At 35.9% G+C, this 118,647-nt stretch overlaps 13 protein-coding genes across 16 annotated transcripts; 3 read left to right on the top strand and 10 right to left on the bottom strand.

The window, feature by feature from the left end:
* Nucleotides 1–2,434: 2,434 nt before the first annotated feature.
* On the top strand, nt 2,435–11,584 carry LOC126688979 (uncharacterized). 4 transcript variants are annotated; one of them, XR_007644382.1, is made up of 13 exons: nt 2,435–2,599; nt 3,488–3,844; nt 4,726–4,880; nt 5,841–5,929; nt 6,144–6,693; nt 7,255–7,416; nt 8,262–8,419; nt 8,565–8,644; nt 8,965–9,076; nt 9,624–9,698; nt 9,779–9,944; nt 10,215–10,301; nt 11,038–11,584. XR_007644382.1 is itself a non-coding variant. In XM_050383938.1 (12 exons), the coding sequence occupies exons 2-11, from the start codon at nt 3,492–3,494 to the stop codon at nt 9,923–9,925; spliced, it is 1,881 nt and encodes a 626-aa protein (XP_050239895.1). In that variant the 5' UTR covers nt 2,435–2,599; nt 3,488–3,491; the 3' UTR covers nt 9,926–9,944; nt 10,215–10,564. The 4 variants fall into 4 exon arrangements, 2 of the variants coding, with proteins under 2 accessions (XP_050239895.1, XP_050239894.1); XR_007644381.1 differs by having other exon boundaries at nt 2,436–2,599; nt 10,156–10,301; XM_050383938.1 differs by lacking the exon at nt 11,038–11,584 and having other exon boundaries at nt 10,215–10,564.
* Nucleotides 11,585–11,815: 231 nt separating this feature from the next.
* Nucleotides 11,816–13,301, bottom strand: LOC126688980 (leucine-rich repeat extensin-like protein 2). The gene is made up of 3 exons (XM_050383939.1): nt 13,091–13,301; nt 12,885–12,969; nt 11,816–12,785 (listed from the first exon to the last, which is right to left on the bottom strand). Exons 1-3 carry the CDS (start codon nt 13,106–13,108, stop codon nt 12,034–12,036), a joined length of 855 nt encoding a protein of 284 aa, XP_050239896.1. The 5' UTR covers nt 13,109–13,301; the 3' UTR covers nt 11,816–12,033.
* A 16,772-nt stretch (nt 13,302–30,073) lies between these two features.
* Nucleotides 30,074–30,696, top strand: LOC126690249 (major pollen allergen Bet v 1-M/N-like). Its single transcript, XM_050385371.1, has 2 exons — nt 30,074–30,254; nt 30,363–30,696. Exons 1-2 carry the CDS (start codon nt 30,074–30,076, stop codon nt 30,662–30,664), a joined length of 483 nt encoding a protein of 160 aa, XP_050241328.1. The 3' UTR covers nt 30,665–30,696.
* Nucleotides 30,697–30,819: 123 nt separating this feature from the next.
* On the bottom strand, nt 30,820–32,075 carry LOC126688978 (major allergen Pru ar 1-like). Its single transcript, XM_050383936.1, has 2 exons — nt 31,830–32,075; nt 30,820–31,437 (listed from the first exon to the last, which is right to left on the bottom strand). Exons 1-2 carry the CDS (start codon nt 32,011–32,013, stop codon nt 31,139–31,141), a joined length of 483 nt encoding a protein of 160 aa, XP_050239893.1. The 5' UTR covers nt 32,014–32,075; the 3' UTR covers nt 30,820–31,138.
* A 5,186-nt stretch (nt 32,076–37,261) lies between these two features.
* On the bottom strand, nt 37,262–38,135 carry LOC126688977 (major allergen Pru ar 1-like). The gene is made up of 2 exons (XM_050383934.1): nt 37,813–38,135; nt 37,262–37,720 (listed from the first exon to the last, which is right to left on the bottom strand). Exons 1-2 carry the CDS (start codon nt 37,994–37,996, stop codon nt 37,422–37,424), a joined length of 483 nt encoding a protein of 160 aa, XP_050239891.1. The 5' UTR covers nt 37,997–38,135; the 3' UTR covers nt 37,262–37,421.
* A 15,272-nt stretch (nt 38,136–53,407) lies between these two features.
* LOC126688976 (probable long-chain-alcohol O-fatty-acyltransferase 5) lies at nt 53,408–54,778 on the top strand. Its single transcript, XM_050383933.1, has one exon. It carries the CDS (start codon nt 53,622–53,624, stop codon nt 54,708–54,710), a length of 1,089 nt encoding a protein of 362 aa, XP_050239890.1. The 5' UTR covers nt 53,408–53,621; the 3' UTR covers nt 54,711–54,778.
* Nucleotides 54,779–61,801: 7,023 nt separating this feature from the next.
* LOC126688975 (major allergen Pru ar 1-like) lies at nt 61,802–62,980 on the bottom strand. Its single transcript, XM_050383932.1, has 2 exons — nt 62,658–62,980; nt 61,802–62,285 (listed from the first exon to the last, which is right to left on the bottom strand). The coding sequence occupies exons 1-2, from the start codon at nt 62,839–62,841 to the stop codon at nt 61,987–61,989; spliced, it is 483 nt and encodes a 160-aa protein (XP_050239889.1). The 5' UTR covers nt 62,842–62,980; the 3' UTR covers nt 61,802–61,986.
* A 9,567-nt stretch (nt 62,981–72,547) lies between these two features.
* Nucleotides 72,548–73,414, bottom strand: LOC126688973 (major allergen Pru ar 1-like). The gene is made up of 2 exons (XM_050383931.1): nt 73,109–73,414; nt 72,548–73,002 (listed from the first exon to the last, which is right to left on the bottom strand). The coding sequence occupies exons 1-2, from the start codon at nt 73,290–73,292 to the stop codon at nt 72,704–72,706; spliced, it is 483 nt and encodes a 160-aa protein (XP_050239888.1). The 5' UTR covers nt 73,293–73,414; the 3' UTR covers nt 72,548–72,703.
* A 2,299-nt stretch (nt 73,415–75,713) lies between these two features.
* LOC126688972 (major allergen Pru ar 1-like) lies at nt 75,714–77,102 on the bottom strand. Its single transcript, XM_050383930.1, has 2 exons — nt 76,811–77,102; nt 75,714–76,230 (listed from the first exon to the last, which is right to left on the bottom strand). Exons 1-2 carry the CDS (start codon nt 76,996–76,998, stop codon nt 75,936–75,938), a joined length of 483 nt encoding a protein of 160 aa, XP_050239887.1. The 5' UTR covers nt 76,999–77,102; the 3' UTR covers nt 75,714–75,935.
* A 16,637-nt stretch (nt 77,103–93,739) lies between these two features.
* LOC126688969 (major allergen Pru av 1-like) lies at nt 93,740–94,752 on the bottom strand. The gene is made up of 2 exons (XM_050383927.1): nt 94,469–94,752; nt 93,740–94,262 (listed from the first exon to the last, which is right to left on the bottom strand). The coding sequence occupies exons 1-2, from the start codon at nt 94,650–94,652 to the stop codon at nt 93,964–93,966; spliced, it is 483 nt and encodes a 160-aa protein (XP_050239884.1). The 5' UTR covers nt 94,653–94,752; the 3' UTR covers nt 93,740–93,963.
* Nucleotides 94,753–100,678: 5,926 nt separating this feature from the next.
* Nucleotides 100,679–101,584, bottom strand: LOC126688970 (major allergen Pru av 1-like). Its single transcript, XM_050383928.1, has 2 exons — nt 101,387–101,584; nt 100,679–101,168 (listed from the first exon to the last, which is right to left on the bottom strand). The coding sequence occupies exons 1-2, from the start codon at nt 101,568–101,570 to the stop codon at nt 100,870–100,872; spliced, it is 483 nt and encodes a 160-aa protein (XP_050239885.1). The 5' UTR covers nt 101,571–101,584; the 3' UTR covers nt 100,679–100,869.
* Nucleotides 101,585–104,786: 3,202 nt separating this feature from the next.
* LOC126688971 (major allergen Pru ar 1-like) lies at nt 104,787–106,051 on the bottom strand. The gene is made up of 2 exons (XM_050383929.1): nt 105,536–106,051; nt 104,787–105,308 (listed from the first exon to the last, which is right to left on the bottom strand). Exons 1-2 carry the CDS (start codon nt 105,717–105,719, stop codon nt 105,013–105,015), a joined length of 480 nt encoding a protein of 159 aa, XP_050239886.1. The 5' UTR covers nt 105,720–106,051; the 3' UTR covers nt 104,787–105,012.
* A 4,083-nt stretch (nt 106,052–110,134) lies between these two features.
* On the bottom strand, nt 110,135–111,175 carry LOC126688968 (major allergen Pru av 1-like). Its single transcript, XM_050383926.1, has 2 exons — nt 110,885–111,175; nt 110,135–110,670 (listed from the first exon to the last, which is right to left on the bottom strand). The coding sequence occupies exons 1-2, from the start codon at nt 111,066–111,068 to the stop codon at nt 110,372–110,374; spliced, it is 483 nt and encodes a 160-aa protein (XP_050239883.1). The 5' UTR covers nt 111,069–111,175; the 3' UTR covers nt 110,135–110,371.
* Between the last annotated feature and the right edge of the window lie 7,472 nt (nt 111,176–118,647).

Genomic DNA, 118,647 nt, shown 5'->3' with positions numbered 1-118,647 from the left:
AGCACTAAGTCTGTGAGAATTGGGGCCAAGATCCTTGTGGTTGAATCATGAGATTCATTTACATATAATCCTTGGTGTATTAAAATGTATATCCTAATCTAAGAAAACTAACAATTATTTGAAGATATGTGTATTGTATAGTGTGTTCTTATGTAGGACCTATAGAGGTACAGGGAAAGGGTAAAACTCCATTGCATAATAAGCATGGAGAAAGATCTTATAGTTCAAAGAATCAACATTCTGGGTTCTATGGATTATAGGCATAGTACCCCTGGGAACCATGACATCCTATTTGGGGTACCACGGCGCCATACTCGGGGTACCACGACATCACGCTCGGGGAACCAAGTGAAGGAACTCTTTTAAATATTCACACAATAAAAGATAAGTATTAAATATTCTATTTCGATCTCCTTCTCATTGTGAATATTATGAATAATTATTTTATTTATTTCGTAGGAGTAAATGGTCATTTTATGACACTAAAACACTTATAATGATATTTTATTACTTAGGAGGAATCACATTTTTGCTTTGAGGGGCTTTATGTGACTTGCGCACAAACTGATTCATATAACGGCCCTAATAGGCCACGGAGAACCCGACCCAGTCCAACCATCCATCCTTGGAGGCCCAAGATCCCTTGTCATCAATGGACTTCGGTACTTTCCAAAAAAAGGAACCCATACAAAAACTTTTTGTTTGGTTGAGTAGAAAAGTGGGAGGATATAAAATCTAGTTTGTATAAATTTATTCTCACGTCTCTAATACATAAAAAACAACTTTTTTAATAGTTTATAAAAATTAATTTTTTTAATTACTACAAAATTACAAACTAACACATCTAATAAAACGTCTAGCAAAAAAAAAGAAAAAACTAATAATAATAAAAAGTTACGATTGATATGAAAAGAAAAAGAAAGAAAAAGAGAGCCAACTGACGTAGTACGGTAAAAAGGCAAAACAAGAAGAAAGGAAAAAAGAAAAAGAAAAAGAAAGAGGCTGCAGCAGTAGGCATGAACATTTCCCAAAAAAAGGAAAAGAAAAAGAAGAAGCAACATTAATAAATAAAAGAGAAGATAGATGGGTAATTTCACATCAAACCCAATCCCTCCTCACTTTTCTCTCTAAATTGGAGAAAAAACTTTTTCTTCTTAAATGTTAGGCCAGGCTAGGCCCGCCAGGGGAGAACTCCCCCACCCCCATTTTCTGCTCCCCCAACCAAACACCCTCTTCTCACATTTTCTCTCATATTTTCTTTCATTATCTATCATTTCACCTCCAACCAAATATACCATTAAGTGTGGGTTCCAGTTAGCTCAACTGGTAAAGTCTCTAGTGGTTGTATAAGAGATTTGGGGTTCAATCCCCGCCTACACCAAAAACTGATTGGTGTCTTGGTCTGATGATAAAGAGCAATTATCAGGAGCGGACGCCATAGGTTGAAACTCTCTCTCAAAAAAAAAAAAAAAAATACCATTAAGTAATATTATACCACTTAATAACTTATTATTGGGTTAATATTTTAAAAAAATCTCACCGTTAGATTTTTTGTTCTCAATTTGATCAAGAAACCCATCTTTTATGCACAATTTTAATATACAAAAGTTTGACATTTAAACATTTGATTAATGACATAATTATTATTTTCATATCATTTTAAAAAATTTGCAAGCATGTGGAGTATAAGAAAAAAAAAACTAAATCCATCAATGGATTTGTTAAAGTTTGAATCCAATAAAAAAAATCATTGGTGTTGTGATATAGCTTAGAGTTATGTCAGAGTTGGGAAGGGACAGTGAGATAGACAAAAAGAGTGAGAGAGTGAGAGACAGAGAGAATGAGAGAGTGTTTTTATTTATTTATTTAAATATAAAAATATTAAAAATTATATATACCTATTGTTTGGTCCAATCCAGTCCATTTGGACCGAAATCTAGTCTATTTAATATATTTTGGTCCAGTCCAATCTATTAGGTTCAGATTATTCGGTCCATTTCAATCCAGTACATTTAGGTAAAAAAAAAAAAAGGTAAAAAAAATGTTGATTATTATTATGAAGGTTGTATAGAAAATTTGACAGTATAAAAAACTATGGTTGGCAAAATTAAATTAATTTTTAGCCCCTAAAATATTTTTTTAGATCAACGTCAAATAACACAAAAAAAGAAAAGAAAAGAAAAAACAGAAAAAGAAAGGGTAGACTGAATCTGGAGAATGGAGTTGCTTCAAGGAGTTCATGATAATCGAATCAAACACACTAGAGAATCAAATCAGAAAACCATTGGCTTTTTTCTCTTCACCTTTACTAATCAAAATTAAAAACCAATTGGTTTAGAGTTGAGAGTTAAGAGCCAAAACCCAACATATATAAAAACTAGACTCTCTTCAAGGACAGGCCTTTCCTTCAGCTAAAGCCCACACCAATAAAACCCAAGCCCACAGCCACACAACACAACTCAAAAGCTTCTTCAACCTCTCTGTCTCAGCGCCTTCCGCAACATACACGCCCTAAACAAAACCGCCACCCTCTCTCTCTCTCTCTATCACACACACACACACACACACACATACTTAGAGGTGGACTTCAACTTTTCAGGTAAGCTTGAATTTATAATACCATGTAACTGTCAATAAGTTTTCACTTTTTTTTTTTGGGTTTATAAATTATTTGTTTGGTTTAATTCAATAGCAGCTTTTTTTAGAGATGCCCATTTCGATTTTCCTCACCTATATGCGATTATAGAACACACCCATGTTTCAAAATTCAACCTTGTAACAACCTCTTTATTTTATTTTCTAAGCTTGTCAATAATGTGCTCTGTGCATATGAGGGCTATTGGGTTTTAAGAGGGTTTAAGCTTTGAAAATGGTTTTAGCGTGAGCCAACATAGGATTGCCCCTCTAGAACAGCTTTGAACATTCTAAGTGGAGTTTGTGACTGTATGTTTACTGTATAAGCAGAGGATTGCCCCTCTAGAACATTGCCTTTATTTATCAGTTAACAATGTAATTGAAGTTGTTGTCTTTTTAGTGTATGTTTTTGTTTTGATTTGAGGTATCTGTTCAGCAATGTTTTGGTTTCGTTTCCTTGCACTTTGTCTCCCATGTTTGAAAATTGAACCCCGCCTTCCCCAAGAGAGCAAACATTGAGTGCAATCTTTTATTCTTTTTGTTAACCTGAAGATCACAGCTTTGAAGTATTTCATTAATGTTACTAAATTTTCTATTTTATACTGTTTTTATTTATTTGGCAAAATTCTGTTTACTTAAAAAAAAGGCAACCAAAAAGGTGCAAAAAGGACCTAGGAATTATCTGCTTTAAATCTTCAAAGACTTCTTATGGTATAATTTTTTAATTGTGTTCTTAGTTTAATCTGTTATCAGTTTCCAATTTTTTGGGTGCATTTTTTTTATGAATTTTGATGGAATTACATTTACTTAATTAACTTGATACTTATTAAAAAAAAAAAAAATTGTGTTTCAGGATTATGGGCTCATCAAATATCAGAGATCTGTTGACTTCATTTAGTCCATCTTTGGATTTCTTTGCTATAAGCTCTGGAGATGGTCGAATTAAGATTTGGGACACTTTGAAGGGACAGATCCAGACTGAATTTGCGGATATCACATCAACTGACGAGGCAAATATCTTTACCATAGGGCAGAAAAGAGGGCACCTCTCAGTTGATTATACATGCATGAAGTGGTTATCTTTGGACAAAAAGAGAAAAAGGAAGCTTGGGTGCTCATTGTTAGTCTTAGGAACAGGTAGCGGTGATGTTTTAGCACTCGACGTCTCTGCTGGTCAATTGAAATGGAGGGTTAGTGACTGCCATCCTGGGTGAGTTTATTGTCTTGTAAATAGTTGCATTATGGTCTTGTAAATAGTTACATCAGTTTGCAGTACTGCTGTCCCAGTGAATTTTCTGATTGGAGTAGCTACATGTCTCTAGAGAGCATAAACATGTATAGGGCATTGTCATTTGTAAATAGGATTTGAAACTTCATTTTGATGAGTACTTCTTCTATTTCATTAGTCATTGTTGACATTACTTGTAATAATCAATGTGTGGCATTCTGAGATGATTAGTTGTATTGATATCAGTGTGAAAAGAGGTGTTGTTGCTATCTTAATCATAGTTAGGTAAAATGATTTCATATACTAGTGCTGTGTTATATGTCCTGCCTAAAATGCATCATAAGCTGTAACTATTTCTGATGTAGTCAGACTGAGTTGTTGACAACAGTACTCTATGGACACAACTAGAAAAGACAAGCCAGATATCCTATGTTTTGGAACATGCTCTTGATATTTGTGGTTCTTTTAATAACCCCAAGGGATATCACAATCAGTTGGGAACCATGCCTCGTGAAGATTGAATCTCTCCTTCCTCCTCCCCTTAGGGCCAAAACTTATTAAAAAAATGGTGGTGCTTTTAGTAGGGTCTAGACTCTGAAGTCTCTTGATAGACAAGAGATTAGAATTCAAGCGCTGCAAGAGACATGATGTTGACTATGAATAATCAAATTCTTACCTTGAAAGACTGGGAATCTCATAGGAGCACCAGGAAAATATCTTGAATATGTGCTAGGAACTATTTTATCTATCGTGGCAATAACTATATTAATGCCCAAACTAATGATGTATTTGTATGTTTGCAATATTGAAATCTATAGCTGGGTGACCTAATCCAGTTCTCTCTTTCTCTCTCTGTGGTGCAGGGGTGTCAGTTCCATTTCATCCTCTACACATGTTTCATGTGTTTACACAGCGGGTGCTGATGGTATGATATGTGAAATTGATTCTCTGTCAGGAAACTTGTTGCAGAAGTTCAAAGCTTCTACGAAGGCAATATCTTGTATTTCTGTTTCGTCAGGTAAATGTCCTTTCATCATTTTTGGTACTCTTGCCTCATAGTGGTAGTGAATGAACACGTTGTTCTGCAGAACAATGATGTTGGTTTTCTAGATAAGTTAATTATCTTACAGAAGACGTCAATCGGAAATAATGTGGTCTGTGGTCAAGAAGATACTAGATATTTAGATTGAGCAATTATATCTCAATTTTTACTTCTTTGCTGTGGTGATTATTACTTGAGAAAAACCAAATACCATAAGTCCCCAGAAGAAATAAAAAGGTTTTTGTTACTTGGTTCTCTCATAATAGTAGCATGAGTTATTTAGATTGAGCAATTATATCTCAATTTTTACTTCTTTGCTGTGGTGATTATTACTTGAGAAAAACCAATTGCCATAAGTCCCCAGAAGAAATAAAAAGGATTTTGTTACTTGGTTCTCATAATAGTAGCATGAGTTCCAATGGAAAAATTTCTAGAGATGACTGGTGATTTTGACCATCAAATATGGATAGTTAGGGATGATATTATCAAGAGGATCCAGTCAGGTTTTTTTCAATCATGAAGCATTAATTCCCATTACTTAAAAAATTATAGTTGTTTGGCCACTTTTTAATTTTAATTGGAAAGTTTACATGCACCTGGTGGGTCTTGATCCAGAAGTACATCCTCCAGGTATGCTCTTATGAGAGGGGGAGATGCTGTTTGATCAATAGCTCATTCCCTTGTGGTTCAGCCATGTTTAGATGGGATCACATGTATAATGTCAAACATCTAATCTGGCAAGATAATCCGAACAAATCCCAACACCCCCCCCCCCCCCCCACCACCCCTTGCTTCTCAAAAAGAAAAAAAAAAGGAACAAAAAGAATAGAAAAGAGTTATGAACTGCTAAAAACATTAGTGGAATAGACTTTGCATGTGGAATATACTTATTAATTTGCTTATAGTGCCACCTTGGATGTTATTCCTCCATGTCAGATGGGAAGATATTAGCAACTGCAGCTGCACAGTTGAAGATTTTTGGCTGTTCTGATCACAAAAAGATACAGAAGTTTTCTGGGCATCCTGTGAGTTTTATGCAGTTCCATGTTCTTTTTGTATCAATACCATTTTTCATCTTTCTCTATACATGAGCGAATATTTAGTCTACTTCATGTTTTTCTCCATGAAGTAGTCTCTTTTCAAAAAAATTATTCTTACTTATCCCAAAAAAAAAAAGTCTATCTGGCTATCTTTGACTTTCTGTTCTTAGTGAAATAATAGTGTCTTAATTATTAATAGGGAGCTGTTCGATGTATGATTTTTACTGAAGATGGGAAGTACATCCTCTCCTCTGCTGTTGGTGAAAGATATATAGCACTATGGAGGATAGGTGGTGGCAAAAAGCAGTCAGCAAGCTGTGTTCTTGCAATGGAGCACCCTGCTGTCTTCCTCGATTGTAGGTGCATTGAAAGTGTGGAAGTAGATGATGCAGGCCTATATGTTTTGGCTATTTCAGAAATTGGTGTTTGTTATCTCTGGTTTGCTCAGAATATTGAGGAATTACGCAATACCAAGCCCACAAAAGTCTCATTAGCTTTTGAGGACGTTCCCTCCATAAAGCACAAGGGTGCTTTACCTACTATATTTGCTGCGAAATTACAAGGCATTACCAAGCATATGTCTGGGCAGGTGTTTGTTGCATCTGGGTTATTAGTTAAGCCATCATTTCAGAAAATTTTAGTGCATTCTGGCACAGATGTGAAGTTAAATATCTCCTATGATGGCGTTCTTCTACCAATGAGTCAATCTCGTGTCAAATCTAAGAAAGGACTGGATTTACAATATGGAGGTAAGACTTCACAATGAAGAATCATTTGCTCCCTGCTCATTCCATTTGGTGTCTAATATTATGGGAATATGATGCATTCAACACCCCTCCCACCCTCTTTAAAAAAAAAAAAGAAAAGAAAAGGAAAGGAGAGAGAGTAACATGCATTAGGAACCTTTCAAATGTTATGAAAAGCCATATTTCGTTGATGAATGTTCTGAAACCTCCTTTTTAAAATTTAGCATGCATACTTATGTGGTGGAAACGTGTGTTGGGAAAAGAAAAATTAATTTTGATATATAATGGATAAAGTAGGTCTCTGGAGTGATTTTTTCCTTGCTTTGATATCTCCAGTTGGAAAGTACTCTTAACTGACACTTTTTCGGGGGTCTCTCCCTCTTATCTTTTATTTTTCCATAATTACATGTGAAGGGCATTTTCCCAATCCTTGTAAGTTTAATAGCACATCTGCTTGAGTTAGATGCTTATGATCCCTTTATTGGTATATTTTAATTATAATTTTTCATAGTTGCATTCTTAATCTTGTATTTGTCTCTAATTACCTGTTTGATGTTTAAACAGTTACTGCATTAGACCGTGCAAATGCGGAGGATGCCTTACTTCCAATTCCCAAGATTCTTGATTCTCATGAAAAAAAGAGAACGCATAAAAAATTGAGTATTGATGTTGATGAGGTAATGGCTGATTTGGGTGACAACAAGAGTCACGCTGAGTTGAGTAATGGTATGCCTACTGCTCTTCCACGAATCTTGCTGTATTTTATACTTGCCTTGTACAGGTACTCTTATACGGTTTTATGTGAAATTGTATTTTGGTAATTGTATACATTGGGCAGAAATATTAATTTCACAACTATGTGAGGGTTACTTGTTCTTCTAATTCTCTCAATATGGTATACCTTGAGGCTAGTTGGAATATAGGAATTGGTTTGTGAATAATATACTCTGGTTAAAATATGTACTCCAAAGTCCCTATGCGCAGCAAAATACTCACACCTTAAAGATTAAGTGGAGGAAGGGAGTTATGCAGACAAGAGGGTAAACTTGCAATATTATGATGGATCTCCATCACTAGCTGGGGTGGTTGGTTGGAGTTTAAATGCCTTCCCCACCCCCTCCTTTCTGTCTACCAGGGTCTTCCTTAGAGTTGGAAAATTGGAATTTTATATATTCTTCGCAGATAACAACGTAAACCATGGTGGCAAACTTTGTTTTAAAGCTGGATTTCCCTCTATGTTGGAACATAATCTACTGTATTTGTTGATAAAGGATTTACTATATTCACAGAATTAACTTCTGCCAATGGCCAGGCCAAGCGGCTCTGTTCTACTGCATACTATTTTTCTGGATTCTTTTCTATGTTTTAAGTCACATCACATTGACTTTTACTTCCAGAAAAATGGCTATGCTTATTACATAAGAAAATACTATTGTCTTTCTTATATTTTCTCTGGCCTTTGGTCATAACATGCTTGTGCTTATCAACTTATCTTGTTTGAAGAGTAAACACCATGGAAGGTTTTTAAATGGTGGTCCTCCTTGTTTCTATATGTCTGCTGGTCTGTGCAGATGACATGGCAGAAGTTGACACTGAAGCACTTTGCATGGAGGACCGGCTGAGATCACTGGGGCTACTGAGCAATGCAGATGATCTTGCATCAGACTTCACAAATAATTCAGCAACATTCAAGGGTATTGATCTTGAAGCTGATATGCCACAAAGGAAGGTTTGTTTGATTTCTATTTTAATTTGTTTGGTTTAAGGTTGGGAACTCAATCTACCCCCCCCCCCCCCCCCCCCCCCCCCCCAAAAAAAAAAAAAAAAAAAACAGAAAATCATCAGGCCGTTTGACTCTGTATTTCCTGTATCAGATAAGGGAAGCTGTTTTATCTATGGTATCTAGTGATGCATACATGCTATTGCAAGTCCTGGTGGCCAAGTGGCAATCGAGGTTCGTTCTTTATCCTCTAATATTGCATTAGTTACCAGTTTTTCACACACAATATAGTTGTGTTGGAGGAATGAAACTGTTATTTGGTTTCATGTATACAATTGTAAGCTTAAAAACTAAACATGATAAGAAGTTGAATGGTCTATATCAAGGCTCAAGCTTCAGGCAACTGTGAAGGCTGTTTTATTTTTTGTATGCACGAGGGTTTTATTTACTGTCATTGATATGTAAATATTATTTATGATAAAGAGCTTAGAATCTAAACTTGTACAGTAGTTATATACTCAAAATGACTGGAAAATTTTGGTTGTCTTGAACAGGACATGCAGTGGAAAGTATGTTCTACCATGGATATATCATATTTTGGTGAATCATGGTCATCATGTCATGTCTCAGGAGCCTGCATCCCAGATGCTTAACTCCTTATGCAAGGTGAAATGTTTTGAATTTTTTACCTTATTGTTCTTAGTTATATTTTACATTATAAATATGAAAACTTGGAGCAGTCATTGCCTCTAATACCAACATTTTGCTTTGTACTTATATTATTGGTATTTAATTATATAACTAGATATGTAGAAGTTGTAAAAGTTGAAATTGATGAAATTTTTATGAAAGGGGAGGATTTTTTATTTTTTGATAAGTGAAGGGGAGGACTGTAAGGTGTCAAAAAGGCCAAAACAAAAAGCTTTTTTCCCCTTGCAATTAATAATTGATTTAAGGAGCCTAGGTGGCCTGCTTAGTAGTGGAGGCATTCAGCAAATGGGAAATTTCATATGCCATGAGATTCGTAAATTTTCCATTTTCTGGCTTCCCTGAATGGTAATGAATATATGAATTTGAGTTCAAAGTTTATAGGTGACCATGCTCTCTGGATCAGACTATCCACGGTTTGTGGGGTCCATTATGAAAGTCATTAAATATCTTTCAAGAAAAAGCCCAGATATGACAAACTTAACTCATATTTTTCTTCTTTCAGATTACCAAATGCAGAGGTGCTGCAATCCAATCTGTATTGCAATTATCTGGTCGTTTGCAACTTGTGATGGCACAGGTTTTACTTTACATCCTCTTATGAGTGCAGAATTAGCTTGTGAATTTGTTAGTGCTTAACTGTTCATGTTCTTTAAACAGATTGACAAGGCTTCACAAAACAAAATTCAAATTTTGGCACATGATAACGAAATTGATGAAAGTGAAGATGAGGATGAAGATGTCAATGAAATTCTCTTTGGAGAAGAAGATGATGAATCTGAATTAAGCAGTGATGAAAATAACTAGGTGCAATCTACCATAAGAGGTAAATATTTTTGTAAGAACAATAAACTTTTGCTTTATGAATTACTTGTTCTAGAAGTTTAAATATTTAGAAGGTAAGCGTGGTTGGATGAGAATATTTTGTGAACCTCCTTCTATATTGTGTGGTTTGATTGACATTTATTTTAAGGCATTTAGAGTTTAAGGTTTCTACTCATGTTTGGAGTAAATATTTTATATTCTATTGCTGGTAGGATGACCAAAATCTATGATGAGAAACTTTTTCATCCTGTGGGATCTGCCTTTCTAGCAGTTTCAAGAGAATCAAAACAGAAGGCTTAGCATGGTGTACTTCAATTTGCACTGGGCTGTTTACTGATGGTGCTGCAATATAAATCTGGTACCTACGACTTCAACCTTTCTTTGGTCAGTGCAGTGTCTTATACTGTCTTTTGCCTACAATTTTGTTGCAATCCAGTTTTCCTCCTCTCTCATGGGAACCAAATTAGGTTTTGTTCAGACATGTCAATTAATTCTTCCTCTTCTTTATTATTTTTTGCCTGTAATTTGGCACGGTTTTGTAAGCATATATTTATTATAGTTTATGAAGGGCTAAGCAATTTTGTAAAGAACATGTGCTTCTTATGCTTTACTCCTTTATTCTGTGGCTGCCTTTTTTCTCTTTTAATGTATTAAGTGCATCTATGAAAGCCAATAGATTAGGATTGCAGTATGGGAACTTCTTGAAGAGTTAAAGATCAGCATTAGATGTGTCAGATTTTTACACTTCACATTATTTTCTACAAAAGTCCAATTAATGGTTGTTTTATTTCATCTAATTTTTCTTGGCGCTAGTATCTAAACTAATGCTGTCTCCACTAGTACTAATTTATAATTTTATCACTTCCCATGTCTGATTCTAGAATCTGTAGTATTTATCCATTGTTGGAATGAACATTCTATTATTTGAGTAAGGGGAATGCTAATTTTAGCTAATCAGTATCTGCATCATGTTCTTGTGGGACACTTAAATCTAGAGCTTTTTTCCCCTTCAATTTGACATGGACAATTACCTTTTTTGAATCTTCATTTGTGGGGTTCACGGGACTAATTCATGATTCTTGACATTCTTACAGTTTTAGAATCTAGCAAGCCCATGGATGTTGATTGAAGGAAGCTAGCCGCCTGTGTGGGGTTTGCTGTAGTTAATTAGTTGCATACTTGTACCATTATGGTCTAGGACTCTAGATGATGCAAACTGTTAGTGTATAATGTGCATGAACATAAAATCATATAAGGTGATAAATTAATACCTAGATTCAAGTTCTTTTTTTGGTAAGGGAATTATGGGAATGTTCATGTAGATCAGAAGCATTGTGATGGCAATTGGAATATTTGAGATGGCAGGGAACTGTAAGAATTGTTGCAGACCTGCAGTTGTTTAGATCAATATTAGTTCTAAATTTAACCATGTCCATACGAGATAGATGGGAATTTCTGCATTTTAGGCCCTTGTGATGGTTTTCCCCCGCTCCCGCATCATGTATCTTGTAGGTTTGGACTTTGTTGTGATTATAAATGTCATAGCAGTTGCATTCACTTCTTTGTTAAGTTGAGATTGGAAAGAATGGTTCAGAAGTTTAAAGTGAGACTTCTTTATATTCATTGGCAGAGTTGATTTTATATATATAGTTGATTGCTTGAAGAGAAACTCAGCTTGGGGGTTTTTTTTTTGGTAAGGTCATTAGAAATCATATTACTCTTGATCCATAATTTTTCATGTGCAAATTTTGCAGAGATAATATAACTACAGAAAATAATAGTGATTTTTCAAAAATGGAAGGCTGAGAATTATACTTCTAAAAGATGATAGCTTTACCAGATTCGTTGAAAATTTGCGATTACGAGGCAGTATGTACTAACCTTCTCATAAGGGGAATCCAGGAATGATGCTTCCTGCACTTACAAGCTTAGAATCTCATTCTTTCCTAATATTCTCACATGCTTATTAGAAAATATTACTGTTCCACCAAATTTAATTATTTTACTAATAATTCCCATTAACTTTCTTGCCAAAGTCTCTCTTGGAGGCAAAAGAAAGAGCCTCCCTTTCATACAGGCCTTTATGTCTTCTACATTATCCTACAAGCATTTGGATTTTCATCACTAAACATTGATGTGATATTTCCATTGCCATTATTGCTGTTGTGATAGTCCTCACTGTAGTCCATCCTACTGTAATGTAATTGTTGTGGTGGTGACCGGACATACTCATATTCAGTGACATAAGGTGATGGCTTGTATGTGTTGTAGCTGTGTGTGACATAGACGGGTGGTGGTGGGGGTTCTTGTGGCAATCCTTGGACGAGTGGTGGTGGTGGTGGTTCAAGTGGTGATCCTTGTCCATTATGGTACTTTTGCCAATGGCCACCATAACTGTGATCATAACCATATCGGTAGCCATAGCCATAGTCAGGTTGATGGTGGTGTATGACATGAACCTGTCCTACATCTTTTAGTACTGAAGGGTTCTGTGATGGCTGGCCTGTGCTACTTTCTGGAGCCATGGGGGGTGGTGGTGGTGGTGGTGGTGGTGGAGTGTCTGGCTGTGGATTTTCAGGTGGCGGTGGTGGCTCTTTTGGTGGTTCTGATGGTCCGCATGTTGGGGCATCTGGTGGTGGAGGCTTTGCTGCATCAGGGGGCGGTCCAGCACCTTCAGGTTTTTGTTCTGTTGGTGGAGCAGGTGGCTCTGTCGGTTCGGTGTGAGAACATATGGTGGCAATTTTCCTTGTCTTCTTGATTGCTTTGACAATCTTTTCTGGATCTGCCCACCCAATTATTGTCAGTTTTTGTTGAGGGAAGTCAATATGGAGATCATATATACCTGTGGAGCATAAAAATTAACTCAACATGTTACCATATAGTTTCATTGTAAGAAAAAAAAAAAAAAAAAATTAAGCACTCGTCAATATCAATTGCTTACCATTAATGCCATTTAGTGCTTTCTTAATCTTCTGTACACACCCGTTACAGTCCATCCGGACCTGTATCTCTGTGACCCGAGGTTTCTGCATTTGACAAAAAAACTTGATTGGTTAGAAAAAGTGCCTTGTGATGTATGAAAAATGAAGATAACCCTTTATATAAAATGATATAGGTGATGTTGGTTTGGAGGTATTAATATTATACCTCTAACTCTGGAACCATGAGGCAATGGAAAGGGAAGAGAGAAATCCAGAGGAGTGAGCTTTGTATTGTATGGGATGGAGATTGTCCTGAGTGAATGAAGAATCAATAGGTTGCCATTTATTTGTACAGAGGGCAGGAATACTTGAAAGGTTAATAAAGGTGTGGGACATGCAAGGAATCTCTTTCTTGGAGAGAGATAGAGAGTTAAGCAAAAAGAGAAGGGCATTGCAATGGTTAGCCTCAATAAGTCATTGTCAAATCTTAAAGGGGCCATAGAGAGTGGGTTTAAGAAAGGGGTCGGTTTTTTATATGGACCTTGAAATGAGCCAAAGGGAATTTGCTTTATGATGGATGGCACATCTATAATTGTGGGACGTCTGTGAGTGAGGCTGGGATATCCAAAACCGACCTTGTAAAAAATTTTTAAAAAAGAGAAAAATTTAAAGCGAGATCAGATGATAAATCTTTGTGTATATGGTTCATTGGTCAACAAAATCATGGCAGCTTTTTAAGCTTTCGAGGATATCCACTATCAAGGAATCCTTTATTCACAAGAAACCATTGTAAAAAAAAATGGCAAAAAAAATGTACTTCTATATTTCTAATGTTACTTTTAATAGGTTGGAAGGCACAAACCTTCTTTCATTTTTGTCATAAAGGTTGATGGAGATTGGAGAACAAATTCCCTCAGAGGCGTTATGAAGTAAATGACTTGACAATCTTTAGTTTTTTTTGGGATGAATCATGGTCCGTTTGGTACATGTGTTTAAATAATAGTTTTCAGTTTTTTTGAAAATATATATATGGGTGAAAAAGTATGTGAAAATATGTGTAATGTTGTTTAAAAACTGAAAATATGTGTTTAAACTTGCGTACCAAACGGGACCTCAATCTTTGTTAGCTTTACTGATAAATTGTGGATTGTTTTTATTTGAGGTTGATATACAATCACTGTTTAGCCAACATTAATTGTTATTTATCTTTGATTATTTGTAATAGTGTTAACAAAAAGATTGGCTTGATTGTATGAGTTTAACGGCTTAATATATTCTTGTGCTAATATATGGACTCCTGTCTTTGTTTTTGTGTAACCTCAAGTGGCACCATGGATTTGGTTTTGAGTTTGAAATCATTGAGTAGAAGAGTATTTTGTTGGGTAATTTGTTGGGGCCTTTTTGTATTTATTGTACCTTTATAGAGACTTTTAGATCTACTTTTGAATTTATATTTAATGGCACCTTGGCACAGTGGGAACAAGATCCTCTCCATTTATTTTTTGGAGAATCCATCCCACCATTTTGAGAGTCTATTTTATCGTGAAAATGATAGTTTACAAAGTGTTATGTCCTTTAAAACGATAAAGTATAAATGATATGACACTGGATAGATTTTTAAATTTGTAATATTTTATCTCAACTATAAAATCAATCCATTTTAAATGGAGAGGATCCTAGTATGGCATCGTGTTGTTGTACCTAATTTTATTGCATATTGAAGAAGTTATGCCTAAACAAGTCAAACCCATTTTAGTGATTATTGTAAACAATTATTAAGTGCACTAGAGCGTATCACACCCTCCTAAGATAAATCTTACTTGTAAATCCTGTATATAGAACCTACCCTTATATAAGAGGGGAGAAGAATAATGCAACGGGTCTATAGAATACTTTCTCTAATCACATCATGAGTAGGAGATTCCTTCATACAATTACTTGATGCTCATGAGTTTTGATGCTAGCCCAGTTTTTTTTTGACATTGTGAACATAGTGCATGAGCTTGATGCAAGTGATAGACAGTGAGGCCTGACCACGTGGTGCCTGCAAGATGTCTGCTAGACATTGCAGTACCAAGTCAATTGCTATACTTTCATTTAGATTAGTGGCTAGCTTTTCTAAATTCTAAGCACCTGATTGACCAAAAAGCTAATTTGCAAACAAGAGTACATGTTTAAATTGTATTCAGTTTGGCTGTGAAGTGTGGAAGTTTGGCTTTTGTGCAGCTCAAAAGTTGGGTATTGTTTGATGTCGCTTGCAGTTCAAAGATTCAATCCAAACTGGTTTGAGTTTGGCTTTTTGAGAGGTACCTCAATTAATATGTACTATTAGTGGTCCTACTTTATAGATTTTCTTCTTCTTCTTCTTCTTCTTTTTTATTTTTTATTTTTTATTTTTTTATTTTTATTTTTATTTTTTAGGGAACTGGGGGCCATACATATTAGTTAAACAATGATGCCACCATGGTTAGGTGAAAAGTTCTGTTGTGGCACAGAAGGTTTAGGCTCTGATTTTGGTTCTATGCGATGGGAAATTTTGTTAAAATATAATTATGAAAAATATTGATGACGTTTTTTGCCTGTTATAGTCTCATTCTTTTTGGCTTTTAGGCTTTAATGTTAGGGATAGGTAAACTTTAATTTGAAAGAGAATGAGGTTTTTTTGTGGATGACTGAATTTATGTCATTTCTACAAGAATAAAAGAAACAAATGTACAATCAGATTTCACTACAACCAAAAAAAAAGAATAGCATTGATGCTGCAAACGTCTAGCCTTAAAAAGGCCAGACCAAACAAATGTACACACAGATCCCACATACCCACTACAAACAGAATACAAAGCAGCACTTATGCTGCTGGTGCTGGCCTAATGTACGAAATAGGATATTTCGTTTTTTCATCTAATAGTGAATGTGCTATCAGTATCACATCAATTAAAATTCTGAATGACATAGCACAACATATGTCTTTGGATTTTTAAATTTATTTTATACTATGAAATTTACTCTTTTCATTTCAAATGAAAAAATGGAGATGATCCTTATCCAATTTTGCAACATTTTAGGCTCGATAAAAGACACTGGTCTAAGTGCATTAGAAGAAGTTTGCCTTCCCTTCGAAATAAAAATTATCGTTAGCAACGTTACCCTCATGTATGTGACATTTACTCACTCGCATGAACCCTATATGCTTGTAAAAATGATGTATACATAGAGTATTTATATCTAGTCTAGTTTTGAACTTGAATTTTGTTAAAGAATGTTATATTTGAAAAACTAGAACTGTAGCATACGGTACTAGAATCTAGTTTTCTTTCCTTCTAAATCTAGGTTTTGGCTACACAAATGAAAACTTTGCAAGTACTGTTGTCACCAATCTTATGACATCATACTTTTCCGTGATAATTTCTTGTGGTATTGGGAAAGGAATATTTGCTATTTATGACAACTACGTTTGCCTGCCTTCTCATTGGTTATTAGCCAAAGTGATAAACTCTCTTTTATCTCAGAGTCAAAAGAATATTATAGCCAAGTGGGAAAAGAAAATCACCTCCTATCCTATGTTGAGGTGGGTTTCTGGTCTTCATGTGTAGGATAGAGAGCTCTATGATTGAAGCGGAAATTTAGATGGGTTGGAGCAAGTGTGCTTTATAAATATGGTCCATTTGTAAAGAGTAAAGAAAACTGACTGGCTTTCAATTTTGTTGGATGTATGTTGATTATGGGGAATATATACAGGCTGGCTATGCAATTGTCATCCTTGCTTTGTTATGGACAAAAGGCATCTCAAGAAAAACACTGAAAATGAAAGCAAGCACTCTCTGAGTATATCCCAATATAACATTTGACTTGTACCTAGCTATTCCATGAGTTTTAACCAAGATAAATGCTGATGTACAACTTATTAATGATGGTCTGCCTTCTAAGTTATGGTATGACACATTCAAGACCTCCTTCACTGACAGAGAAATCGAATATATGGTGCCCATGGTCCATCACTTCTGTGTGATCCTTAACTTGGCCAAATTCTTTAGCAACTAGACTATTCTATGTCAAGGAACAAGTAATAAGTATCTTGTTAGCATGGTTAGCCTTTGTTCATGACTAAGACATAATAATCAAATTTTGAATAGGATTCATTATGTTGAGGGCAAAAAGTTCTTGACTGTGTCAACATCCTCATCGCCTTCAAGGATGTGATTGCTCAACATGACCTCAGTCAGGAGCTTAGCCACAAGATTATGTGGGTTGCAAGAGAATTAAATCTTTTGCAGTTCTTAGCTAGGGAACTTTATCCATATTTACTAAAATTCTATCTATTCATTTTGAAATGAGTTGAATGGATTTTGCTACATTGTCAATAATTTAAATTAATTCAATATTTATTCAAAATTTGATAACGTATTAAAATCCAATTCACACATCTATATAATATTTAAAAGCGAAAGTGTAGCATTTATTATTACTACGCTTTTGTTGAGCCCATCAACATAGCATTTCGGTCTATTTAGTCTATTTCGGTCAAGTTTGGTTTATTCTTTCTATTTTGGTCTAGTTCAGTCAATTCAGTCCACTTCGGTGATGCTTTGAGAGGAGAGGTTGATGTAGAAAGAGGAGCTGCTTCCTTGAAAATTATGTCACTTTCTCAACACAACGTTAGTAGATTCTTGATAAAATTACATTTTTTATATGTTGTTAAAGTCTTGTATTTTTTTTTTCTAATATAAGTGATGAATTTATATATATTTGCTTTCTCTTTAGGCTAATTAAGATGTATAGAGAATGGACCGTTTGTAAGGAGCATAATATGTAAAAATTGTAGTGTAGTATTTGTTGTTGATATAATCCTGTTGAGCTACATTAGTGTAGCATTTTGGTCTAGTTCAGTTTATTCGGTCTACTATAGTGATGCTTTGAGAGGAGATGTTTGTGTAGAAAGAAGAGCCACTTTATTGACAATTATGTCACAATATAAGCATAATGTTGGTAGGTTTTTGATAAAATTGCTTTTTTCATATGTTATTAAAGTCTTGTATTTTATTTATTTTTCAAATATAAGTGATGAATTAATTTATATATGCTTCCTCTTTAAGATGTCTATAGAATGAATTGTTTGTAAGGAGCATAATACCTAAAAGTAGAAGTATAGTATTTATTATTACTATGCTCCTGTTGAGCTACATTAATATAGCACTTCGGTCCAGTTTGGTTCACTTCAGTGCATATGGTCCACTTTGGTCATTTTTGGTCCATTTTGTCCAGTTCAGTTCATTCCAATCCACTTAAATTCATTCCGATCTACTCTAGTCCATTTCGGTCCTGTTCGGTGATGCTTTGAGATGAGAGGTTTGTGTAGAGAAAGAGGAGCCACTTTATTGACAATTATGTCACATTCTCAGCATAATGTTAGTAGGTTTTTAAAGTATTGAAAATTACAATTTTCATATGTTATTAAAGTATTTTATTTTATTTTCCTAATATAAGAGACATATTTACTTATATATGCTTCATCTTTAGGTTATTTATGACGTATAGAGAATGAACCGTTTGTAAGGAGCACTTTAAAAAAATTTCAACTGCACATTACATTATTTACAAAATATCTCACTTTATATAATAAGTGAATGTAAAATGTACTATTGTAAGAACCAAGTACAAGACTTCTGGACCTTAGGTCACTTGGGCTCACAATTTATTTGTAGTGGGCTTAAGGATTTCCTACAATGGGTCGTTCTCGGCAGAGAGACTCAAAGTAACACTCAGTTGATACTCTCTCCTTGACTGTTTTCTCTCAATTTTTCTGAACCCCTTCTTCTCCCAACTTTCTTCTATTTATAGCTAAGGTTAGTGGGGAGATTATGATTACAGCCACCGTTAGTGCTACTGGAGGTCCAATATTATCTGATTGGAGTGGATGTTTAGGTGAAAGGGCGGTGCAGCATTTATGATCTTGGAACTTGGCTCCATTTTGACCGACTATGTTCGGCAACACAGTTCCCCGGGAATATCGCATATTCCCGTGAACAGTTCGTATATTTGACCGGGAACATTTGTCCGATCACCTCTCGGAATTCAATACCCTACGCTTGTTCGCACATGAAGGAAACTCCTAGAAGGGCGCAGGACAACGGGACCTTTCTGCTGGACCTTTGCCCAAGGCTGGTATGGGACTCGGCCCAGGGCCTGTGTGGGATTGGGCCCAGGGCCTGTATGGGACAGGGCCCAGGGCCTGTGTGGGCCTAGGGTCTCGGTGTCGTACAATAGCCCCCCCTTGATTCATGCTCGGTCGCCGAGAAGAATCAAGGAGCTGTTTGGGCCTCTTGACCTCGGGAACCTTCTTGTCTGGGACTTATGACAGTTACTTTTTACTAATATTCTCAAAAGACGCGCCGTCTCGCGGCGCCAGACGCAGTCGTCATTATTGCTTGACGGTTCGTGAACCGAAACGGCGCGCGAATCGGTTACGTTTGGCTTGAATAAACGTTTCTTCTCCCCCCACTTCTTTTTGGCCTTATAAATAGTCCCTCTCTGAACACCATTCCATTTTTCCTTCGCCTCTGATCTTTAGTGCTTACTCTCTGCCGACCACACTTCTGTGCGCTTGCTTGCTCAGTGTTATTTTCCTCCTTAGAACCCAAAGTAAGTCTTTCTTCCCCTTCTTGTTCCTTCAGCTTTGTTTCTTTGAGTTCACTTTTGTAGTTTTAGGCTTTATAGATGGGTTACTCTTACCTTCTAGATACCCCGGTTGCTTTGGCCACCTTTAGGAGTAAATTTAGTATTCCCGATGACGTGGACGTGGCTTACTGCCATGAGAGTGATATGGAACTCCACCGAGGGCAGGGTACAGCCTTCTTTCCATTGATGTCCATTTTAGAAGGTGGGGTCAGGTTCCCCGTAGATCCCCTCTTGATAAGCACACTCACTTACTATGGGCTGTGCCCTGACCAGCTTCCCCCTAATTTTTACCGGGTAGTTAGTTGTGTCAGCAAGTTGAACCACACCTTTAACTTACAGTTAGACCACCATGATATTAATCAAATGTACAGCCTCTGTGGGAGCAAATCCACCAATTATTACTTAAAGACAAGGGATGCTCGGGTACGGTTGATATCGTGCCTACCCGATTCGAACAGGAACTCCGCCGGGGAGTTCGTCAGGGTGCGCGGCAATCGGTTTGCCGGGGAGATCCCTTGCCCCCTTACACGGCGTGAAGTGGGTTCGTACCATCCCCTTCATATAATTGTTTTCCACTGCCTCTTCTTTTCTTCTTATTGGAGTAAAAAATTTTTTGTTGTTAAAGGCTAATGCGTCACCTGTTCTTTTGCAGACGGCAAAGTGTTTGTTCAGGACCTCAGAGCCATCCACACCAGGGATTTAAACTTCGTCCTCCGTTCCGAGATCTACGTGCATTGGGACGGGCAACTCCGGGCCTCACACCTGATCCTCAGAGTGGAGCCGGTTTATTCTACTTGGCAGCCTTTCAAGCAGGCGCTGATAGTTGACAGCCCCCTGCTATCGTACATAGACGTCCGGTACGTGAATTTTTTGCCGCCGAAGCTTACAACCGGGGAAGCGAGGGAATTTGGTTGGCGGTTCACTGCCGCGGACGAACTAGTTCCCCTGCGAGACGATTCCGCGGAACGGGTATCTCAGCGCCTTAGGGAGAGAGCTCACGAAGCCATACAGCAAGGGGACCAAGCCCAAGAGCAGCCCCATCCCGAGGATCCACTCGCCGAGCCTCAACAGCAAGTGATAGAAGCGGCTAACTTGCTAGCTGAAGCAATCCAACCTGGTGCAAGAATGGTGGCAAGGAGAGTCATGACCCTTGACCGGTTCGTGCCTGGTGCCCGGCCGCCCAACCAGCCCCCGCCTACTCAGGGTCGGGATCCAGTGTCTCAGCCTCCTCCCCCTCCGCAGTCCGGACGCGCCCGTAAGAAGCAGAAAGTAACCGAGCAACCTTCCACAGGCCCGGGGGATGCCGCAGTCCAGACTCCTCCCCGACCAACAGGTGGAATCGTTATCCGCGAGCCGCCAACCGACGCTGGCACGGGGGGCGCGTCCTCCTCCCAAGTGGCTCCAGCTTGGGAGCCGAAGTTCCTTCTGGACGGCAAGCCATTGCCCTCAACCGCCTCTGTTCGGATGTGGGATAAGGGCGAGGGCGGCCGTATTGCCCAAACTTTGGCTGAAGCTCTCCAACTTCCCGAGGACGTGCATGCTTTCGATGATGGGTCCGAGGAGTCTGTGGGGCGCCGGTTAGAGTGGCACGCCATTGCGGTAATTCTTTTGTCTATTTACTCCATATAGATTTCCTTTTGTTTCTTTGCTAACCTCCGTGCTTGCTAGGCCGCTCAACTGGCTCACATCGTGGCTGCCTGGGCACGGGAGCTTGATGAGGAAAACGAGCGCGAGAAGGGGGCGCGGGAGTCAGCAGTAAAAACGGCTAAGGAAAAGCTGAAGATTGCTGAGGCTGCTGAGAAGAAGGCTGCTGCTGCGGAGAAGTTCCGGGCATTGGCCGAAAAAAGGAATGCAGAGCTTCTGACCAAGCAAAATGAGATGGAACTCAAACTAGCCGAAGCCCTCAGCCTTAACACTTCCAATGCCGAGGAGATAGCCGATCTCAGGGCAGGCTTGGCGGCCGCGGAACAAAAGTGGTATGACGTAGGTTTTGCCGACGCCGAGAATTCCGCAGAGCCGGTGGTGACTCGGGCTCGGCATATGGGTTTCGAGACCGGGTGGTTTGCCGCTCTTCAGGCAATGGGAGTTCCTGAAGATTCGCCGCTGAGAGACCCCGACCAGATTCCATTTCCGAACCCCGTACCTGCCGTCCAGGACGCCCCGGCTGCTTTTGACGAGGAGGAGACGGCCAGTATGAGGGAGTTGGTTGAGCAAATCGATTCTCACGCCGAGCCCGAGGAAATGGAGGCCACGAGCATACCTACTGTGCAGGAGCTTCTTGGTGAGGGCCAGCCCTTTCCCCTGACCGTCCAGCAGGAAGTGCCACCGCCGACCCAACCTCCCAGCTGATTTTACTTTTACTTATTAGCTTATTTTTATTTTATTTTTATTTGCCTATGTCACCGGGATGTGGTGATTGAACAATTGTTTTTATTTATTGGTTTTATTTGCCCACATCACCGGGATGTGGTGATCGAACAATTGCTTTAACTTATCGGTTTTATTTGCCCATGTCACCGGGATGTGGTGATTGAACAATCGCTTTTACTTGTTTAATTAGTAGTCCGTTTTCTTTTTCCGTTTCAATTGGTTGAGTGAATTTATATCTGTTTGTGTTTTGCTTGAATTATACCAGTGCTATGGCCGCTTAATAGAATGGTATCCCCGAAAACCTATTGTGCGGCGCTGTGGGTAATTTGAGAGCGCTATTGGACTTAGTATTTGTAAAAGGGTTAGGTTTTTATCAGGTTTTGGTTTAACCGAGAATTGTGTTTTCGTCCTTCGAGTATTTGTTTGCAAAGTTTCCACTAGTTCGGATATTTGGTTTTAACCGAGAATCTAGTTTCTGTCCTTAGAGATTTGTTTGTAAGGTTTCCACCTGCTCGGCGATATTGATTGAGCCGAGGGTCAGGTTTCCGTCCTTAAGATTTATTTGTAAAGTTTTCACCTGCTCGGCGATATTGATCGAGCCGAGGGTCAGGTTTCTGTCTTTAGGATTTATTTGTAAGGTTTTCACCTGCTCGGCGATATTGATCGAGCCGAGGGTCAGGTTTCTGTCCTTAGGATTTATTGGCGATTCTCTTGGTGTGCGGTTACAGGGTCAAAAACAGCATAGACAAAAAAGTTCATCATGCTCTTAATCTTAATAGAATACAAGTTTTGGCTTACATCGACGATTTCGCGTAGAATTTCTTCAGGTTGTTGGCGTTCCATGGTCGGGGGAGCGGTCTCACGTCCAGGTCTTCCAAGTAGTAGGCCCCTGCACCTGCGATGGCTGTGACTCTGTATGGTCCCTCCCAACTCTGAGCAAGCTTCCCTGCAGCCATGTCCCGCATGTTCCCCACTACCCTTCTTAACACTAATTCCCCGGCACTGAATTCCCTGGCCTTTACATTTCGGTTGTACCTTTGGGCCAGCTTCTGCTGATACTCGGCAAGTCATACGGTCGCGGCCTCCCTGCATTCTTCTAGCCAATCCAAATGCTCCATCATCAGGTCGACATTCTGTACGGGGTCAAACCCGGCGACCCGTGCACTGCATAAACTCACCTCGGTTGGTATCACTGCTTCTGCTCCGTATGCCAGAGAAAACGGGGTTTCCCCCGTGGATCTCCTGGGGGTCGTGCGGTAGGCCCATAAAACACTGGGTAGTTCTTCTGCCCATCTTCCTTTCGCTCCGTCCAACCTTCTCTTGAGTCCGTTCAAAATAGTCTTGTTTACTGCTTCAGCTTGGCCGTTGCTCTGGGGGTACGCCGGGGTTGAATACTTGTTCTTGATGCCGAGCTTGCTGCAAAAGGTCCGAAAAGCGTTGCTGTCGAACTGTAGCCCATTGTCTGTTACTAGCGAATTCGGCACCCCAAACCTTGTAACTATATTTTTCCACACAAATTTTTTCACGTCAGTATCCCGGATATTGGCCAAGGCTTCAGCTTCAGCCCACTTTGTGAAGTAATCTACAGCCACCAGTAAAAATCGGCGGTTCCCCGTTGCTCGGGGGAAAGGCCCGAGGATGTCAAGCCCCCATTGTGCAAATAGTCACGGGCTGCTGACAGGATTTAGACGTCCTGCCGACTGATGGATCATTGGGGCGTGCTTTTGACATTGTTCGCAGCTCCGAACGTATTCGGCGGCGTCCTTCTGCATCTGTGGCCACCAAAACCCCTGCGTCATTGCTCTGTGTGCTAAAGATCATCCCCCAGCATGCCCGCCGCACACTCCTTCATGCAGCTCGGTTAGAAGCTCCTTGACTCTTTCAGGATGCAGGCACAAGAGGTAAGGGCCCGCGAAGGACCTTCTGTACAACTTTCGGTCCGAAGATAACCAGTACCTGGGAGCCATTCGTCGAATCTTGTTGGCCTCGGCCTCATCCTCTGGAACTTTATCTTCGGAAAGAAAGTCTATGATCGGGTTCATCCAGCATGGTCCGGCTACCGCCACCTGCGCAACCTCTACTCCGGCCTGGTCGAGAGCAGTCTTCACACAGATGCTTGGTTCCCTTATAAGTTCTATCGTGATAAGCCTCGGCGTGTCCTCGGTAGCCGATGAGGCTAACGTGGCAAGAGAGTCAGCATGCTTGTTTTGTGACCGGGCTACCTGGGATATCTTTACAGTTCCAAACTGACCGATAATTTGCTTTGCCGTACTTAGATAAGCTTTCATTCGGGGGTCCCAAGCCTCGAAGTCCCCAGTGATCTGATAAACAACCAGCCGAGAATTCGAGTAGATCTCCACGTCCTTTGCACCTAGATGCAATACTGCCCTCAACCCGGCCAGTAGGGCTTCATATTCGGCTTCGTTGTTCGAGGCTTTGAACCCCAATCTGAAGGAGTGTTCCAGTCGCATACCTTCAGGGGTGATTATGACAATACCAGCCCCAGCCCCCATAGCATTTGATGCACCGTCCACAAATAACTTCCACGGGCGAATCTCTGCACTACAGATTACCTTGCCTTCATTCTTGGGTGTAAATTCCGCGATGAAATCAGCGAGAACCTGTCCCTTCACCGAGCTTCTAGGTCGGTATCTTATGTCAAACGATCCCAACCGAGTCCCCCATTTAGCAATCCGTCCTGTGAAGTCGGATCTTTTCAACAGTGATTGCAATGGATACTCGGTGAGGACGAACACTGTGTGTGCTTGGAAGTAGTGTGGTAACTTCCTCGTGGCGTGCACCAGGGCCAAAACCAACTTTTCAAGAGGCAGGTACCTTGTCTCGGCATCGACTAAGGTTTTGCTCACGTAATACATCGGCATTTGCACTCCCCGGTCCCTTAGTAACACAGCACTTACGGCATGATCGGTGACTGCAAGGTACATAAATAGATCCTCCCCGGGCTCCGGGGCTGTCAACCTTGGCGCCTTTGCCAAATATTCCTTTAGTTCTCGAAAAGCTTCATCGCAGCTCTCGTCCCATTGAAACCCCTTTCACTTCTTCAGAAGTTGATAGAATGGCCGGTAGCGATCGGCAAACTTGGAGATGAATCGGTTCAGGGCGGCCAACATCCCAGTGAGCACTTGCACCTCCTTAGGATTGCTCGGTGGTTTGAGGCGATTGACGGCCTCTATTTGGTTGGGGTTAGCCTCTATTCCCCGAGTGGAGATCAGATAACCCAGGAACTTACCAGCCCCCACTCCGAAAGTGCACTTTTCGGCATTCAGGCGCAGCTTGTGTCGTCGTAGTATCTCGAATACTCCCCGAAGGTCTTCAGTATGCAGCGACTCTTTTCTGCTTTTTACCACCATGTCGTCGATATAGACTTCAACCGTGCATCAAATTTTTTCTCGGAACATCCTTGTCATCGTACGCTGGTAGGTGGCCCCGGCATTCTTCAATCCAAACGGCATGACCTCGTAGTGATAGTTTGCGTTCGGGGATATAAATGCTGTCTTTTCTCGGTCCTCGGGCGCCAAGGCAATCTGGTGGTAGCCTTGGAAGGCGTCCAGGAAGCTCATTCTCGGGTGCCCGTACGTGGCATCTACTAGCTGATCAATCTTGGGCATCGGGAATGGGTCCTTGGGACACGCTCTGTTCAAATCGGTGAAGTCCACACAAACTCTCCATTTACCGCTCTTCTTCTTCACTACGACAGTGTTTGCTAGCCATCTCGGGAAGAATATTTCTTTTATGACCCCGGCTTCCTTCAGTCGCTGGACCTCCAGGTTTACTGCATCGACGTGTTCCTTTGATTCTCTTCTCGGCTTCTGCTTCTTCGGGGGAAATGATGGGTCCACGTTGAGTTTGTGAACAATGAACTCGGGGTCTACGCCGGGCACTTCATACGGGTTCCATGCGAAGACATCTATGTTCTGCAACAGGAACAACAACATCTCTACCCTTTCCCGGTCATTCATGCTTGTACCTATCTGGAAATATTTGTCACTATCTGGGAGAATTCTTACCTTCAGCACCTCCTCGACAACGTCCGCCCCAGTCTCCCGGGGTTTCTGTAATTGCTATGCAGTCTCCTTCTCGGCGTGCTCAGCTTGACCGAGCTGTTCCTTTTCCCACCGGACCTCGGCTACGAGGCATTGCTTCGCCACCTGTTGATTCCCCCTTACCTCTACAACTCCATACTCAGTAGGAAATTGTACTTTCACATGAAGGGTGGATGGTACAGCCCCCATGGCGTGAATCCACGGCCTCCCCAGGATTGCGGTGTAAGGTGCGAATGATCGGACTACTATGAATGTAACTATAACTTCCTTGCCCTCCATGTCCACTGGGAGAGAGATTTGCCCCTCGGGAATCACAACTCTCCCGTCAAATGAGACCAATGGCGTGTCATATTTTGCCAAATCCTGGGTTTTTAACCCGAGCCCTTCGAAGAGGTCCGGGTACATGACGTCAGCCCCGCTACCTTGATCAATCATCACCCTCTTCACCAAGAATCCGCCTATCCGGGCTGTCACCACCAAAGCGTCGTCGTGAGGTTGGATCGTTCCTTCCAAATCATCTTCTCCGAACGAGATGTCCAGCCGTCCAACTTTCTTTTACTTCTTGGATGATTCTCCCTCCGCGCAAGCCACTGTCATTACCCTTTTTGCCGCTGCTGCTCTTCTCGGTGCGGCATGAATGACGTTGATTACCCCCAGGGGTGGTGGAAGGGGGTTCCTTTTCTGTTGGGCGCCCTGCCCGGGCTCCCGGTCAGTGGAATCTGCTACAAACTCTTTCAGGTGCCCTGCCTTCACTAACTGTCCGAGATGATCCTTCAATACCCTACATTGCTCGGTGGTGTGCCCCTTGTCTCTGTGATAGGTGCAGTATAAGTTTTGGTTCCTCCGAGATGGGTCGCCCCCCATTTTGTTCGGCCATCTGAAGAATGGCTCGTTCCTTATCCGTTCCAATATTTTGTGCATGGGCTCTTTAAACAACACATTAACCCCTTCGATCTGCACCTCTGGTTCCTGCATTCTGAAGTCCCTTTTTGGCTTTGGCGGCAAAATGCTTTGCCGAGATCTCCCCGTAAAAGGAGCTTTCCCCCTGCTTTGCAGCCGGTCATCCTCCAGGCGTTTGTACTCCTCTATGCGTCTCATCAGTTGCCTCATATCCTCCGGGGGTCTTCTTGTCAGCAACTCCCGCAATTCAGAATCTTCGGGGAGCCCCATCCTGAAGGTGCTAGCCGCAATTTTCTCGTTTCCTCCACCAATCTTGTTGTAGAGTTCCCAGTATCGGCTGGCATAACTCCGAAGGGTTTCCCCGACCCTCATTTTCATGGAAAGCAATGCGTCGACCGGTTGTTGCACTCGGCTGCATGTTACGAACCTGCTGCCGAATTCCTGAATCAGCTCGGCGAAGCTGTGTATAGAACCTTTCTGCAACCCATTGAACCATCTCAGTGCGGTAGAGCCGAGACTAGAGGGGAATACTTTACACATCAATGCATCGTTGTGCGCATGCAAAGACATCATGTGGATGTAATGACTGACATGCTCCACGGGGTCTGTCCTCCCCTCATAAGAATTGAATGGTGGACGCGTGAATCTGCTCGGCATGGGTGCCTGTTCAATCTCATCAGAGAATGGAGACCGGGCTGCCATCCGCAAGGCTTTGCTCATGGCGTCCATCGCGGCGTTGTGGTGCCGCCGCTCCTCTGGCGACTCTGACCCTTGGTTATCATATCCATGCGACCAGGAACGGTCCCGTCTACGACGCGTCTCCCGGGAGTGTCGATGTGACTCTTGAGAGCGTGATCGATCTCGGTATTGTTGCGTAACAGATCGGCTGGAACCTTCCTCGCCACGGTTTCTCCTGGGTTGGGGGTTGTGGTTCCTTTCGTGGGGCCGACCCCTTGCTTCCAGCTCCAAGTCCATTACCAATCTGCGTAACCGCTTCAGCTCCCAGTCTCTATCATCATATTGCCGATGTGCTGAGACGCTTGAAATTGTCCGGTGTGTCTGGGCCGATCCTTCTCCCAATCCGGACCTTTCCTCTCCTCTTGGATGCTCCCTATCCTCCAGCCGTTTCTGCCTTCTCTCCCTCCACGTCGATCCCCGAGAAGATCTTGCGGAATTGCTCGGAACGTGCCCCCCTGAACGCTCCTCAGACATCTCCCTTGCTTGAGTCTCACTCAAACCATAGCTTCGTAGGAGAGCCCCACGGTGGGCGCCAATTGTAAGAACCAAGTACAAGACTTCTGGACCTTAGGTCACTTGGGCTCACAATTTATTTGTAGTGGGCTTAAGGATTTCCTACAATGGGTCGTTCTCGGCAGAGAGACTCAAAGTAACACTCAGTTGATACCCTCTCCTTGACTGTTTTCTCTCAATTTTTCTGAACCCCTTCTTCTCCCAACTTTCTTCTATTTATAGCTAAGGTTAGTGGGGAGATTATGATTACAGCCACCGTTAGTGCTACTGGAGGTCCAATATTATCTGATTGGAGTGGATGTTTAGGTGAAAGGGCGGTGCAGCATTTATGATCTTGGAACTTGGCTCCATTTTGACCGACTATGTTCGGCAACACAGTTCCCCGGGAATATCGCATATTCCCGTGAACAGTTCGTATATTTGACCGGGAACGTTTGTCCGATCACCTCTCGGAATTCAATACCCTACGCTTGTTCGCACATGAAGGAAACTCCTAGAAGGGCGCAGGACAACGGGACCTTTCTGCTGGACCTTTGCCCAAGGCTGGTATTGGACTCGGCCCAGGGCCTGTGTGGGATTGGGCCCAGGGCCTGTATGGGACAGGGCCCAGGGCCTGTGTGGGCCTAGGGTCTCGGTGCCGTACAACTATGTTTACTGAAAAAAAAATACTAAATTTAAAATACTTTCAAATAAAAAATAAATAGCTTAATTTAGAAAATCTAATATATCGTATCAACTATACTTTCTTAGAAAATAATCCCATCACTTTAAGAAGGGTAAATATTGATGGTGCTATCTTTTCGTCACAACATGAGGCATAGGTTGGGGTTATTATTTGTGATGATTAGGGGTTGGTTATAGTTGCTCTTTGCAAAAATATTAAGTAGCTGCTGGGTTCATTGGAGATTGAAGCTAAAGCTTTTGAGGAAGGAATTCTTTTTGCTAAGAATATTGGAATCCGAGAGTTTGTGCTTGAAAAGTGGATGTTAATGCTATTGCAGGAAGTTCCCTCCTCCATCATTTGTTACTCATGGAATTACTTATCCGTCACATGAGTTTTGTGGATTTGAGGTCTATCATATTCATAGGAATGGTAATGAACCAGCCCATTTGTTAGCAAAATATGCTCTAGGTGTTAAGTATTATGTTACTTGGATTGAGGAGAGCCCTTATTTCTTAGAACATGCTCTCTCAAATGATGTAATTTCTTTTTGTTCTATTCAATGAAATTCTACTCTTTCTATCAAAAAAGAAAAAAAAAAGGGTTTTGTACTAACACTTACAAGTTTCATGTACTATTTTCATTTTTAACTTAACCCAAAAAAAAAAATGTCAAATTTTTTTACCACATTGCGCAGGTCTAACGACTAGTTTTGTAATAAATAGAGATGACTTTAGGAACTCTACAGGGGAGTTACTTTGAACTCTAGAAGATTCGATAGCTTTTCCCTCCAATTAGATACGAAATTTTGTTAGTAGTAGTTACTGAGCATTGGTTAGCATAAGCTGTCAGTTATAGATCCATAAATCACGCTTGAACTCCGTGATTAGTCAAGTTATTTTTGGAATATTGTTAGTGAGTGATTAAGAGTTGTATAAATATAAAAGCAGTGTGTATTGGATTTATTATAAATGATATACAAGTTTTACTCAGAATTCTCTAGCTTTCTTCCTTCTGTTCTTTCACTTTCATTCTTCCACTGTTGTTTAGCATGAGAAATACAAAAAAGTTTTCAATGTCCACTGGGATGAAATTGTTTTAGATAATGTCTATATTAACCTGAAATACTTTTAAAGTCTAAACTTCATTATCACTGAACATTGTTTGAGAAAAAAAGCATAAACAACCAGTCTTATAAGACCTCCACAACATGAGGAAATGGAATAGTGGGGTGCACGAACACAAGTTTGTCCCTTGGAATTCTATATAAATAAATCTGATACGTAAGATGTCTGAGACCATTGTTGATGAGTACTCGTCTCCCATTTCTGTTGAAAGGATATGGAGGGCAGGCATTTGTGATTTCAAGAACCTCATGCCTAAGCTTCTTCCCCAGGTTTTATCAAGCATTGAATTTCTTGGAGGAGATGGTGGAGTTGGCACCATTCAACAATATAAATTTAAAAAAGGTTAGTATGCTACATAATGAAAGCCTTATTATGCCAATCATGTAAACTAAGTATTTTGATTATGCTAACTGTGTTTTTTTTTTCTTTTCTTGACATGATCATGTGCAGCTAATGAGCAATTTGGTGATGTTAAGGATCGAATTGAAGTAATAGACCATAAGAACCATATATTTAAGTACTCTGTCATTGAAGGTGGTCTTGTTGGTCTTAAATTGAAGTCTTTTGTGGCTGAGATTACCCTCAATTCTAGTAGAGAAGGAGGCTGCTTGGCCAAGATGAAAATTGAGTACGAATCATTGGAAGACAGCTTACTGTCGGAAGAAGAAATTACACGCATAAAAGATGGGAATTTGGCAATTATGAAGGCCACCGAGGGGTACCTTCTGGCAAATCCGGATGCTTATGCATAAAATTTTACCTATAAACAAAATGTGCTTAAATAGGCTCCAATGACTATGTATTGTATTTTGTACTTAACAGCATAAACATTTTATTGTCTGAAATAGGTTCCTTTGGCAAGAAGATTTGATGCTACTGTTTTATTGCTAGTGTGAAGAAATGGTGATGGCATGATGAATTTTTAATCTCTCACAATAGAATAACTTTCTATCTCAATCAATCAAGTGCCACTCTGTAAAGTATCAATAACATCTTAAGGAGACTCAAAAAAAAAAAAAAAAAAAAAAAATCGTAAGGAGTTACAAACTACACACTCAAAAACTTAAAAGAAGGACCAAGAGCTCTACCTGACTCTCAATGTGTATACACACCCTTTTCACTCTTAATGGGGCATATAATTAAAAACAAGCAAAGAACCAAATATCATGTGTGGAATTGAAATTAATATTTGAGAATTGGGTGTAAATTTATATTTAGGTCCCCATCTAAGCATAGACTTGAGGGTTCTCCAAGAGGTAGGCTTCCACAACTTTGTAGATCCCAATAGCACTGTCCTTGCCTGCCTTAATTTCTTCTTCTTTGATTTCAAAATCACCAATAGTGTTGTATTTGCTTATCATCTTGCAGATGCAACCCCCATCACTAGCTGCCTCAAACTTGACCTCGTAAGCAATAGATTCAAGCTTGTCACCCAAAGCATCCCCCTCAATCATAGTGTACTTGCACACAAAATTGTCCTTATCAAGCTCATCAAGTCGATGTTTCACATATTTAAAGTGGCTAGCTACATGATAAACAAACAAAACAAACATTAAAGTCACTGTATGAAAAACACTGCCACAATTGAAATAAGTTTTGATAGCTAGTTTGATTAGGTACTCTCTGAATATAGCTGATGTGGTACTCAATACCAATAAAAACAAGTCACCTAATAAAATAATGGGAAATAGTCATTGCATACACACTAACACACACAACTTACACACGAGTGATTTTAAACTGAAATTGTGATTTCAGTTTAAAATCACATGTGTAATAGATAGTGCTCTAAAATAACAAAAACTCAAATTAAAGTCAATTTTTTGGATATTAATTAGTTCGTTTTTCTATTAGTTTGAAGTACCATGTCAGCTGTATTGATGATGTACCTAATAATTTTTCAGTTAGATTACTAACCTTCAGTGAAGTTGACTTGTTCAATGCTTCCAGCTCCTCCATCTCCTTGAATAACCTCAACACTTTTTATGAATTTAGGTAAGAGCTTTGGAATCAATTGGTTAGACTCTAGGATCAATGCCTTGTACATTCTTGATGGGGCAATTGGACATGTGAACTCTTGTGTAAAGCTGGTGATCCCCATGGCTTATAGATTTTAGTGAGAAGAGGGGATAAATAAGATGATATATGGTAATGAAAGTCACATAGAGGATAGAGCTATATATAGATTATTAGATGGCGTGGGGTTTGGTAACAAGTCTCATTGAAAAAAATGGGAAGTTAGATATGCAGCCAAAGAAAGTTAAGACTTTCAAACTTAAAAAGGCTTTTCAATCTTTGTGGCTCTTGGACTGCTTATGTTTCAATGTTCAAACATATGGGCGGCGCATACTAGGTTGAATGGCCTTTCGAACTCGCGCATATGGCCCCAGTTTTGAGTTCAGCTATCAAGCAAAGTTATACTGTAGCCAATTTTTTTAATTTTATTTTTAAGGTTAAAATACAATTTATATCCTTTAAATTTTACTTAAAAATTTGGTAAGTTATTGATCTTTTAATTTTTTTACCAACCATTTGGCACAATTAAGAAAGAAATGATGACTTTCTCAAAAAAAAAAAAAAAAAAAAAAAAAAGAAAAGAAAAAAAAGAAAAAAAAAAAGAGAGAGAAATGATGACAAACTATTAAAAATATGCATTCTTTGAATCTACTACCATCTCAACAAAAATTTTGAGTAAAAAGAAATAAAATAAAATATATTGATATAAAAAAAAAAATGCATGAGTGCATACACACATAAGAGTAAGAAATTATTTTAGAATAGAAAGAAAAATAGTGAAGGACCTTAGTTTCTTATTTCTCATTTTGCCTTTAATTTTCTAATGATTAAGAAAAAGAGTTTAATTTTTATTACTAAAGAATTTTAAGCTATACAATAAATGTGCTTAGTCTTGTTTATTTTGCGGAAAATTTACACTTGTCACATAGTCTTTTCTGTATTCTTGAAGTGAAACTATTATTTCAATAGTTAAGCTATGTGCCAAAATTCAATGATTAGATGTTTTATTTTTTTTGAGAAGGAAACTGATTGATTTTATTAATGTAAATCAACTACATTCAATTGTAAAATTAAAACAATATGCGATAGGACATCTTCCATCCATACTTGGAAATCTGGTATGCGTAATGCAGTTTTTGCCAAACTATGAGCTACCCTATTGCCGTTTCTTTTAATGTGAGAATACAACAATCTTACATAATTATTTGCAAACATCTTAACATCCTCTATTAGCAAGCCTGTTGGAGCTAAGCTCTGCTCCTCTGACTTCAGTGCTTGGATCAATCCAAGAGAATCCCCTTCAAGAATGGCACTCCAGAAACCCAGCTCAAACGCAAAAGACAAAGCCTTCATGGCTGCTAGCGCTTCAATCTCATCAGCCTTGTATGCTCGAGGGATTTTTTCTGAGCAAGAAGATGCCAAAACAGCTCCCATATCATCCCTGATTACTACACCAATACCGGACATATTAGCTTCACTACATACAGCTCCATCAAAATTTATTTTTACCAAACCAACTTGCGGATACCTCCATCTTGATCCTCTGCTGCCACTGTTCATTAGCTGTACCTTAGGAACCTGCAGATTTACTTGATATTGTGCTAGTAACTCCTTTGCCTGATCTGCCACTTGATGAAGCAGAATAGCTTGTAAATTCAGTCGAGCTTTGTTTCTCTGGTTCCACACCATCCAAGCTGTGTATGCAAACAGTTCTAATGGCTTTCCTTCTGCAGTCATCCATGACACTAGCTCTTTCACATCAGAAAACCCCACCTCAGACCTGAAACACCATACTTCACGGTCTGCCCAAACCACTTCCAACTCTAGACATGACCATAGTGCATGCTCGGCTTCCTCCACAGCAGATTTGCACCTCTTATAGATTGAGTTAGCTGCAATTTTTCTCTTCATCGGCACTTGTTTAGTTGGGAGAGCATTACGACAAGCTCGCCAAAGGAAGTTTTTAATTTTTGGTGGAACTTTCAATTGCTAGATCTCCTTCCAGACTTGTTTATCATGGATTGGGGGGGCTTGTGGGTTGTCTAGCATCTTCGACTCCTGTTTAAGAAAATTGTAACTGGACTTGCATGTGTAGTGACCTGATGTGGAGTAAGGCCAATACAAGGAATCCTCTTTTGCTATTTGGCTGAGAGGAATTCTCTTAATCAATTCAGCGTCCTCTTCCACAAATAAACCATCAATCAACTCTTCATTCCATTTTCTTGTGATTGGATCAATAAGCGAATCCACTATATGATTTTCAAAGCTCTCTATTGGACAACTTGGTTGCCTTGGAGGGTGTTTCCTTGGTAGCCAGTGTTGCTGCCATATATTAATTTTTTCCCCACTTCCAACCCTCCATATTGCCCCCCTTTGAATGATGTCTCTCCCTCTAAGTATACTTTTCCAAGCATAAGATCCCAGCCTTGAATCAGCAACCTCTATAAGTGAAGAATTTGGGAAGAAATGAGCTTTAAATACCTTATAGAAGAGTGAGGTCTTATTATGCAAGAGCCACCATGCTTGCTTGGCTAAAAGAGTCATTGAACATGACAAGATCTCGGAAGCCCATACCACCAATGGTTTTAGATTTTGTCATTTCCTCCCATTTAACCCAATGTATTTTCCTACGGTCACCTCTTTGTCCCCACCAAAACTTCTTTATAAGGGACTCAATCTCATTGCACAAACTTACCGGCAATTTAAAACATCCCATAGTGTAAGTAAGGATGGCTTGAATCACCGCTTTTAAGAGCACTTCCCTTCCGGCTTGGGAGAGTAACTTTGCTTCTCACCCTTGAAGTTTCCTCCATACCTTCTCCTTAATGTAATTAAAACTCGCTTTTTTTCCTTTACCAACTAAAGAGGGCAGCCCAAGGTACTTCTCATATTGCATGATTTCTGGAACTCCCAAAGTCACCTTTATTCCATACTTGTCTTCTTCTGGTACAGATTTGCTAAAGAACAAAGAGGTTTTACTTCTGTTTACTTTTTATCCTGAGGCTTCCTCATACTTGTTTAGTATGTCCATCACCTTGTCACACTCCTCCATTGTAGCATTGCAAAAGATAAAACTATCATTTGCAAAGAGCAAATGCGTTAGTTTTGGGCCTTTCCTACAAAGGGAGTAGCCATGGATATCACCTTCTTCATGTACGTGGATTAAACATATATTTTTTTTAAAATAATTTTATAGAAAGAGTGGATTAAACAGATTAATCTTACATTAGACACTTAAAGACCGATAACTTTAAACATATAAATTAGTAAGGACTCTCTTTCCTTAGCAATGTGTGAGATTCAATTTTTTATTAAAACACTAACTCCTCACTTAAAAGTTAAAACTTATTAATCACATGAAATTCCCACTTCTTCTCATTTAACTTACCAACTTATCATTTAAATTATTTTTTAATTTCAAAATGCTCCAACATTCTTTTCCTTCCGTTTCCTTCATTTTTTTTCGTACTTTTCGTTTTCTTTCATATGTTTGTTTATATATATATATATATATATATAAATATTGGCCAATCTTTGAGAGACATGTGGTGCCAAATTGGCATATTTATAACTTGTGCAAACTATGTGGCAACCAAGCATTGGCTAGGATGACACTTGCAAGGAGATTGGGTGGAACTTAGAACTTGACTGGGTAGCTAAGATAAAATTAAGGATGGAATAATAAAGGTATCGAGCTAGGCAGGGGCAACTACCCCCGGGTCCACCAAAAATTTCAATTATGACTTTTATATGTTAATTGTTAAGCACTCTACCCACTCCGGTAGAAAAAATAAAACAAAAAACTCCACACTTGACTTGAGAACAATGAAACCAAATACAAAAAAGAAGGAAAAAGTTTGTTCCATATATTGCAAAGTCTATATTATGTCAATCATGTTATTCATGTCCCATGTTTTTTTGCCTTATCTCAAATTTACCCTTATCATCACTCAGCTTACAACACTTTTTGTAGCTAATCACATTTTTTATTTTTTAAACTTTCTCACTGCACTTCAACTTCAAGGCTTAAATTAGTGGGTCCTATAATTTACCTAAAATAATAATAATAATAATAATAATAATAATAATAATAATAATAATTACCCAAACCACTTATGTCCTTATACAGTAGAAAGAAAGAAAAAAACTTTCTTTTTTCAAAAGCAATCAAGGTGGTGAGACATGAATACAAAATATAGTACTATACTCTTAACACTTGTTCATTGATTTATTTAAAGGAACTATATTAGATATTTAAATTTTATGTATTTAGGTTAGTCTCTTACTTTTATTGTTATTAACAATGAATTGATTATTTTCATTCATTTATTTTAATGATATGAAATAAAGAATTGATTACTTTGATTGTTATTTATTTTAATTAACAATTCTTTGTTTATTTTGTTATTAATATTGATTAATATTTTTTAAGTTAATTTTTAACTTTCAATCTTGCTTTTAAATTTTGCCTCCTAGACTAAAATCCTGACTCTGCCACTGGAGCTAGGTGTCATAACTCATAAGGGGTCAAAGAGTAAGCAACATATGGCTTGCGATAACTGCCAATAACCAAACAACTACAATCATGCCTAAGTTTAATACTTTAAGAGAAATATAAGGGTAAACGAGCAAAATATAGGAGTCCAAGGTGTTGGACACCTATATTTTAAGAGAGAATTTTGATATTTTGCTTATCTTTGATATTTTCTTCAAGTATTAAATTTAGCCATGATTGTAGTTGTTTGGTTACATCAATGGAAGTAAGTTTCCTTATGATGTTATTTTTCCAGCACTTCAGCATTATAGTTTATGGCATTCTTCCTCTGTCGTTTTGTTTTTATGTCGAAACAAAGTACAATATATTAATTTAGACATGATTCCCCTGATTTAAATTTTGCAATAAATCACAATTAACTTAAATCATTTTAACTTTATTACGCCTCATCCAAAGTCATGTATGTTGAAATCTTCAACTACGAGTCAAATAGCTTACTTGAAGTTGAAGTCACCTCGAGCCAAGGGGGAGACTTAGTTTTAAAACTACCTTGAAGCAAGGATTTCGCATTGATCAAACTGGTAAAACTTGTAACACAAATCATTTTGCACATGCGTCAGTATACACAGGTTAATTTGAACTGAAATCGTGAGTTGAAAACATGATTTCAAACTAATTAACACTGCCTTGAACTGAAAAAATAAAATAAAATCAAGGGATGAACTGAAAAATACTGTTTAGGATGCTGCTGATTATTTGGGTTTTAGTGTCATGAATTTAGATGTTTCAATCTTTCTGAACCACAAAAAATTACAATCCAAAGACAAGGCTAACCCGCTTCTGGTAAACCTCAATTCACATGTTAACAAATTGCAAAATCTCATTGAACAGGAAGAAATTTTTATAAAGAAACATAGAAATACAGTGTGTTAAGACTTCCCAAACAAAACACAATCATGAAAATCATCACATAATAACCTTTTCAAGTGTCCCTAGCATTACTCATAGGCATGAGGGTGTGCCAAGAGGTAGGCCTCCACAACTTCATACATCCCTATGGCCCTGTCCTTTCCATGCTCGATGTCCTGTTCTTTGATCTCTACACCTTCCTTTACTTTGTACTCACTGGTCATCTTACACATACATCCTCCTCTGCCATATCCCTCAAACTTAACCTCGTAAGTAATATATTCAAGCTTGTCCATTAAAGCATCACCTTCAATCAAAGTGTGCTTGCACATGAACTTCTCTTTATCTAGTGCATCAATCCTGTGCTTCACATATTTGAAAGGACTTTCTGCATATACAGTGAAACAAACAAAAGCATTTTAATTTCTTATGTAAAACTTTCAACTAAGTAATACAAACATAAGAGTTTTGTATCCTAACCTTCAGTGAAATTAATCTGTTTGATGCTTCCAACTTCTCCGCTGCCTTGAATGAATTCGATACTCTTTATTGATGAAAACATGAGCTTGGGGCAAATGTTATGAGAGTCAAGGATCAAGGCCTTGAACATCCTGTCTGGAGTTACCTGAGTTGCAAATGACTGAGAAATTTTGGTGACACTCATGATTGCTAAGACTATGAATCAAGAGAAAACAAGTTATGAAAAGGAGGAGATGAATCAATTGGCTCAATGGAGGAGGATTGTTTTAAGAGGGAGGAAGACCTTAGTTTTGTAGCTATGTAGAAACTTAGGTAAAGGTCGCTTTGGCTTGAATTTTTATATTAGTCCACGACTCCACGTTCAAAGTCCATGTGCTAGTTAATTATGACATATGCATTAATAATATGGGTCTAGAAGTCGAATTTTTCAACACGGGATGGAATCATGATAGTTCTTTTCAGGAAAATCTCCAAGGCTTCTAGTAGTGGGCCTAGTGGCATTAAAAGTTCACGCGTTCAGATTGAATCACAGGAAAATATTAAAATGCATAAACATCAAGGAAGTTCCACAAAATGAGAAATTTGATTTAAATAAACAATAAGTTTAATCACACAAAATATATATATTCACAGTTGTTATTGATGATGCAAGAAATCAGTGGGTTGATTGTTCAAAACAAGATGCGATGGAAGACATGAATAGATGTAAGAAATATAACCAATGTAGTGCCAACAAAGGACCCTCCAATAGTTAAGTTAGAGTTTTTTTAAAGATCTCCCAAAAACTGTTAGTGATTAAGATTTTGAATTTTTCACGTGCCTCAATTTTGGTGAGGACTGGCTTTTATATAGGGGATCTTGAGTGGATTTCCTTGTTTTATGCCACTATCATCATGGGAGATAAGTTGGTTTAGTAAAGATAATGGGAATGGATTTCGGAAAAACTGCTTCCACGTTTGGAAGTAGTGGGCTTATGTGATAAATTCCATTTCAGTCAAGTTTGGCTAAATTTCTCTAATTGAATTCCTTTCTCATGGATGAGCATGATGTCTAGATGACATATATATTGTGGACGGTGCTATGTAAGGTTAGATGACCATATAGACGGTCTGTCCATTTTATTCCATATCAGTTATCATGATATATTGCTATTTTTTTTTTTTTTGAGATTTATGATATATTGCTATTGATATATAATAAAAATCCCATAAAAAAAAAGATATATAATAAAAATGAAATTAGTAATAGTGGTAGCTCAAGGCTCCAATAAAAAAGCCCCCATCTTGTAAATTAGTAATCGATTTCCAAAAAAAAAAAAAAAAAACCCAATAAGAAGGCCCTAATCCCGATATTTGTATTTGACAGAAAAATATATATTTTTTTATATTAAAAAAAATATTTTAGATCTATTAAATTAGTCATATTATTAATTGAAAAGAAGATGTTAACAATATTTAAGTACAAAAACTTATTTAATAATTTTGTATCTAAGGAAGCAGGAATCAGTTAAATACAGTATTCAGATGTAAAATTAATAATTAAATATGAAAGACTCCATTTAAAATTATCACCTTAGACTTTAAGTTGTATTGAGCCAGCACTAAGTAGTAATGGATCAAATGTAAAAATAATATTAATCTAATCACAACTTGGTATCTTACCATTATAAAATAAGATTAGGAATGGATCAATGTATTGCTCTTTAAATAAGATTAGGAATTACAACTGATCATGATTACTTTGGGTAAATGATACCCTAAATAAGTCGCCAATGTCTCTTCTAAAAAGTGGAGTGCTTGGACCGTAAGTGCCAGCAAATTCATGAATCTCTTCTTTATTTTTTTATTTTTTATTATTAATTTTTTTATGGGAATCCATCCAATCCATGAATCTCATAGTTCTTAATCTAAGCTGTGGGTCAATTTTCACTTCATGATTACTTCAACTTGGGTCCCAGTAGAACATGAAGTATTGGTTAATGACGTGCACACCACTCACGTAGTCAGATGCCCGTATGAGTAGTGTTACATTTATAACATTTTTATAATAAATTCTAGATAGTAAGTTGTAATTGGTTTTAATTTGAATCCACAGTTGATATTACATTTTTACCCATCAATAACACTAACATGTCTCTTTCTAGTAACAAAATATAGATGAAAATCGTCCTTGGATTTCCATTTATCAAGTTATCAAGTGATAAAGGTTAAATTCTCAATTCTTCAACAAAATAAGCAAAATAAAAAGAAACAACTTGGACGATTATGAAAGTTATGATATGTGCTTCATAAAGATACTTTTTATAATTAAGTCAATAAACTAACTAGAGCATTCACATCAAGAATGCTATAATGCTAAAAATGCTATTAATAACAACCAACACACAAAAAAAACACTACATCAAACATGTCAAATGCTATACATTTTGACACTCAGCTACAATGAGTTGCCATCTCTAACAGCTCACTGTAAGAGCATTCGCATCCGGAAATTCTATCACATCTTATTTTACCATCCCAAAAAGTCACTTTATCAATTATACAATATAATTTTACAATACTCCCAGCATCCTAACTTTTATTTTAACTTTTATTTTACAATACAACACATTAAAATAATATTTCTACATAATAAAATAATATATCCCAAAACCCAAATAAAAACAAAAACCCAAATCACCTCTACAACCACCTACTACCACCACCACCACGAAGAACATACCCAAATCGAAACCCATGGCCACGCCAGCACCCCACGGCAAAAATCCAAACAAATGAAACCCACATCTACCACCATGAAACCCACCTTTGCCACCACAACTAGAGACACCACCACGGCAACAACACACCCACCACCACCATGCAAAGAAACCCACAAATAATCAAAGAAAAATCCATTCAGAACCCTCATCAAAACCTATCGGAAGCTGATCTCCACGCCTCCACTGGTGTTGTCTCCATAAACACGGCCTTATGCAAGATCAATACCCAGCCACAACCATGGCCCCATGTCGCCACTGCACCACCATGACCCAAAACCCACTCCCACAAATCAAAACCCCGCACCCACACCATCAGACCCCATTACAAATCACCCCACAACCTAGATCAACCTAGACCAAGCTAACCCAGATTAACCCACCATTATAGACCACCCCAAAACCACCGACCCAAACCCACGCCGCCATTGACCACCGTCCCAGACCCACGGCGTTGCCATTGAACACTGACCTAAATCCACACTGTTGCCGCTGATCCCACTCCAAAATCAAACACTTGATCTTCTTGTACCCCCCGAACTCAAACCCAATCTCCTTGAACCAAAGGTATGATCTCACCATGCCGTGACTTTACAGAAAAAAACACCACCACTGTGACCTTGCCATGCCGAGATCCACCACAAACAGGCCATCACTGCACATCGAGAGAAACAGGGAGTGGGAGACAGAGAGATAGATTGGGAGTGAGGGAGAGAGGACTAAAAAACACAGAAAATAAAGAGAGAGAAAAAGACAGATGAAATAAAAAACTAATATTTTGTTTTAGAATTGTGCTACAGTGTAATTCTACCTCTAGAATTGCACTGTAGCACTATTGCAAAAAAATTTGCAATAGTTGATTTTTAGAAATTCGGATGAAGTTTGGTTTTTGTGTGAAAATGGTAAAACTTTCTTACATATGCCATTTAGCATGTCCAGTGCGAATGCTCTAACTGTGTGTTTAAAATTGTTTTTTTTTTTAATCCCACATGCGTGCTCTTTCTCATCAAACACTGCCTCTCCATTTTCTTTTATGGTTCTCCCTTGTCAACCCACGCCGTCATAAAACCAAACTCATCCCTTCTCCCTATGATTGAACCCACCCAAAAACCCAACACCATCTCTTCTCCCTCTGAGGTCATGAGGCAAGGTAGTTTTTGGTCTGATTTGATGGGTTTCGTGGGTCTAATTTGGTGGGTCTTGGTGGCTAGTGGGCTTGTCTCAGTGGTGCCAGTTCTTTCTCATCTCGGTGGTGGTGTTTCTCAATGGCAATTTCCTGGGTTCATTGATGGGTCTCGGTGGTGTCTCGGCTGCGACTTTGTCTCATTGGGTTGTTGGGTAACGATGGTGGGTTTAGTGGTTGGTGTGCCATGGGTTGAGGCTGAGAGAGGATGAATGGGAGAAAACGATGGTTATGTTGGTGGGTAGTTGTGCCATGGGTTGAGGTTGGTTGTTATTAAAATTGAAGAAGGTTAACATGGTGGAACAAGTAGAGTCAAGAAGAAAGAAGGGAAGACTAAAGGGGAGTCCACGTGTTAGAGAAACAAGAAGAAGAAAATAGAAGTGACAGATGTCAAATTGTAATTGGATGTATTGATAATTAGTTAGTTAGTTATTTTTGGAGGGAAAATTTGTTAGCCTCTGTTAGCCCCTGTTTTCGTGTATATAAAGCATATGTGATAATTATTTTGTAATCACTTTCATTTTCATCAATCAAAGAGTAAATTCAGTTTTTCAATCTCTCTCTTTTACTCTGTTTCTAATATGGTATTAGAGCAAGTTTTCCGAGTCTTTTTCATTTTCTTAGTTCCCAAACAGAATTTAGTGCTTGTTTTGCTTTTCTTTTCTCATCTATGGCTTTCGATTCCACAACCAACACTCAATCTCAAACTACGCATTTAGTACCTACTTGAAGTGCAACGATAGTAGATGAATATGCAAATAATCCTTTCTTTCTTCCTGCGAATGAAAATCCAGGTCTCATGCTCACATTGCAACCACTCACTGGTCCAAAAAATTACATGAGTTGGGTGTGATTTGTGTTCTTGGCTCTAAGTTCCAGAAACAAGTTTGGTTTTGTGGATGGATTGATTGCTGAGCCTGATTCATCTTCTTCATTATATAATTCTTAGAGTAGATGGAATACCACAGTGCTTTCTTGGTTAACGAATTCACTTATTCTGGATTTGAAGGCTATGTACAACAACAATGCCAAATATTTGTGGATTGATCTCAAAGATAGGTCTCAGGGTAGCACTCCAAGGTTGTTTGAGCTTCGGAAGGAAATTGCACATCTTGCATAAGGATCACTTTCAGTAAGTTCTTAGGCTGTGTTTGGTTCGCGTAAAACCATTTCCGGAAAGGAAAATGTTTTCATGTGTTTGGCTGTCACAAAATTCATTTTACGGAAAATTAATTTTGGTGTTTGGTTCATTTAAACGTTTTACCAGAAAATGCATCAAATCCAGCAAAACGCTTGTCCGACGAGAGGCGCGATCGACGATCGTGATCGCGCTGCTCGTCGATCGACGAGAGACGAGCGCGCTCGTTGATCGCGATCGTCGATCGCGCCGCTCGATCGACGATCGCGATCGTGCACCGCGCCGCTTGTCGGCGCGGTGCGATTGTAGGACGAGCGGCGCAATCGTCGATCGCGCCGCTCGTCGGCGCAGCGAGGCGCGATCGTCCCTCTCTCTCTCTGATCTGGGCTCTCTCTTCTCTCTCTCTCTCTCTCTCTTTCCGGAAGTAATTTGAAGTGAAAATGAGGGGAGTAAATGATTTCCGAGTCAAAGGTGAAATTAGTGGTCAACCGGAAATCATTTTCCATAAAATAGTGTTTTCCGTGACAGCCAAACACATGGATTTTCCGGAAAACGATTTCTGAAATTGGTTTTCACCCAATTCAAACGCAGCCTTACTTTACGAAATTCAAGACCTTGTGGGATGAGTATGCTAATTACTAGCCTTTTACAATCTGTACATGTGCTTGTACTTGTGGTTCTAAGTCTTCTCAACTTGATGCTTATCATAAGGAGCATGTTTTTAAGTTTTTGATGGGACTGAATGATGGTTATGGCCATGTTATAAGTCAAATTTTACTAATTGAACCTTTGCCCTCTCTTAGCAAATTGTGTTCTCTGATCTTGCAAGAAGAGAAGAGGAGAAACATTGGTCAAAGTTTCAACATGATTCAATCAAGTGATGTTGCTGCTATGTATGTGAATAATAGTAGAGTTTTTCTTGGTCATCAAAGACAAAAGAATGGAGGTAAAGGGGGTAATGGCAAGAAAGATATGCCTATATGCACTTATTTTGGCTTCACTGGACACATAGCTGATAAATGCTATAAGCTCCATGGTTATGCTCCTGGTTACAAGCCAAAAGGAGGTAACAAGGCCATGACAAATCAGGTTGCTTTAATGCAAACCACAGGAAGCTGTGGATTTGATCCAAATGTGCATTCTAGTTTACTGTTTGGTGGTATGCATTCTGGTTTTTTGCTTGGAGGAGCTTTGCAAGGTGATGGTGTTCAATCAGATTTGGCTTCATAGAACCATGTTGGTCACTCTGGTAGAGGTTCTTTTGTGCAAGCTAGTCCACAGTTATCATTGTCACAGGCTCAATGTGAGCAATTTCTGAATTTTCTGAAGTGCCATCTGGTTGCCGGATCAAGCAATGATGCTTAGACTGGTCACCAAGCTACTTCTGTTATGACTTCTTACCCTTCCATTCCACATACTTTACCTTCCACATCATCCTCTCCTTCTACTTCATCAAAATTTTCAGCTAATTCCTTCAGGATTCCACCTAATCTTTCCCATTCTATCTTTGCTGCTCAAGTAGTTGATAGGCAAGCGTATAAATCCAATACTTGGATCATTGATACAGGAGCAACAAACCACATGGTTCATTCTGTTGCTCAATTGACTTCAATTATGTCAATAGTCCATACTTATGTCTATTTTCCTAATGGGGAACAAGCCTTAGTCACACACATAGGCATAGTGCATATTTCTTCCACTTTAATTTTAACTGATGTCTTGTGTGTACCCTTTTTTACATTCAACTTGATTTTTGTTAGCAAACTCACAAAATCACTCTGCTGTTGCCTCATTTTTCTTGGTGATTGTTGTTTTATTCAAGACCTTGCTCAATGGAGCACGATTGGTTTAGGTAAAGCACACAATGGCCTATTTCTACTGCAAGATTCAGGTTGTAGATCTTCTGCATTTGTACTTGCTGTTGCTGTTACTTCTGGTTCTTAATCAGATTTATGGCGTAGTAGATTAGGACACCCTTCTCATTCTAAACTTCAATTGTTGAAGCAACTTGTACATGATGTTAATATCAATAAAATTGCTTCTTGTTGTGATATTTGGCATTTTTCAAAACAGAAGAAACTTCCGTTTATAGCTAGCACTCATGTTTCAACTCATCCTTTTGATTTACTTCATTGTGATCTTTGGGGTCCATTTGCTACAAACACTGTTGACGGTTTTAGATTTTTCTTAACAATTGTGGATGATTTTACTAGATGCACTTGGGTATATTTGCTCAAACATAAGTCTAAAACACAAGTGTATCTTCCACAATTTGCTTCTATGGTGTCTACTCAGTTTAATTGCAAAGTCAAAACTATAAGAAGTTATAATGGAACTGAATTCTATCTTAAGGATTTCTTTCAATCAAATGACATTTTGCATCAGTTGATTTGTGTTGATACCCCTCAACAAAATGTTGTTGTTGAGAGAAAACACCAACACATTCTCAATGTTGCAAGAGCTTTAAGGTTCCAATCACAACTTCCTTTATGTTTTTGGGGAGATTGTATTCTAACTGTTGTTTACCTTATTAATAGACTTCCTTCCAAGTCTTTAGGTAACAAAAGTCCATATGAGCTTCTTTTTAAATGAACACCATCTTATAATCATCTCAAATGTTTTGGTTGCTTTTGTTTCATTTCAACTTTACCTCATAATAGAGACAAATTTGCACCTAGAGCTAGGAAGTGTGTATTTTTAGGCTATTCCCAAGGCATTAAGGGCAATAAGGTACTTGATCTCACTTCCAATTATGTTCACATATCTAGAAACATTATTTTCTATGAGAATATTTTCCCTTATGCTCTTTCCTCACAACCTTCCCTTTCTTATTTAGATGATTTCATTTTTCCTCATTGTATTTTAGAATCATCTCAATCTGTTGATACTATTCATCTTTCTTCCTCTATTTCAATTGACATTCCTTCCACCTCTGATGTGGATCCTAGCACCCTACCTGCTGCAACATTTGATGCAGCACCTGCTGCACCTAGCATCCTGCCTGCTGCAGCATCTGGTGTAGCACCTGATTCTGCAGAACCTGACCTTGTTGCCATTCCTTCATTGACTTCTAATCCTAGTACCTTACCTACTGTTTCACCACTTACCTCACCTTCAACTTCCAATCCTACTCTCAGAAGGTCCACTAGATCACATAAACCAACTCCTTACCTATCTCAGTATGCTTGCAAGTCTGTCAGCACTAAGCCTCACTCTGGTCTACCATATGATGTTTCAACCTATTTGGACTATTCTCACCTTGGCCCTACCTTCAAATCTTTTGTTATGGCAGTTAATTCCACTCCTTCAGAACCTGCCTCTTTCCATCAGGCAGTACAATATCCTGAATGGAGGGTTGCCATGGATAAGGAAATAGAGACTTTAGAGGTCACTAAAACTTGGAGTTTGGTGCCTTTGCCTCCTGGTAAAATCCCTATAGGTTGTAAATGGGTTTATAGGGTTAAACATCTCCCTGATGGCTCCATTGAAAGATATAAGACTAGGCTGGTTGCTAAGGGTTTTACACAAAAGTTAGGCTTGGACTATTTTGAGACCTTTTCACCAGTGGCTAAGTCTGTGTCAGTCAGGATTGTACTCACTTTGGCTGCTGTGAAAGGGTGGTTTCTTCACCAAATGGAGGTTAACAATGCATTCTTGCATGGTGATTTGAATGAAGATGTGTACATGTGTTTGCCACTTGGTTTTCACAGCAAGGGGGAGAATGTTGTATGCAAATTAAACAAGAGTCTTTATGGTTTTAAACAGGCTTCAAGATAATGGTTTGACAAATTTTCCAAAACCATTCTTCAAATGGGATTTGTTCAATCCAAATCTAATTACTCACTATTTACTCACACCCAAGGGACTTCTTTTACAGTGCTTTTGGAGTATGTTGATGACATTTTGCTTACTGGAAACAATCCTAATTGTGTCAACAGTTTGAAGAAGTTACTAGATGATAGATTTGGCTTAAAAGACCTTGGTTCTTTGAGGTATTTTTTAGGTCTTGAGGTGGCAAGGACTAATGCAGGCATCAACTTGACATAAAGAAAGTATGCACTTGAAATTTTGAAGGATATTGGTTTTCTTGGATCAAAGCCAGTTAGATTTCTTATGGAGCAGAATCTAAGGCTTTCAAAATATGAAGGGAAGTTGTTAGCAGACCTTGGAATGTATAGGAGGTTAATTGGGAGACTACTATACTTAACTTTGACACGGTCTGAAATTACTTATGTTGTGCATAAGTTGAGTCAGTTTGTCTTAAAACCTAGAGAGCCTCACTTACTTGTTGCTCACAGAATCCTTCAGTATATTAAAGGATCCCCAGGTATGGAACTTTTCTTCTCAAGCACCTCTAATTTACACATTAAGTCCTTCTGCGATGCTGATTGGGCTGGATGCCCTGATACAAGGAGGTCACTGACAGGGTATGCAGTGTATTTAGGAGAGTGTTTGATAGCATGGAGATCAAAGAAACAAGGAGTAGTTTCAAGATCATCAGCAGGGGCTGAGTATAGGGCAATGGCCAGTGTAGCATGTGAAATAACTTGGGTACTTCAATTACTTAAGGATTTAAAAATTGAGCACCCCAAACCAGCTATGCTCTTCTGTGATAATCAAGTAGCCTTGTATATAGCTGTTAATCCAGTCTTCCATGGGAGGACTAAGCATATTGAGGTAGACTGTCAGCTGGTTTGAGACAAAATTCTGGAGGGAATGATTAAAACTTTTCATGTGAATTCAAATGCTCAGGTAGTTGATGTGTTTACCAAAGCTTTAGGCTTCAATTCTTTCACAAGATTGACATAGAAGTTGGGTTTGCAAGATATTTTCATGCCAAAGCAATTGCCAAAGGAGTTACAGACTGAAACTCATCTTCAAGTCCATGATCTTCCAGTTCAGAACTTGAGGGGGAGTATTAAAATTGAAGAAGGTCAACACGGTGGAACAAGCAGAGTCAAGAAGAAAGAAGGAAAGGCTAAAGTGGAGTCCATGTGTCAGAGAAACAAGAAGAAGCAAATAGAAGTGACAGATGTCAAATTGTAATTGGATGTATTGATAATTAGTTAGTTAGTTATTTTTGGAGGGAAAATTTGTTAGCCTCTGTTAGCCCCTGTTTTCGTGTATATAAAGCATAGGTGATAATTATTTTGTAATCACTTTCATTTTCTTCAATCAAAGAGTAACTTCAGTTTTTCAATCTCTCTCTTTTACTTTGTTTCTAATAGTTGTGCCGGTGGGTTGAGGCGTTGGTTGTGGGTTTGTGGTGGCTTAGGTGGTCACGTTGAGTGGGTGCTAAGAATAAAAGATAATTAAAAATAATAAATAATAAATAATAAATATTTTAATAGAGTGGTAAAAAAATAAAACTTTTGATGTTGAGTGTGTTTTAAAACAAGGTGTTAAAATAGATAAAGTAGTGTTTTGAGTCGTTAAATGCCAAAAATTTTAACATTCTTGATGTGAATGCTCTTAGTATTTTTTATAGGCAGGATTTGAATCCAGACAAAAGGAATTTACCAATTAAACAGAGTGGGTCAAGTAAACGAGTTGATGGGTTTCGGGAAAGGATCACCACCAGTTTCAAAACCTCCAGTTTCCTCCCATTTTAAAGTAGATGAGTGACGTGTGTAAAAAGAATGATCCAACGGTAGGAACTTAAAAATTTGTGTTTTCAAAAATAGAAGCAAAAGCAAACCTTTTTTTGAGATAAAAGTGCAGGAAGAAGGCATGGGTTCTTTGGAATTGGAGCAACACAGTTAATGGCGGTCTTCAATAGCGTTTAGGTTGACGGCAAAACTTCAGGCCGCACATGGAGGCATGTGAGGTTGAAGATGGATGCCGACTTCTTGGGTTTTACACATTGGAGGCTAAAGAAGAGATCTGTGGTGTTGGTTTTGTGAACCACCAGTTGACGAGGAATCTATGATGGCGCGTGGGTCGATGGCCACTACGTGTGGTAGCATGTCTCTCTGATAATGGAGATTGAACTCTTGGGATTTGCAAATCGGAGGCCAAAGAAGAGATTTGCAATGTCGGTTTTGCGAAAGGATGGAGAAAAACTCACAGATCTCTAGGGAGGCTCGAATTGATGGTGTGACGGCTGTGGCTTTTGATAGCAGCAATGCAATGGCGAAGAGGCCTTGTGGAGGTGGTGAAGGTAGCAGTAGTCTTGAGTTGAACGGTGGTATGTTTGGTAGATTAGTTTGGCTCTAGAGATGGTGAAAAGAGAGGTAAGAGAAAGATGAGAAACTGTTGGGTTTTTCTTTTCCAAACTGTTGGATCATTTTACATACATGTGTCACTCATTTATTTTAAAATGGGAGAAAACTGGAGGTATTAAAATTGGAGGTGATTCTTTCCCATGGGTTTCTGACGTGTTAGATGTGTTTTGTAATTTTTTAATAAAAAATGGCCACATTACTATTTTGTTTTTGTTTTTAGTTTTTGGTTTTTTTCCCCTTCTGCTCTTTGGTAAATGGCTACATTGCAAATCACTTCATGCTCTGTTACACACATAGGCATTGCCATTAATATTAGTTAATGTATAGACTTATAGCACTCATTTTTAAAATTGAGGACCAATAGTGATTGAAATTTGAGGGATTAATTGTATTGACCATGTAAAATTTAGGGATTAATAGTATATTTTTTTCTTAATTTTATTTTACCTATATAAAGAAAGAATATAAATGCATTTTTTATATTAATTTTTTTTTTTACCTATCCCTAATTATTGCATCAATCAATTGGTAACAGTTTTTGGAATTTAGGTAGACATACTATATGTTTAGCAAAAAAAAAAAAAGGTAGACATACTATATATAGTAAGAATAAAATATCCTTATTTAACAATCTTTACCGCTTTTCTTTTTTTTGGCCTCTCTCATTCCTATATAAAATTTGCCGTTATATAAGGATTATTATTGATATATTTCCGTAAATTGCTCCAATCAAAATGAAGTAATTTTATATATGAGAAATGTAACAAAATTTTCATTTGGAGACTGCAATAAATTTTTTTTTTTTGAGTAAACAGTAATACTTATTAGAACATATACGAAAATAGTAATAATAGTGTTTTAAACCGAGTTTATAATATATTACATAACTAGAGTACAATTATAAAAGAGTCTAACTTTTATAGTTATAGACTGTAATAACTTTGATGTGATTAATAGTTTTTTATTTTATTTTATAAGCTAATGTTAAGTTCTTTGAAAAAATTTAGGGGCCATCTTTCTATGACAATTACGGGGGATTCAAGGAGAACATATTAAACAATGAAAAGAATAATAAAATCTTAGTAATAATCATTTCTTTAGTTCTTTCTACATTCATAATGGCACAATTTTTTTTTTTTTTTTTTTTTTTTTGGGTTTAGAAATAAGTATGGAATGTATTAAATAAAGGATAATAAATGAGATCAATTAGAATATTAGCATTAATGAGGATATTTTTTTGACCGTTGGATCTACTTAAATCCAATGGTTTAAAAAATGTGTAACTCTTTAGACCTATCTCATATATATATATATATATATATATAGAGAGAGAGAGAGAGAGAGAGAGAGAGAGAGAGAGAGAGAGAGAGAGAGAGAGAGAGAGAGAGGTTCAAGTTACACTTAGAGTAATTCCACAAGAATTACACATTTTATACACCGTAGATTCTTACTAAATCTAAGGGTGAGAAAAACATCCTCTCATGTCATTCATGTAGAGCATTAATTTCCCAAATTAGCTACTTTTACTTAAATTCCTCACATTTAATGTCTCAGGCTAATCAATCATCTTCCCCTCTCCTCCCATACCGATACGGTGGTATTACCCTTAAATTTTTTTTTTCTCTCTCCTCATCTGTGTCCATTTTTGTTAAAAACAAGTTAAAATTCGTGTATAGTCAAAGAAGCGAGTAGGTTCAGAATATTGGGTTTTGAAATTTTGGACACTGTTAATATTAGTTTTTATTTAGTTTGTTTATTTATTTATTTTTCTTAGTTTGGTGGATTTGAAATCTAACCAGCAAGTTACCCATGGCGCTACCAATACAATAAAAATGAAAATGAAGATTAGATCTAGAATTGGAAGATCAAAATGAAAATGGACATATATGGTTTTGGGTTTTGACAAAGGATGTAAGAAAAAAATAGAAATGGAGAAAAAAAAGGGGAGGGAAATTTATTTAGGTGGACTGGTAGAGGAGAATATTAATATAAAGAGAACATTGAAGTGGTGGGTCATTGCAAGATTCTTAGAAGCATCTAATACATTTTAGCTAACAATAACAAAGAATGACTCATGACGAAAGGAGGAGGCTTTCTTTCTTGAACTGGGGCTCGTAATTTCTTTTATGTTTCCTTCAATTTAATTCTTAACACATGGTTTTGCTATGCCGTTTTATTGCTTGTTTTGTTGTTATAGATGAGAACCAATTAGCTGTCAAAACTATCTTTGAACAATCATGGAACTTCATTTTCTCAAAGGGCTTCCATAGTTCCTTTACTTGAATCATCCAACATGAGTTCTCAGGAATTAGAATGGGCTAATTAGGCATTGCCAACAGTTTTTTTTTTTGTTTTTTTTTTGTTTTTTTTTTAACTTTTTATTTTAAATTTTGCCGGCGACCTAGCCGAGGAGGAGATAGAGTGAGAAACGTGCAAAGAGAAAAAAAGAGAGACATGCAGTGGAGAGAGAAAGAGTCAGCTGTATAAAATTTTTTTGGGTTTAGAAAAAAGTATGGAATGTATTAAATAAACAATAATAAATGAGATCAATTAGAATATTAGTATTAATGAGGGTTTTATTTTTTATTTTTTATCATTGAATCTACTTAAATCTAATGATTTAAAAATGGTGTAACTCTTTACACCTTTTTTTTTTTTTTTTTGAGAATGAGTTACACTTTTTTTAAACCATTGAATTTAAGTAGATCCAACGGTAAAAAAAAGACCATCATTAATGCTAATATTCTAATTGATCTCATTTATTATCCCTTATTTAATGCATTCCATATTTATTTCTAAATCCAAAAAAATATATACGTACTCTTTCTCTCTCCACTGCAATTCTCTCTCTCTCTCTCTCTTTCTCTTTGGACATTTCTCTCCCTATCTCCTCCATGGCTCTTCCACCTCCATAGCTAGGTCATTGGCAACCAAAAAAAAAAAAAAAGCACTCATGTATTATTTTTAGAATTTGGCTAGGATTTCGGAACAGATTGCTTGTAGGACTAGGAGTTGATTACTATAATTTTTGAGAGAATCACAAAGTTCATCCTCTTTACTCGTTTTTGTCGCTGTTGTAGATATAGATATGTGATTGTAGTTCGTTTATGCTAAAGGCACTCATGAACTATTTTGTACCTTCTAACATCACTTATTTTTTCTTGAGCACCTCCAGTATATCTTATTGTTAATTATGATTATCCTTCTGATAGTGAGTAAAGACTGAATAAGAAATGTTTAATTGGAGGAGGGTTGAATTATGTGGAAGCATAAATAGTGAAATTTGTTTAATTTATTTTCTCTCATATGTCAGAATGTAATTTGACTCCCTTGATGGAGATTAATAACTTTGATGTGATTATATAGTTTTTTTTTTTTATAAGCTAATGTTAAGTTCTTTGAAAAAATTCAAGGGCCATCTTTCTGTTCTCCAAGCGATTTTTGTTTCTAAAAAAAAAGAAAAAAAAAGACTATGTTTGTTTATGTTAATTTATTAGTTTAGCAAAAAAATTCAAACTCAAGCGTAACTAAGTCAGACTTCAGAGAACCATTATTTGATAGGTAAATCACCTGGCCCTCAGTCTCAGGATCAAAATTTGTGAATGAAACTCTCACGCTTGCATTGAGCTACAACGAGAGCTAGCGAGCCTCATGCATGTTCATTTCGCAGCAGGGCAGCACCTCTGTTCCATAAACGCTACCCTCATCAGTCATCACAGAGCTGACTAATTTGTAATTCCTCACAATAAAAGAAGGATCCGGTTAATAGATCTCCTTTTAAAGTATTTATTAATTGATTATTTAAAAAAAGTTTTGATACTATCTTAATGAGAAATATAAAAATAGTGTTGAAAAAAATTAAAAAATTAGTTTTTTTTTTTTCATAAATTTTTTTTTAAAATATTTTCTAAACCAATAAGCAATCATTAACTTTTCCTAATTAAGAAATCACCTTTAAACTATACCCGTAGCTGTAGCTTCTGCAGTAGTCTTCAAGATGCCAAAGCACACACGTGTGTTAACAGCAATTGTGGACAGAGCACTAGAGAAGACCACAGTACGTGACTCTCAGCATTTTGTTGTTGGCAGATGCTGCAAGTGCATTCGGGTGGTGTTGATTAATTGGACAAAGTGAGTAGAAAATAGAAAAGGTAAATACACTAGCCCATGCATTATTTAGGAAAGTTTATATTTTTGTTGTTGATGGAGATCGTTATTCACGTTGATTTAGCATTTCTTTAATTAATTCTGATCTGATTCTAAAATGTAAAAACAATTAAATGACAAAATAAATGACCACTTTTTCTTTCTGTAAGGAAGAAAAAACGTGGTTAACTCAATAAATGTGTAATGGGGTCAATAAAGACGGGGAAATAAATTTGTGCTGGGTTTATTCTTAGGAAGACCCCCAAAAAATAAAGAAGAAGAAGAATCAGAGAATCATTCGACTTCAAGATGAAGTGAGCAACAGAAAAGAAAAAAACACAAACAAATTAAGCCAATATTATGGAAGGTGAACTCAAGAACTTGATCAAGGTATGGCTCATAGTCCTAGCCTCTCTATGCTACACTCATTTCATTGCCTCAAAAATCCCAAAAGGCAAACTCAGGCTCCTCTCTCTAATCCCAGTCTTCTTCCTTTTCACCATCCTCCCTCTCTCTCTCACCACTGTCCTCCCCACAGGCATCACCGCCTTCTTCATGACATGGCTTGCCAACTTCAAGCTCATCCTCTTCTCCTTTGGTTTGGGCCCACTTTCATCTGACCCACCAAAGTCCCTCCCTCTCTTCATCTCCATTGCTTGCTTCCCCATCAAAATCAAGCAAAATGATAAATACCCATCTCACCAAAACACCCAGAAACACATAAACTCATCTCCTATTTTAAAGGCACCCCCTAAATTGCCTCTAAATTTTCCTACCAAAGTCTTGCTTTTTGCTCTATTAGTGGCTGCCATAGATTACAAACATGTGCACCCAACGATTGTGTTAGGATCATATTGTTGCTTGCTCTATTTCCTCGTGGACATAGTTTTGGGTTTGTGCAATGCTATCGTGCGTGCCACTCTTGGAATTGAGCTAGAACTACCGTCCGATGAGCCTTACTTTTCAACATCGCTACAAGATTTCTGGGGCAGGCGGTGGAACCTCATGGTAACCAATATTCTACGCCACACAATATACAAACCCATTCGGTCAATCTCGGAAACCGTGTTATTCAAACAACAAAAGCAAAAGTGGGCCCCACTGCCAGCCGTGTTGGTGACTTTCATGGTCTCTGGTCTGATGCACGAGCTCATATTCTTCTACGTCACACGTGTGAATCCCACGTGGGAAGTCACGTGCTTTTTTGTGCTCCATGGGGTGTGTTTGGTGGTGGAGCTTTGGGTGAAAAATGTGTTATTGGCACGTGGGTGTTGGTTGCATTGGGCAGTGGCTGGACCATTGACCATTGGGTTCGTGGTGGTCACCGCCAATTGGTTGTTTTTGCCCCCACTGGTGAGGAACGGCGCGGATATTAAGGCCATTGAGGAATGCAAGGTTGTGTTAAAGCTTTTGACGGACAAGATGTTATGGACTTTGAAAAGTTTGTAATTGGTATAATAAATGTACACCGTCCATGTTTGATTTTAGTTTCAATTGCATCAATTTCAAAGATCAAATACTTTGTAAACCCCTTTCTCGCCCTAGCCGCTCTCTGAGTTGCCCTAGCCGCTCTCTGGGTTGCTAGAACGTAGAACTCTGTTATCTTCCCTGGAATGATAACTCATCCCCTCTGTTAATCTTCCTTAGCAGTAGGGCCTTCCTGACCCCCGTGTTCCTCCCCGTGTGGTTTGTGTTTTCTCTTTCCCTTTCATTCTAGCATTAACACCATGGACGATATTCTTCAAGACTGGAAAAAATTATCCTTGACAGAGGAAGAGGACACAAAACTCAGTCTATCAAAGTCGAAAAACCTTCGCAGCAAGGAGTTTGTTTTGGCTGCAAAATTCCTTACAAGGAGAGCCCTGAACGTGGAAGCAGTAGGTCGCACCTTTAAACCACTTTGGAGAGCCAAAAAAGAATTCAAGGTGCGTGAGGTTGGCGACCATATCCTTCTGTTCGTATTTGAAACTGAATCAGACGCTGAGCGGGTCCTTGCCAACGAACCTTGGACTTTCGACAAACATGTCGTTCTGTTACAGAGGTTTGACGGATCAACTCTGGCGAGATATTTGCAATTTACTAAGTTGAAAATCTGGGTACAACTTCACGGATTGCCGATGCGAATGCTTGATTCAGACACTGCAATCGAAATAGGAGAATCACTTGGCCAGGTATTACCATTCGAAAACTCTAGTGATCTAGTTGGCGGTGACTTCTTACGTATCCAAGTAGAAATAGACATCTCGAAGCCTTTGTGCCGGGGTCGTCGAATTGCACTAGAAGATGATGAAGAGACCTGGTTCTCTTTCAAGTACGAGAAACTCCCCAATTTTTGTTATTGGTGTGGATTAATCTCACATGAAGGAAAGGATTGTGAACACTGGTTGGAAAAAAGAGACTCGGAAAAAACAGAGCCTCACGAATACGGACCATGGATGAGAGCGCTACCGTATAATCCCGGAAAAATCCCGTTCGTGGTGGTTCCTGGCATAGGCGATGGCTTGGGTGGCGTCCCAAAGCCAACTCAACGTCCAAACCATAGAGAGTCCCCTGAAACGGTGATCAACTCCACCGGGGAAAAACAGGTTCGATCTGGCTCAGGGAAGGAGGACGGCGCTGAACTGAGGAATGGAGAAAAATGGGAAACATGTGATTCAAGGGAGCAAATCTCGCTAAATGGCCGAGAATCTCGCGAACCAATATCTGAGGTAAGTATCTCTAATTCCAATTTAAATGCCTGCCTTACTAATAATGCTGCCTTTGAAGCGCAGATACAGGAACTTGACTTAGAAATCAATAAGTTTGACAAGCAAGAGACACGTGTGGAAAATAATTCTGTAGTTGCACCATTAGCCACACCAACTAGTGAAAAGCCTCTTACCCCTTCCATGCAAAATCATGAAGCACAAGATCAAACACATCACGTGATGGACAACTCCCTTCCATCCAATCAAGGAAGCAAATCTTTGCGGACTTGGAAAAGATTGGCAAGAGACAATCCCATGGAGACTGACCCACCACAAAGCCCCACGGCAAAAAAGAGAAACAGAGAAGAAGCAGTAGAGTATCTTCCCGAGTTACCCGTCAAAAGATCACAGGTTTCAAAGGGAGAAAGCCAACAAAATCTAATGGTGGAGGCTGCTCAGTAGTCCCGCCAAGCACAATGAGTCTTATAGTTTGGAACTGTCGTGGGTTTGGGAACTTGCAAACAGGGAAAAAGCTCGAGGTAGTGATTCGGGCAAAAGATCCCTCCGTTGTGTTTTTAGCCGAAACATGGGTGAATGAAGCTAGGCTAAAAGAAGTACAAAGAAGCATCAAGTTTGATGACATGTTTTATGTGGAAAAAAAACCCTAGAGGTGGTGGAGGTTTAGCTCTTTATTGGAAAAACTCCATTAATGTTTGGGTGGATTCTTTCTCCAAATACCATATTGATTCCATAATCAATAAAGGTAGCGGCGAAGCATGGAGATTCACAGGTTTCTATGGTGAACCGGCTACACACAAGAGAATAGAAGCATGGAATAAACTGAGGTTGCTCAACAATAGACATAATCTTCCCTGGCTTTGTGCTGGGGACTTCAATGAAATCACAAAAAGTTCAGAGAAGTTGGGAGGAAATAATATAAGTCAGGCTCAGATGCAACTTTTCCGGGATGTTATAGATGAGTGCGGATTCCTTGACCTTGGATATGTGGGAGACCAATTTACTTGGAGAAAACATTTTGCAGATGGTCATTCTTTGTGGGAAAGATTGGATCGTGGGATGGCTAACCATGAGCGGTTCATGAAATTCTCAGGCACAAAAATCCACCATCTGCACTCAAACTCTTCGGATCACTCCCCTTTGTGGATCTCATTGGATGGGTTAGACATTCCATCTTTTGCTAAACCATTCAGGTTCGAAGAGGTGTGGCTCTCCGATCGTGGGTGCTCAAATATTATTGAATCTATTTGGTTGTCAAGAGGATAAGAGGAGGATCATGACCATGTCATGCATAAAATTGATAGATGTGGTAAAGAACTTCGGAAATGGGAGCGAGAATGCTTTGGGAATGTCAAAATGGTACTGAACCGAAAGAGGAAGGAATTAAAGGAGGCTGAAAAAATAGCCATGAGAACTGGAAATAACCATCATGTTCGTGAGTTGCAAAAGGAGATAGCGGAACTGGTTGATAAGGAAAATAGACTCTGGTTCCAAAGAGCAAAGGTCACGTGGGCTAAATTTGGGGACAGAAATTCAAAATTCTTTCACAGTTATGCATCCCAGAGGAAGAGGAAAAACTTGATCCGAAAATTGAAAGATCCAAATGGTCGTGTGATGGACACTAATGAGGACATTGCTGAAAACCTGATACACTATTACCAGGACCTACTTCAGTCAAGTAATCAACCCTTCTACCCCGTGGCTACAAACTCCATTCAGAAAGTTATCTCCGAGGATATGAATGCCATGTTCTCATCCGAATTCACTCTCTTGGAGGTAAAGCAGGCCATCAGCCAAATGGCCCTACTAAAAGCACCAGGACCTGATGGTATGCCTCCTCTCTTTTATCAGCATTATTGGAACTTAATTGGACATGATATCTCTCATTCAGTGTTGCATTATCTTAATTCTGCATCTTTACTTGACCATCTCAATCACACTTTTATAACTCTCATTCCAAAAAAGAAAAATCCTGAATTTGCCTCTGAATTTAAACCGGTCAGTTTGTGTAATGTTTTGTATAAAATTTTCTCAAAAGTGCTAGCAAATAGACTTAAGAAAATTTTGCCTAATATCATTATTGAAAATTAGAGTGCTTTCACAAAAAGTCGACTTATTTCTGACAACATTTTGGTAGCTTTTGAATCTTTACATAGTATGCAGAGACACACAGGGAAGGACAGCTATATGGCTATTAAGCTTGACATGAGCAAAGCTTATGACAGAGTGGAGTGGGATTACCTGTCTTCAGTCATGGAAAAAATGGGATTCAATGAACATTGGATCCGCCTTATGATGCTATGTGTCAAAACTATGACATATTCCATACTGGTAAATGGGGAACCCAAAGGCATGATCAATCCAACAAGAGGCATTAGACAAGGAGACCCTCTTTCGCCGTTCCTATTCTTACTTTGCACTGAGGGTCTCAATGGGCTGATCAACCAAGCCTCTCAACAGGGCCACATAAAGGGTTATGCGCTTTGTAGAAATAGTCCAAAACTAACCCACCTTTTGTTTGCAGATGATAGCTTGCTGTTTTGCAGGGCTACCATAGAGGAGTGCCAAAGAGTCTTGGATATTTTGGAAGTTTATGGAAGATGTTCAGGACAACAGATTAACCGAAGTAAGACAATGATCTTCTTCAGTAAATCTACTCGTGATGACATCTGTAATCAGATAAAGCTAGCACTGGGGGTTCTAGAAATTGTTCAGTATGAGAAATACTTGGGATTACCATCTCTGGTGGGTAGAAACAAAAAAGCAAGCTTCAATTACATAAAGGAGCGAGTTTGGAAGAAACTACAGGGTTGGAAGGAGAAACTCCTCTCACAGGCAGGAAGAGAAATTCTAATCAAAGTAGTTGTCCAAGCTATCCCAACCTACACCATGAGCTGCTTCAAACTTCCGTTGGGTCTTTTCTCAGAAATTGAAAGTCTAATACGGAAATTTTGGTGGGGCCAAAAAGGTGAAAGGAGGAAAGTGCACTGGGTGAAATGGGAAACACTCTGCCTCCCAAAAAAGGAAGGTGGTATGGGCTTTAAGGATCTAGCCAACTTCAACGATGCTCTCTTGGCTAAGCAAGCTTGGAGATTACTTCATAATAAGGACTCCCTATTCTATAGAGTCATTAAAATGAAGTTTTTTCCAAATTGCAGCATCTGGGAGGCACAGGAATCTAGCATCGGTTCGCATGCTTGGCATAGCATCTTAAAGGGAAGAGATGTTCTTCTAAAGGGTGCAAGATGGAGGATTGGCTGTGGAGAAGCCGTCAGCATATGGAATGATGCATGGTTACCATCCTTAGAGCACCCACGAGTTTTATCTGATACTGTTCCAGGCTTTGAAGATGGGAGAGTATCTGACCTCATCAATCCACTTACAAGAACATGGGATCACAACTTAGTGCATGGTTTATTGTCACCGGATGAAGTTGATTTAGTTTTCAGCATTCCATTGAGCCGCATACCTGTGGAGGATAAGATCATTTGGCCCTTCACCCCCTCAAGTAAGTATACTGTAAATTCAGGCTCAAAATTTCTAACTAAATCCAATTTTGTGCAGAATCCTTCAGCCAACCAGCAGCGGCAAAGTGGCATTTGGAACCAGGTTTGGGGGCTTAATGTTCCAAATAAAGTGAGGCATTTCATATGGAGAATGTGCAAGGAAGCGATACCATCAAAGCATAACTTAATGAGGAGGAAGATCCTAGTGGAAGATAAATGTGAGCAGTGCGGAATGGAGTCTGAAACGACGATTCATGCAGTCTGGGAATGTACCATGCTCGATGAAATATGGGAGGCTGTTCCAGGCTTTGAAGACCGAAGACAACATGCCATCTCAAATACTAGTGACCTGATTAATGTTCTGCATGAGAAAAAGAAAAATCTGGAATTAATGGCCATGATAATGTGGACAATCTGGTAAAGTCGCAACCAGCTCTGAGTCAGTTCAAATGAGTTCCCTAGATCGCAGGTCCTCCAACAAGAAAATCAGTCCCTGGCGGCCTTCCAGTAAAGCCAACGATCCTCATGTCAGCTCCCTACGTCTCCACGTTGTCCCCTTCATGCACAGTGGAGTCAGCCCCATATGAATTGCTTCAAACTAAATTTCGATGGGGCTTCTTTTCCGGAGTTGCGTAAGGCTGGACTAGGAGTGGCCATCCATGATAGCCAAGGGAACGTGATTGCTTCACTGTCGTAACAAGCGCCGCTACCATTCTCCTTAGATATCGTGGAAGCCATGGCAGCTGCAAGGGCTTTGGTTTTTGCTTAAGAACTGGGTATAGCTGAATTCGTTCTTGAAGGAGATTCAGAAGTGGTGATCAACTCCCTTCGCAGTAGTGAAGCCTCTTTCTCTTCGTTTGGACACCTACTGGAATCAGCTAAGTCCATGCTTGTGTCAAGTACTTGCATAAACTTCTCCCATGTACGTAGAGGTGGTAATAAAATAGCCCATAACCTAGCTAGACATGCAAGAAATGTCAGAGGTTTGTCAGTGTGGGTGGAGGATGTTCCACCACACTTAATTGATGTACTCTTCGCCGATCTTGGCTGATTTTATAAAAATTTTAGTCCTTCTTTCTCAAAAAAAAAAAAAAAAAAAAAAAAAACTTTGTAACTCATCTGGTTTATATCTCATGATGTTTTCAATATAGACATGTGATTTTAATTCTTACTAGTCATAGACATGTGTAATGAAGCATTAAAAATTTGATGACTTGTTATTTTGTTAAGTGAAAAATGAAAATAGTAGAAAAGATTTATATGTGTTAGTCCCATACACTTTTTATAATGACATTATTATTTTTAAATAAAATATAGTTAATAAAATATATTAGATTTTCTTGTTATTTGAAAATATTTTAAATTTTGTTATTTTTTTAGAAAACATAATATATTTTATATTCAATTATTATATAAGTCAAGATATTTTGTAAATAAAATAATGTGTGGTTGAAATTTGTTTATAATGTTTTTTACAAATGGTTTATCATTTGTTCGTTTTGAATGACTTAAAGAGGAAGCATATATAAGCAAAAATCCATAACTTTTAAGTACTCCTTAAAAATGGTTCATTCTCTATCTGTTTTGAATGACATAAGAGAAAACATATATAAGTAAATTCATCACTTAAGCTAGAAAAGAATACAAGACTTTAATTATATAAGAAAAATATAATTTTATAAAAAATATACTAATATTACATTGAAAATGTGACATAATTGTTAATGAATCACCTCCTCTTTTTACATAAACCTTTTATCCAAAGAATCATCGAAGTAAACCGAATTGGATCAAAGTGGACTAAACAGACCGAACTGGACCTTACAAATCAAAGTAGACCAAAATGACTGAAGTGGACCAGAAGGGACTGAAATGGATCAAATAGATAGAAGTAGACTGAACTGGACTGAGATAAACCGAATGGACCGAAGTGGACTGAGGTGTATCAAAATAGACGGAAGTGGACCGAATTGACCGAATGGACTGAAATAGATCGAAATGGACTGAAACCGACCAAGGTGGACCAGAGTGGTATTTAACAATGCCGAGATTTCTACTTCCAAGTTAACAATTGCATGCCACCAAGAAGACAAAGTAGAAGATAAATTTTGGATGTTGCATCTCTCTCTCTCTCTCTCTCTCTATCTCTCTGTTTTATGTTTTTCTCTCTTGTAGTCGTTCCTGTGTCTCTCCTCTCCCTAATAGGTGGTAAAATAAAAGCAATGAAGCATAAACTGGCAAAGCACACAACGATGCTTTCCAGCAGCCTCTAATCCTAACCATATTTATTTTGTCCAACATCAAAGCCATACTTCTTTTTCATGAAAAATTGAAATATAAGGAGTGTCTTTATTGAGAGAAGCATTACATGATTACAATCAACCAACAATCACAAGTGATTGAGGCTTATTATCACTCCATAAGACCATTATAGATATAGACAAAATCAAAAGCCACACCATTAAGCACGAGGCATAAGCATGGATTGACGAGCAATGGTTTTAATCACAAGTACTAAGCATAGGCATCAGGGTTTTGGAGGAGGTAGGCTTCCACAATTTTGTAAATCTCCAAGGCGTTATCCTTGCCGGCCTTGATTTCCTCTTCACTGAGCACAACATCAGCCTTGGTGTAGTACTTGCTTGTCATCTTATTTTTACTGCCACCCTCAGGTGTTGGCTCAAATTGGACCTCATAAGCAATAGATTCAAGCTTGTCCGCTAAGGCATCACCTTCGATGTAAGTGTACTTGTATGAATGATTCTCTTCATTAAGCTCATCAATCCTGTTTTTAACACTGTTAAGTTGGCTGCCTGCATGGAATGCAATCATGTTACATACAAGTAAGACTAATGTTATCACTCCCTCCCTCTTAGGTTGGTTTAATTAGAAAATCCAACTGTTTAAGGGAATATCATTTAAGGCCAAAATTTATTGCCTTTTAAATAAAAAGGTGCAAATTTTCAGAACTTCGCTCAATTTAGGCTCTAATAAAATAAGGGTATTGACTTTTTGAATATAGTAAAGGTAAGTTAAGAAATCTACCAACATTATATTCCTTTTGAAAAAGATCACATTTTGGGACGTCCTATAGTAGAATATAAGACTAACAATTTGTGATGGTGGAAGTTTTAACCTTTTAAGTGAAACTTTTGTAAATATATTATCATATGCAGTGTCTTTACCTTCAGCGAAATTGATCTGCCTGATGCTACCAATCCCTCCATCACCTTGAATGATTTCTATGCTTTTAACAACCTGGGGAAAGATTTTTGGGATCAGATTGGGAGCATCAATGACCAAGGCTTTGAACAACCTGGATGGAGGGATTGAGGAGGTGTACTCATCAGTATATGTGATAACACCCATGATTTGCTAATGGATAGTGATTAGTTGGGAAACTTGAGGAAAATGAACTAGGAGTGAAGTGAATTTCTTATGTCTGGCAGGGAAGATAGTAGGGGAATGGTATTTATAGGTTTAAGTTAAGGCATTTTTGTTACTAAGCTGGTTTCCTTTTGGTTCTAAGGCATTGTCCTGATGTGCAATTAAATAATGACAACACAAAGGGGTGTCATTCTCAAGGCTATCTTTCCTAAGATCAGAGAGAGGGAGAGTTGAGAACAAGTTTGTTTCAAAAGGGTTTTCTAGTTTCCTTGACCGTCTTAAGCCCTTAATGTGTTTTTTTTTTTGGCTCCATTAAAGATCCCTTAATGCTATGCTAATACAAATGCAAAGAACAAAACTATGGATCCAGTCATATTTAATATTCATTTTTTTTTTGCTAAATGAGAAGGGGGCGAGGGCGACTATTGTGACTCACCCCCTTAGGTGTGACCATAGGAGTACCCCCGTTAAAGAATGTTAGATTGAGTCATAGCTACTGTGGTTGGAGGTGACCACGGACCTTACCTTAGCCCCATGAGAGAGCTAGTAAATCAGGAGTTAGCTGCAAGAGGCAACCTCACTCTCTGCTAGTATTCGAACGTGAGACCTCAAGACAGCGATCACACACCTTGACCACTAGGCCACACCTCTTGGTGGTGTCATTTTTAATATTCATAACTCCCTTTTTGTTTTGGAAGAGTATTCCATCGTCATCCTAAGATTAATTAATAAAGAGTAGCGTACAAAAATATGGATCTCATCTCAATAACCTGAAGCATGTAAATGAAAACTAAGGAGAGTGAAAACTAAGGAGAATTGACAGTGAAAACTAAGGAGAATTGACAGTGGCGTTGCTACTTGAGATAAAGGCATGTGGTTCTTAATTTACCTCACTCAGTGTTTCTAAAATAGAATAATCTACTTTGCTTTCCCTTCCTCTAGAGAGGAAAAAAAGGATATTCAGTTTTTAGGAATAAATAGGTCTTGAATCTTGATGTCTGTAGTTGCCATCTAATTCAGAAGGATGTAAAAGAAACTGTTACAGATGTTATGTCTAAAGAGGCAGAAATTCTTTATAGCTCTATAATTCTATATAGTTATAAACTTATAGAACAATAAAAGTAATCCAAATGTTAATTGTAGTTCAAGTATTTAACCAATCTGGGCTTATAATGACTTTGAACCTCTTATACCATAATACGTTCGACAGGAACGACATCCATCACGAAGAACAATGATTATGAGTTTGGACCTCTTACATCATAATATAATACGTCCGGCAGGAACAATGATTTTATTAACTTAAGAGGTCTATTGGTAATTTGAAAAGCCTGGGAGAGGATGTGACATATCGGCATGTCCCATTTTGATAAAGATTATTTGGTTGGAGTTTAGGATGTTTGTCAATAAGTCCCCATCTTGTTGGAAATTTCAAGGATATTGGACATTACGTTATGTCCTCAAGTATATCCCCTGATCCTATCCGAAGGGTCAGATTAGCTGGCTATTATATTAGACAATGCCTCACCTTGCTTATGACATACATGATTTTACAAAATCTGTAACTCTTTTTAATGTCAATACATGCTGAGAACAAAATAATCTACCTTCATTTTCTAATTTTATAAAAATGTTGTGACGGTAGATAATTGCATGGTAAGGAAAAAAAAAATCATAGGATATTCACCTGTGGTAATCAGGTAGAATATCCACCTGGTGCAATCACAACTTGTAGGAGTCATTTTTTTATTATATAGTGTGGGTACCTAAGGCATGCTTAGGCATGCTTGCAACGCCCTAGGCATGCAAGAGTAGTGGTACACTACTCCTTCGCTTCAAAGCTTATAAGGTAGAAAGTGGGGGGATTTCTATTCGATGTGGGACGCCTAGGACGTTGTAAGCATGCCGAGGTCGGCCAAGGACATTGCCAAGCATGCCGAGAACGTTGCAAAGCATGCCGAGAACGGCCAAGGACATTGCTTGCATGCCTAGGATGTTGCAAGCATGCCTAAGCATGCCTTAGGTACCCACATATAGTATATGATGTAGTTCCTACTATTCAACTTAATTAATTGGACCAATTAAAATAAACAACGTCAATTAAAAATTCGAGTCAATTACACCTCAATAAAACTAACACAACTCTTTCCCCTTTCCCATTCGCTTCCTCCTCCTGTTCCTCCAACTACGTCGTCACCCCTGGCCCCTCCCTCATCCTTTGCCATACTTGAACCCATACATCCCAATCTTTGTCTCATGTTTTAAAATGGTTCATATCCTTTGACATATTTTATTTTAGTCCTTAATTCCTTATACTTTAAGTTTGTGTAAAAAAGATCCGTGCTATGAATTCTTACATTGATTGGAGGTGAGATTGTTTAGCGAAATTCCAAAGATTTTGATAGCAACAAAATAGAGAATAATTAGTTTTTCAAATACATTGCTTGCTTCTTTTATTATGTATGTTTGAAGATTGAAAAAAAAAAAAAAAAAAATTCACTGCAACTATTAATAGCAGAGACCTTTAAAAGTATAAGGACTAAATTAAAACATTTCAAAGGGATGACCATTTTTAAACAGTGGGCAAAGGTTGAGGAGTAAATGTGTAATTAAAAAAAAATAAAAAAGAATTTATTCTATTAGTTTTGCTGAGGTGGTGGGGACTTGGATATTTTTAATTGACGTGATTAGTTTTGATCGTACCAACTAAGTCAAATTGTAGGGATTACATATTGCAAAACTACAGATGATATGCTCCTGAATTTTGAGTTAATTGGTTCCTCAATATGTTTTATTAAGATCTCAATTAGAGTTAATTTAAGGCTTTATCTCCGTAAAAATTGATATAAAATCCAACAGTGGTACCGAAGGAAAAAAAAAACATAAAACTTTCAAGTACTTAATATAATATAGTTGGCCTAAATTGTAGCTTCCTCAAGATGTAATCTTCCTGATAACAAGAATTTGAGAGGGTAATATAATATAGTTGACCTCACTTGGAGTACCCAAGGTATAATCTCATCACAACCCAAGGAAGGGTTAGTCATATCTGCATCACATCCTAAAAGGACTAGTCAAGTTATAATTGGTACTCCTCATAACCGCTTATATAATCTAGAATGACGAAGTACACATTCGATGTGGTACTTGGTACATGTTCGTGCATCACATAGTCGTACAATCTATTTGGGATATCAAAATCTCTCCTACTTAAATCCCTTGTGTTGTAGTGCCCCTAAGACATATAGGGTTACTAGGTTATCTTTGATATAATTTGTCATGATTTGGGGAAGTGTTAGCAAGATCTGTTCTATATATCAAAGGGAAATTACATTTTTCCATTCTAAACTATATCTCATTTCACAATTTCCCCCATGAACTATTGAAATGCATGATTAACCCCTGAAAGTTATAACTCATTTTCAATGTCCTCCCTACCATCAATTTTGGTATCAAGTCTAATGGAATGTAGCAAAGACCAATTTACGCTCTCCAAAGCAAATGGTAAAGGTGTAAATTGGCCTTTTAATGCTACATTCTGTTAGACTTAACACCAAAATAAATAGTTGGAGGTTAATTACAAAGTTTTCGATTTGGGGGCTACTCGGTTGATCTTGCATTTACTTCAGGGGGCAGTGTAAAATGAGATATAGTTTATGTGTAATTTACCAAATATTAAAAGGACTAATCAAATAACAATTAGAGTTTCTTATAATCGCTTATATCAAATTGACCTAATACATACTTGATGTGAGATTTAGTTGCCTTAATATGTTATATTAAGATCTCAATAGGAGTTAAGTAATTTGATAGGATTTTACAAGTTCTTGAAATAATTGAATGAATTTAAGGAAAAGGAAGAACATTAAAAAGAATCGGGTTTTCATGAGAAATAGAGAGGTTGAGAGAGAGGATAAGAATAAGAATTCTGTATTCGTGCCAAAAACTTATTGTTCGGGGGCCTTTTTTCGGAGCTCAATTATGTTTTGTCCGCTAGAGGGGTGACCTTACTAGGCTCGGGTTGCGTTTGGGGAGTTGCATCCGGAACTCAACATTGGGCCACGTGGTCCAATGGCTATCGGCATACTTTTAAGCTTACAAAACCATTAAAGCCAAAGTCTAACAATCATGATAATGGTTGAATAAATATATAATATGCGTTTGATATAATAGCTTTGATTAGTAGTTGTAATAGTAGTTGGAATAAAGTAATATGTATTTAAATGTGAAGTAATCATGTACTCAATGATGTAAATTTAAAGATATGGAAGCAAAGTCACTTATCTTTGTATGGTTTGTAGCTCTAGTTGTGTAGCATCTATGAGTTGATAGTATTCCAGCAGAATGACTCCAGCGGTGGAGAGGCAGTTTGCCATGATAACTTCAAGATTAAAGGGGAAAAATGGGTGCAACTGGAGAGAGAGAGAGTATGTCCAACTATGTGTAGAGGCTGGTTAAGCTTATCTCTTTTGTCATGCACTTAAATGAGTTTCCCCTTGACAATGCTTTTTTGGTTGTTGTGAAACTATAAATAAGATTGCCTTCCATAGGAAGGGCTTTTGTAAGATTTAATTTGTGCCTTCTAAGAAAAGGACTTCATGTAAAATAGATTTATGCCTTCCATGAGAAGGGCTTTGATATGAGGCCTTGGTGCCTTCTAGGAGAAGGGTTTTAGTATTAGAAGTTTATGCCTTCCATGAGAAGAGCTTTTATAAGAGAGGTGGAGAAGTGTATTGAGATGTGTTTATGGGCAGCAAAACAGTAGAATTTTAGAGTGAGAAAGTATGAGAGTGGAGCTTAGAAGCGTTGTGGTGTGTTATATGTAATGGTGTAGTGTGTATAGGATTGTGTAAGAGAAATGGAGTAAGAGATGTTTAGAGATATAGGCGGCAAGATAAATGTATTTTCTGAATATGGAGAGTGAGAGAATGAGTATGAGAAGAGTAATGGTGGTGTAGTGTGTTTAGTAATGCTACCGAGATTTTCTGCTGAAGGATGGATAAGGGCTTATGAAGGCATTTATGAGCTAAGGGCTGAAGAGTTTAGTTCCTAATTTCGAAACTAAAAAACTTAGAAGCTCAGAACTTCATTAAGAGCTCAAGAAGATAATTAGAGGGAGAGAGAATAAAGAAGTTTATGAGAGTTGTTCTTCTCTATCAGTGTCCTTTTGTGTGTTGATGAGAGACTCTATTTATAGTTGAGTTTATGGGGGGGGGGGTTTAGCAAAAAATCTCAGCCAAAATCTGTCCCAATCAACAATGAATCTACAGAAAATCCATCCTAAGATTTTGCCAAAAATGGTATGTTTAGCTTTAAGGTATTCTTGCTGTTTTGGGTAATAGCTGCTGGAGGAAAGAGCAGCAGAAAAGGAAAGTATTTTAACAAGAAAAAGATAGTTTCTTTAGTTGGTTTTAGTTTTTAGCTAAATGAGGAAAATTAGTAATGTTAAGGCTGTTGAGTCAACTGTCACAACTATTCTAAAAAAGCTGTCACAATTGTTAGGAAAAGTTGTCATAGCTGTCATAAGATAGCTGTTGCTTGGGGAAGAAGTAGATGAGGTCAGATGTCAGGCTACTGGGATTTGAGCATTAAATGGCTGGTGATATCATTTTCAGCCAGGTGTCAAGTGCTGAACACACTGTTGGTGTTCTGTTGGAAATGTTTCCTTTTTTGGGTGTTTGTGTTTTTGGTTCAAGATTTTATTACAACACATTTTTAGTAAGTAATAGAATGATTGGTTGGATGTTAATGAAACTTTAGAGATTTAGTAAAGGTCTCATTATGTTGTGACTTAATCTTGGTGAGCAAGAAGAGCATTTAATGCTTTGTTTTAACAGCTAGCAGATGAATATTTGGTTTGATTGTGGTAGATAGCAGCTAGATATTAGAGATATCATGAATATTTTATATATTTTGAGATTAAAGATAGCCAATCTGATTAAGCCATGTGTTTAAGTTGGATTTTAGCTGAAAGTAGTAATGTAGTTTATGTAGAATAATATAATGAAATTTCTAAATTTGTATAGGAACAGCTAGAGGTTGAATGAATAGTTATTTGTTTAGCATTTAGATGGCTGGAGATATTGAATATTTGTCATATGATGAATACTAAGTTTTAGGAAAGAGCAATGAGGAGTTTTATCATCTTAAGTACTATGTGATAAGAGATGCTTACTATATGTTACCTGCTACACACGGACTTGTCAGAGTTCAAGGAGTTGGAGAAGACACGCCAAGCAACATGTTTCTTTTATCAACTTTAAATCGCTGGAGCTTTACTGAACATACCTCTTGGCCCTCTAAACCATGACTCCCAAGGTTTCCCCAAAGAAACTTATGAGCTTGGATCATAAGCCAAAGATGAGATGAAATACCTTGGGTTTTGTTATCATTTTGTGTAAATATGAGATTTTGTTGGAGAAGCCGCTTTCCATCAGTGTGAGAGAAGTAATATGGGCTATGAGATTTGATCATTGCTTAAGCCTGATCTATATGTTGATATTGATGATGTCGTGGGGTCATGAATCCACCTCTTGAAGTAAGGATCTTGTGGGTCATGTGAGCCCAATCCATGAGATATAAGCTTATTTTGGGCTTTAAAGAGGTTTACCCAAAAAATCAATAATATGTTGATGTGGCGTGGGTTGCAAATGAAGTAGTGCCATGTGGGGCAAAAAAAGAGTCCTCAACACTTATTACACATTCTTGTTTTCCCCTTTTATAGGTACTAGCTAATTACAACTCTAGTACTAGTAATTAGCTTGATTCTTGATTCATCACAGCAACTAACCAACTGCCACTAACTAACTTGACATCAACATAGCAAACTATTGACATCAACACAACAACTAACTAATTGCCATTAACTAATCTTGATAGCTAATTGTTGAGGTACGAATTTTCGGGCCCTAATTTCAATAGCCCACTCCCTAAAAAAATCCCCACACAAGCCTATAAATTATTTTGAGCACAACATAAATATTCCCCATATATTACCCAAACATTCTCCATATTATTACCCAACTTGAGCTCTCACAAATACTACCCATTATATCCCACATATTATCCAACTTGGGTTTTCACAAAAATACTCACCATATTGCTACCAAAATTGGGCCACAAAATTATGCTATCTCCACAAAAAAGCCCAAAATCATTTAACTTGTGGGCAAAATCTGAAAAAGCCCAACAAAACCTCCTTTAAAGCCAGTTATGATACGACACCTTGAAAACTCGTTACGATACTGCACCCCCAAAGCCCAAATACTAATTTGGCACCTATTTTACAAAGCCCAAATACTAATTTGACACTATTTTAACAAAGCCCAAATGCTAATTTGGCATCTATTTTACAAAGCCCAAATATTAATTTGACACTATTTTAATAAAACCCAAATATTAATTTGACACTATTTCATAAAAGCACAAACGCTATTTTGGCATATATTTACAAAACTCAAATATTTTTTTAACACTTGTTTTACATATACTAAATCCCTCACTTATGAGAAATATAATTACTCATCCCTCAAGAAATATCTCTCTTACAAAATTTATAAAAGCCCATGTATATCACCCATGACAAAACTCTTCATTTTGTAGGGATAACCAAGCCCAAAGAAGCTCAACTAAAAAGCCCAGCTGAGCTAGCCCAGCCTATACACAAATCCCAGCAGTTGAAGCTCACGTAAGTTGACTAGCCAAATTTCAGCACAACTCAACAGCTGGAGCCCATTCCCATCAAGTCCTAACTTGTCCAATTAGATTAGAAGGGGACACGTGTCCTTCAGGGGTTAAACCCTTTCTTCACAAGTTGAAGTTCTATCATTTCTCATGTGACATAAAGCTAAAAGTGACATGACAGAAAGCTAGGAAGCTTCAGTTAGTTATCCCTTCTTTCTTCTCCAACCCATCCGGTCAAGAACCAAGAACAATCATGACTAGGCCATTAAAGCTCCTGAAACAACTTGAAATCAATTCATTTTCATACTAAAAACGTGTATTCTCTGGTTCATGGACCAAGCACATAAATCTCAAATGGGGAAACTTAGAGAAATGTGGTTTGGAGGGCACTAAGGGAATCCCAGTAGAGTTCCCAACAAAGGCTCCAAGATTGACACCTGGCTTGGGGTGATACAATCTGCCTTAGGGAGCTCTGATTCTAGCAGCAGCATAACCAAGGTCATTAACCTAATGCATGCTCTGATCCCATCAGCCAAGGTTAATCAGTATTCAATGCTAAGTCAAAATCCCAGCTGTTATTACCCAAAACAGCAAGAACCTTCTAAAAGTTGAGCTTACCACTCTTAGCCAAAATCCTAGGAACGATTCTCTAAGGATTTTCTGAAGATTGAAAAAGATTTAGTATAGATTATTTGCTAATTACCCCCTCAAACTCAACTATAAATGGAAACTCTCTATTAACACTTAAGGGGAGATACCAATATACACTAAGGGACACACCAATAGAAAGGAGTTCTTCCTTAACCTCTCTGTTTAAGCCTTCTCCAAGCTCAGAAAAAGTCACTGAGTTCTTAGTTTCAAGCTTAGAAACTAAGTTCCTCAGCTCCTAGCTTACAAACACTCCTTATAGCTCTACTCATAAACACTCATCTACCTCCAGCAGAAAGCCCCAGCAGCTTTACTATACACTCTCACTCATTACTCATACTACTCACAAATGACTCTCTCTACTCACTACCTATACTATATCCACGAGCATGCCTTGGCACCATAATGATCTTGCTGCGTTAGTTGGAATCTCTCTCTCTCTCCCTTCATCTCACACTAAGTTTTTCTCATTATTTGTTATAATGGAACCCATAATATTCATTTACTCATTTACTATTGAAGGTAATGATGTAGCTATCACTATAGAATTTTTCCCTCATATTATTGTGTTAGAAGACTCTTCTCTAGAGCTAATGGATGATGAGTTTGAAGATGTGGATACTTACCTTAATCTATGAAATAGCTAATAATTGGAAGTTTATTCTGTTTGGTCTTACTTTACCGCTGGGACATTTTACCGTTGGGACATTTTACTGTTAGGCTATTTTCTGAAGAAACATTTTATTGTTGGGCTATTTCTAACAGTATGTTTTTTAACCATGCTGACGTGTCTACTGTAGGGATTGTTTATGGGCCATTCTTGTCAGTCTCAATCTAGGCCCAAGGCATAAAATACAGTGAATTCTTTGGATCTTCACCGATAGCCTTTGGTTCGTACATCAAATCCATTGTCGAGTTTCGGTTTAGGCCCCACACCCAATATAAATCTCATTTGTTGGAAGGAAATTTTTTTCGCCCCTGACACTAATTACTGCCACCTCAGCCCCTTATACAATCACAAGATCACATCTCTTATCATAATCTCCTAACAAGTTATATCCAAACTAATGGTGGTACCAAAGAAAAAAAAAGAATTTAATAATATAATATAGTTGGCATCAATTAGCTAGAGCCTCTTCAAGTTTTAATCTTATCACTACCCCCACAAAGTGTTAACAATTTCTGCGCTATGCCCAAAAAAACTAGTGAACTTACTATGGTATTAGGACTTCTCATAATCGCTTTCTTAGCAAACGTCCACACACGTACAATCCAATTCAAACAATCCGGGTATCAAATAATAACAATAATATGATTCTGATTCCAAAAAAAAAAAGAAAAAAAGAAAAAAAGAAAAGAAAAGAAAAGATTCTGATTGATGTATTATTATGCCAATTTTATCATACATAAAAACTCTTATTATTATTATTAATATGCCAAAATCGGCAAATTGGGATTCATTTTAGTAGCATCATGCATGATAGATGAGAAATGGCGTCTCATAAAGGAAACTCTAAGCATACACATTGGGATTGGCTAAGAGGTAGGCTTCCACACCCTTGTAAATAGCCATGGCCTTTTCCTTGCCTGCCTTGACTTCCTCTTCATTGATCTGGACTCCTGGTTTAGGATGGTACTTGCTCACATTTGTTCCTTTGCATCCCCCACCAGGAGTGGGCTCAAACTTCATTTCATAAGAAATTGATTCAATCTTGTCCAACAAATCATCACCCTCTATCAAAGTGTAACTGTATGTCAATTTCTCTTCATCCAGTGCATCAGTCCTATGCTTCACGTACTTAATGTGAGAACCTGCATACAGAGAGGGACATGAAAAAAAATTCAATCCCATTTTTTTAAGATTATGGTATAAATAGTATGATAGTGTAAAACAATATGTATGTAAAATGCAACTAGCCTTCAGCGAAGGTAATCTTCTTGATAGTTCCAGGCCCTCCATTGCCTTCAAGTGTTTCCACACTTTTAATGGCCTGAGGCATAAGCTTGGGCATGAGGTTGTCAGCATCAAGGATCAAGGCCTTGAACACCCTTTTCGGCACAACGGGGCTAGTGAACTCATCAGTTAGAGTGAGAACAGCCATGATATAATAGAATTTGGAGACAAAAAGGTATGGAGAAGCAGAGAATTGAGCTACTAATTGGAAATTGGAATTTGAGAATTTTGGAATGGGAAAGGTGGTGTAGAATAGAGGTGCTACTTATAGATTGTGAGGACTGAGGACGATACTAGAGTAACTGTGTAAGTGTTACTATGTTCATATGTGCTTCGACTGAGGTTTTTTATTTTCTATTTTTTGGGGTAAAAAAAAAATTAAATAACAGGAGAAAGTAACAATTAGTAGTTGCCTATCCCTATCAGTAGATAGTTGTAACGCTACGTCCTCAAGGGCCGGAGCAGAAATTTCGGTTTTGGGGCCCAAATTAATACATTGATATATAGTATAGAGAAATATATATATATATATATATATATAATACTTATTTTATTCAAATATAAAATATTTTTTAATAGAACTGATTATCGTTATAAAATCTAATAAGCATTCACAATTTGCCTAATTTGCTATAAATATGTGCAATAACAAATCACCTTATTGTGTCTTTTTTGAAAATTCTCTCTTATTCTTTCGAGTAATACTCTATTTAGTTTTTTCATTTAATATTTTGAACGCATTGACAAATAATGGGAAACTTCTAAACAATGAAACTCGAGAAACATTATTCCAGTGACACTTTTCTATTTTTGGGCTAAAAAATAGACCATGATATGGGCCTAACTATTAGCTGAATAATATTAAAGTCTTGTTTTGTGTGGTTTTTGTAGCACAAGAGTTGCAATAGTGGCATGTAATTAATAGGGCAACCAAATGTTTTTTGCTTACTTCTTAGCAATACTTAATTTTTTATTTTATTTTTTGGCTTGAATAGCAATACTGATTTCAGTTCAAGGACTCTCATTTTCTAGCTTCTTTTTTCTTATTTATTTTATTTTATATTTATTTAATTTTTGAAGGACTCTCACTTATTTCTTTAGCTTAAATAGCCCAAAAATGTGGTGTACCGGCGTGAAATTATGAAGTACTTTGCTGGTGGACATTGAAACAAGTAGACAATTTATTAATGATGAATGCGGCAATTCAATAATAGGGTAATGGGTCCTATCCAAAAAAAAAAAAAAAAAAAATCTCAAAAAAAAAAGGGCAATGGTACCATCATAATAATAATAATAATAATAATAACAATGGGTAGAAGAATGCACTTGTTAAAATACTTTTGCAATAATTATATATATATATATATATATATATATATTTTCACAAAGAGTCATATTTTGTGAGAGGAAGAGATCAATTCTTCTCTAAAAAAAAGAGAAAAAGAAAAAAGAAATCACCGTCAACTGATTTGGATTGAGCCATCGGCAATGGGCTGAAGTCACCCAATCTACAAACTCTCAATATTTTAGTGACATAGTTTGGGCTGGTTTGCTTTATTTTATAATTGTCGTTTGTGAAATTTTCCTGCTCTTTTCTTAATTAAGAAGGATGCAAAACCTGGTCAACTTTCTAGAAGTTAGATTAATCTCGAAGCAGCTTCAAGTTTCAATTGTGAAACAAGTCACAGTTCAAAGAATAAAAATCCAATCAAATAATTATGAATTAATTAGTTTTGTAATAGTATATTTAATTTTTTTTATGAAAGGGTTTGATATAAATAAAATTGTTTGTGCTCATTAATGACTTAACTCCGCACAGGACGTGATCTAAGATGTGAATTACACGATTTATGAATGCTATTGGCCAACTTGACTTAAATATAAAGATAAATTTGCACATCTAATGGATATTCAAATGGGATAGAGGAGGAATTATCATTAAAAAAATACTATTTTTTTTTTTATAGAAAAAGGAATACTAGTTTTGGATCGGCCATTTCTTCTGAAATATTTTTTAAATTATATATTTTTAGTAAATTTTAAAATTTTAGTTTTTAATTTTATTTTCCCTTCGGTTTGGTTGAAAATGAATGAAATTTGCTTTAAATTTGCAAATACTAGGAAATATGAGGTTTGGCTGTGCTATTAGGTACTTGGGCAAATTAATGCCACAACATATTATGGGACATGAGTTAGTTACATTTGTAATTTAAGAAAGGATATAGATACAACATTATTCACTACTTGTTAGATTGGTAAGTAAGTGGAATAATTTTATATAGACTACCAATGACGTCACTTTCATTACACACCCAACACAATAGATTGAGTTCATAGTTGGGAATATATATATATATATATATATATTCTTTTTGTGTGCCCACTGGCTTATTGTAAAGAGCTATAAAGTATAGTGGTTGTATGTTCTTTAGAGGATTAGGATCTTAAGAATGTTATGATGAAGTTACTTTAAAAGCTCTAGATGATCTTAATTTGTTCTTAAGATAAGTTAATAAGAAGAAAGTCAATAACTAACTCAAAAGAAACAACCACATCCATCAATAGCAAATAATACCTTAAATATACCATATGATTTTTATTATATCACTCAAAACAATACAAGAGCCACATTACAATCGACAGGGAACATTACAAGCAACAAGAATATCCAAACTTATTACAAGACGAAGACAGTTCTGAGTTTTGACTAGACAGAAAATCAAAATAGACATGAAAGTCACACCTCTATATAGTAATAGAGGGAATAGATACACTCTTATCAGCAGCAGGTTTAGTTGTAAGCATCAGGGTTGGCCAAAAGGTAGCCTTCAACTGACTTGAACAATCCTGCAGCCTTTTCTTTACCAGCCTTGATTTGCTCTTCCTTGATCTCAAAATCATCTTTGGCATAGTACTTGCTGGTGCTCTTAAAGATGGATCCTCCATCAGGGGATGCCACTAACTTGGTCTCGTATGAGATTTTTTCAATTTTGTCTGACAAAGGTCCACCTTCAATCACACTGTAATTGTAGGTGAAGTTCTCTTTGTCTATGGCATCGATCTTGTGCTTAAGGAATTTGAAATGGCTCCCTGTGGAAATTGAAAAAAAAAGACAAATCTAGTTAGTATATTTTGCGCGATTGCGTGCGCACGTACATATAAGTGAAAGTTACATTGCACATTTTTTTGCCCTCAATGTTTGACTTTTTCTAATTTATTTCTATTTTTATTTTTAATCATCTTTATGTTGTAAGATATTTTAAAAATGTCCTTGTTATTATCCGATAAATAAAAAATTCTAACATAACAAATGAATTCAGGACACTGAGGCCAATTCTAACATAGCATGAATTCTGATTACGGTGTCATATTTTTCATCTACCACATAATGATAAGGACTCTTTTGAAACAAATTTTAAGGCATAGGGATTAAATTGAAACAATTAATCTAAAGTGTAAGGATGATTTTGAAACAAAAGTTAAAGGGTATTGTTTTTTTTTTTTTTTTTTTTAATTTTAATAAATTTTATCTGACAAGCATTTTCTTGCTTTGGAGGACCAAAAAAATTGGTAACATGTACCAAAAGTAAGACAAGTTAAGCACTTTTAACAATGATAAAAAAATAAAAAAAAAAACTATTGGGTGAAAAATTAGTGTATATATACTCGCCTTCATGGAATGTAACCTTTTTAATGGTTCCGGGGCCTCCATTTCCTTCAATAATTTCAGTGCTCTTAATAGAGTGTGGTGAAATCTTGGGGATGAGGTTGTCAGCATCAAGAACATAGGCCTTGAACAACCTAGCTGGTGGGATTGGTGAGGAAACCTCAGACTCATAAGTGATAACACCCATGGTGATTAACTAGGAGAGTTTGAAAATGATCGAGGAAATAGAAATGACAAATACTAGAGGGATATTGATGGAGCTTTTGTGTTGTGCATATATGAGTGTACTAGGGGTGCTATTTATAGAATGAGCTTACCTTGTGATGAGAAATATGCCCAAATTTGTAGATCAAAGAGTTGTGTCATCTCCAACGTGATGGAGTGATGGACACATTTTTATAATTTATAAAATGGATCATATTTTATTCAGTCAATGAAAGCACCTTCAAGGATTGGTTCAAAAATCCCAAATTGATTCCGATTGATGTGCTACTAAACTTCATAATTAAGAAATCACCTTCAAAATTTTTAATAAAAATCCCAAATTGATTATTTTTAATAAAATTTCATTCATACATGTGCAGAGAACATAATCGATGACTTATTGAGAATCATGAGCATCAAATACAAACAAAAGTAGAAGACCTTCAATCTATGTACGATTTTCGAATTTTATAAATACTTTATGCTCATTTAATATGAATATAGGTGAACATATAATTATCTGGTTCTATTAGCTAGACAACAACATATTTCCAGCATCTCATGGATTTAAGGATATTTTATTGAGCAATATAACGTGAGTGTTTTTAATTTTAAAATGCTAAAATACAGAATGAAAAACCTTTGAAATATCACCCAACCCAACTATATACAAATACCAATACGTATACTTATGTGATTTATTAACAACTAGCATATGTTGACCCAGATTTAAGAATCAAATAGGGACTTTTTATTTTGTTTTTAATTTTATTTTTAATATTGGTTACGCTATAGTGTTACTTAAACCAAGGCTAATCTTTATAAAAACACCCAATTTATAACTATTTACTATTTTTTGGATAGCAACTATTTATATATATACTTTTTTTTTTTATACGATTTATATATATACAATTTATGATTCTATGTTGGCTGTTCCATGCCTAGAAAGAAGAGGAGGCCTAGCAATGCTCTGGAAGAATGAAGTGGATTTGCATATCCAAACCTACACACAAAATCATATAGATGCCCTTATTATGTCGAATCAAAATTCACCATGGCGAATTACGGGTTTCTATGATAAGCCAGAAGAACAACTACGGCATGAAACTTGGTTGTTGCTCAAGCATCTAAAATCAAGGAGTTCAGCCCCATGGTTGTGTATTGGGGACTATAATGAGATTTTGGCATCAAGGGAAAAGGAAGGGGGAAGGCCTAAATCACTACAGCTTATGAATAATTTCTGCAACACGCTACTACACTGCGATTTGCTTGATTTGGGGTATAGCAGGAACATTTTTACTTGGAATAATGGAAGGGAGGGTGATGCTTTTGTTCAGTTAAGGCTTGACAAGGCATGTGCAACAATGGAGTGGAAAGAATTATTCCCACAGGCTCGAGTCTCTCATCTTCAAGCTTCTTACTCTGATCATATCCCTATACTCCTCACCACACATCCTCTAAGCCAACAAAATCGAGTTAAAAAAATCCCATGAAGATTTAAGGAGAAGTGGGTGACACACCTTGATTGTGAAGCTGTTATCCAACAGGTTTGGAGTAATATAGTGACTAAAGGCAGCCCTATGTATTGTTTATTTGAAAAAATTAAACAATGTAGGAGTGCTTTAGTGGGGTGGAGTTGGGTCACTTTTGGTCAATCAAAAAGTAAAATCCAAGAGGAGCAAAGGCTATTGGAGGAATTGACTAGGGACAATACAAAAGGGCACTTGGAGGAAATTAGTAGGGTGAAGGAGGAAATTAATACAATATTGTACCATGAGGAGATCCACTGGAGACAAAGATCTAGATCTATATGGTTGTAGGCAGGATATAAGAATACAAAGTTCTTCCACCAAAAAGCAAGCCAAAGACGCTAGAAAAATAACATTTCAAGAATATTTGATAGAGATGGTGTTTGGTAGGAAATTGATGGGGGTATAGCATTAGTTGCTGAAAGTTATTTTCAGGAGTTGTTCACTTTGGTAATCCCCTCAGAAATGGATCAAGTGTTGAGTATGGTGGATAGGGTGGTCACTCCTGAGATGAACCAAAGCCTCTTCCAACCCTATACAGTAGAGGAGGTCCCAAGAGCTCTCTTTCAGATGCATCCATCAAAATCTCCAGGTCCTGATGGTATGTCCCATTTTTTCTTCCAAAAATTTTGGCATATTGTTGGAGTTGATGTCACAAATGCTGTTCTATCTGTCCTCTATTCGGGTCATATGCTACATAAAATGAATTATACACATATTGTATTGATTCCAAAAAATAATGAACCACTGCATATGATTGATTTTCGGCCTATTTGTTTAGAAAATGTGATAGCTAGAATTATATAAAAGGTTATTGCAAATAGGCTGAAATTGATTTTGCCAAATGTAATATTTGATGCCCAAAGTGCCTTTGTACCTGAGAGGCTGATTACTGACAATACCACTGTAGCTTTTGAAGTGTTACACATGATGCGAAATAAGAGGAGTGGAAAAAAGGGACAAATGGCGGTGAAGCTAGATATTAGTAAAGCATATGATAGGGTGAAATGGGGGTTCTTTAGACAAGTGATGCAGAAATTGGGATTTGATGAGAAATGAGTCCAATTGGCAATGGAGATGGTGAGTACGGCTTCATACTCAATCTTGATAAATGGGGAGCCGAAAGGTTTTATCCAACCATCAAGGGGTATTAAGCAAGGGGACCCCTTATCACCATACCTATCCTTACTTTGTGTTGAAGGTCTATCTGGAATGATAAGAAGAACTGTGGAAAATAGAGAGCTACATGGGGTCTTATCTAGCCCAAATGAAGTGTGCATATCCCATCTATTGTTTGCTGATGATAGCCAACTATTTTGTGAAGCATCAATAGAGGAATGTTAGCGCCTAATGGACATTTTAGGCCTTTATGAAGCAGAATCCGGTCAAGCAATAAACAAGCAAAAAACTTCATTGTTCTTTAGCTGAAATACAAGAGAGGAGGTCAAGCAAATGATTCAACAAATGTTGGGGGCAAGAATTATGACGGATTGTGAAAAATACCTTGGTCTTCCAATGGCATGTGGAAAATCTAAGGTCACTACTTTTAAAGAAATGCAAGAGCGGATTACAAAGAGGGTCATGGGATGAAAGGAAAAATTTATCTCTGAGGTTGGTAGGGAAATATTGGTTAAAACTATTGCACAAGCCATCCCCATATACACTATGAGTCTCTTCAAACTCCCAAAATCCCTATGTCACTCTATCAACTCTGCAATAGCTAGATATTGGTGGGGGCAAACAAAAAATGAAAGGAAGTTACATTGGATAAATTGGAAGAAACTATGTACAACAAAGAAGAAGGGAGGAATGGGATTTCGAGACATACAAGCTTTTAATTTAGCTATATTGGCTAAACAGGCTCGGAGATTGTTACACCATACACACTCTTTGTTCTACTGGGTATATAAGGCGAGATATTTTCCAGAGTGTTCTTTCATGGAGGCTGAGTTGGGCCACAACCCATCATATGTTTGGTGGAGTTTGTTGGCTGCAAGAGAGTTGATACAAGAAGGCTTTAGGTGGAGGGTGGGAAATGGAGTCAATATTATGGTTGAATCAGACAAGTGGCTCTCCCATAAACCTGTCTTCAAAGGGGATGTGCAACCAAGCCTAAGAGTTGCAGAGCTGATTGACAAACATTCTTGGCAGTGGGATAGAAATAAGGTGGTTGGGATGTTTGCCACAAAAACATGCGATGAGATAATGGCCATCCCACTCAGTAGAGACCAACAGAGAGACACATTAATATGGAAGGAAAACAGGAAGCACGAGTTCTCCGTTAAGTCGGCTTACCAAGTTGCTCTTCGACTGAAACAAGGGGTGGAAACAGAACACTCACGAGCTAGGGAGGACGGCAAGCTATGGAAGATGATCTGGGACCTCAAGGTGCCACCAAAGATCAGAAATTTTATGTGGCGGGCTGTGTCCAATAATCTGCCGACGCGAGATAACTTGTATCGGAGAGGAGTGGCTGTGGAGAGCATCTGCGAGTTCTGCCGCCAACACCCTGAAACGGAAGCTCACGTGTTGTGGGAATGCCCCTTTGCCCGCAATGTGTGGGCGTTGGCTAAAGGAAGAGTGCAGAAATGCAGCAACAATGCGCAAGATTTTTTCCAGCTCTTCAAGTTGATGCAAGAGAAACTGACACAAGAGGAGTTGGAACAGTGGTGCACTACGACTTGGGCGATATGGAATGCAAGGAAAAAAGCCTTCTTCCAAAATGTTCAGTCACCACCCAAAGTGATATATGAAGGGGCCCTTCAGTTGATTGCTGGATATCAAACCCTCTCGGCTACTCAAGCAAGTACGTGACTGGGGGAAAGGTTTGATTGTTTGGTGGTTGCTTTCAAGGGTATGGTGGGGTAGTGCATGTATTAAAATTATTTTTCTTTCTAGGCACAACACAGTGTTAGTTTTCTATTCTTTTGGCTGCTACGGTCCCTCTGTTATGCAACCAAAGTGTCATGTTTCAGCAGCTACTTGTAATGTTCTCGGTCTGGTGACACACGACCATACATGTACCTGATTATAGTTTCTTACATCAAATAATGTTCTATCTATTACCTCAAAAAAAAAAAAAAAAAAAAAAAACCCCTAAATGTAAGAAGATTCAAACGTAGGACATTTGATTTCTGAAGAATCAAACCAAGACTAATATTTACAAATAAATACACGCAATTACCCACCATTTTATGTATTCAGTCAAATCTAAGAACGGCCAAAAATGAGAGACGAGACAGATATTCGTTATTAAGCCACCGCTTTAGCCAACTTGACCATTTCTGTGAAATTATTCTGAGCTCCTTCAGTCAGATAAAATTGAATGTTTGAAGTCTTTTTTTTTTTTTGGAAGTAAGAAAGAATAGTCTTTTTGAGTAATGGTGATGATAGTTTTCAGATGCTTGAAGAATTTGGTGAAGCATTGAGTGAAGTGGTAATAGTTATACATGTACAGTGCAATCAAAAGATCGTATAATTTTTAACTCTAATTGAATAAAAAATAAACAGCTAGTGGTTATAATAAGTTGTTAGAATAATGTTTTATTTTAATATATTTGGCCAGTCGCTAATTTGTGTGATGCACAAAAAAATTATTAAAAAGTAGATTTAAACATTTTTTTTTTTATTCTGTTAAATATCCCTAGAGGTGTGTGGCAAACTTGCCGGGTTGAGTCGGTTTTTAAGGATCGGTGGATTGGGTTGGGCTATGAATTTTTTTTTTTTTTTAATAATGGTTCAGGTTGGGTTAAGGTCATAAGATTCATAAATCTGCCTAACCCGATCTGACCCACGTATATTTAATATATATTTAATATTTAAAAAATATATTATAAAAATTTTTTATTTACTTTTTTGTCCATCTTCCTAAATAAAACCTAATCCCTAAGTTCTCTTCATATAGTTTGTGTTTGTTTGATGTTATGCTCATGATTGTTTGGTTATAAATTTACTGTTATTTGTAGTGGTGTTGTTTATCTTCCTTTATTTTTTGCTTTTCTTATTTCCCTCATTTTACTATAAATTTACAATTCTTTTTTCGATTCTATTCATTGTTTTTTCACACACGAAAGGTTATTTCTCTTTCTTTCACTCTCTCATTTTTTTCCTTCATTTTTGGTGGATTTTATTATATTTTCTTGCATCTCTACTTTAGGCTAATGAATTTTTGTATTATTTGAAACTTTACTTTGGGTTGATGTGATTATGTTTTGTGTTTTTAAGTTGCTATATTTTTTATTCTCTTTGATTTCATAGATGTTATCATATTGCATTATAAATATAGTAGAATATAATGTTGTAAGGACTCAAATTGTAACGACTCCAAATTGGTTTATTGGGTTCGAATGTTTAAGGCCCAAACAATAAATTTGTAGAGAGTCGGCTGAAAGGCTAGGCCTTGGTCACTGGACAGAGGTTAGTCATGGTGTTCATGGTGGACGCACAGAGGTGAACTAAGTTTGTCCATGGACCTTGTCCATTGAACTTAATGTTCTTATTATTCCTTTCACTTTCTGGGTACAATTCTTTCCCTCCCCCCTTTGGCGCATGAATCATTACATTATATAACCCTCCTCAGTTGATCCTAACCTTCCATCTGTCAATCAGGTAGGTAACTACTCGAGTGCCTGTTCCATCAGCCGCCTCCCCCCACTTTTTGTTAGTTGCAATAACCGAAGCCACACTGTTCAGGGGTATTTTCCCATCAATGTGGCTAGGACGTTTGTTGGCGCATTCAATGCGGAGGTGACGTCTTTTCTTTGAACCATTCCCACACTGCACTCCCGTACGAGTCCCATTCCACTCGCCTTTTCTTCTGGGAGCGCTTTGGAGGCTGTCTTTGATGACGTGTCGTTATTCCCTTTTGGTCCTCGGGATGCCGAGGATAGGGTCATCCTCGGCTGCATCTCTAAGCCATTTGGATTTTCACTACTTGTCCTCGGCAACTACTCTCCTTGGCGCGGGCCTTGGGCCCTAATGGAAAGTGGGCCGGGACCACAAATTCTCTGGCCCCACAAATGTTATTTTATTATATAACATGACGTGGATAATTTGGTGTTTATTACTATTTTTTTTATACTTTTTTTCTTATATTATTTTCTATAAATTTCTTATTATTCTCTTTCATATTCTCTATTGAAAAATTGTTATTCTCTTTCTCTTGAATTTTTTTTTTAAATTTTTTTCTTGCAACTCTACTTTATATTGATGAATCATTGTGATTTTTGAAACTCTGTTTTGGGTTTATACGATTTGGTGTTGTATTTTTTAGTTTCCTATCACAAGCAGTCTCTATCTGTCTCTGTCTCTGTTTCTCTCTACAATAAAATTTAGAGAATAAATTATACATATTCAGTATAAGTTTGATATGAGTTTTGATTATTATGATAATCTTTTTTAAGTGAATGAATAATTTGAACAATTTATTTTAATAAAAATTATACATACATACATATATGTATATATTTATTTATTTTGCTTAAATGTATAACCAACCTCATGCAATTCATTCAAAAGTAACAATGTTAAAACAAATGAATATCTGCCCTAAAGATTACATTTGTATATTTATAGAAAGATTTTTACTTAAATTTCGTTGTACCGAAGTGGACTGAAATGTTATATTAATATGGTTTAACAAAAGCGTTACAGCAATAAATACTATTCTTAGATTTTAGATATTACAAGTTTGAGATTTATATTTTCCCATTATGTAAGTGCACAAAAATAGATCGAAGTGAACCAAAATGAACTGAAGTGATTCGAACGGACCAAATTGGACCAAATGGATAGAATAGGACCAAATGGACTGAATAGGAACAGGTGGACTGGATGGACCGAATAAGAATGAATAGACTGAATAGGACCGACATGGACATAATGGACTGAATAGGACCGACATGGACATAATGGACTGAATAGGACCAAATTATACCAAATAGGACTAAGTAGACAGACTGGACTGAATAGGACCAAAATGGACATAATAGACCTAATAGGACTGAAGTAGACCAAAGTAGACAAAATGGACTGAATAGGACAAACGTGCACATAATGGACCGAATAGGACCAAACTAGACATAATAGGAGCAATGTGGACCGAATAGGGCCACTGTGAACTGAATGGACCGAATAGAACTTTAGTGGACCGAATAATATTTTGTTTATATATTATAACTCAAAACTAAAGAGTTTAGCTCCAAATATAATAAAATTTCATACTTTTAAACCCAAAAATGAAGAAAAAAAGAAAACGAAATTTTGAGTTAAACTTAAAAAGAAAACCTACAAAAAGAATTAATTTAAGAACCAATTAGTTTAAAATGGACTAAAGGGGGACCGAAATTGATTGAGTGGACTGAATTGGACCAAATTGGACCGAAATAGACCTAATTAGACCGAATAAAAATTGTTTAATTTTTAGAGAAAACAAATTATCTTTAAAAAAATTAAAAAAAAACTACACATAAAATTACAATAAAAACTTATTATTTATTTTCTTGCGTGTGTCTGCAACTAGTTTTCTTTAATTGACAAAACATATAGTTATGCAAAGTCAATCAAAATAAATGCCTAATAACTGCCATAATTATTAACTTTTATTTTAAAAAATAAAAAAGAGAATAGCGGATGTGATCTCAGTTTCATAAGAGAAAACACCCATGATTATCTGGTCGATGGTTTGAAAATGATAGTACTAGCTAGCCTCCTAGGATGAATTGGGATGCTAGATTGATTTGTAGTTTTTGGGATGTGGGAAAGTCAGTGAGTTACTTTATTTTACTCGTAGGCTGAGGCAGTGAGGCCAAAGGCGCAAAGGTTCACAGTGTGAAAGTGGCCCCTCTAAATCAGAGAGTTACTTTTTTTTTTTTTTTTTAATAATATTTTTTATTGAATTTATCCTATATGACTAGGACATCAACATCATAACGTTTTATAGGAATTTTTATATTAGTAAAAAAATTACATTTGGAAAATACTTCAAAAAAAAGAAAAGAAAGTCAACTGATTCTAGATGGTGTGCCAAGTGCCAACTCAGTTTTCATAACTTGTCAATAAATCAATTTTGAGAGTCAGTTATGACAAACAAAGTTTTTTGACAAACAAAGTTATACGACCTTGAATTTGAGTAATTTGGACCTTTCGCAGAGTTATGGATCTCGAAGTTTGAACCTAATATTCTGTCTTTAAAGTTTGAACCTAATTTACGGATTAATAATCAGATTCTTTTCATCGGTTACTCTAATGCTAGACAACTATCATTATAGTAATAGTAATTAAATTAATAATTTCTTATCAATTTAAACTTTGAAAACAATAAAAAATATATTGTTAGAATTAATAATAAAATGACTAAATTTACAATTTTATATATTTAAACTCTAAAGATTATCAATAATATATCATAGTTTTAGAGCAATCGTAATTTGTCAAATTGATGTTAATTTATAGCCGTATACATATATGGATGGTGCTGTTTGAATATTGCTGCATGTCAAAGCAAGAGGAATCGTTCAAAGCAATTCAAAAGTATGTGAAAATTTGACAGGAAAAAAACTCTCTGAATATCATTATCCAAGCTAGCTGGGGCAAATTTTAGAAGAAATTCTAGAAGCAGGACATTGCTGAAGCACGCAACAAGTGTTGCCGTGTGGACCGTATGGATCAATATGGACACTACTGATTGAACCCACATGCAACCTGGCACCATTTTGCAAATTGTCAAAGTCCCAAATTTACAATTGGTCATAAACGACTTGAAAACTTTTTAAAAGTTTCAAATTTCAATCACCAAGGACTATAATTGGCTATAAACATATCTTGGATTATTGTATTTTCACAACAATATTATTCTGAATTTTTTATTATTGAAAGCTTTTGAAGCTAATTGCAAAGTTGTTTCTGTTATATGGTTTAGTGAAGCAGAACAAACGACAGTCGTATAAGGGATTTATCTATTTTTAGAGAGGATGTGTCTCATAAGGAATTTAAATTGAAAAATTCCAACAACTGTTTTTCGTACTCCTTAACATAGTCTTTCTTAATGCTACAGATAAAATTTTTCTCAAATATTTTTCATAACATGACAAGTTTGGTTGAAGTATTTACCATTTATAGCATTGTCATATGAGTCTATTATTAACATTGTTTTTATTATATTTTTTTATTTTCATGTGAAAAATAAATATACTTCATGGACACCTATGCTTTCGTATACTTCAAAATTATATATACTTCACACACACCATGTGAAAAATATGGATATTTCTTTAAAAATGTAGATATCTGATGTACACATTTTATACTAATGATGTATAAGGAGTGTGCAATGTGAAAGTAATAATTTTTCTTTCACAGGATCCTAGTTTGCCAAAGCAAAGACAACTTATTTAGAAGCAAGTATTTTATTGGTAATAAAATACAAATTTGACACATCACATTTGTCAAATCTGTATTTTATTGAAATCAAGTTGAATGAAATGACTAACCATGTGCTTCACAAAGACCCATAAGTATCTTTAAATAATTTTTTTTCGCATAATTCATATAAAGTAATACTGAATTTCATTTTTTTTTTCACATTTTATAAGGTATTAAATTATGATTGCAATATTATAAAAAACTAGTATGTACCTGTGCTTATGTATGGGAATAGTGAATTGTAGTGATGCTATTAATGTTAACTTAGATTATTAAACATATAGGACATTTAGTTCCACCAGGACATTTGGAGTTACTAAAATGGTTTTTCCTTCCAATTTTCATGATATTGGTTACGTCAAGTTTTTCATTACACTGGTATTACATATATAATTTTGAAAATCACTACTAGATACTACACATACAATATCAATTCATAATCACAGCTTGTTATATGCGTGAAACTCATTGTCCTAGCAGTCATGCCTTTTTCCCATCACCGGAGAGCTAGGATTTGGTTGTCAAAACACCAAGGACCATTGTTCCAAACCCACAATAATTGGCTTTCAATTGAGAACTTGAATTGTAAGAGCCCATCGTCGACGTCCACTATCTTCAGATTGTCTCCTAGTTTCCACATAAACCGTAATAAGTTTTTCGCTGCCCTAGGGTTGATGGACCTGATAGTAAGAAACTGTCCTATAAGACTTAATGAGTACTCTTCCAAAATCTCGTCTCCATACTGGGCGTACAATTATAGCCTCTTCTTCATCTATTGTTAACTTCATTTGTTGAATATGCTCCAAGAACTCCGAGTCCATATTGGCACTCCGAAGGCTGAAACGACTTGAATGACCACAACTCTTTCACCCTTAGACAAGCCAGGGAAAAAAGAGAAAAAGAGTTCACCCGGAGTGAGAAGAAAAGCTCCTACCAAGAACAGAGCTTCGTGAGCTCTGTTTGAGAAGAGAAGAAACAAAGAGACTAGTATGCCATAATCCCGAGATCTTAGAACTATTGAGAGGTAATAGAAGATCTCATATGGGGCTTGCCCTTTGATCTCATAAATGAAGAAGCCGATCAGGATATTGGTCGAGGGTTAGGGAAGTTTATCGACGTGGATTGTAAGGCCTCCAAATCAGACCAGGCTCGCTTTCGTAGGGTTCGCATTGAGATTCCGTTGGACAAACCTCTATAGAGGGGGGGGGGGGGGGGGGAAGGTTGTTAGCCTGGAGGGAGATGAAGTTCGAGTTGCGATTCGATACGAGTGGTTGGTAGGGTGGTGTTTCACTTGTGGAAGAATTGGGCATGAATTAAAGGAATGTCGAAAAGTGAGTACACATGATACCGAAAGACAGGCCATACGAGGAATGGATGACAGCAGGATTTTGGGGCAGAGTAAAGACTTCAAGAACTGACTAGCAAAGCCCACGCCTACAAGGAGAGCCGAAAGTCCAAATTGATACTGCGCCGATGACAGCTAGGCCTAAACGGAGCATGAATACAGATAAGGAAATGGTGAAGTTTCAGGAAATTGGAACGGAAAGCCTGACAATTGCACAACAACATTTATTTCATAAAGATTCAATAATATCCTCTCCAAGTGCGTTTTTGCTTGACTCTATAATCATGGTGGGAGCAGTTATTGAACCATCAAAACCCATAAATGTGGAGGCCGAGAATCAAGGGAATGAACCACAATGGCACCATCAAATTGATTCAGATTTTTCAAATTCAAAAGTGACTCCATTTGATAGTGTGATTTCCTCTAATTTGATTAAGGTGGTAGTCATGGATGAGGATACTGTCATCCTCAATCATGACTTAATGGGGGAAACAAGGTGAGCAAGTATCTCCACCGGGTTTTGAGGGATCAAAGATAGGTTTTAAGGTTGGTTGTGGTAACGTGCAAGGAAACAAGAATACTGCTAAGAGCCGGCCCAAAAGAAGTGATAATTAAGATAAAGGTGTGAGTCAATCTTTGTATAGCTCAAAAAAAGTTGAGTCTGTGGAGGAGTCTACAATTGGAAGCCCGAAAACAATGAAGAATTGGAAGAGGCTTACCACAATATCTCAGATTCTTATTAATTCTTCAATTGTTGATGTGGAACCTGGGCATAAAAGGAAGCAAGTAGAAAATTTGATTAAGGAGGCTACTGGTGTTATGAAAAAAAAGAAACACAAAATTGTGGAGAATGAGTAAGGTGTTGTGTCAACTATGGGATCAATGGAGGTTGCAAGGCAAACATGCTGAGCATGAAAAAAAAAAAAAAAAACCTCTTCTTTTTGATGTCCATGTATACCAGGAAGATGTCGTTTGGCAGTTTTTCAGGTTTTCAGGGCATTTAAGAGAAGACTCGTTTTTCTTACAGCAGTTTGGATTTTGAATTTTTTTCTTTGTTTCTTTTCTTTCCTTGTTTATGATGTAATCGTGCTACTCTAGCGTATGCTAGTGTTGCAAAAGAGGAAAAAGGGGGTCATATGTCCCTCTTTCTCTTTTCCATTGTATATCATGTTTCTTAATTAATAAAATCTACTATCGTTTCCTCTTAAAAAAAAAAAAAAAAAATTCACAATCACAACCTTTGAAATTCTACTAAATACAACACAAAATAAAAGAATAAATTAGTCCAATTGTTTCTCTTAAATTGAATGGGGATATGAGCATGAAATTATTCAGCTCAATTACAGTTTGTTATTTCTTAAATTTTCGCATACAAAATATCTTAATAGAATCAATATAAAAAATATGTTCATTAGTTCAAATAAAAAATAACAGCAAAAATCTAAACAATTTGATTTGTATAGAAAAACTAACAAAAGCAAAGTCCAATTTTGATGGTATATTACATAAATGACTTATAAGTTTGAATTAATTTCAATTACACAAAAAAATGCTCATAAATATAAAATCATTCACAGTCTCTCATTCTCTAATTTTATATATAAAGTTAGATATATGATTAGGTTTTTTTATGATTTATTTATATTGGATTCTTCATTTTCCACATTGAATTAACTCACCTAACATGAAAATTAAAAAAACTTAGATTAGATGAGACGTGTGGCATATAATTACACTCTAATTGAAATTTAATTTTTACACTGAATTATCTCACTGGGCACAAATACTTAAAAACTTAGATTAGATGAGATACATGGTGCAAAATTAGACACTAATTGAAATCCAATTTGAAATGTAAATAGATTTTCTCTTAGTTTTGACTTATAGAAAAGTTGTGATTGTAATAATATTGCCTAATAGTTGTTGCTGAAAAACCCCCTTATAATTAAATAACATATATTGAAACAACAATTTCATTTTATTTTAATTTTTGCTAAGAAGCAAAAACAAAACATTTGATTTTAAAAGTTAAATATCATATCATGGTTCAATCGTATTTCTTAAATTGAATGGAGATAGGCGCATGAGATCATTAAACTCAATTAAAGTTTATTATGTCCAAGATTTTCACATACAAAATATCTTAATAGAATCAGTATAAAAAATATGCTCATCAGTTCAAAGAAAAAATAACAGCAAAAATCTAAACAATTAAATTTGTATTGAAAAACTAACAAAAGTAAAGTCCAATTTTGATGATATATTACATAAATGAATTTTAAATTTGAATTAATTTTACTTACACAAAAAATGGCTCATAAATATAAATTCATTCAAACTCTCTCTTTCTCTAATTTTATATATAGAGTTAGATATATGATTAGGTTTTTTATAGTTTATTTATATTGGACTCCTCGTTTTCTACATTGAATTAACTCACTTAACACAAAAATTAGAAAAAAACTTAGATTAGACGGGACATGTGGCACAAAATTACACTTTAATTGAAATCTAATTTTACACTGAATTAACTCACTGGGCACAAAAAATTAAAGACTTAGATTAGATGGGATACATGGGGAAAAATTGGACTCTAATTGAAATCCAATTTAAAATCTAATTGAATTTTCTCTCAGTTGTGACTTATAAAAGAGTTGTGACTGTAACAATATTGCCTAATAGTTGCATTGAAAATCCCCCTTATAAATAACATTTATTGAAACAACAATTTCATTTTATTTTAATTTTTGCTAAGAAACAAAAACAAAACATTTGATGTTAAAAGTTAAATATCATATCATGGTTGATTTCAACATCTTAATCTTAATTGGTAGCACCAGACTCAAAGTGAACTTAATATATGTTAGTCACTTAATCAATAACTGTTTATATTGATGATAATAATAATAATAATAATAATAATAATAATAATAAATATATTGATAAATAAAGGTGATGATATACATTAACATAGCACATTGTGATTTAGTGGGGAGGGAGCAAGACCAAACCGAGCCACTAGGAGAGTAAGCCTTTCACACGTGTCAAGTTGAATAAATGAATGCAGCCTTAACTAGAGAGATCAACCCGCGCCACCTTTGATTTTAGGCTACTGGTGGTGCAGAACGCACTAATCCGTGACTTGCAAGTTTTCTGAAACTGCATGAAAACAGGCCAAAGAAAAGGTCTCAATTCACAATTGCTTTTTTTTGATACCAGTCGGACTTCCTTCTCTTCATATTGGAAAGCTGCACTCATCTCTGATGAATAGGAAGTAGTTGGCCTCACATACATCCTTCCCGACCACCCGACCTTAGTCTATGTCGGCAATACCCATAGGTGGAAGAAAGACCTAGTAGGAGTAGAAACTTCCGTGGTTAAGAAAGAAGCTGCAACCTTCCAAATAGGAACTTGCCAATCTGTACCATGAAGTTACAGAGGTTTTACCCGTAAACCAACCCCTTTAATTCGTCGAGTAAATAGGAAAGGTATAGGTTTGCTACGAATGACCCAGTATTGAATGTCAATAATAATATCAGCAAAAAAACATTCTCCCGTGTTTCCAAACGCCCTGAGCTCCACATATTTATGTATAGTAAAAGGGGGGATCGATTCTGTGAAATCTTACATAGAGTTGAATTAAGTTTTTTCGGTGTTCTCATTGAAACACGTGGGCATACTCTTTCCTTTTGAGGACATTGATCCAAAGCTAGAGTACGGTTTATGTGCTGTTTTTCTTCTCTACCATGACGAATCAATTGATTTAATGTAGGCATCACTCTTTCCTTTGTCCTTCCCCCCGATTTTTGCCCTATCACTAGGACAACTATTGCCTTCTTGTCTTCAAGCATAATACACGGGAGATGACCGCATAATGCGATTATGATTCCCTTAAGAACATCCCTTTAGTTTCTTAAAGGGTGTCACTTGAAGTCTCAATATTCACTTATGAAATTAAGAAGTGAAGGGATTAATTAGTATCCTATAGACAGTGGAAGCAGTTGTGTGCTAGGGCAGGTAGGGAACAAGCGCCTGGGGGCTTCGAGGGGATACCCCTAAGCTTAAATGAATAAATGAGTCAAAGGAAGGAACCAATGCTCACTCTCAAACTCATCACAGTCATTACTATCTATCCTGCTAATGGATTTACCTATAAAAAAAGGCCAACGCAATCTACTTGATTATCTTATGGAAAATATTTGTTCAATGCACCTAGACAGGTTATGTGATAAAACCTATCCACAAACATTGTGAATCCATCCTTCGATTTTAATGCATTAGATAACTTGGTTTACTAAGAACATGTCAAAACCCTTAATAAAGTTTTTTTTTTTTTTTTTTTTTTTTTTTTTGAGGGGACCTAGTAAAGTTGAGTGTGTTACAAAGTTTAATTATTACTGTTCATTTACAAAATTTAATTATTACTGTTCATTTACAAAATTGAAGGGATTATTTTGGGTACTATTGTGAAGTATAATTTATGGTAGGGTAAATTATGTATTTGGTTCCTATCCTTTACAACCATATTGCAATTTAATTCATAACCTTTCAATTGTGTCAATTTGGTCCCTCACCTTTTAGTGTTGTGTCAATTCAGTCCCTTCTATTATTTCTTAGATGAAAATTGCTGATATAACAAATAGTCAAAATAAAATTTTAGTTTCTTGCCACATCAATGGAAACTAATTTTTTATTTTAGTTGTTTGTAATGTCAACAATTTCTATCCAAGAGATAATAACAGAGACTAAATTAACATGATATTGAAAAGGTTAGATGATCAAATTGACTCATTTGAAAGGTTAGGGACCAAATTGAAATATGGTGTAAATGATAGGGACCAAATATGTAGTTTATCTTTTATGGTATTTAGCTTCTATTTTTTTGGTTAAGAACATGTAGAACATGAAATTCAATATTAACGGTATGTTTTGAACGTCAAAATTGTGAAAGTTGAATATGACGATACTCATGATTTCACAACTAAAAAAAATCATGTCAATTTGGAACTCTTTTGATGTAAACATGTGTAGTTTATCCCTTTGCGATAACAAGTGTCCTAGAATCACATCACAGATAGGAACGTTTCATGCTCTACACTAAAAAAGTGAATATCAGATGTAATGGATGGATGAGTGCATTTTGCATTAAATTTCAAGGAGTAGTAGTGATCAGTTGCATTGCTTTTGCCTTTACACAACACTCTACAGGGACTTTTCTTCTCTTTGGGATAGGGATGATGATTTACGGATGCTTCTTGGGCCAGCAGTTTTCATAGCTAACAGCTTGGAAATCATGATTTATGTATTATTATTAAGTGCCGCAATGCAGATCTCTGCACCTAAATGTTAAAGATGTTTAAATTGTTCAAAACTTGGAAATTAAATTTTTTGTTTGGATTTCCCAAGAGAAATAAATGTACTCACAATTTGTAAGCAATAAAATGATTCATTCTCATTAAATATATTTATTGAAACAAAAACACATTATTCACTTACAATACTTGAACTTCACTAGGTAGCAGATAATGACAAGCGCAAACTTCTTTATTTAGCAAGCCAAAGAACAAAATTTGACTAGACAAAAGTAGAAAAAGAAAAAGCCGCAACCTGAACTGCCAATGGGACACACCAACATAAATAAACACAAGGTTTAGTTGTAGAGATCAGGGTGTGCCACGAGGTAGGCCTCAACAGCCTTGAAAACTCCAGAGGCCTTTTCTTTACCTCCCCGGATTAGCTCATCCGTGAGTTGAAAGTCACCCTTTGTCTGGTACTTGCTGGTGCTTTTCACGATGGATCCTCCATCAGGGCTTGCCACAATCTTGGTCTCAGTAGAAACATTTTCTAGCTTGTCAAACAAAGCATCACCTTCAATCACACTAAAGCTATATGTAAAGTTTTCAGGGTCAATCACATCAATCCTGTGCTTTGCATGTTTCAAATGGCTGCCTGCAAAATATAGACAAGATTTGTTACTTCTTTACTATCATATGCCAAGAAACCCGAAAAAAAAAAAAAAAAATCTAATATCTTGTTTGTAGTTTTGGACTTGTTTACGTCTTGTGGTCACATATAGCAATTTCTTTGTCAATTTCACTCAAATGTAATTTTAAATACCATCAATTTACATCTTAGATATAAATATTGAAGCTGACCTTCGCCAAAGGTAATCTTCTTGATGGTTCCAGGTCCTCCATTTCCTTCAATTATTTCAGTGGACTTAAGGGCCTGTGGTACAACCTTTGGGATGAGGTTGTCAGAATCAAGGACAAAGGCCTTGAAAAGCCTAGCTGGGGGGATAACAGAGGCATCCTCAGATTCATAAGTGAAGACACCCATGATGACTTAAAAAGAGTTTTGTAGTGATCAAAGAAAAAATGAACTATTAAGGAGTGTTTTGATGAGCTTTGAAGATGTGAGTAGTAACGGAGTAGAGGGTAGCTTTTATAGAGTGAGGAGGCTCAAGGTTACGTGGCATGAAAGTTTCGATAATAATTTATAGTCAAAGGAAGCACGTTTAGAAGTTGTTCCAAATGCTATCAAAACCATGTGTAATTTTTGTCTTTATTTCACACGAGTATTATTAACATTATTTATTTTTATTACATATCAATTACAACGGATTACGTCAGCGGTTATAAGAATATTGTGAAAATTTCAGCATCTCTAGATTTATTTTAGGTATAGTTTGGAGAAAAACTAGTTGTACCATGAGTTTTGTGACAATCTGGGAAGAGTTATTAATGGAGCATCTTGAATCCGAAAGCATAGGCGGTCTTACGATTGAAGACTGGATTCATTGACCATGTCATCAAGCTAAATAGGTAAATATGTGTGTTTGCTCATATATTAGTGAAGGACCAAGAGTGTTTCAAATCAAAACTTTTCCATTCTTTACGCACACCATGTGAAAAATATGGTGTGCGTAAAGAATATTTGATGTACAAATTTTATACTACCTAGTTGCGGCCAAAATAGGGTTTTACCTATTTTTTATAAACTTTTCAGCAAAATGTCCATTGTCTAAAACTCTTTAGGAATATGCTCCTATTTTGAAACTTGATTTTATAAAAATCGAGTTTCAATGTAAAACTTGATTTTTGGACAATCGAGTTATAGTAAAATAAAACTTGAAAAAAAAAAAAAAAATTTGTGGAACTCGAGTTCCATGAACTCAAGTTCCATTCAAGGAACTCGAGTTTCTAGTGAGGAACTTGAGTTCGTAGAAAATATTCAAGCGGAACTCGAGTTCCACAAATTTTTTTTTTTTTTTTTTTTTTTAAGTTTTATTTTGCTATAAGTCGATTGTCCAAAAATCAAGTTTTACATTTGAAACTCGATTTTTAGAAAATCAAGTTTCAACATAGGGGCATATCCCTAAATAGTTTCAGACAGGGGGCATTTTGTTGGAAAGTTTGTGAGAAATGAGTATTTTGCCATTTTGGCCAACTAGTTGCTAATCCGTACGATGCACGGAAAAATTATTGACTCTGAAAAAAGATGATGAAATATTTAACTTTTGTACTTTTCCATAGTTTAGAAGTGTTGTCTAACATTGAACGTTATTAAGTTGCAAGTGCATAGTTACCAAAACCTACAAAGTAATTTATAATTTTTAAATTAATAAGGCAAAACTCCCAATAGTTATACACACACACGTGCACACACACACACACACACTCAAAAATAATATAAACTGCAAATATATAAACAAAGACCATAATATGAGGATGACACACCAAGTTTTAAATTTGAGTAGCAATATGACTTTCTCATAGTAATAACAATATAGACAATCAAAACATGGAACAATATCAAAATTATAATACCTAATTCCATTATCTTTTATTTTGAATCCAAACAAATAATTAATCAACCAAAAATCATAGCTTTTAATAAGAAAAAAAAAAATCACATGAACCTAAATAAAAAGCATTTAAGGTGAAGAATTAAGATCAACCTACTGGCCCTTTTGGATATACACCACTGTTAGTTTCTTTAAAACCTTCTCTCCTCTCCCTTTGTGTGTGTGTGTGTATTAAAATACTTAGTATTCTCAAAAAAAAAAAAAAAGATCAATCTACTGATACGCAAATACCAAAAAACACAAGAGTTCAAACTTCAAAATTTATAGAATCCCTAAATTCTACTTCAAAACCAAACCAAATTCAACAAATTTATATATAACATACCAAATAAAAATTTATCGTTCCCTAAGTTGGAGGACATAGGTTGCAACTTTGATTTTTCTTCAAAAAAATTGAGATGCTTTATCTGCCATATACAATATATAAAAATAATTAGTAGAAATTTCAACCCAAAAATCATACCCACGAAAACAATATCAATATAAATATGGAAATTAACCCAAATACTCAAAAGAAAATCAATTCTAAACAAAAGAATAGGATAGAAAGAAAATCTCAGGCACATATGAAAGCAAATAAAAAATCCAACATAAATGATAAAATTCATTGATAACAATATAAACAAATATCCACATATGTTGAATCGAAATTTTATTAATAATAACAATATAAACAAATTCGACATAAAATTCATTAATTAAAGAAGAAAGTTGAATCCGATTGGTTGCATTTTTATTTTTATTTTTTACATTAGTCTCTGTGTTATATATATATATATATATATATATAAATCCTATAGTGAAGTTAAGTTTAGGGTTTTAAGGTGGTAATTGCTAAGGTTTTGAGGAGGGAAAATAGACTCCTAATAGGAGTCCTTCTCTCTTTTTTATTTTTTATTTTTGAATCCTAAAGTGAAGTTAAGTTTAGGGTTTCGAGGTGATAATTGTTAGGACTTTGAGGAGGGGAGAGAGAATCCTAATAGGACTCTTTCTCTCTTTTTCTTAATTTAAGGTGAGTCTTATTTATTTATTTTTTTTAGTCCTATTAGAATTTTTATTTTTATTTTTATATAGATTATCAACGTTTGAGTTTGAGTTGGACTTATTAGAAAGATAGAGTTTCACTCTTTGTTAAGTTTTGATTAAACAAAAATAATTTTGTTATAAAAAAATGATAATGATAATGATGAGTTTGGTATGGTGTAGCCAATGTTTCATGTCAAAAATGGTTACTGGGAATAACATAAACTTGATGTTATGCTCAGACTTAAAGTGATGATCTATGTACCAATTCAACACTACAATGTCATTAATATCATTATCTTAGAGGATGAAGGTTAGATGTACCATATGACCAACAAATTGTGGGTATCTTGCTAAGTGATTTTTCTGAGTTTTGACTCCCTTAATCTTTCTTATACAAGCTTTGGATATTTGACATGGTGGTATTGCTTGATTAATATGTATAATTATCATAGGGAGTGATCTATAAGTTTCGTAAAAAAAGAAAAAAAAAAAAGAGTGATCTATAAGTTGGTAGGCTTATATTATTAATGCCATTGTCTTGGAGAGACAAGGTCAGATGTACCATGTGACCGATAGAGTCATTGTGCCATGTTTGCTAATTGAATTTGTTTTTCTTCTTTTTTTGATTCCTTCCCTTGATCTTTCATATATCAACGTTAGGTAGTTTGACATGGTTGTAATGCATGCTTAATATGTATAATTATTACAAAGTGTAATAATTTGTATAAAATGAAAATTATGGCATATTGTCAGTTACCTATATCCAACTTCAATAATTCAATAATCTCTCCTTCTTTGGTTTTTAGGCATATGCCTCATTTTGAATAAATTAGAGAAAACAATTATATATAATTTGAATATATATATATATATATATATATATGGTTGAGTTCAAGTTACACTTGGTGTAATTCTAAGAAATGTTACGTCACCCAATAACTTGTTAATGGATTTATATTTTGAAAATTTCATCGTTGGATTACATGTTCTATATATTCTAAACATGCATGCCAAATTTCATACCAATCGGATGTTATTTACCATTTGATCCATAAACTCATTTTTTATACATTATTTTAAACTACAAAAACTCGAATTTATACAATTGATAGATGATATGACTATTGATCTTTAATTATCTTAAAATTTTGCAAGCATGGAGAATATAGAAAAATAATGTAATCCAACGGTCGATTTGTCAAAATTCACATCCAATTAAAAAATATTAATTAGTGTAATATTGTTTAGAGTTACACTAAATGTAACTTGAATCCAACCCATATATATATATATATATATATATATATTAATAAATGGTATATGACTTCCTCTATAAAATGCAGGAAGTTGCTATTATAAAACAATTTTTTTTTAGAAACAAACTAACTATTAAACACACACACACACACACACACTTAATTACACTCTTTCACCAAGGTCAAACACATTGCTTAATCCAAAGTACTACTACAAAAGGGCCTAAATTTTGTTGTAGTAGAGTGGGGCTTTAAGCAATGGGAAATAAAACATACTCCCTCGGTCTCAATTTGTTTGTCCTATTTCAAAAATCAAACTTTTTAAGAGAACATCGTTTATTGTTTTGTCTGCTTTAAAAAAATGTATAAGTTTCAAAAACTACTCTTCAATAAATTTATCAAAAAATAAGAATATTAAATCTAAAATTACAGGCACAAAAATCTACTCTTTACCGGTATTAGCATTTTTAAAATTACATAGCACAAATTGTAACTTATCCTCTTAATCAAATTTGAAAAATCTACAACTATCACAATCTACGTTGGGTATTGGCTCCAAGCAATTTTGGATTACTTCAAATACAAATTCTAGTTTATCTTTTTAATCAATATTGATTTTTTAAATATTTGTTGGTTTTCTTTTCAAATGGTTTTGGAAATAAAGTAAAGGTATAATAGGAACATTAGTAAATTAATGACTTCTAATTTTAGAAACAGGACAATATTTTGGAATATCTCAAAATGAAATAGAGGACAAACAAGCTAGGACGAAGGTAGTATTTATTTTTATAAAATGCATAGCATAATATTTGTAGTCTAGTTGTATGTATTGACATATTGTCCATGACTTCCTCTACTTGATTAGGTATACTCCAGCTTTCAGGCTTTTTTTTTTTTTTTTTTTTTTTTGGGTAACTCGATTATCCTCTATCCATTAAAAATTGGGTAATACCCAAAAATAGTGGGTTAGGTAGGGTCGGGTTCCCATTACCCAATGGATTTCGCCATCCAATAATAATAATAATAATAATAAAATTGTTGATAAATAGAGCTGATGATATGCATAAACATAGTGCATAACTATCTTGCTACTTGATTTATCAATAAAAAGAGGCCAAAGCATTCCACTTGGTCGACTAAGAACATGTCAAGACCCCTAGTAAGGTTGGGTGTGTTATAAAGTTTAATTATTATCATTCATTTACAAAATTGAAGGGATTTTTTTGGGTACTATTTTGTCAAGTATAATTTATGATATTTTGCCTCTCTTTTTTGGTTAAGTGATAAGACCATCGGCTTATGATATTCAACATTAACAGTATGTTTTGAACCTCAAATTTGTGAAAGGTGAACATGATGATAGACATGATTTCACAACTAAAAAACTCATGTCAATTTGGAACTCTTTTGATGTAAACATGTGTACTTTCTCCCTTTGCGATAACAGGTGTTCTAGAATCACATCATTGATAGGAACATTTCATGGTTGAGTGCATTTTGCATTAGATTTTAAGTTGTGGAGAAAGAGATCAGTTGTATTGCTTTTGCCTTTACTCTACAGGGCCTTTTCTTCTCTTTGGGATAGGGATCAAAACTGGCAATATTTCTAGAAGCCAGCAGTTTCATATTTTGAACTTTAATACAAGTTTTTTTTTTTTTTTTGGGAGGAAAAACTTGAATACAAGTTGATCTAAAGTCCTGGCATATTATAAGAAAATGCTGATCCCTCCCAATCTGTTAGTAACTTCTTAGTACCACCATGACTTGACCTTGCAAATATTTGAGTACTTATTTTAGTGATCATAGTGTGGAAATCATTATTAACGGATACTTCTTGGGCCAACAAGTTTCATATCTAATAGCTTGGAAATCATGATTTATGTATTATATTTATTATGAGCTGCAAAGCAGACCTCTCTACCCAAATGTCAAAATGTTTAAATTGTTCAAAACTTGAAAATTAAATTTTTCGTTTGGATTTCCCAAGAGAAACAAATGCACTCACAAATATTTTTATTTTTATTTTTTTGAGGAAAAAATGCACTCACAATTTGTAAGCAATACAATGATTCATTCTCATTATGTATATTTATTGAAAAAATTACACATCATTCACTTCCCAAATTTTCAACTTGAGAACTTCATAAGGTAGCATATAATGACCACCACAAACTTTTTTTTTTTTTTTTTGGAGAAACAAACACACACATAAGGGAGAGGAAAAGGGGTTCTAATATAAAGGTACACCCCTACTTCACTCAAAAGCCATGTCAACTTTTAAGGGAGGGTGGGGCAAGTAGAAATAGCAAGCCAAAGAACAAATTTTGACTAGACACAAATAGAAAAAGAAAAGGCCGCAACCTGATGAACTGCCAATGGGACGCACCAGTATAAATAAACACAAGGTTTAGTTGTAGAGATCAGGGTGTGCCACGAGGTAGGTCTCAATACCCTTGAAGATCATAGTGGCCCTTTCTTTACCACCCTGGAAGTGCTCCTCCGTGAGCTGAAAGTCACCCTTTGTCTGGTACTTGCTGGTCCTCTTCACGATGGATCCTCCATCAGGGCTTGCCACAATCTTGGTCTCAGTAGAAATATTCTCTATATTGTCAGACAAACCATCACCTTCAATCACACTAAAGCAACATGTATAGTGTTCAGGGTCCATCACATCAATCCTGTGTTTTCCATATTTATATTTGCTGCCTGCAAAATATAGACAAGATTTATTACTTCTTAAATATCATATGCCAAGAAACCCAAAAAAAAAAAAAAAAAAAAAAAATTTAATATCTTGTTTGTAGTTTTGGACTTGTTTACATCTTGTGGTTACATATAGTAATTTTCTTTGTATATTTCACTCAAATTTACTTTTAAAGACCATCTTACATCTCAGATATTAATATTGAAGGCTTGAAGCTGACCTTCGCCAAAGGTAATCTTCCTGATGGTTCCAGGTCCTCCATTTCCTTCAATTCTTTCAACGGACTTAACGGCCTGTGGTACAACCTTTGGGATGAGGTTGTCACCATCAAGGATAAAGGCCTTGAAAAGCCTAGCTGGGGGGATAGCTGAGGTTCCCTGAGATTCATGAGTGAAGACACCCATGATGACTTAAAAGAGTTTTGAAAGTGAACAAAGAAAAATGTGAACAATAAGGAGCGTTTTGATGAGCTTTGAAGATGTCAGTACTAAAGGAGTAGAGGGCAGCTTTTATAGAGTGAGGAGGAGGCTCAAGGTTACCTGGCATGAAAGTTTCAATAATACTTTATAGTCAAAACCATGTGAAATTTTAGTATTTATTTCACACGAGTCTATTATTAACATTATTTATCTTTATTACGTATCAACCACAACAGATTGTAAAAAAATTGGGAAAATTTTCGCATTTCTAAATTTATTTTAGGTATAGTCTGGAGAAAAACTAGTTGTACCATAAGTCTTGTGATAATCCTGTTGGAGTTATCAATGGAGCACTTGGAATACGAAAGCATAGGTGGTCTTACGATTGAAGACAGGATTCATTGACCATGTCATCAAACTAAATAGGTAAATCTATTCTCAAAAAAGAAAAAAGAAAAAAGAAAAAAGAAAAAAAAGGAAGAGAAAGCTAAATAGGTAAATATGGGTGTTTGCTTATATATTAGTGAAAGACCAAGAAGTGTTTCAAATCAAAATTATCTATTCTTTACGCACACGGCACACCATGTGAAAAGTATGGATGTTTTAAAAAAATGTAGATATATTTGATGTACAAATTTTATACTAGCATTCAATTTGGTGGAGTCATAAATTTAGCAATATGACACTACAAAAAGTTACTTTATTTATTTTACATTTTCACTTTACAATACATCCAACATCAATAGATCTAAATTTTTAGCTATTTAATTAAAATAATATAAAAAAATTCATTAAAAAGCAGTTTGAACAAAACCAAAAGAGATTTTTTTTTTTTTTTTTATAATTAAAAAGCAATGTGAATACAAAAATTTAATAATTTTTTTTTATTATTATTTTTTTACATATCAACTACAATGCACAGCCAAAAGTAGCTATACGCTGTAGTTGTGGAGCCAAAAAATATGGCTTTGACTCCACCAATATAGTCACATTTTGATATTTGGTGAAGCTAAAAATAGTAATATATTCCCTCCGTCCTATTTTGTTTGTCCTGTTTGAAAAGTCAAAATTTTTAAGGGAACATCATTTATTGTCTTGTCTATCTTTTAAAAATATATAAGTTTCCAAAACTACCCTTAAATAAATTTATCAAAAAATTAAATTATTAATAAAATATGGGTATAATAGGAACATTAGTAAATTAATGATTTTTATTTTTAGAAACAGGATAATATTTTGAAACATCCCAAAATAGAATAAAGAACAAACAAAGTGAAATAAAAAGAGTAACTTTTTAGTACCACCCATACGAATAGTCATACTGTGAAGGTAATAATATTTCTTTCACGGGATCCTAGTTTGCCAAGCAATGACAACTCATTTAGAAGCAAGTATTTTACTGGTAATAAAATACAAATTTGACACATCACATTTGTCAAATCTGTATTTTATTGAAATCAGGTTTAAAATGACCAACAATATGCGTCACAAAAACCCATAAGAATATTTTTATAATATTTTTTTCATAATTCATTTAAAGTAATATTATGTTTCATAATATTTTTTTTTCCACAATATATGAAGGTAATCAATTGTAATTGTAATATTATTAAAGAAGAGTTGTGATTGTAATAATATTGTCTAAGAGATGTTGCTAATACCAATTTTATTATATCCCAACCATTTTAAGCTACTTTACAATTGTGAAAATATTTTATATTTTAAAAGTTTAAACTTCCTCATTCATTTATAATGCATCATCTCCATCATTATTGAAACATCACACTGTCATACTTGTCAATCTATACGTCATTGAAATCGACATAAATGTGTAATAACAAAGGGTGATTAACTCATATATATATATATATATATATATATATAGAGAGGCACACACTAGCCTCATCTACACAAGCAAATAAACTTATTTTATTTTATTTTATTTTATTTTTATTTTTTGGGTTTACACATTTTACTCATAACAGTTTTATTTTATTTTTTGTTTGAAGAAGAAGTTATATTAGTATATGATTACTAATGTGAGAGAGAAACGTGGAGGTGAGAAAAAAACAGTTTAGTGATAAAAAAGAAATGGTACGTTTGTGGGGGAAAAAAAAGCAGTTTTTTTTTTTTTTTTTTTTTTTTTTTTTTTTTTTTTTTTTTTCAAAAAGAAGAAGTTATATTAGTACTTGACAACTAACATGGGAGAGAAATGTGGAGGTTGATTTTATTTTTTAATTTAGCTAAAAATTATGAGTTTTTAGATTACTAATCTTATATATATATATACACACATACTACTATTTAAGGAGTTTCTCCTATTTGAGATCCTCATGAGGTTGGGTGTGTTACAAAGTTTAATTATTATCATTCATTTACAAAATTGAAGGGATTTTTTGGGGTACTATTTTGTCAAGTATAATTTATGGTATTGTCCTCTCTTTTTTTGGTTAAGTGATAAGACCATGGGCTTATGATATTCAACATTAACAGTAAGTTTTGAACCTTAAATTTGTGAAAGGTGAATATGATGATACACATGATTTCACAACCAAAAAAATCATGTCAATTTGGAACTCTTTTGATGTAAACAAGTGTAGTTTCTTCCTTTGCGATAGCATGTGTCCTAGAATCACATCACTGGTAGGAACATTTCATTCTCTACTCTAAAAAAGTGAATATCGGATGTAATGGATGGTTGAGTGCATTTTGCATTAGATTTTAAGGAGTAGTGGAGTAAGTGATCAGTTACATTGCTTTTGCCTTTACAGTTTACAGGAATTTTCTTCTCTTTGGAATAGGGATGAAACCTAGCCAAATTTCTAGAAGCCGGGCTCATATTCTAAGCAATTTCATATTTTGAACTTTAATACAAGTTGATCTTAAGTCCTGGAAAATATTATAACAAAATGCTGCTCGTCATAATCTGTTAGTAACTTATTAGTACCACCATGACTTGACCTTGCAAATATTTGAGTACTTATTTTAGTGATCAATAGTGTTGAAATCATGATTTACGGATATTTCTTGGGCCAACAAGTTTCATTACTAATAGCTTGGAAATCATTATTTATGTATTATTATTTTGTGCTGCAATGCAGAGCTCTGCACCTAATTAAATGTCAAAGATGTTTAAATTGTTCAAACTTGGAAATTAAATTTTTTGTTTGGATTTCCTAAGAGAAATAAATGCACTCACAATTTGTAAGCAATACAATGATTCATTCTCATTATATATATTTATTGAAAAAATCACACATTATTCACTTCCAAAATTTTCAACTTGAACTTCACAAGGTAGCAGATAATGACAACCACAAACTTCTTTATTAGCAAACCAAAGAACAAATTTTGACTTGACAAAAATAGAAAAAGAAAAAGCCGCAACCTGAACTGCCAATGGGACACACCAATATAAACACAAGGTTTACTTGTAGAGATCAGGGTGTGCCACGAGGTAGGCCTCAACAGCCTTGAAAAGTCCAGTGGCCTTTTCTATAGCAGCCTGGATATGTTCCTCCTTGAGCTGAAAGTCACCCTTTGGCTGGTACTTGGTGGTGCTCTTCATGATGGATCCTCCATCAGGGCTTGCCACACACTTGATCTCAGTAGAAACACTTTCCATGTCAGTCAAAGCATCACCTTCAATCACACTAAAGCTATATGTACAGTTTTCAGGGTCAAGCGAATCAATCCTGTGCTTTGCATATTTGAATTTGCTGGCTGCAAAATATAGACAAGATTTGTTACTTTTTTACTACCATCTGCCAAGAAACCCCAAAATAATAATAATAATAATAATAATAATAATAATAATCTAATATCTTGTTTGTAGTTTTGGACTTGTTTACATCTTGTGGTCACATATAGTAATTTTCTTTGTATATTTCACTCAAATGTACTTCTAAATACCATCAAATTACATCTTAGATATTAATATTGAAGCTGACCTTCGCCAAAGGTAATCTTCTTGATGGTTCCAGGTCCTCCATTTCCTTCAATTATTTCAGTGGACTTAATGGCCTGTGGTAGAACCTTTTGGATGAGGTTGTCAGAATCAAGGATAAAGGCCTTGAAAAGCCTAGCTGGGGGAATAACTGAGGTTTCCTGAGATTCATGAGTGAAGACACCCATGATGACTTAAAAGAATTTTGTAGTGATTAAAGGAAAAATGTGAACTATAAGGAGCGTTTTGATGAGCTTTGAAGATGAGAGAGATGTGAGTACTGAAGGAGTAGAGGGTAGCTTTTATAGAGTGATAAGGAGGCTCAAGGTTACCTGGCATGAAAGTTTCAACATATCAGTCACAATGGATCACGTCAACAGTTATAAAAACAATTGTGAAATTTTCCGCATTTCTAGATTTATTTTAGGTATAGTTTGGAGGAAAACTAGTTGTACCATAACTCTTGTGATAATCCTGGAGGAGTTAGTAGTGGAGCACCTGGAATACGAAAGCATAGGCGGTCTTACGATTGAAGACAAGATTCATTGACCATGTCATCAACCTAAATTGGTAAATATGGATTTTTGCTCCTATATTAGTGAAGGACTAAGATTGTTTCAAATCAAAATTATTTATTCTTTCCGCACACCATGTGAAAAATATGGATGTATAAGGAGTGTGGATTGTGAAGGTAATAATTTTTCTTCACAGTATCTCTTTTTTTTTTTAAGGAGAAAACTATTCTTTACAGGATCCTAGTTTGCCAAAGCAAAGACAACTCATTTAGAAGCAAGTATACCAATAAAATACAAATTTGATACATCACGTTTATCAAGTTTCTATTTTATCATTCTCAACCAAAAAAAAAAAAAAAAAAAGTTTGTATTTGATTGAAATCAAGTTGAATAAAATGACCAACAATATGCGTCACGAAAACCCATAAGAATATTTTTATAATTTTTTTTCATAATTCAATTAACGTAATACTAATTTTCATAATATTTTTTTTCCACAATTTATCAAGGTATTAAATTGTGATCCTAATGTTATTAAAAAAGAGTTTTGATTTTAAAAATATTGCCTAATAATATAGTTGTGGCTAATACTTTTTAGACTAATGTTATAGACACAAACTATTTTACAATATTTTTACAATCTGCTGATGTGGTAAATTCTTACTAATTCTAATATGGGCAAATCATTAACATCACATTTTTACTTACCATAAATATTTGGAAAATACTAAAACTACATCCGCAGTTTGTAAAAATGTTGTAAAATAGTTTATATCTGTTGCATTATTCTACTTTTTATTATACACCAACCATATTAAGCTACTTTACTATTGTAAAAATATTTTATATCACACTGTCATAGTTGCCAAATCTATGCGTCATTGAAATCGCTGAATGGATACATAGGATATGAATTATGGGGTAAAAATACCCCCTTATAAATAACATATATTGACTTATAAAAGAAAAAAACATATATTGAAATAAGAATTCATTTTATTTTATCATTTGCTAAGAAGCAAAAACTAAACATTTGATGTTAAATATCATAGGATGGTCCATTTCAACATCTTAATCTTAATTGGTAGCTCCAGACTCAAAGTGTCTGTGTTAAGTATAATAATAAAAAAATAAATTAAAAAAAAAAAAAAACTATTGATTAATAGAGATGATGATATACATCAACATACTGTATTATGATTGGCAGCAGTTACTCTGAAAGTTATCACATTCATTACCGTAAGGTCCATATATTTTGGTATTGTCAAACAAGCCAAATTATGTGTCTTTAATTGAATTTTAATGTATCTTAAAGTTGTAATTGAATATCAAGATTAAGACACAAAGTCTGCTCAAGAAAAGTTTAAGAAAAGTGAATGTTCAACATATGCCTCGATACTTCCTCAATACGTACCTCTCAATACATCGAGCCCTCTAGGCCACTTTCGGTCTCCTCAATAGCAAGTTTGATATATCTTGATGGTACTCTTGATACCTCGCGATATATCAAGTTTCGTGTTTCAACGAAAATCAGCAACGTGGAAAAATCCATAACTTGTCCGTTTCAAGCCCGATTTGAGATCCGTTTGAACTAGTGTTTAAAGGACATTATAACCCATCTATTAGAAGGATTTTTAGAGAGAGAAAAACTCCATTTGTGCAGCTAGGGTTTTTGTAACAAAATTCTCTCAATTTCATCATACCAGAGAGTTTCAAGTAATTATGAAATTCTATTGATGAAAAACCTAAAGTCATAGCAAGTAGCAACCACACCGACTATCAAGAATTTCTTGGAGTCAGTCTGAGGTTCTGATTATAATTTTGGGTGTGTCATCTATGAAGGCATTCATAAGTTGAAGAGTTCAAAAGTTCTAATGCGATAGAAGGTTTTTACTGTAACTTTATCTAATAGAATTGTAGAGTCTAAAGACAAATGTTTTGCACTAGATTTTAAACTTCTCATTATTATAGTGGATTATTTTTTGTGAAGGTTTCCCTCTCAGTTTTTTTAACCATGAATCTAATATGTTTCATTAGGTTTCCTAAGTTATCATATCTTGTTTTATTTACTATTCCGTTATGCATGATATTGATGTTTGTTTGTTTAACCTAGGACTGTTCATAATATATCTAATTAACAACTTTGGCCTCAAAACTATTTAATTCTATCAACTAGTGTCTAAATTTCCTCACAATTACTATCTTGCTAATGGCTTTAACTATGAAAAGAGGCCAGGGCAATCTACTTGGTTATCTTACTGAAAATTTTGGATCAATGCACCTAGACAAGTTATGTGATAAAACCTATCCACATACATTGAATCTATCTTTCGATTTTAATACATTAGATAACTTTATTGGGACCTCTCCAATGGTTGACTAACATGTCAAGACCGCTAGATATGTTGAGTGTATTACAAAGTTTAATTATTATCATTCATTTACAAAACTGAAGGGATTTTTTTGGATACTATTATCAAGTATAATTTATGGTATTTAGGGTCCGTTTGGATACAGCTGAAAACTGAAAACTGAAACTGAAAACTGAAAAACACTGTAGCGAAATAATTTTTAAATGTGTGAATAGTATCGTGGGACCCATTTTTAATGAAAAAGTTGCTGAAAAGTGAAATTTGTGGGTCCGTGAACAGTATACGATATGCTGTGATTGGTCCAAAAAAATTTGAAAAGTCAAAGTTTGCGGCTACTGTTCATTGAACAGTGCATGAACAGTAGCCGCAACACCCAAAACGCTCCAAAACACGTGAAAAAAAAAAAAAAAAAAAAAAAAAAAAAAAAAAAAAAAACCAGACAAAACGCAAATGCAGGGAACTTTCAGCCGAATCCAAACGCACTCTTAGTCTCTGCTTTTTTGGTTAAGTGATAAGACCATGGCTTAAGATTTTCAACATTAACAGTGTGTTTTGAACCTCAAATTTGCGAAAGGTGAATATGATACACATAATTTGACAACTAAAACATTCATGTCAATTTGGAACTCTCTTGTACAAACACGAGTAGTTTCTGTTTCTCCCTCTGCGGTAACAAGTGTCCTAGAATCACATCACTGATAGTAACATTTCATGCCCTACTCTTAAAAGTGAATATCAGATGTAATGGAAGGATGAGTGCATTAGATTTTTAAATAGGAGTAATAGAGTCAGTGATCAGTAGTTGCATTGCTTTTGTCTTCACTCTACAGGGGCTTTTCCTCTCTTTTGGATAGGAATGAGACCTGGCCAAATTTCTAGAAGCCAGCCTCATCTTCTAAGCAATTTCATATTTTAACTTTAATACAAGTTGATATAAAGTCCTGCTTTGCAATGAATTTTTTAATCAATCTACAGACAACGAATTGACATCTACTTTATTTTTATTTTTTTTGAAACAAACATCTACTTTATTTTAAAGATATGGTAAATGGTGTACTCTAACAAAATGCTACTCCTCCCAATCAAAAATGTTTTTCTCCAAACTACAATTCAAATTCCTCGTATATTTTTATATTGAGTGTGAATTTTAAAAATCTAACCGTTAGATTGTATGTTCTTATAATATCATTCACGCTCACAAAATTCCAAGAAAATCAAAAATCAATTGCTATGTCACCATTTAAATATTTAAGTTTCAAGTTTTTGTAATCTAAAATTGTGTATAAAAAATAAATTTTTTGATTGAATAGTAAATAATATCAGATTTGAATGAAATTTGATATACATGTTAATAACTTAAGAAGCATGCAATTTAACGGTTAGATTTTAAAAATTCACATCTAATAAAAAGATATAAGTTTGGAGAGAAATCATGTTCCCCATCTATTAGTAAATTCAGTACCACCTTGACTTGACCTTGCAAGTTTTTGGGTACTTAGTTTAGTGATCAATAGTGTGGATATCATGATTTACGGATACTTCTTGGGCCAACTAGTTTCATAGCTAATACTAGCTTCGAAATCATGATTTATGTATTATTATTAAGTGCTGCAAAGCAGAGCTCTGCACCTAAATGTCAAAGATGTTTAAATTGTTCAAACCTTGGTATTTATTATCTTTATTTGAACTTCCCCCGAGAAATGAATGCACTCACGATTTGTAATCAATACCATGATTCATTCTCATTATATATATATATATATATATATATGCATTGAAACTATTACACAACACTCACTTTCCAATTTTTCAACTTGAATTTCACAAGGTAGCAGATAATCACAACCACAAACTTCTTTATTAGCATTCCAAAGAAGCAAATCTTGACTAGACCCCAAAAAAGAAAAAGAAAAAAAGCGACAGCCTGAATTGCCACAAAAATAAACACAAGGTTTAGTTGTAGAGATCAGGGTGTGCCAAGAGGTAGCCCTCAACAGCCTTGAAAAGTCCAGAGGCCTTTTCTTTACCAGCCTTGACTTGCTCCTCCTTGATCTCATGGTCACCCTTTGTGTGGTACTTGCTGGTGCTCTTCAAGATGGATCCTCCATCAGGGCTTGCCACAATCTTGGTCTGATAGGAAATTTTTTCTAGTATGTCAGACAAAGCATCACCTTCAATCACACTGTACGCAAATGTAAAGTGTTCATGGTTAACTTCATCAATCCTGTGCTTTACATATTTGAATTGGCTGCCTGCAAAATACGGACAAGATTTGTTACTTCTTTACTATCATATGCCAAAAAAGCCCCTCAAAAAAAAAAAAAAAAAAAAATCTAATATGATGTTTGTAGATTTGGACTTTTATGTATCTTGTGGTCACATATGGTAATTTGCTATGTAAATTTCACTAAAAAGTACTTTTAAATACCATCAAATAACATCTTAGATATTAATATTGAAGCTTACCTTCACCGAAGGTAATCTTCTTGATGGTTCCAGGTCCTCCATTTCCTTCAATTATTTCAGTGGATTTAATGGCCTGTGGTGCAACCTTTGGGATGAGGTTGTCGGCATCTAGGACAAAGGCCTTGAAAAGCCTAGCCGGGGGGATAACAGAGGTGTTCTCAGATTCATAAGTGAAGACACCCATGATGACTTTAAAAGAGTTTTGTAGTGATCAAAGAAAAAAGTGAACTATTAAGGAGTGTTTTGATGAGCTTTGAAGATGTGAGAGATGTGAGTACTAGAGGATTAGAGGGTAGCTTTTATAGAGTGAGGAGTAGGCTCAAGGTCACTTGGTATGAAAGTGTCCATAGTAGATCAAAGAATTTCCGGTAGTTCCGATTTATTTATTTTAGATGTTCCCACTATGAAAATTGAATAATAATTTCCAATGAATGAAATTTGTAATAATTTATAGTCGAAGAAAGCAACTTTAGAAATTGTTTTAATTAAAATAACCCAATTGATTCCAAATGTTGTTGCTAACCACAACTATTTGCTGAATATTAAAGTACAAGCTGCTATCAAAGCCAAACCATGTGAAATTTTAGTACTTGGATTGTTATAATACAAAGTACTTTCTGCGCTTAGTGGCTAAAGTGAGGTCATTTGATACAAGTGTTTTATTAACCCTGCATTTTTAGGATTTTCATGTGTTTGGAAGGTAAAAACTAAAAACTCATTCTTTCTTTTTCCCCTTTTTTTGGTTTATAAAAATTATTGGCGTATATAGAAATTGACAATTGAATAATACCCATTTTCATTCTCAACCAAAAAAAAAAAAAAAAAAAATGAATACACATTTTGTTGTTTTGCAATATTCTAATATTTAAGACTTTTTTTTTTTTTTTTTGAGAATGTAATATTTAAGACTTTCTTCTGAAATAAAAAAAGAAAAAGAAAAAACAATATCCAAGACTTATGGTTGCAGAGGCTGTGGCGGGCAGTTATGGATATAATTGTTATTTATTGTAGTAGATATATTATTTTATTATATTGTTTATATTATTTTATTATGTTAAAAGTTAAGATAAAACCACTTATATTAAATGTTTTGAAAAGTGAAAAAGTAAAAGAAATAAAGTAATTTTTAATAGTATCAAATAATTAAAATTATGGTCCACTAATGTGAATGCCAATAGAAGACCGACTTTCCTTTATCTTCCATTCAAAGGAAAAAAAATAATTAAAAAAATAAAATGAAGAAGACCGACTTTCATTCAACAAAGGCTGGCGCTCGCCAGCATATTCCATGGCCCACGTAGCCTTTTGTTTTCAGTAATATTAGAAAATATTTTTATTCTAATATTTTAATTTTTCACATCAAATGGTTATGTCCAGTTACAAAATTATATATATATATATATATATATTTCTATTCATCCAGTGGTTCATTTATTTTATTATTATCTTCTATGCTTTCATAAATCGAGAACAAAATTAAACCAAAAGGTTTTTTTTTTTTTTTTTTGGCGGAACGAATAAATGAAAAGGTTAAATTGCAAGTTCAGGGTAAATATTTGTATTTTTCGGATCCTTCCCTCAAAAAAAAGAAAAGAAAAGAAAAAAAAGAAGACATTGCCCTTAAATGCCAAGTAAAATCAAAATGAGGCAGTTTCAATACAATAAAACTACATCAAGAAATTGGAAATTTCAAAAGGTCGTGGCATGATTAATTTAACAATGTTTTTTTTTTTTTTTTTAAGAAGAATTAATTTAACAAGTTGATTATCAATTTTGTTGTAAAATCATTTAAGAGGTCTAATTTTTCCTCCCAATAACTATTTTGACTTAAGCCTACTTACTATTGAAGGAGTGAGTCATGCAATGAAGTGGTGTGCAAGTTTTAGTCCAACGGCCAATGAATTTATCATATACCAGTACCACATCAAAAAAGTTTAACGTAAAAATTCAACAGAATTCATGTTATACAAAAATGGTGTCTTAGAAACACTATTTTAATTCTACAAATCAGTTTGGATATCTCTAAGGAAAAAATTCTTCATTTTATATAGAAGTCGTGTCTTAGAAACACCATCTCAATTCAAATATGGGTTTGGATATTAAACAACCACCATTAAGGCAAAAATTCAATATCATTCATGTTATTTAGAAACGAGTCTTAAAAAATAATTTCAATTCTACATATCAGTTTGGATATCAAACATCCAAATCTTTAAGGTTTAGATATCACTAAAGCAAAAAATTTAATATAATTCTTGTTATATGGAAATCGCGTCTTAGAAACACTATTTCAATTCTACATAGCAATTTGGATATCAAACATCCAAAATTTTAAGTTTTGGATATCTCTAACACAAAAATACAATAGTGTTCTTGTTATACAGAAATAATGCCTTATAAACACAATTTTAGTTTAACATCAAAACCTAAATAGTGTAAATTGTGGATGCTTAGGGAAAGTGAGGGTGAAATTAGAAGATTGTTTTATCATATTAATATAGAGTTTCCTCTTTCGACTTCCCTTTCAAAAACCCATTAATACCCAATGTAAAGTTGTAAGGTGTCAAATTTGATTGTATTTCTTCAATCATTTCCCTATATTTTTGTAGGATCAAATGTGAAGGGCTTAGTGTAGAAATTGGTGAAGAACTGTGAAGATAGAGTGTCTCACGATTGGCTCGCGACTGGTGCAACCCGCGAAAAGCCACGTGAGGAACACATAAGGAAGTTCAAACGACTCAAGTGTTAGGTGTGTTCGCGAGTGTCTAGCAACTTGGCCAACCCACAAGATACACTGACAGACTATTTTTTTTTGTGCATTCCTCATTTCTTTACCTACACTATAAAAACTCACATTGCCCACGAAATTGTAAAAGAGTTTTAGAGAGAAGACCCTAGAAATCCATTTGAGAGTTAGAGATTGCAAAACTACAATCCTCTACACATTTCTCTTAGTTTATTTACTTTCTTTCCTCTCTAATTCCATATCTTTTGAGAGGTTCTTAGCCCAAACACAAACCACACCAATTCTGAGTGTTGTGAGTTGTTTTGGAGCTTTTAGGAAGTATTAGGTCATGCCATTCTATTATGGATGTAATTGGTGATAATTGCAAAATACGAAAAGTTAATGAAGACAAAGCTTGGTGAAGCCCGTTGGTAGCTGAGACTCGGAGGGTCTAAGTACAGAGGGTAGTCTACGCTTGGAGGGTTTATATTGTTATCTTTGTACTCCAACTTATTTACTAGAGGATCGATTCAGCATGGAGCGCCGTAGAGAGGTTTTTATGCCAAGCACTTCAGCTTTCCTCTTCAATTACACATCACGGTGTTATCTTGTGTTTACTTCTCTCTTCCCTTTACTCCTTGTGTTTTATAATTAATTGTCAATTATGTATACCCATGCATTAGGTAGTAGTCCCAGTTGATTGCGTATTGATTACTCTTATTCCGCATTTAATTGAGTAGATTAAAAGCAATTAAGCTGTAATTTAAAAATTGGGCGATCTAAACTAGCTTTAGTATTTATAACAGTGAGCTTTCACCCAAAACCCAAATGTTTATTTTCAATTAGCCCATTGCATTCGCTTAAGCTAGAAGCTCGGCAAGACCATAATAGCTGCTCTCTGGAAAAGCTTGGTTGGGCCCTTAGGGCAACGAGAGGGTTGTGTCTTTAGCTGAGCCCACCTCTTCCGTTGCCACTAGAGCCTTCTCTTGCTCTTCAAGAATACAGCCAACCTCCATCACCCATGCTCTTCAAGAACCACTAGTTGTGAACTTGGGAGAAAAAGTGAACTTGAGTATGATATTAGTAAATGTTTGGTCATTTGATTGACTTATTCTTAGATAATATGAAGAAAGCTTACTTGAGATAAAGTGTCTTTATATGTTATATTAATTATTCAAGAAAGCTTCCCAAGATATTTATCTTCCCAGTAGAAGATTGGTGTATGGAGGGTGGCAAATAGAAACATAGATGATTGTAATTGGATAGAACCATGATATTGTATTTAAATAGGAATATAATCAAAACTTTACCAGTAAAGATTTCGGCAGTAGGCTGGTGGTATCTCTCTTTGTGCCGCTCAAGTTATGGAATCTCTGTCTTTTTTTTTTTTTTCGGAGAAGACATATTTCACATAATAAAATCTCTGTCCATTTTTTTTTTTTTTTTTTTTTTGCAATAAAAAAAATCAGATTTTCATTTAGTAAATTGTGCATGCATGCTTTATCATCCTACCGTATATTACTATTCTTGTAAAATGTAATTTAGTTAATATTACCTACATCATTCCTAGCCATTTGAATGTTGATTGTTATATACATTCTAATTATCCGCCTAGAATCTTGATAAGAGTGCTCCTATTGCCCCATCATCAATGGCTAGAAAACTTCATAAAAAGCCCTCTACCAATTGTCCCAAGTCTCAACGATCTCTCAATTTTCTAATTTCGCCTCCGAATTTGTCCTCAGATCTAGGGTAGCGCCATGTTCAGGCCAGGGTGGTCCTAGGATCACCCTGACCTGAAAAATACAAATTTATATATAATAATTAAAATTTTTTTATTTGTCTATCCTTCAAAAAAAATTTAAGAACACCCTCAGTTTTTTTTTTTTTTTTTTTTGCCAATAAAATTAAATTTTGGTGGATTATTTGTTCTACTTTCAAGCAAAAAGAAAAAGCCCCAAAAATTTTTTTTTGAACTAAAATCTAAAATAAATAAATAAAATCGTAACATAGCAAGCCTACCCCAGGTGAAAAAAGCCCAACATTAATCCTAAACAAAACTAACCCCAAACATATATTTAAATCAAAATAATTAAATTTTTATTAACTGAATACCCAACCGGGCCAACCCAAACGGATACTCAAAAAAAAAAAAAAAAAAAAACCAAAACCCAATTCGCGTCCGCCGATTGATCAAATGGTAAAGCAAAATTGAAATCAGAAATCCTAACCTAAAGGAAAAAAAACCTCATTAACGACTAATAGACCAAGCACATCGGCACGAGTCGCGCGATGGCGCCTCTGCCTCAAACTCAAGCAACAAAGCACATCAGTCATTGCATTAGGCCTCAAACTCGAGCAGCAGAGCACATCGGGTATTAGAGATCGGAGATTGGTTTGATCAGACCTGAGATTGCTTTGCTCGCGACGTCAACGCTTGGCCTTGAGTCCTCGCCTCGACGTGCTGTCGTAGTGCCGCCCCTCAGGCTTCCCTCAGAGGTATTTCAATTCTTTATACTTTCTCTCTTTCTCTCTTACATCTTTGGGTTTGCTATGGTCTGAGAGTAAGAGCGGAGCTCTCTCTCTCTCTCTTTCTCTTTGAACTAAAATGAGACTCTCTCTCTCTTTATCTGATTCTCTCTCTTTCTCTTTGAATTGTAATTGCCTTTACAGCTTTACTTTATAACTTTATTTGCCCCTATTTTGACTTTATCCGTTGGTGAGTTTGTCTTTTTGTGTATTGTGAATTTACCTGATTGACTCTTGTGACTCTTGCCTATTGAGTGGGGGGTGGATGGGGGCCATGTGGTCGTGAAGTGGGATATTTGAATTAGGGAAGTAAAGGCATGCAAAGGCAGTAAAGGCTAACCAATACATTATAAAAGACAAAAATTAAATTATGTTAGGCACTAGGCAGTGGGTTGAGCCGTGAATAATGCACATAGAGTGTGTGCTAATGCACAATGGGGTGTGTGCTACTGTACATTGGGGTGTGTGCTAGACTACTAGCAATTAGTAAAGAAAAATAATGAAGCAACTAAATAACAATAATAAATAATTTAATTAACCAAAACAATATAAAAGACAAATAAATTAAATTATGTTAGGCTAAATAACAATTAATAATTTTATAATTAATGAAACAACAATACAACAAATTATAGTTTATAAAAGACAAACAAATTAATGAAACAACTAAAAAACAATAATTAATAATTTTATCAATATTTCAAATGAACTTATAGTTTATTGTTTATTCTTTTACTAGAATTATGAACAAATATTTAATAAGAAAACCACGTACTCAAGATTCATCTCCTATGTAAGATTCATCTTCGTTTTCTAAGCGAATTCATGTTAACTTTAACTTAGGAAATCTTCCTTCAGATCTCGGGATATGAGAAAAGATATCATCTTATCATCCTAATAATCATGATGAAATAACAAGATTTTATTTACAAAAAGGCCCTTGTCAACCTATTCTCCAAAACCATGATTACCCTCTAACAGATTTTTCTAGAAAGCCCCATCGATTTAGATCCGAATGGTATGTAAATAGAAAGTGGTTAGACTATATATAGACAAGGATGCAGTATTTTGTTTATATTACTACCAATTTGGGCAAGATTTTGGTAAGCAAGGAGGAGGTGAGACTTTTGTAACAAAGGGATTCAAATTTTGGAATCAAAAAGAGAAGTTAAATTCCTATGTCGGAGGAGTTAATAGTGCTCATAACCAAGCTGTCAAGAATAGTGAAGATCTAATGAAGGAAAAGAAATACATTCAAAGTGTTTTGGTTAAGCAATCAAATCAAGATAAAATTGAATATCGAGTTCAATTAAATGCAATAGTTGATTGCATAAAATTCCTTTTATGCCAGGGATTAGCCTTTTGTGGTCACAATGAATCTCAAGGTTCAAGTGATAAAGAAAATTTCCTTGAGCTTCTACAATTTTTGGGGGATCACAATGAATCTATCAATGAAGTGTTGCAAAAAGCTGTAAAAAATTGCAAGCTTACCCACCATGAAATTCAAAAAGACACTGTGAATGCAATTGCATGTGAAACATCCAAAGCCGTTGTCAAGGATCTTGACAATGGGCTCTTTTCAATATTAGTTGATGAGTCACGTGATATCTCAGTGAAAGAGCAAATAGCCCTTGTTCTTCGTTATGTGAACAAAAAAGGAATTATTATAGAGTGGTTCCTTGGTATTGTACATGTAGCAAGTACCACCACTTTGTCACTCAAATATGCTATTGAATGTTTATTTTGTGAACATAATTTGAGTTTATCGAAACTATGTGGGCAAGGTTATGACTGGGCTAGTAATATGCAAGGTAATATTAATGGTCTCAAATCTTTAATTTTGAAAGAGAATAAGTCAACATTTTATGTCTATTGTTTTGCTCATTAACTTCAATTGACTCTTGTTGCCGTTGCTAAAAATCACATTAACATTGTTGAATTTTTTTTATATGGTTAGTAATTTAGTAACTATTGTTGGAGGCTTTTGTAAAAGACGAGATGCTCTTCGAGATGCTCTTCGAGATGCTCTTCGAGATGCACAATTTGCCAAAATTAAAGAAGAATTAGAGAAAAGTGTACGTAAAAGTGGGAAAGGTTTAAATCAAGAGACAAATCTTAAACGTCCTGGTGATACACGTTGGGGATCATATTATGAGACTATTCTCAACTTGATTTTGATGTTCTTTGCTTTTGTTGATGTACTTGAGATTACTGAAGAAGATGGTCTCTTCGACCAAAAAGTTGAAGCTCGATCTATTATGAGGTCAATTCTATCTTTTGAATTTGTCTTTTCTCTACACTTGATGAAAAACATTTTAGGGATCACAAATGAGTTGTCAATAGCATTGCCAAAAAAAAAAAAAAAAAAAATCAAGATATAGTAAATGCTATGGATCTTGTTAAAGTGTCTAAGCAACGATTGCAAGTGATGAGAGATGATGAATGAATATCTTTATTGACTGAATTATCTTAATTTTGTACCACACATGATATTCCTATCTTAAACATG

This window comes from Quercus robur, chromosome 6, assembly GCF_932294415.1.
Source record: "Quercus robur chromosome 6, dhQueRobu3.1, whole genome shotgun sequence".
Taxonomy (NCBI): Eukaryota; Viridiplantae; Streptophyta; class Magnoliopsida; order Fagales; family Fagaceae; genus Quercus; species Quercus robur.
The sequence above is the reverse complement of the archived record's forward strand: the minus strand, read 5'-3'. Positions and strand labels throughout refer to the sequence as shown.

Excerpts from the sequence above, each read along its gene's own strand:
- LOC126688971 (XM_050383929.1), bottom strand. The coding sequence starts at position 105,719 with ATGGGTGTCTTCACTCATGAATCTCAGGAAACCTCAGTTATTCCCCCA. Across the intron at positions 105,309-105,535 it reads GAAGATTACCTTTGGCGAAG|CCAGCAAATTCAAATATGCA; the intron begins GTCAGCTTCAAT and ends TATATTTTGCAG.
- LOC126688970 (XM_050383928.1), bottom strand. The coding sequence starts at position 101,570 with ATGGGTGTCTTCACTCATGAATCTCAGGGAACCTCAGCTATCCCCCCA. Across the intron at positions 101,169-101,386 it reads GAAGATTACCTTTGGCGAAG|GCAGCAAATATAAATATGGA; the intron begins GTCAGCTTCAAG and ends TATATTTTGCAG.
- LOC126690249 (XM_050385371.1), top strand. The coding sequence starts at position 30,074 with ATGTCTGAGACCATTGTTGATGAGTACTCGTCTCCCATTTCTGTTGAA. Across the intron at positions 30,255-30,362 it reads ACAATATAAATTTAAAAAAG|CTAATGAGCAATTTGGTGAT; the intron begins GTTAGTATGCTA and ends GATCATGTGCAG.
- LOC126688976 (XM_050383933.1), top strand. The coding sequence starts at position 53,622 with ATGGAAGGTGAACTCAAGAACTTGATCAAGGTATGGCTCATAGTCCTA.
- LOC126688973 (XM_050383931.1), bottom strand. The coding sequence starts at position 73,292 with ATGGCTGTTCTCACTCTAACTGATGAGTTCACTAGCCCCGTTGTGCCG. Across the intron at positions 73,003-73,108 it reads GAAGATTACCTTCGCTGAAG|GTTCTCACATTAAGTACGTG; the intron begins GCTAGTTGCATT and ends CTCTGTATGCAG.
- LOC126688979 (XM_050383938.1), top strand. The coding sequence starts at position 3,492 with ATGGGCTCATCAAATATCAGAGATCTGTTGACTTCATTTAGTCCATCT. Across the intron at positions 7,417-8,261 it reads TCACGCTGAGTTGAGTAATG|ATGACATGGCAGAAGTTGAC; the intron begins GTATGCCTACTG and ends TGGTCTGTGCAG. Across the intron at positions 8,645-8,964 it reads GTGGCCAAGTGGCAATCGAG|GACATGCAGTGGAAAGTATG; the intron begins GTTCGTTCTTTA and ends TGTCTTGAACAG.
- LOC126688978 (XM_050383936.1), bottom strand. The coding sequence starts at position 32,013 with ATGGGGATCACCAGCTTTACACAAGAGTTCACATGTCCAATTGCCCCA. Across the intron at positions 31,438-31,829 it reads ACAAGTCAACTTCACTGAAG|CTAGCCACTTTAAATATGTG; the intron begins GTTAGTAATCTA and ends TTTATCATGTAG.
- LOC126688975 (XM_050383932.1), bottom strand. The coding sequence starts at position 62,841 with ATGGGTGTTATCACATATACTGATGAGTACACCTCCTCAATCCCTCCA. Across the intron at positions 62,286-62,657 it reads GCAGATCAATTTCGCTGAAG|GCAGCCAACTTAACAGTGTT; the intron begins GTAAAGACACTG and ends CATTCCATGCAG.
- LOC126688969 (XM_050383927.1), bottom strand. The coding sequence starts at position 94,652 with ATGGGTGTCTTCACTTATGAATCTGAGGATGCCTCTGTTATCCCCCCA. Across the intron at positions 94,263-94,468 it reads GAAGATTACCTTTGGCGAAG|GCAGCCATTTGAAACATGCA; the intron begins GTCAGCTTCAAT and ends TATATTTTGCAG.
- LOC126688977 (XM_050383934.1), bottom strand. The coding sequence starts at position 37,996 with ATGAGTGTCACCAAAATTTCTCAGTCATTTGCAACTCAGGTAACTCCA. Across the intron at positions 37,721-37,812 it reads ACAGATTAATTTCACTGAAG|AAAGTCCTTTCAAATATGTG; the intron begins GTTAGGATACAA and ends CTGTATATGCAG.
- LOC126688968 (XM_050383926.1), bottom strand. The coding sequence starts at position 111,068 with ATGGGTGTCTTCACTTATGAATCTGAGAACACCTCTGTTATCCCCCCG. Across the intron at positions 110,671-110,884 it reads GAAGATTACCTTCGGTGAAG|GCAGCCAATTCAAATATGTA; the intron begins GTAAGCTTCAAT and ends CGTATTTTGCAG.
- LOC126688980 (XM_050383939.1), bottom strand. Across the intron at positions 12,786-12,884 it reads AGCACTAAATGGCATTAATG|GTATATATGATCTCCATATT; the intron begins GTAAGCAATTGA and ends TATGCTCCACAG.
- LOC126688972 (XM_050383930.1), bottom strand. The coding sequence starts at position 76,998 with ATGGGTGTTATCACTTATGAGTCTGAGGTTTCCTCACCAATCCCACCA. Across the intron at positions 76,231-76,810 it reads GTTACATTCCATGAAGGCGA|CCATTTCAAATTCCTTAAGC; the intron begins GTATATATACAC and ends TTCCACAGGGAG.